This window comes from Mytilus californianus, unplaced genomic scaffold (genome assembly GCF_021869535.1).
Source record: "Mytilus californianus isolate M0D057914Y unplaced genomic scaffold, xbMytCali1.0.p SCAF_12, whole genome shotgun sequence".
NCBI lineage: Eukaryota > Metazoa > Mollusca > Bivalvia > Mytilida > Mytilidae > Mytilus > Mytilus californianus.
Window position 1 is genome coordinate 20,127,257 of NW_026262604.1, and position 144,179 is coordinate 20,271,435.

The 144,179-nt window shown below is 32.1% G+C and overlaps 3 protein-coding genes and 1 long non-coding RNA gene across 4 annotated transcripts; all 4 read left to right on the forward strand.

Moving 5' to 3' along the window:
- Nucleotides 1-4,861: 4,861 nt before the first annotated feature.
- LOC127721493 (uncharacterized GMC-type oxidoreductase Mb1310-like) lies at nt 4,862-36,988 on the forward strand. The gene is made up of 12 exons (XM_052228253.1): nt 4,862-4,995; nt 11,332-11,510; nt 12,317-12,528; nt 20,610-20,799; nt 22,479-22,607; nt 24,160-24,281; nt 25,939-26,106; nt 27,099-27,249; nt 29,819-29,961; nt 31,508-31,682; nt 35,006-35,231; nt 36,725-36,988. Exons 2-12 carry the CDS (start codon nt 11,369-11,371, stop codon nt 36,876-36,878), a joined length of 1,812 nt encoding a protein of 603 aa, XP_052084213.1. The 5' UTR covers nt 4,862-4,995; nt 11,332-11,368; the 3' UTR covers nt 36,879-36,988.
- Nucleotides 36,989-49,977: 12,989 nt separating this feature from the next.
- LOC127721498 (collagen alpha-1(XX) chain-like) lies at nt 49,978-63,590 on the forward strand. The gene is made up of 6 exons (XM_052228260.1): nt 49,978-50,025; nt 50,816-50,849; nt 55,089-55,372; nt 57,687-57,975; nt 59,951-60,031; nt 63,381-63,590. The coding sequence occupies exons 1-6, from the start codon at nt 49,999-50,001 to the stop codon at nt 63,575-63,577; spliced, it is 912 nt and encodes a 303-aa protein (XP_052084220.1). The 5' UTR covers nt 49,978-49,998; the 3' UTR covers nt 63,578-63,590.
- Nucleotides 63,591-87,433: 23,843 nt separating this feature from the next.
- LOC127721522 (uncharacterized) lies at nt 87,434-100,039 on the forward strand. Its single transcript, XR_007991292.1, has 3 exons — nt 87,434-87,512; nt 88,415-88,560; nt 99,944-100,039. It is a non-coding gene; the product is annotated as an uncharacterized LOC127721522 (long non-coding RNA).
- A 6,069-nt stretch (nt 100,040-106,108) lies between these two features.
- On the forward strand, nt 106,109-112,533 carry LOC127721504 (uncharacterized). The gene is made up of 6 exons (XM_052228269.1): nt 106,109-106,308; nt 107,186-107,288; nt 107,880-108,025; nt 108,926-109,028; nt 109,983-110,131; nt 112,106-112,533. The coding sequence occupies exons 1-6, from the start codon at nt 106,251-106,253 to the stop codon at nt 112,183-112,185; spliced, it is 639 nt and encodes a 212-aa protein (XP_052084229.1). The 5' UTR covers nt 106,109-106,250; the 3' UTR covers nt 112,186-112,533.
- Nucleotides 112,534-144,179: the final 31,646 nt, after the last annotated feature.

The following is a 144,179-nucleotide window of genomic DNA, read 5'->3' on the forward strand; positions in this document are numbered from 1 at the left end:
GTAGGTATACTTCTAATTCTTATACACAGATACTAACATGTACTGAGGAACGAGACCCTGGTGAGAACTTTGTAACATTCAAAGAATGGAGTAATGAGGAGGAAATTGAGTTCACTTAACAACAACTGGTCTGTAACATTAAAAATTGAGCTGAACATTTTGATGTGAGATCATTAAGAGAATGTTCATTCTGGGTGTATATAGGTGTCATTATACTGCTTATTCAGTTGTTGTTTGCATTTTTCCATCCTATTTATGGCTCCTAGTACCCGTGTGCGATATTATGCGATTAAACTATACTTCAAGTGTTGCAAACTTAATTTGAAAATGGTAAATGTAGATCAAACCATGAGTAGAATTGCACACTTGTAAAAGGAAAAGGTTGACCAATCGGATTGACCGTTCATATGGCACAAATACAGCACATAAATATGGTGTCTTGTCCAGAAATGGCTGTAGTAATTAACAATTTCAACCTTATAAGCATATGAAAGCTTTAGGTTGGAAAATGTTTCGGCCTTCTATCCCGAGTGCTATTTCGAGTGAATGCGGATGGCATAAACCATACTGGACATTTATCACAAAGGTATCAGCATTTTGGAAAGAGCTAATAAAATATGGTTGAAAGATATTAAAATGGTAGATAAAAATGCGAGGACAATGATGCAATGTACAGTGCTGTTGAAAATGTGGTGAGGAGTTGTGCAACGACTACATGAGCTGTTCTTAATAAACCTTTTGAAAACTGCTGTGAAAATGTGTTGTTGTTTAGAAAAAAAGTTAAAGAAGACACTTAGGCACTCAAAAAACATTAGAAAAACAAAACCAGACAATAGCACGGATAAAAAAACGCAAAAGACTAGCACCAGTCAAGACATCTCATTACAAAAATCAAAAAATTAAGTAACACCGACCCCTCCTTAAACAGGGGAAGATCTCAGGTGCTCAAGAAGGGAAAGCTGCCTATGTGCTATTGTTAAAATAGCTTGATGACTCATATCCAATATCACCAAATTTAAAACATGTTGGTATATGTTAAGTATTTAAACATAACCAAATATGAAAGTTTGAAATAAAATAAGGTTTTCCATGCCTGTACGATGGATAAGCATGACTTTCATTGATTGACAACACAGACATTGAAAAACAAAGAACAAATAACACAAAATTGATAGTATAAACAACACGAGTCCTATCACATCAAAACAAGGAGTCAACGCAGGTGTTCCAGACGGGTGTGTAGTTTCTTGCCAACTGTAAGCAGGATTGGTGCTACTCATTGCAAGTAGAAAATCGGTGATGAGTCGTATTTATTGATCACCTTGATCTACAGTCGAGGAAATAGAAAGGATTGTGGCAAGGAGAAGTGGAACATATAAATCATTTGTGATTCAGATGGTACTCATTCAAACAAATCCTAAAGGCGTCCTAAAAACGTTCGAATGTTTCCACTTATGGGTACTTTGATTAAATTGTCTTGCAAGCAGCATCGATGTATCATGGAAACACAATCCCAAGAATATCGTATGAACTGCAAAGTACAATTTGATGAACGAAACGTTTAGTTCATTTTCACTTTTTGGCGGCCATTTTTAACTTTTTCGCCATTTAAAAAAAGTTTTAAAGTCTAATATACCGCCATAACTTACTAGAAATGTTAGTTTACATTTTATATGCTTTTAAAAGACTTGATTTGAATATAATTTGCTTTAATTTATTCATGATGGTAAAAATTTTGAAAATGGCCGCCATATTTGATTTTTCGGAGTGGGTCCATAGTTTATATTGACTTTCATATATAGATCTACAATTGTGCAAAGTTTCATGCTTTTATCATCAAATCATAAATTGAAAACTGTCTAGTTCTATATAGGAACATTAAAGCAGCGCCTACATATGAAGTATACATCTCCCAATTGCTTCAATGTTTCGGAGCTTGCATTTCCTATAAATATTTCCATAAAAGAAGGTTTCTGATTAAAAATTCTTTATTAAACTAAAGCTGATTGAATATCTGTTTCACATGAGCAACACGACAGAATCCACATGTTGAACATGATCTGCGTACCCTTCTGAAACACCCGAGATCAGCTCTGTATTTTTGTAAGGTTCATGTTTCTTATTCTTTGTGTTTCTATGTAGTGCTTTGTTTACAAATATTTGTTTTTAGATCGTTTTTAGTTTTTTTTGACTAGGCATAGTCAGTTTGTGTTCGACTAATGAGTTTGAATGTCCATATGATATATTTTGCCTATTTTGACAACGGATATGTTCCAATTGTCGTAATCCTAATCTCGTTCTCTTTATTCAGAAAGCAACATCTACAAATAAGATATATCGAATGTGTTCTTACATGATCAACATGATTGATGCCATATGTGGAGCAGGATATGCTTACCCTTCTGTTAATGTTTTTTACAAGGGTTCGTGTAGCACTTGCTCTTGTTTTAAATGTTTTTTTTTATGCTTATATAATTTTTCAGTATCTCTGTTGTTTATACCGGAATCTTCAGATGACTCCTTATTGAAGTAATGCCCTCTTATCATAATTTGTTATTTTATTTTTGATTTTTGCCTTATAATTAGAAAAGCATTATATATAGATACTATATTCAAATCACAAAAAAATGGTCAACAATACAATATTCAAAAATGAGCTTAATGGCTTAAATGACTCCTTATTGGAGTAATTGCCCTTTAATGAAAAATTTTACCAATTTGTAATAATTTAGTTTTGAATGTAACACGTCTTCTGATTGGCTGAAAGTTTTTTGTCTATCAGTTCATAGACATAATTTTGTGAGTTTGACTGTCCCTCTGGTATCTTTCGTCCCTCTTTGTCATGTGACCGTGACGTTATCAACGTTTTTTTATATTATTACTACTGAAAAAGGGAATTTAGAATTAAATTATACGAAATGACTGTAATATTTTTGTCTGTCTAATCGAAAGAACCTCAAAACTGCGGTGCACACTTTTAAATAACCAGCTACGCTGATGCTATTTCTTCGTAGACAGAAAAAATATTACTGTCATTCTTTAAGTATTTTTGTATTTTATCTTGAAAACTATAAAAGATAGATAGACGCTTTATATGATATTGACCATTAAAGAGCTCTGACTCTTTCTTAAGTATATATCTGACAGACTGACTTATTAAATAAGCTTCATGTTCATCATTTGTTTTGTTGTATGTTTTCTCTCGATAGTTACTTGCAGGTTAGGTTACGTAAACGGTTACGTTTTGAAATTTATGCTTTATAGTCTGCCATATTTGATTTGATTAATCAATTTCTAAATACTATACTTGTAAAGGGAGACTTAATTGATGAAATGAAATTTAACATGTATATACACACCTGTTCCATTATGCATCAGACCGAACGAAAGATATCCATGACTACATAAAATCAATATCAATATCTACATACAAATCAGATTGTTTACTAACAAAAATTGATTTGATATGCCATCCGATAAAAAGATAGAAGACCCTCTAGCATCTACCGGAATCACTTAATTATTCACATTGATTTCATGATTACTATTTTCCGAATACAGAAATGACATATCCTTGGCTGTTAGAGTTAGATTTTAGTTTCTCGGTGTTATAATTTATATATTCTAGTTTTTGTATAGAACGTACATCTGTTTTTTTTGTCACAAATTTAGTATGTGTTTATAACGCCCATCTACATTATTTTCAAGAGAGTCAATCAACTTTTTCCATATTACCGACTTTTGACTTCAAAGTATATTTTTTTTTGCAAGGTGACTTACTTTGTAGTAAGACATGTTGGTCCTCGGTCAAGTAAGAGCATTTTATAGCAAGTCGCAATAACGGTTCCGATCCGTTACATTAAGTGACAAATCCACAGTCTTCCGATGATGTGTTCGTGTATAGAAAATGTAATTCATTTCACTCCCCCTCCCTAAAAAAAAAAATTGTTTGAAAATTAAAAAAAAAGATACTGTGTTTATAGTACATTTGTTTTGTGACTGTCTCTTTTTCGTCTGATTATTTGTATGTTATTTTGGTTGATTGAATGACATGAATGATGGTTTTCTTCGGATTCTATGTCTTGCATTTCCGATAACACCACTGGCGATAAACATATTTCATGCTTGTGTAAGAAAAAATCTTTTGAATATGAAAAATAATATAAGAACACTTGCTCATAATTGAAATCAATGAAGTACAACAGTATCTTACTAGCGATGTGTGTGAGTGTTAAGAGGCTGGGTAATTATCATTGAGCTCTACACTAGAAAAATGGAAAATAGAAAAATAATAAAAGTTCTGTATATAGTTAGTTTTTATGCAAACATCTTATCTCATGCACCAAATCCACTTTTAGGTTGAACAATTATTTTACGTTGTGTAATAGGGTCCATTTACCCTGCACCCATGCAAGTAATGACATGTTTGTTCTTTTTACATATTCTACACATTTTCCGTTGTAATGATCCCTAAAATAAATTTTTAAAATGTGTTTGCCTAGGTCACAAGTTGCCCAAACAAGGACAAATTATAAAAATAATATAAATAATATTTTTTCAATGAATAGTTGAGTGGTTTAGGAATTTTAATGCCACTTTTAGGCCATAATGTTCAATATTTTTTTTTCTATAAAACGCAACACACATTTAATGAAATAATACTTTTAAGGTTGATGAAAATATGAAGTATTGAAAACACACAAAGAGCCGGCGACGAGGGACATACATAATGAGTCATGCACAGTCGAATGTTGTCATCTTCAAATTTTATAAATAATTGAAAAATTAATGTGGGCGATAATAATCAATGACATTATGCATGTTATGTCTGATAAATTATTTAAGTTATCAACGTTGCATATGCACATATGTTGCACAAGTGTAATATATAATCTGTTCACATGACAATACATCCTGGTTGCGTATTAATTTCCTCTATGAATTCCTATTAGTTTAAGAGTAGTTTTCATCAATTAAGGAACATTCGTATACTAGGTAAGTTGCAATTTTTTATTTCAAAATAATGAAAAGGATCAAAACACCAAAGGCAATTTTGTGGTATCAAAAGTGCAAAGGTGAAATTGAGAATGGAAATGGGGAATGTGTCAAAGAGACAACAACCCGACCTTAGAGCAGACAACAGCCGAAAGCCACCAATGGGTCTTCAATGCAGCGAGAAACTCCCGCATCCGGAGGCGTCCTTTAGCTGGCCCCTAAACAAATATGTATACTAGTTCATTGATAATGGACGTCATACTAAACTCCAAATTATACACTAGAAACTAAAATTAAAAATGATACAAGACTAACAAAGGCCAGAGGCTCCTGACTTGGGACAGGCGCAAAAATGCGGCGGGGTTAAACATGTTTTTTGAGATCTCAACCCTCCCCCTATACCTCTAGCCAATGTAGAAAAAACAAACGTACAACAGTACGCACAGTTAAGTGGTATAGATTAAAGTTTTATACAAGGTCCGCATTTGAGATGTATATCACAAGCCTATTTGATCTTTACATATTTGAATTTTGCTACTTTTAGCTTATACGATTGACAGACGTTTATACACATGCACATAATTTTTAGACATACAACATCATATTTCAAGTTCCTTAAAAGTTTACAATGCATCAACATACAAATGTAATTGTAAACTTAGGGTTATTTGAGCGTCTTTTGTTGAGTTTAATTGTACATATCACTTTAATTGCATAGGCTACAGTAACAAGGTCAAATACAAATGCATCTACATTCAGCGCGTTGTTTAATGCAACGTTGCTAATGATAAGAATACAACAGTCACAGATAAATCATTTACGTCATCAAATGGGTTTCATGAATTTGAAAGTATGTGCAATGGAAAACGTTAATGTAGTATACAGAATTAACTGACTGCGGGGCATAACATTTGAGGTGAAGGTAAATACTGTTTACTTTTCTATCATCATCCTTTTCGCATAGGACAGTAATAAGAGTTTATCTAAGTTTAAATTTGCTACTAAAAGGTAGTTCAAAACAAATTTAAACTAAAATACACTATGTTTTGCCCGACTAAAACATTAATCAGTACACATCCAATGGATTTAGTATATAGTACTTATATAAGGATATACTAAAACATGACCATGTGCAATGCCAAAGTATAAGTATGTGTTCATTACAATGTATATCAATACATGTAAAGTTATGTTTTATTTTATGAAAAAAAACAAAATCATGTGCATTATGAAGTAAGTTTTTTAATAATTTTGTCAATTTAGCGTTCTGAACTTAATTACTCTGAACACTCAACATTAAAATGTATAAGCCACATGTTTTGTCTTAATACTGTAACTTGTCTACAATAGTCATTACTTTCGATAACAGGTATACATAATTGAAGTTGAAGTTGATACATAATCCGTATCAACTTCACAAATTATACATAATGGTCTTAATGTATAGATTCTAGGTACGGACGTTGTTTATTGTCTTAATTCGGTTGTGAATTTTTATGTGCTAATTTGTGTTGTTTTATGTATCCGTTTTTATTCTGTAGTTAGTCACCACTTCGGTGTTATCATGTATATCTATTATATAGTCATTTTTATAAATTTACTGTTTGCAAAAGTATGAATTATTCTAAATACTAAGGATTTTCTTATCCCAGACATATAACCTAAGCTGTATTTGGCACAACTTTTTGGAAGTTTTGGTCCTCAATGCTCTTCAACTTTGTACTTGTTTTGGCTTTCGAACTTTTTTGATCTGAGCGTCACTGGTTAGTTTTGTGTGGACGAAACGCGCGTCTTGTTTATTAAATTTTAAACCTAGTATCTTTTGTTAGCTATTATTCGTATGTTTCTCTGTCCTATATGTTCTCCCGGGCCCATTTATTTGTATTGTAGTCCTGTCATGTAATGTTGTCATTTAAATGTTATATTTAACATTGCCATAAAAGCGGGAGGTTTGGCTACCCACAAAACCAGGTTCAACCCACCATTTTTTTCTTAAAATGTCCTGTACCAAGTCAGGAAAATGGCCATTGTTATATTATAGTTCGTTTATGTGTGTGTTACATTTTAATGTTTTGTTTCTGTTGTGTCGTAGTTCTCTTATATTTGATGTGTTTCCCTCAGTTTTAGTTTGTAACCCGGATTTGTTTTTTTTCTCAATCGATTTATGAATTTCGAACAGCGGTATACTACTGTTGCCTTTATTTAATTACTTGTTATAATGTTCTTTTTTCTGTCTTTGTAAATAATTAAACTTTACTGTTTGGTCCATTTTTTGGTAATATCTTTTGGTGTGACTCCGTACTTATACATCCCGCCATTGTGTTATTAGGCTGTGGTCATGTTTGTATTCTTGTCTTTGATGTTTGCGTAAGTGCTTTGTCTATATGCAATTTTGTTTTCCTTTGTTGGCATATTTGTCTGTTTTTATAGTGATTAAGATTATAACACAATGTTCACTGATGTACCCTATTTTTGACATTTCTACCTATTATGTCTGTTTGTTTTGCTCACACATTGTTGTAAATATAATGAAATTGTATGCCACTGTCATACAAGTGAGGGGTTTAGCTTTCTTTGAAACCATTTTCTACATAGGGAATTGCCTGTGCCAAGTCGGGAGTGTGACAGTTGTTTTCCACTCGTTTGGTGTTTTTGGGCTTTTTGTTTTTGCCAATTATTAAGGAACGTTCCATTTTGAATTTTTTTAAGTTCGATATTTTTTTTATTTTACTTTTTTAAGCTATGCTCGATATTTTATATAATGCATTGTTTTAATAAAAAGAAACACAAATTCCAAATGTCAAATTTGCCGTACCTAAAATTCAATGATATTACATAACCAATAACGTTGGTAAAAGTTGGGTTCTCTTTTTATATATTTCCTGCTTTTATTCTAGCTGTATAATTTACTATAGAAGGGTTAAATAAAATGTATTCATTAATTAACATGCATATTATTTTCGGTTTCTGATACAGTTGTGTTTTGTGTAGCGTATGATATATTTTTGTGTCTGGTATATGGTATTTTCTTTTTCATCAACTCCAGTGTAAGTAGGTTCTTAATAATCGATTTAAGATAAAACCAATAAAAAAGATATAAATTTACCATGTACACTAAATAAAAGGAATAAAATGAAATTACAAGCATGACAAAATAAATCGACTAATAATTACTGAATAATAGTATCTATTTGGTTGAAAAAGAAATGCATTTCAAATGTCGATACACGCAAATAAATTTACTTTTTATATATATATTTATTGCGTAATTCAAATTTATTAAATATTAATTAAGATCAACTATTTTAGAATGTATTCTAAATATCATATGATCAATACTATCAAAACCATATTCATAAAATGGCGAAAAGCACAAGAAAAATGATTACATTTATCGTATAGTAAACTTAATTTATATAATTTAATAAGCAAAGGTAAAAAAAAGTGGTTTTAGCCTTTGTTAAAATAAAACGTTTACATTAAATGATTTTCAAAGGATTTAGATATCAACACAATTATAATTTGGACTACATATTATAATGATACAAGACATTTTTTTAAAGATTATATATAAAAAATACGCTAAATAATACTCAGCAACTTATATGTTCTCAGACACCCTGTTGAATCTGTTCACAACATTTCTAGTACACGAACTGTTAACTAGTAGCAAAGCATAGATAATTTCGTGTAGTCTGCTCAAACAAAGATCCAGCTGAACATGAAATAGTACAACAGCATTGAACAAGTACACATCCAAGTTTGATGACAGTTATAATTGATGCATTATGAAAATAAGGAGCTGTGGTATGATTGCCAATGAAAAAACTATCCATTAAAATTCAAAGAAATTGATATGTACAATTATTCATGTAATAGGCAACCATACAGCCTTTAACAATGAGAAAACCCATTCCGTATAGTCGGCTGTAAAGGGCCTCGACATGAAAAATATAAAACAATTCATTTGAGAAAACTGACAGCTAATTCATAACAAAATAATTTACGAAAAACAAATTTGACAGACATGAACAAACAAACAATGAACTACAGGCTCCTAACTTGGGACAGGCACATATAGAATGATATGTTGTTTCAAGTAAAGGTATGCAAAGCATATATACATGTATAAAGCTTGAATATACAACAAAACATATTTTTGTATACAATAAGATGACAATTTATTAAGGACTATCCTTCAAAAACAACATCCATTATACTTCTACGTATTCAAATGAATCAAACCAGATGCTATATATATTAATTAAACAAAAGAAATATTTAAATACATTCCTATTAATAGTCATGCTTTGCTGAAAAATTTAATATGATTAATTAATTGATTGATAGTTGCTTAACATCCAATGGCAAATGTGTCATGCATTTTCAGGATGAGAACATTCAACAAATTAACAATAAACACAATGGGTAGATCCTGCAAGAGAGGCAGTCCTTCTGGCCCTTCAAAGAGTTGTTGCGGGGGTTTTCAATGAGCAAAGAGTGTGGCACTCTCCATTCAAGATGCATCAGATTTAACGTCCCAATTCCTACCGGACGTGGCTGTGCACCTATACACCGCGCACAACCATACGAATGTCCCACTCTAGAGAGGGTTTTACTTCCAGTCGTAGGAAGACCCATAATGACCATATTTCTTTTCACCATTCATCCTACAGAGTTTTATAGCAATTATATCTTTAAGTATATGGGTATATTTTTCGATTTTGAAGGCCATACTGTGAGCTTTACTGCCGGTTACAAACCTCAACAAGTTTGGTCATTGGTGGAAGTTTGTTTCATATTTTTAGAAGATTTTGTACATTTTTAAGTTGAATTGATGTGTTATATTCAATTACCATACACACGTTCTTGTTAAATTCCATGTTTTATAACATTGTAATGGTACTCAAATATAAATGAAAGTTGCAAGGGGAGAAACACTTTTATTCTAAAAGATAAAAAAAAGGTAAAAGTATAATAGTATCATCGCGGTGCTATTTCAATGCATGTTCCGCTATCTTCTGGATTCTCTTTTCATGCATGTTATATTTTCATCATTAAAATCTGCCAATTCGGAGGCATCAGTGCTTTGTGCCAAATTGTGATCTTGCATGGAGCTCTTCAAACATATCGGTTAAAGAATCGTTCAATCACATTCCAATGCTGTGTTTGGTAGTAAGACTGTTGTCTTCGTTACCACAGTAACTACACATATTCCACTCTTGTCTTGCGTGTAAAATATATATCCTATTATTTTTCCATAATACAAAAACGTTGTGTATAATAGATCTAGATAGTTTTTGATGTCAATTTTCGTGTCTGTATGGCGTGACTTTAAAACGCACAACTGATTGAAATTTTGGTAACATACATTTAGAGATAGACGCGCGTCGACCTTTCACAACATGCGGGGAATCCGACGAACGAGGTATTAATTTGGCGTGGCCTTCAGCGACTGTTTGCTGTTGAACGTTAAATATATATGTTATCAAAATGGAACTGGCGCCAACTGTTAAACTTCAGATACATAGAATTACGAAATCTCAGTAAGAAACTGTCCTGTTTTTCTGGAATATGACAACACAGAATGAAACATATCACCAATTTTTTTCTTGCATGAGCAACCCGACGGATATCACATGTGGAGAGGATTTGTTCTTATTTCGGAGAACGTGAAATTAGCCACGGTTATTTGTTTGTTTTCCTGGTGCTGAATCTTTAATTTTCTATGTTGTTTTGTTGACTGTTTTGTATTTTCGTCGTTTTCCTGTCATAAAAATGTTTCATTGACGAACGAGTTTGAATATTCCTATGGTATCTTCCGCCTCACTTTCGAATTTCCTAGGTTTTGTTAACCACGGTACGACCTTGTTGGTATCAATGAAACATAAACAAACAGAAATGGTTGGATCAAAATACATGTATCACATGAACCATGATGTAGCGCATAACGAAAATTCGAATAACAACATAATCATTATCTTTTTTTAAGTTACAAATAGTGTTGAAGATTTTTCTAAAGTATAAGGTAAACACAGCGGTCAAAATGCCTTTAGATAGACGAATTTCTCCTTCACTAATTGCTTTCCATAAAAGCGATTGGTGAAGGAGACAGAAATATTTCATTTAATTGTTATATGGATCGTAATGAGATACAACATAAACCTCCTTAATAGATGAGCAAATAATTAGTTGCAGGATCGATAAAATATACAATGTTTATACTTTAGATACTCCCAGTAAAGCTCAGTTCTGTAAAGTCAGTCTTTATTAAGTGAGTGCATGCTCTACTACTTATGGCTGTCATAACGTCGTTTTATACTTTGCTTTTTGTAGTTTTTCCTGTACGTAGCAAATACTGAATCTGTATAAAATGATTTTTGGAGAAATGATATTGCGTAATTCGGCGATTGCATCGCTACTTTACATACTATCAATGATTCTTCCGCAACGAAAAGTAGACCCACCTGGAGTGTTCGACAAGCCTATAATGAAGGTTTACGACTACATAGTTGGTAAGGTTTTAGGATTGCACTTTTTTTTAATAAAAACTCGGACCAGAAATTAGTCTTGCGTCAAACATGATAATGTAGGTCTGCGATCATCAAGTATTAGCAAGAGTTACGTTCATGATTGATGGCACAATGACGTGTGTCATTTATGCATAAAATGACTACTAATCATCATGCTCGAAACATGAAATATTGATTTTTTTTTTAAATGCAATATGCATATTAAATTAGATATATTCAATGTTCATTTTCGACGTCAGTATATTGTTCTCACTTAACATTATTATTATTATTATTATTATTTGTATTATAAGAATCAACTATTTATCGAATACACTTAAATCTTAATAAATACTTCTACGTCATTAGGTCTATGGTAGAGCATTTTCTCATTGACTACTTCCCCTTATTTTTATATAACGATTCAAAGAAAAATGTTATTTTAAGGGATCTAATTTGCGCATTTCGTGTTCTGAATCCTTTACACAATACCACGATACTACGAGAGCTCTCATTTAAGTTTGGAAATATTTACCCTAATACTATTAACCGACAATAGATTTTAGTTTATAACATAAAAATGAAATTCATAAAAAAAATCCTTTACCAAGTCCGGGATATGACACTTGTTTTTTTTTTTTTTTTTTGTCCTTCGTTTCATTGGTTCAATGTGTAAAACTTTGGTTTTGTCAGTTTTTACAGACTTTTGCTTTTTTAATCTACCTCGGAGTTCGGTATTTTTGTCAATATTTTTTTAAATCTGAAAAAATTAATAGCTATAATGAATCATTTTTAAAATGTAATATCAGTTGGAAGTGGATCGGCTGGAGGTATTGTGGCGACACGGTTGTCTGAAGATTCCAAAGCGTCAGTCCTTTTACTAGAAGCCGGAAAATCTGATTTAGAACCTGATGACTCAACACAAATACCGTTCGTATGGACTTCTAATTTCGGCTCGGAAAAAGATTGGAGATACAGCACAATACCACAAAAGTTTTCACTTTTTGCTTATAAAAATCCGGTAAGTATGCTTTTTTACAGACTACAAATGTATCATGCTGTCCCTCTATTTTAATGTGCAAAAATAAGTAGAAATTAGATTCTATGTTTAAACTGATCTTAACACCATGGAAAAACGAAAATAGGTCGAGGCACTAAATGCATGTGAATTCATTTAAATTTCACAGGATAAAGGCGCCGTAAATCGTATGGTCTAAATACTCATAGTGTCCAGAACATATTTATATTCCAACTCGTTCGCTATGCCCATGTCTGTAGTGACGTTTTGTATTACAATGAGCGTAATATATGTATTTCTGGTATATTATTATGTCAGGGATTTCGTTACCCACAAATTACTTAAAACCAGTACTACTAGTAAATTCTTCCATGGATACAAATATTTGGTTTGCAAATTTAACTGTTAATGACGTTTTCACACTAAATCCATTAGATGTTGGATGTGTACTTATTGATATTTTAGTCTCAGATGCATGATTTTTTGTTATTGACTTTGAAATAGCTGTCAGTAACTGCGATTATTTTCAGATCTGTTTTTGTGTCTTTTTTATCTTTAAGGATGTATAAGTACTCTGCCACGTCTGGTCTGTGTTTTTGTTAGCTGTTTTTCTGCTTTGTATTCATCTAATTAGGCCCTTTTCAACTAATGGTTGTGGTTTGTTCTAATGGTGAATTGATACACCACTGTCCTAGGTGAGGTTGATGGTTGGCGTCTTCAAACATGTTTAGTCCTGCCACATTCTATATGTGCAAGCTTCAAGTCAGGACTTGAGTATTTGAGTGGTTGTCGTTTATTGCTATATCTCATATTTGTTTCTTCATTTTTGTTTTTTATCGTTTGTTGTTGTATTATGCCGTTACATCACTGTCCCAGGCTAGGGACGGGTTGGCGCAGTCAATCATGTTTAACCCCTCCTCATTCTATATGTGCAAGCTTCAAGTCAGGACTTGAGTAATTGAGTGGTTGTCGTTTATTGCTGTATCTCATATTTGTTTCTTCATTTTTGTTTTGTATCGTTTGTTGTATTATGCCGTTACATCACTGACCCAGGTTAGAGACGGGTTGGCGCAGTCAATCATGTTTAACAACGCCATATTCTTTATGTGTTTGTCCCTTTTCAGGAGCCAGTATTTCAGTGGTTGTCGTTGGTTCATATCTGTCATATATTTTTTTGTGACGGACCAACAACAGACAGAGAATAGGAAGGTTTCTCTTTATTTATTTGTTATTTTTATAATATCGAACAATTAAATACATATATAACTATTTTCGATTGTGAGACGTAATATTTTCTACAACCGTTCCAAATTAACGGAGAAATAATTTGAAATACATGTCAAAATGACGAATTCAGTGAACTTTGCCTCGAATTTGTTTAATTTATCGTTAGATAGTGCATATTGTACGGTAAGAAACCATTTTCTACATAAGAAAATGCCTGTTCCAAGTCAGGACTATGACAGTTGTTGTCCATTCGTTCGATGTGTTTGAGCTTTTGATTTTGCCATTTGAATACGGACTTTCCGTTTTGAATTTTCCTCGGAGTTCAGTATATTTGTGATTTCTATTTTTTTGTACGGCAAGAAAGGTACGGGAAAAAAGATATTGACATGGGTACCTCAATACTTGTATTTCTGTGAATAGAACCAAAGAAATGGGTCATGTCAAAATGGAAGGACCCGGTTTTGTCAATTTTGTTTACTACACAATGACCATGTTTTGTCTTTGTATAGGTCCCGGTTTTGATTCGTTTTACAAACGCAAATGTATGATAAGCGAGGTTAACAGGGATTTGTACATTGTCCGTCGACTTATTCAATATATATGTTATTGTAAAATTAAGCTGTCGTGTTAAAATTCATTTTAAAAGGGCAATTTTCGAAATAAGTAAAGCACACATTTGTCGGATGCTATACGTATATACCTTATTGCATTTATCTTCGACCTGAATTTTAATGGAATATAAATACTTAATAGCATGTACATACATTAAAGAATGAAAACAACACGTTATAAGTTTTATGGGTCCTTAGCGCTTTTCTGGCTTTTTACCTTCATCAGGAACGCTAACAGTCGAATAAATAATTCTTTTATAACATTATGATGTTTGTTTGTTTACTATACTAGTATTGAATGATGTAAAAATAAGATGTGGTATGCGGGTGTCACCATATTTATTTATTTAAAGAGTAGAGCTAGAATTCTTTACTATATTTTACGCTTTGTTTACAATATTTACTATAATTTATTCCTTCATTTATTCATCCCTTGGTCTCGTATTCCGACAATTCCAAAATATCTATGTGAATTTTTAGAATAAACACCATAATCCCACGCATTGCACACATCCAATTTCATGGATGTCCCTGTTTTCTTATTTCTTATATACTTTTTTTTATTGTATACGATTTAGTTATATAACATCAGTGTTTCAGGCGGCGTATATGTTAAACGCCACCCCTCCCCACCTCTAATGGCCTAACAAATATTATATAATGTTTTTCATTATTTTCTAAAGCAAAAATCGTCCAAAAAAAAGGGTTCGACTCGCTACACTTGGCTGTATATGATCTGTTGGAATTACGCCGACATTGAAAAATCCTGAATCCTATATATTGTCAATAACAAATTGACCAACGTCAATATACGATAATCATAACACAATGGAGAGATGAACGATTTTTTAATTTATAAAACTTTAAATAAAAAAATCATTATTGCATTTTCTGGATGACCTGAGACTTTTATACTTATTAATAATCATTATAATGGTCACAAGCAGGAATAAAAAAAATATTTAACGTATGCCTCTTGTCATCCTTTGCTCGGCATGAAAATTCATTTCTATGGCGGTTCTGCATGCATATACATTTGTCTTTTTGTCATGCCTTAAAATGAACATTAAGTCGTAAGAAGATGTATTTTAACGACCAAAGGAAAGATGTCACCACCTAGGTAGAGTGGAGTACTTCATTAGATAACCATCCTGCTGTGCAAATAAAACATAGATATATGAAGATGTGGTATGAGTGCCAATGAGACAACTCTCCATCCAAGTCACAATTTGTAAAAGTAAACCATTATAGGTCAAAATACGGTCTTCAACACGGAACCTTGGCTCACACCGAACAGCAAGCTATAAAGGGCCACAATATGACTAGTGTAAAACCATTCAAACGGGAAAATCAACGGTCTAATCTATATAACAAAAACGAGGCAAACAAATGCAGAGGGTTTAAACGTTTTAATATGTACCAACATTCACCCTTACCTGAAAAAATAGTAGTGTGCAACGACATAGATAGACTCACTATAAAATATCAATTAAAATGGCTTAACTCAATCAAAAGACATATTAACACAAACAAGTGAATATACACTGAATGGATAAATTTGATCTATGACACAATGTTAATATAAAATCAATAAAATAAGGGGTTGATATTTAACAATTTCAGAAAGACAACCATAACCTTGAACAAAATGACGCCAAATAGAAAAAGTGAAAATAATTTTGTTGTAAGGTATACAGTAATAGAGAACGGAAATATTTTGTACAAAATAAATAATGTTGTTGTTTATATTTAGAACAGAAGTGAACATTTATAAGCATACCAAACACAAAGCTGGTATATATTAAAAATAGGGAGACGAGATATAACAATTAATACGTAAACATTAAACAAAAAAATAAGCATTACAAATTGTATCAACAGGTCAAATTAACACGAAAGTACGTCAAATTAACACGAGAGTACTCGCAGTTACCGAAAGCAAGTTCAAACCAAAAACAATAAATAAAAATAATATCATGCATCAGAGACTGAAATCATCTAAATCACATCCTAGGGTTTAGTATTTGAACGTCATGGACAGTCAAAGAAGACACGAAATGCCAAAAATAAAAGTATCGACAGGCAGTAGGATAGTTCGGATTTAACCTCTATATAGAAAATGAACGTGGATGTGTATTTATACATCCCGTTTGTGAAAAGAATACAAATTAAGTTATGTTTTAATTTGCTGATGACAAAATCGATATATTTGCCAAGGTAAACTATATTCAAAAATCTAATTACAAGATTGGTAAGGTAACCCTAACTAATAAGTTTGTTTAAAGGTTCGATGAGTTTAAAAGGATCACATAGTGATTTCCGCGCTTTTAGTACAATATTACCGTAAAATTTAGGATGTGAAATACCGTTTTTAATAAGTTTTCTACAGGTACAGCCAAATTTACTAATCAAATCTTTGTATCTATGTAAAAGTTTTAAGGTAACGTAATCCCTGACTTAATAATCGACCAGTGATGCATTAACTACGTTCGTTAAAATCTATGAAATCACTACACACTCGGGCATAACGAACGAGTTAGGATATATAAACACCGTATAATGGAGCTAAAAGAGAAAAATTAACAATAGGGAATGGAAAATCTTCTCTTTTGTTATAAATTTTAGTATGGAGTTTCCCTTTAGAAATTGAAATGTCTAAATCTAGAAAAGGACAACTACTGCTGTTTATGTTAGATTTAGAAAGAATGAGTTCCTTTGGGTAAATTTCGGTAGTATATTTAGAGAACTCTGGATTATTCAACGAAAACATATCATCAAGATAACGGTAGGTATCAACCAAATGTAAACTTGACGTGTCTTTACTGAGTTTGGTCATAAACTAAGATGCATAGCAATACAGGTATACATCTGCTATTAAAGGGGCGCTGTTAGTGCCCATAGGAATACTACTACTTGTCGATACATTGTATAGCTGAAACGTACATATATGTTGTCCAGATGAAAATTTAAAGCTTCAATCATATCTTCACATTTCCAATAAATGTGTCTAGCATACTTTCCTTTTTCGTTACAGAAAAAGGCTTTAAACGAGTTACAGCAAATACATTTGCAATGAGATTTTTCCAAAATACCATTTAATTAGATATGAACCCTTTCTTGATAAGATTGTCTGAAAGTGTAGTGTAGAGAGTAGAACAATCATAACTATCAATTGAATTAAAAGGACCATCAAAAGCATGTATTTTATCTAAATTTTCTAAAGAAATTTTAACACTCCAAAAATTATTAATACCATTATTTTCATAAGCTTTATTACAAGCGTTAATAACAAGTTCTTTGAAAGTAGTAAGGGCGGTAGTTAGAAGCACTGATAGATTAGTAGTAGAACACTTACTAGATGCGGATTTGGAACGGAATTTAAATGATTGTTTGTGCAATAATTCATATAATAAACGTATGGAGAGTTTAAACCTCAATTTGCGTTATAAGCTTCATTTCTTTCTATTTCGCAGTTAAAATAATTTTGTTTAATACAAAGCAAAATTAAAAAAATTTGTTGTTCCAACAAAGTGAGAATTTAAGATTTTACAGATTCAAATAAATAATAAGTTGTTCTCTGAAAGAAATCGTTTTCCAATGAGCTATCACACTCCTTTTAAACGCTTAGGTTTAATAATGTTATGCGATAATGCATTTTTTTTTTCTATGACAAAACCGGGTTCTGCTTTGTGAAATCTAGGACCAAACTTGGACGTACCCGGTCCTTTCATTTTAACATGATGTATTTTTTTCGTTCTATACACAGAGATACAAGTATTGAGTTGCTCAAAGTGAATAGTCTTGCAATCTCTATGTTAATACCTTTCTTACCGAACCTTTCTTTCCGTACAATGTGCACAAGTTAACGAGAAATTAAGCAAATTCGCGGTATGGTTCACTAAATTCGTCATTTTTCGTCCTTCGGGAGCACCTGAGATCACCCCCAGTTTTGGTGGGGTTCGTGTTGCTTAGTCGTTAGTTTACTGTGTTTTGTCGAGTGTACTATTATTTGTTTGTTTGTCTTTTTCTTTTTTATCCATGGCGTTGTCAGTTTATTTTCGATCTATGAGTTTGAATGTCCCTCTGGTATCTTTCACCCCTCTTTGACATGAATTTTAACTTATTTCTCCATTAATCTAGAACGGTTGTAGAAAATATAATATTGCATCTCACTATCAAAAATAGTTATTTATGTATTTATGTTATTCGATATCATTAAAATAACAAATAAACAAACAGAAACCTACATTTTCTCTGTCTGTTGATGGTCCGTCACTGTACCGGACATTATATACCATTTTTTTTTTGTCGTGGGTAGTTTAGACACAGTGAAGATATCAAAGGCAAATTTAAACTCAAAAGTCGAAAATACATGTAAACTGACAACGTCATGGTTAAAAAAGAAAATGGACTAATAGACAAACAACAGTACACAAAACTCAACATAGAAAACAAAAGACTGAGAAACATGAATCCAACTAAAAACTGAGGTTTATCTCAGGTACTCCAGAAGGGTAAGCAGATCCTGCTCCACATGTGGCACCCGTTAAAGTTGTGATTGCTATCGACAATATAGATACTTTTGTAGTTGTCAAGAAACATAGAATGCTTGCAACAAACGATATCGACGGTCTTTAGATATGAAATAAAGCAATATAGACAAGTCTTTCAAAGTACGATTGGGTAATTGCTGTGTTCTTCTTCCAAATCCCGATGTCTGTAATCCAGTTTAAAAATGAGCTCTATGACAAAAACCGACAACTCGATAATCACAAATCGTTAATTTTGAGTTACATGATCAGTGTCGCATGTAGAGAACAGAGACGAGAAGACTCCCTCCGTTTTCAGTTGGGTTTGATTTGTTCAGTCTTTGGTATTCTATGTTGTGTTTTGTATAATGTTGTTTGTCATTTGGTAATTTTTTTTTTCTTTTTTCCCATGGCATTGTCAGTTTGTTTTCAATATATGAGTCAGATTAACCCTTTGGTATATTTTGCCTCTCTTTTACGACAATGAGGGGGCCTAGGTGGCCGAGTGGTTTAAGTAGTTACTACTGTAATCACTAGCCAGTCAACACTGAGGTTGTGAGTTCGAACCCCGCTCGTGCGGGTGCACTCGACTCCAATCTTAATTGACTAGGATTGTCAGTTTTCCTATCGAAGGTCGGTGGTTTTCTCCGGGAACTCCGGCTTCCTCCACCAATAAAAACTGGCCGCCACGAAAAAGTCCAAACGCGGTGCTTAAAAGTGGCGTTAAAACTAAAAAAATCACAAATCAAATCCACCACAATGAAATGTGAACTATCGTGTTTGTTTTACAGTTTACGTTAAATGGTCTTTAAATAGCAGGTAAAATTGGAGTCAAAAGGAATTTGCGTCACCGTGTAAGCGTGGTTAATATCTGTCAGTGAAACAGATAAGGAGCAGGATATTTATAAATAGTTTAATACAATGTATTTTTAAGCGAAAACCAGACTGGAAATTTGTTACGCAATATGGCGTTATGTTTTCTTGATAAGATTAACTAGAGGCGCCGGAAGAAAAAAAAGTTTAAATGCCAAATATAGATAACAAAGAGCATTACAAACAACACGTTCCTATATTGTCATCTAAGCTTGGGGGTAGTAGAACGTTTGTGTTTAGTATAATTTGAAATTTAACAAACAAGAAAATGACTTTATCAATGAAGTTCCATATCAACAGAAAGAACTTACCACTGGGCTGGTTATATCTTCGACAACGAAACGTCCTTCGGGCCTTCTTTGGTGCTGAAAATTGTGTGTATGTAGTAGCTTTGTATATTACCGGACAATGACTTTATTAATGACATTTCTTGTCAACACAAAGTGCTGACCACTGGTTATACTTTTGAGGACGAAACAATCACCAGACTTCTTTCAATGCTGTAATACTCATCAGAACATATTTATGATTTGAATGATATTATTTCTTCTCATAATTGAATTTGAGTTTATTTTTGTCATAAAAGCAGTATCATATCGTTCAAAGAAAGCTAAACAACAAAGAATCATAATAATGATGCATTTATTGTTCTGCACTAAAGCTTTGTATCTGATTAATGTCATGTTAAACGTGAAATCAATTGAAATGACCTAGTCAACACTCTCAATATCTCAAAGGTTAATTTTGACGTCATGTTTAATAAGAGAACAGGCGCACCAAACAAAGTAACAATGTTAGTATAGAACAAGACAACACTATTAGTGCAGTTCACTGTATGTTGAAGGTGGCCGTCCTTAGTGGAGGAAAGGTTTTAGGAGGGTCTTCGTCAACAAATGCTTTAACTTTTACAAGAGGAAGTCCTGAAATATTTGAAAATTGGGAAAGCGAAGGCGCAACTGGTTGGGGTTATGATGGTGTTTTACCATACTTCAAGAAGCTAGAAGATGCGACAAGAACAACGTTTGGAGAATCAAGTATGTGCGATCTCTATTTATTAATTTATTTATTCATTTACACACGCTATTAATTCCAGGCTTAATCAATTACGCTCGAATCAAAAAGTTAAAAGGCCAGATCTATTGATTTTTCGTTACAAAAAGAGGACATGTTGGCACTCTAAAAAAATTGTTTGAAAATGCTTTTATCGAGGTAGTCACAAGTTAATTTTGTGTTAAGCAGACCAGCCAAAGGTTAACTTTAGATCAGGTCTGGTTCAATCGGAGTTGTCAAAATCGAAGTTAACTTATTGCAGGATTGGTTAGGAAGTTAACTTGGGTAGCTTATCTGTCTTAAGTTAACTTATTCGGCAGTCATACAAACAGTCCTAGGACTAATTCTGTGTTTTAAGTTATCTTGATTGTGGTCCTAGAACCGGTCAGTGCAGTCCTCAATCCTGTCAAAATTTAACTTTGAACAGTCACAATGACTGCTTAGCAAGTTTACTTGCTGTACAGGTCAGGACTGCAACAATCTGTACTTTCCTTGTATACTATTTCACTCAATATGAATTTATCTTGATATAAAAAAGCATCACAAGAAATCTGAACTCCAAGATAAATTAAAGAAGGGGAGGTTCTTAATTTTTTGTGAGATTTGTGTTGCTCGTTTTTTTTTTCTTTATAATTGGTTTTGAACAAAGTATTTTTCCGTGTTCTTACGTTTAGATACAAGTTGATTGTCTTTCGCTGAGTACGATTTCACTCAACACTGCTACATGTGCTATATTAGGTAATTAATGAAATTTAGTTCTATGGATTCATTTATTTTCGTGGATTCCAATTTTCGTGGAATTAGGAAAAAAAATGATCTTTTTGGGATATTTGAATTCATGGGAACTTTAAAAAATGTTGATTACTCAATGCTCTGCAACCTTGTACTTTATTGGCCTTTTTAATTTTATTGATTTGAGCTTCACTGATGTGTCTTTTACATAGAAAACGTGAGTCTGGCATACACAATTGTAATTCTGTTTTAATGATTTTTTTTATCTGCATGCAAGCCTATAAAATATTTATAAGCCTTTTTTTTTAAATTTGTTTTTTAACTGTATCCACGTATTCAACGAAAATTGATTTCCCATGAATACTCATTTATCTTCAGTATTGGGGTTTCCATAGATACAAACAAACACAAGCCACATTTTGAAAAACACAACATAGAAAACTGTAGATAGAAAAACATGAACCATATTATGATATGAGCTGCGTCGGATAGAAATCGACCTTACGTAAATGAATATCAATACATCTGTTAACCTTTTTCGGGTTTAAAAAATCGCTATGGAAAGACTGTAACTGTTTAAAAATTCAGCTGTTATAAGAAAATCTTCAAAACAGACAAAAATTCATCTTTTATTTTTTTTTTATTTTATATTTGAATGTTCAAAATTAAACCAAAGTCTAATACATGTATATGCATACACGCACTTGCATAAGGTCGACTTCTATCCGACGCAGCTCATATATTGAAATTGTTCAAATTGAAGTGAGCTAGGGAGATACGGAGGTCGTCGGTAACAGGTTCTAACCGACAATAAAAAAAAAACCCAATCATTGTGAACAAACACTTTAAAAGCCGATACAAAATCTTAAGTCGAAAAAATACATATAGGGACATTAATTTTAATCTTAAAAAAGAAATATTTATTTTTTAGTTCTTAGAGGACAAAATGGGCCTATAGTATTAAACGACGACAAACATTCAGAGCTAGGCTTCTTTCATCGAGTAGCAGCCGAAGAACTTGGACTTCCATTTTTAGATTGTAACGGGTATAATCAAATAGGTGGGTGAATATATGTTCCCCTAACCAATCATATGAACGAGGGGATAATATGTATACATTCAGCGAAATTCATTTGACTGAATTCCAGAAATGTCTCTTAAGCATTAGTCTATATGTCAAAATATTCATGAGTAAGGCATTGAGATCTTTATAAACAAAACAAATATATAAGTTGGAATGATTATTGTTGGGGAATACAATGTATTAACATGAGGGTCTGAATTGTGTGTACTTAAAAGAGAGTAATGGGCCAAATCTACAGAAAAATGGACTAACAAAAGATTAGAACGAATAGAGAAAAATAAAACAAATAAATAAACAAAAGAAGACATTGGACAAAGACAAATAGAAAAATTATCCCACAAAATTCGATAAAGAAAGGAAAGACCCCCATCTAGAGCATCTTACAGATTAACTTATATTCGGAATTGGTTCATATTCCAGATGGTATATCAAATTCCGTTAAATCGCATGAAAACTGGTTTATTTTGGGTCTGTACTTGTCACATTTCTTAATGGTTTGGAGTTCAATACATTGTAGGTAGACACGTTTTAAAAGAGAGACGAAAGATATCAAATTGACATCCAAACTCATAATTCGAAATAAACTGAAAATGAAATATAAAAAACACGAAAAAGAGCAAAAGATATAAAACATCATACAAAACACAGCATAGAAAACCAACAAATGAGTAATACATACCCCACCAAAAACCTAAGCAGCACGGAGATCCTGCTCCAATGAGGCACCCTGAGTTATTTCATGTAAGTACAAACCTGTTGATAAGTCGAATTTGGTAGTTCACATTCGGGGAAAAGGGGACGGTATTGTTTAACGACAATTGGAACATATGCGTCGGAATTTGGGACACAGCTATTTCATAACGATCAACCGACTCGTGATGGCGTCAGAAAGTTGTCGAATGAAGGATTTAAACTTCACCACATGGAAATCTTGTTTGAATAGCTTCCTTTTGAGCAGAAATCATCTATCAACGAAATCATGATAGTAAATGCAAATAAAACAATATAAAAAAAGATACATATGGCCCTTTTTATTAAAGTAAAAAAACAAACACTGTAGCGCCACGAGCGAACAAACACTTTTCTTTCAAATCTCACCACTTCTCCCTCTCAGTTTAAAAAAGAGAAGTCACTTCTCCCTCTCCGTTTCAAAAAGAGAAGTCACTTCTCCTTTATGATTCTGAAGTAATGTGAGCCCTGACCATGTGCCGAAAAAAAGTAAAATACCAAAAATACAGAACGCCAAGGAAATCAAAAACGGAAAGTCCATTAACAAATGGCAAAATCAAAAGCTCAAACACATCAAACGATTGGAAAATAACTGTCTTGGTACAGACATTTCCTAATGTAAAAAATGGTGGATTCATAGCAAAACGCGTTCTACATTAATACAAATGTGTATTAAATTCTTAACTACGACCTCCCTACACCAATAAAAATTGTATCATATAACATGTATAATCTAAGTTTTTTTAAAATTCGCGTTTGAATAAAGACTTTTCTAATGTTTAAGTGTCACACTTTTCAGGCTACTGTCTAACTCAAATCAATACACATTGCGGAAAAAGATCCAGTATATCAAACATGTATCTACGAAAAGCCTTGTCGAGAAACAACTTACAAGTTAATTTACGGTCACATGTAACAAAGGTAATATAAACATGGTGCCTACAATAGTGATTCAGTAATTTGCATTTCCCATCCACACTTGAACTGTGTTTCAAGTCTACTGAGACCTTTTTAGAAACACGTTATGTCTTAAAACGCAACTAATTTGATGAAATGGAAACGCAAAATACTATTGTTATTAAGGTATTATTCATAGTTATAGCGTTTCGACGTATTTTGATGTGGTATATTCAACCAGCGGTTTCAATCATATGTTGATCATAAAAAGATATTCTCCAAAATCTTCAATCACATTTTTTGTTTCCAATTTTGCAGTAATATTAACATTTTTGAATTAACTATGCTTTACCATGTTTACATAACCATTCTATATGCTTAATTGACAGTTTGACTACATCTTCACGGATATATTTAATGAAAATTGTAGCAACTTACGCTTTCACCTATTGTTTTAAATTTCCTGTTTGTGTTTGTCTCTCGTTGTTATTTCTCAGAAGTGCATTCACAAAATGTTATCCAAAACTATGCATTTTTTATTCAACCAAAATCGAAAATGTTTCTGACAGAATATTTTGGGAAGTCAGCATATATCTTAAATCAAATGTTGTTTTGATCGATATGCAATAATAACAGGATCAGCAATGGTGCAAACCGTAAAAACCACAAAAAAACAAAAATAAAAGAATCGGCAAATTGTAAAACAATATATATTTATAACTGTACCGTAGTATTTCTAGATTGGTCTATTGTTACAGGCAGTGATACTCGATCTGATAACACTACAAGTATATCCCATATCTTGAAAAAAAAGTAAAATCACAAAAATACTGAACTCCGAGGAAAATTCAAAAAGGAACGTCCCTAATGAAATGGCAAAATCAAAAGCTCAAACACATCAAACGAATGGATAACAACTGTCAAATCCCTGACTTGGCACAGGTATTTTCTTATATAACCTGGTTTTATAGCTAGAATTAATCATCCCATATATCCTCTTATTCATACGTTAAAGGAAGATATTGTTTAGGTAAAGAAAACATGTAAGAATGCTAACTGCATTACATCTTTTCGTAAGCAGTTCTTTATTTCTCACAAAAACATACATACAATTGGTACACGGTGCCAGTTTATAGATTTTGAATTATAAATAAACTAAGGTTTTAACTATCTCAGGTAAAGTTGACCATAGATAAATTTTGCAATTAAATGTTTGTTTTTTTTTTGAGATTGTGACACCGTGATGACTGCTGTAGCCATATTTTGACAATGTTACCTATTATGTATGTTTTATTCACGCATCGTTGTAAATATAATAGAATTTGATGCGACTGTCATACAAGTGAGAGGTTTAGCGCTATAAAACCAGTTTCAATCCACCATTTTCTACATTTGAAAATGCCTGTACCAAGTCAAGAATATGACAGTTGTTGTCCATTCGTTTGATGTGTTTTATCATTTGATTTTGCCATTTGATTAGGGACTTTCCGTTTTGAATTTTCCTCGGAGTATTTTTGTGATTTTACTTTTCATGTCTTTGTGTCCTTTTTTGTCATATAGCTTTTCAACTGTTCCGGTACATTAACATCCATGGCTTTAAAATATTCGGCTTTGAGAGTTCCAAAAACAAACGCTTTGAATGCATTCAATATATAACATGTTGTTTTCATTTCGTTGCTAGATATTAATACGCAACAAGAAAGCTATTGGAGTACAGTTTGTTCGGGACGGACAGAAACAAGAGGTGCATGCAAGGCGTGAAATAATACTGTCAGCAGGGACTATTGGGTCGGCACACATTCTAATGCTTTCTGGAATTGGGCCTCGTGAACATCTACAAAACATGGAGGTAATTTTGTTATTTTTTATTAGTTTTGTAACACACCTTTCTAACTCAAATGAAAAACAGTTAGTTGTCACTGTACACAGGACTCCCTGAACGACTCATTTTGTTAAAAATTTGCAGTGATTTTACATATTTTGTAATAACAATGTTATAAATGTCCTATGCATCTGAGGACACATTAAATGCGCAAAAGACAAAGCATCATTAAACTTTACTCGAACTAAACTTTTGATTCAAGATATGCATTACAAACAATTACATTTATCGAGATTAGCGAAATGTTAAAGAAAATAAAAATTGGTTATCTATTATGTGATAGAAAGAAGAAAATCCGTTAGTCCGATAGCCAGTGCATTTGTTCTGTCGTTGATACTCTGCAAACAAAGATAGAAAATACATTAAATGCAATGGTAATTCTTCCGTTGCACTGTGTACCTTTTAAAAATTAGTAGATTTCGTATGATTACCAATGAGACAACTCTCCAGTTGAAATCAAATAGAAGGTAAGCAGCTATACCGTGTCTTCGTCACCGTACAAGCTTCAACAAGAACAAAATCCATACCGCATAACATGATATAAAATGTCTCAAAATCACAAATTGATAACAATTCAAACTAGAAAACAAACGGTCTGAATAGTGAACAAAGTAATAAACAAAAAAAAAAACAAATATGATATAAAGCAGCAAGCCACAAAGTCTGAACTGCTGACTTTGAACAGGCATATTCAGAATATGCCGGTGTTAAACATGGCTGCTGGTGCGACAGCTTATTTCAGGACATTTGGTTGCAAGTAGTAAAAGCAAGGAACATGGTACATCGACAAAAATTCGGACTTTTATAATGTGTGTGTTTGTTGATATGTTTTGTTTCCTCTTCTGTTCTTTTTTTAATTAATTTCCCCCGATGTTATGCTTTTGATGGTTTGTGTATAACTAATTTATAATTTCTGTTGAAATAATACTATAACAATTTGCTTAAATGTGCGTCTACAGGTACCAGTAATAGCTGATCTTCCAGTTGGACAGAATTTAAAAGACCATATGTTTGCGACCTTTCAATATAACATAAAAATACCTATCAATATTAACAGAATGAAAGTGACTGACCCGCAACAAATCCTTAAATACATTTTAAATAGGCAAGGTGAGTAGTGTAAAACATATCTATACTACAGATAAAATGTCCATATAAGTACATGTGCGTTTAGAAAAAAGAGCAACATTGTAGCAGTTGAAATGCACAGAAGTGAAATCAAGCATGTGAATAAAATCAAGGTGCCACTGACAAATAGGCAGCATTACTCAAAAACATTACCATAGGATAATAGCACAATGCTGGGATGCACAAGTACCGAGCCACGCCAAAAGGATATTACCAAAAATGAACTTAACAGTAAATGTTAATAATTTACAAAGAAGAAAAAATGAACGCTATAACATGTGATTAAGGTGGCTCGGGTGTCTTCCTTCATCTTGGATTTTGAAGTAGCAGATAACAATTGGTCTAGATCTATAATGAAATGTGCAAATTCTGAGAGTAGTATGTAATTCATGTGTAAGACTTTTATTGTAAATTTAGAAACTATATGTTTTATCATTTTACGGCTGTAATTTCTAAAAAAATACCATACATGTATTTATATAAATAAATTTATGATAGACAGTGTTGTGAATATACCTATTTTAATATGTAGCAAGAAATCAAGTTCGGTGACCCCAGTTTGTCTTTCTCTTATCTGAAAGCATGTTATAAGAGCTATCGTCTCACATTTCACCTTAAAAATCTATGGAATAGTTTTCTTTTTATCACACAAAATTGGATTTTCCATGCATTTTCTTATATGTAACATGTTTACCTTTTTCGTTCACTATTAACAAAGTATGCCGAATGGTATCCCAAAGTAATAAATTTATAGCGTATTCTTCCATTTTTTATATTGATAGTATTGTGAATTATTTCTTTAAGAACATATCTTGATTAAAATTGAGAATGGAAATGGGGAATGTGTCAAAGAGACAACAACTCGATGAAAGAGCAGAAAACAGCAGATGGTCACTAACGGGTCTTTAACACAGCGAGAAAATCCCACACCCGGAGGCGGGCTTCAGCTGGCCCCTTAACAAAAACGTGTACTAGTTCAGTGAAAATTGTTGCCAAACTAAACCTCAAAACATGTACATGAACTAAAATTAAAAATCATACAAGGCTAACAGAGGCTCCTGACTTAGCACAGGTGCAAAAAAGCGGCGGGGTGAAACATGTTTAGTGAGATCTCAACACTTCCCTATACATCTAGCCAATGTAGAAAAATGATAATTGACTGCAAATGAACATAAGATAACAGTTCGTTGAAGAAAATGCAGTTTTTTCATAAGTTTACACAACACATTAACGCAAAATTAAACACGCGTTTCTTTTCAGGCTCAATCAATAACTCGCCAAATGACTTATGTTTTAAAAAACATACCGAGTAAACAAACACAAGATACAAATTGATTAGAGTAGTCAGTTGACATTTTCATTTTGATCATGTAAACGCCGAAATATGGCGTAAACAAACGATAATGTGAACGAGGGCGTTAACTTGGGCTTTAAGACTTTGCTGAGGGTCAGGATGGCTTTTACACAAAAGAAACTAAAACAAGTGCAGAATAAGGGACACAAAAAAAAGTGTAAAATAAGCAACATAAGTCAAAAATAGAGAATAAGGGGAAAAAAAGAATAGAGTAAAATATTCTACAAAATTAAAGAATAAAGAAATTAAGGACCTTCATCCAGACCCTCATGATTGATGCGCAAACAAATATGGTATGTACGTTCTGAATGGTTAAACAAGTAAAAAATACTTTTAACTCGTTGTCCGTTCATTTAATAATCAGGACATTTTAACATGTGTAAGTACTTAAAAACCGTACGGTCTTTTTATCTGACCATCTACTCTTGTTATAGGCTCAAAATGATATACGTGTGTTCAAGCATTATTTGATGAGCCGTGGATGTGTATTTATGTTTATTATTAAACTTATATGTCGTATTTGATATATAAGATATAGTTTTAAAGGTTGTAACTAGTGTCATACCTTCTTGGATCTTGTCGGTTTTTTTTCTCGATCGAATGTAGTGAGAAATAGTACACAAATGTGTTATTCAGACTACACTAAAGCTTATTGTCCTTTACTTTCGACAGAACTAAATCCTGATGTCTATGATGAGGTCATTTCCCTTAAGAATGTTTGCTTGTCATGTTTTTGGGATTTTTGTCAGATTTTCGGAATCCTCTGGTTTTATCCATTTGAATGCCTTCAAAAAAGTTTGGCCAATGACCCCCATTTTTCTTTTTATAAATCTTTTACATGTATAATTATAAGCCATCTGTAAAAGTCTTATAAAATCTTTGTTATTTTTAATAGCTTTTGAGAACTTAAACTTGTCAATGATAAATCTATAAAAAATCAAGAGAGAACATTTTCCCGCAAAAATTTCAATGACTTATATCTCGAAAACAGTCACATTGACCTATATATTTTTTTTTGATTTTTTGGTTCCTTTTTTTATCCCCTATCAATATATACTAGTGTTATGAAAAGCTTGTTATTGTGAAGCTGAGTAGCAAACTTCCTTAAAGTCACACGATAGCCACTCTAGTTGTACGTTGCAGCCTCGGATGTATGTGATTGTGTATGCATTTATAATATTTTGTTATTCTTTTCAGGAATATATTCAACAACAGGGACTGCTGGTCAGATATTTGAAAGTTTAAGTCGTCCAAAAAGGAAAATTCCTGATGTAGAGCTTGCATTTCTCGAGAGTGCATTTGAAAGTGGGTCTGCGAGCAACCCAGCGATTAAAGATGTGGTAGGAAAATTACATGCTTTTACTCAGTTTTGTCTATATACTGGGATTCTATGCGACTTCATACAATTGAGAGGTTTACCTAGCCAAGAAACAAGGTTTAATCCACCATTTCGTACATAAGGAAATGCCTGTACCAAGTCTGGAATATGAAAGTGTTTTTCATTCGTTTCATGTGTTTGAGCTTTTGATTGTGCCATTTTATAAAGGACTTTCCGTTTTGAATTACCTTTGGAGTTCGGTCTTTTTGTTTTTTTACTTTTAAATGGTTATTTCTTACACAAATCTAAATTCTACATCATAAAGAAAATTAAACGGTCATTCTGTTCTTTTTTTGTTTTTTTTTTAAATAGAACTATTCATTAGGTCTCGGTCAGAAAGACCATTTTATTAAAAGTATTTCATATTCTTAAAAAAAAAGGTCCTACGTATAGCTGTTATATTGTCAAGTATTTAGGAAACGTTGGTATCAAATAAAATCTTACGGCCTTGGGATCACTAACGAAGCCTTGTTGAAAGTCCTTTTAGATTATTACAAAAACAAAGGAAATTAAAAAAAGGTGTATCAGAAGTATCTATGTGTGTATAACCAACATTCCAGGAACCATTGCACTCTTACATGTAATTAAAGGTAAGTTAAATTTTTTTCAACACAAACCATGATAAGGTCTAGTTTTAAAATGAAATGACTGTCACTATACAGAAAAAGTGGCGTTATAGTTAACAAATTATTTTTATGTTCAGACTACTATATTTTTTAAAGTAACCAATATTTGATACAGATAAGACATATAGGTTATGATATCGATAGTTAAAATGTTAACAGATAAGAACTGGTAGTAATGGAAAAGAGTTTTATTTTGGTCACTTATATCCTCCATTTTGATGTTTCTTTGTATAACGCATAGCATGCCACTAGTGTAGCTTCATTTCAATGAAATAAAAACATTTAAATAAAAACAATTGACTAACAACAATAATAGATTATGACATAGAAAACTAAAGACTGATGAATACGAACTCACTAAACACCGAAGGATAATTGAACCAGTTGTGTGCCAGGTGAATCCGATGAACACTAATTATTTGTCTGAATCATCGTCATTTTTTTCATTCATAAAAAAATAATTTGCTTGGAATAGGAATTTATATATAAGAGGTATAGCCATTACTTTTTCTTTGTAATGCAATGTTAAATAAGCTAGACATTATTTTAAATGCAAAATTCAAAATGCTTTAGGACTAAAATTGATCTTCGAGTTATATAAATTCATACACCTACAGTTTGTAAAACTTAAGACTGTACACTTATAGATAGCTGCTTACATCCACTTAATTTGGTCTCTGTTGCGTTCTTGTTTCATTGGCAATTATACCACATCTCTTTTGTATTCATACTCTTAAGTCTTATCTCCCATTTTCAACTATTATTGTTTGTAATTAAAAATACACTTTCTTTGAGATCGTTTACATACATGAAAGTTTAAACTTGCTTAAGTATTAGACGTAGTCATTTAAATAATGTTCTTTGAGTAGAACTATTTTTCAGATTCGCGCAGAACTTATTAGACGCGCCAACTCAACTAGCTTCCAAGTTTTATTGTTTCCGCACTCACCGAAAAGTACTGGAGAAATTAGACTGTCAAGTAAAGACCCATTTGAATATCCAGTAATAGATCCTAGATACCTGTCCCATGCAGACGACATAAAAATGTTTGTAAAAGGTAATCCTTCCTGAACTTGATATATGAATTATTATTAATTTAATTTCTAGATGACAAAATTGCTTACCTAGCAATTTTATATATGATTGGTACCATAACGGAGGTGTCCTTGGGTATCTGACAAAAAAGCTGAAAATTTTCTTTTGTCTTACTAATTTATTAGCCATCAACATTAAACATTTTACATTTTCTGCCAAACCGCAGACATAGGGAAAATATACTCGTTGAAAGACAATACTACTTATGAGGAGTCGAGTGGACGACTTTATCTATGTTAACTTATTAACGATCAGTTCTGGACATTTATTTTTGCATGTAAAGTCTTTCCGTTGCAGTTTAAAAAGATGTATCAACATAAATATGAATACTGTTTATTTCGGCCATACTGTCTTATTTGTTGATCATGTCGTGCTGATCTTCTTTCCTGCTTATATTTTCGTTCTATTTTATAGCGTAACATAAATTATGCCGGGTTTTTTTCTTTTGTATTATAAAATTGTATCTTATTTTTCATGTCGGAGCCTTTTATAACTTACTATATGGTATGGGGTTTTCTCATTGTTGAATGCCGTACGGTTGCCTATAATTGCTTACATCCACTTCATTTGAACTTTGGTGAATAGTTGTCTCATTGGCAATTGTACAACATCTCCTTAAATGCGGATAAAAATCATCCTTCAACTTTTGCAAGGTCATTAAATTGTATAAGAAGTTGACTGAGGATTTTGGTCATGATAACTCATTAGTAGATCCGGTTTCTTCTTTTTCCAGAGTTATAAGGGCGATTAATTGTATTAGTAAGTCGACTGTCTTTTTAAGTCATGTTGAATTATTAGTTGGTTTTGATTTACGTGCCCTTTTTGGATCAAATTGCCCAAAGATTTCAACACTGTGATAATTCAAAAAAAAAACTAAAGTTTTCGCAGCATTGTTACAAATAGGCGTCCTCAAATCAAAACATCAGTTTTCATTTAAGTAAACGACTTTGACGAAGTACCTACTTCATTTTAATACAATAATATTGATGATACGTGTTATGGTACAAATAAACGTCAAATAGTTAAAAAAAAATGTTTCACCATTTAGTTACTGTGTGACTAAGAACTTTTGTCACAATAGAAATGCAATTCAACCAAAAACAGAGTAAACATTTATGCTAATTCAGTAAGAAGTACCTGATGAAAAACAAGGTGTTTGTTTGAGGAGTTTGACATCTGACCTAATATGATATCTAAAGCTATGTTCACACCTTATCGGATAGCTCGAACAGCCGCCAAACAGATGCAAAAAACGTATTCAGTTGACAAATATTTATCCTTCCATTGGTGTACTGACCAAATAATAAAACGGACGCGTAACGAATGCCCAAACGGACACACACAGGATATGCACGTACGAGAAACGGAAACGTACCGGACAGAACGGATGTCGAACATACATTCAAAGGACGAGTACCGCATAAAACGGACACCTAACGGAAGTGTAACAGATCAAACAGATGAACAAGATAAGCGTAGAATTAAAGGAGGCAATAATTATACATGTAAACCACATGTGACATTAAAATAATTTGAAAGTTTCCGTGTAAGAAAGGACTTCCGATCCTCCCGCCTGAGTTTGGTCATGAGCTTGTCATGTAGACCAAAACTGTGTCCTCTTTCAGGAGTAAGCCATGATATTGTCCACCATCTCCTTTGTCTCCTCCTTCGTCTCCTTTCGACGGATAGAAGGTTTATATTTGCAACTTTTAAATTCAGTCTGGCCTGCATAAGAGCTGCTTGATAGTGAAGACGTGCACTTTCTCCAAGATCCAACATACATAATACACTTTCATGACACTCCAGAAATCTGACATACCAATATATGGCATTTCTGAAGTCATCCTTCCGTTAATGTCCATTTCACATCCGTTTTATCCGTTAACCGTCCGGTAGAAGTCCGTTTATGAATTGGTCTACCGGACCTCCAACATATGTATAACGGACAAGTAACGGATACAAAACAGAAACGGAACGGACGAGTACAGTAAAAAACGGACGCCTACCGGGACGTTCAACGGACACTTCATCCGTTGGACGTCTGTTCAATGTTTTGATAAGAACGGACGTCTAGAGGACATGAACGGATTGAAAAAAAAGTTATCCATTCGGCGTCCGTTCGCGCTATTCGGTAAGGTGTGACCAGGGCTTAACTCAATTGTTATAATCCGCTCCATTCTAACTTCAATCCAACAGGAGAGTTGAATTTAAATTTCACTTTTCAAGTTGACTTTTACTACATTCATTTTCAAATAGATGTAAGGTTTATTTTAGAATTAAGGATTTGCTGTCTTATGATTATTCATGTCGTAGTGATGCTGTTTTATTGGAATAAACCTTGCATCTCTAATATTTATAGTCTAGATCAATACAAAAGCCTAAATTATTTTACATAAACTCTCACTAGTAAATGTATATTAGTCTGAAATTAAACGGTCATTTCGATCTTAACATAATCTGAAAAATCTCAACAATAAATTGTTCGATTTCGCAGTCAATTTCCAGTGACCTATTAGCTGTGATACATACGGAACTGTTCAGACGATTCGCTTGCAGTCATTTAAGTAGTTTTCTAGACAACGTAGAATGAGGTTTGTTTGAACAGTAAAATAACAACAATTGATTACTAGTCTGAACAGATCTTGATTAACTGCAAGCAAATTGTCTAGACAGCACAGTATTACGGCAATGGATAAGTCTAACAAATTGACTAAAAGCCTGGCAATTACTTAATAATTTATTGTTCAGTCAATAAATATGTTATTAGATTTAAATGACAGTTTTAGATCAAAATTACACAATGTCTGTAGTCACTCTTAAAAATACTCCTAAAAAATTAAAATAAGCTCATAATCCTGAATCATTTAATGTTTTTACACCAAACGCGCGTTTCGTCGTAAAAAGCCTCATCAATAAAGCTCGAATCAAAAATGTTTGTTTTTAAATTATTAGTTTGGATATCAATTTTGTATCTCTTGCTTCTGTTTTACATTAATTAAAGGTAATAGCATACATTCTTTCTATTTAACTGTATCCAATAATTCCAATACGGATCAAGGAATCTTATGCGATTTTTATACAAGTGAAAGGCGTAGCTAGCTATAAAACCAGGTTTAATCTACCATTTTCTACATAAGGAAATGCCTATGTCAAGTCAGAAATATGACAGTTGTTTTCTATTCTTTTGATGTGTTTAAGTGTTTGATTTTGCCTTTTGTTAAAGGATTTTTTGTTTTGAATTTTTCCTTGGAGTTCGGTATTTTTGTTATTATACTTTTGTTTTAGGTGTAAGATTTTTGCGTTCGTTAGAACAAACTAAAGCCTGGCAATCTATCGGTGCTAGTTTGGTAAGACACGATGCACCTGGACATTGCGATGACAGTATATTTGATTCTGATAACTACTGGAAGTGTATTGGTAGACATTTCTTAGGATCAGCAGCTCATATTGTTGGAACATGTAGAATAGGATCAGCACTTGACCGCTCTGCTGTTGTGGATCCACGTTTGAGGTATCACTTATTAATATATATATATATATATATATATATATATAAGTAAAACACGGTCATTTTCATTGCAACATCATCTTAAAAGTTTAAACAATAAGCATCAGTCTTTAGGTCAATTAATAGCCTAATCCACTGTCACATTTTTAAATTCAGGAACGTTCGGACTTTTCAATTCAGACTTTTCCGACAATTCGGTATGATTTCTTAGGTGTTAAGGTATTTGTTATCTTATCTCTTTCTTTCGCTTTGGAAACAAAGCCATTTTGTAGTAACAATAACACAATAAAAGCTAAATACTTTTGATAACAGGAATTTATTTTTCACTAAAAATTTGTAAAAACGACGATATATCAACTTATCATGCTTTGCCTGAGCAAAAGCCAATTTGGTCGGTAGAAAACCAGTCTGTGATTAAGAAAGGGAAGTTATTAGTTTCAAACGTGTGTGATAACAGAATAAATCGGTTAATGGCAAATGAACTTTTCGAAAACAATATGTACAAAACTTCATTGCGAAAAAAACTTATTCGGTAAGCTTATAGGTTAGACAACTAGTCTGGTATCTAAAGATCTAAAACGCGAAAACACGTCGTTAGGGGATTGATACACAGACATACAGTATCGGTCAACTCATTCGTGACGGTAACCGTGAACTGTATGTAGTTGTGATTTATGTTTGTTCTTCCGTATGATGATGTTGGAGCAGCTTTTGCTTTAATAATACACTCATGTTAATGAAGTCCGCATTGACAGCATGAACGAGCGTAACATATCGACAGAGGGTAAGTTATTGCTGAGCAATATGGCGTTAATAATTGGAAAGTTAAAATCGTCATTTGTGTCGAAGATTCTAGATGAACCTTTTCAATATCGATAAAATAAAAATCAAAATATGAAGCAAGCGTTCTGTTATCATCGTTATCAGTTGAATTTATTGTTTGGAGTTCGCTGGGATATATGAAATGTGGTGACCTATAGATTTGAAAATTAAAGCTCTTTGTAATGAGACGATGTTTTCGATTTTCAATTAACTCATACAAAATGAATTAATTAGTGAAATAAGCACCATTCCATTAAAAAAAATATGTAATGAGGTTTAACGCACGATTTATGAAATGAAAATAATTGAGAACAATGTTATGTCCGAAGCGTTTTTCTGGATTTAACAGACTCAGAAACGTTCATACCAAATCAATTAGACGCCAGGGACGTATAACACCCACCCATACCTAAAGAGCAATATGATCAAAATTGTGCTTAAAGAATAACTAAACAAAAGTTAGGTAAACTTTGCCTGAAATGAGTAACCTATTACATGTATAAACATGCGTAAAATCGTAGATTATAAATCAGGATCATTTGTGCCAATTTGGAATTCCAGTGAAATATACTTAAATACTTCTTGTGGCTTTCCAGATCCGCTAAATTAAATCTACATTTGGCATCGACATTTTAACAAATACAATATAGTTATTTCATAATTTAATTATCCAGGGTGATTGGAATAGAGAATTTACGAGTAGCTGATGCATCTGTCATGAGAAACATACCATCTGGTCAAACAAATGCTCCAACCATGATGATCGGAGAGAAAGCAGCAGATATAATCAAACAAGATAATGGGGGTCACTGCAGTCATGATTGTTAGAGTGAAATTGCCATTATCAACGAAGATATGTTGAATATGCAAAACAACGTATTAGGATATCACTGATATATTTTCAAGCAATCAGAATCCTAATCTTTAGAATTAAAAAAAAAAAAAAAAAGATGTGTCCTTTTTTCTAGTCTACTATTTTCAAGATATAATGCAAATGTTTATACGAGACAGGTTTCCAAAAAAAACAAAATGACAACTATATATACATATAATAAAATTGGGAATATGTCAAAGAGACAACAACCCGACCAAAGAGCAGACAACAGCCGAAGCCCACCAATGGGTCTTCAACGCAGCGAGAAAATCTCGCACCCGCAGGTGGTCCTCAGCTGGCCCCTAAATAAAATTGTGGACTAGTTCAGTGAAAATGGACGTCACACTAAACTCCAAAACATATAAATAAAATAAAATTGAAAAACATACAAGACTAACAAAGGGCAGAGGCTCTTGACTTGGGACAAGCGCAAAAATGCAGCGGGGTTAAACATGTTTTGTGAGATCTAAACCTTCCTCCTATACCTCTAGCCAATGTAGAATAAAGAAACACATAGCAATCCCGCACAGTAAAACTCAGTTTAAAAGAAGTCCGAGTCCGATGTCAGAATAGGTAACAAAAGAAACTAAACAAAATGACAATGATACATAAATGAACAAAGGAATACTAGCAGTTACTGACATGCCAGCTCCAGACCTCAATTAAACTGACAGAAAGATTATGTCTTCATCATATGAAAATCAAGTACAATCCCTCCAAGTAGGGGTTAAGTGACTGTGAGCATGCACCAAACAGAAATGACAGGTTAAACGAGTCCTCCCAAAAAAATGGGATAATTAGTGTAATATCATTGATGGGTGGTGTAATATTATATTACTAAGATAAGTGCTGATATAAAGCGAATATTAGCGTGAAGTTAGATTTCAAGTGACTTTTCCTTACACATTTAAAACATTCGGACACTACTCACAATGGATGTAAACAAAATGGATACCGCCATGAGTAAAAACAATGACACTGAGCAAGAAGTTTTATTTACATGTTCACAACCAAACCCAGATACAACTCCTCCAATATATAACCCTGGTAAACGTGGTAAACGAGGTAACCCTGAAAGTCCTCAAAACCTAGCAGGTACTCAAAAACAACAAACTAGACAAATCCGTAGACGCAACTCTATCGGCGATAATAGCGAGACATTGAAAAAAACCAAACAAGTCTGAATAAAAGTGTTGCTAACAAAGTTCTCGAAGCTCTGTCCAGTCCCGAGGTTCTAGACACCATAATACCAGTTCTGAAGGAAAAGTTAAGCGAAGCTCTGAGTTTAATTATTGAAGCAGAAGTCAAAACCTGTGTCGAGGAACAAATAAAACCCTTGTCTGAAAAAATAATCAGTCAAGAAAAACAAATTGCAAATAACAATCAGAATATTTGTAAACTGTTTATTCAAGTACACTGCATGGAACAATGTTGTAAAGACCGTATAGAACAAATTAAGGAGCAGGACAAGGAACTCGATTCACAATATAATAAAATAAAAGATCTCGAGACTCGACTTGAAAATCCGGAGCAATATTCTAGACGAACCAGTGTCAGATTTCATAATGTTCCAGTCCCTGTCGATGGTCAAGGTCAAATCCAGCACCCAGTTAACACTGATCGTTTGATACTTGAAATCTGTCAAAATAAAATGAATCTAGACATCAACATTGATGACATTGACAGGACCCATGTAATAGAGAAGCCACAAAAAATGGTAAATCCCAAGTTATCGCAAGATTTGTTTCGTACAGGAAGAAACATCTGGTTTATTCCAATAAAAAAATACTAAAAAATGATGAAAATGGTACATTTATCACGAACAATCTGACCAAATTTAGAACCACGCTTGTACAAACATTAGCCCAAATGAAATATAATGGTAACATAACTGCCTACTGCACTGCTGATGGAAGAATATTTGCCAAAAGAACCGAAAATAGCAGGAAAAAAATAATAAATGAGTGGGAGGACATGAATGCTCTCCAGCGTCCAATGAGAGACCAAGATGATCTACATGTACCTGTGACACAAGCTAGTGAACAGACCCCTGATGAAAGACCATAATAAGTTCATGTTTTCTCTCTGACAATGACGAATTCATGTGTTTACTGCTACAATTTCTGTTCATAATTGTTTGTGAATCTGTTGTTTCATTCTTGATGAAAGTCAACATATCATTAAGTCAATAGTTGTGTTAAATTTTAACAAAACCAACCTATAGTACATCCTGTTCGTTGTATAACCATCCGGCCTAATACCAGGGTATGCGACAGAAACTTAAAACGTTCAAAAATATTTTAAACAGTATCTCTCCTCGAAAGTAGTTTTCTTTATATTTATACATTTATAACCAATTAACCCGTATGAAAATATTTTCTTTTTGCTAATTCACAACCTTTAGAAAGCATAAAGTTTATAAGTGCCGACGAAAAAAAAAATCATACACTTAAAAGCGAATCGCCTATTTTAAACAAACGTGTATATATGCATACTCATGCATGAAAATCTAACAACAAAATGTATTTTATAAGTTATTGACAACACTTATTTAAAGTCCAAATTTGTTTTCTATTGTAGTTTGTTTTGGTTGATAGATTACTGTCTCAATAAAATGTACCCAAACGTGTTCCTTTGAATGCGAATATGCACTAAAAGTCATTCTTTTAAACAGGTGACATCGTATGTCATATAATTTTGTACTAGTGAAAAAAGTAATTTCAGACCAGTTAATAGTATGCTTGGTATTTATTGTTAATTTGTTCTCGTCCTGAACATGCATGAAAATATTTGTCACAGGACGTTAAGCAACCACCAATCAATCATGGAAAACTTCAGAGGAGAACAAACACATAATCTCCAATTTATCTAATCGATCGATTCTGGGAGGTCGTTGATTGATAATGTTTTAAATTTACCTTGGAGTTCGGTATTTTTGTTCCAATTATTGCTGTACGATGAGGGAGCTTGGCATCGTAATTAACATCCCTTCCGACCAAATATTGTTGTGTATTTATAAATCGTGAACATGTAAACGAACGATATCGTTAGCATGGACTTAATACCAAAGGAAAAGATCAAAGGAATAGTTCCCAAACTTTTACTCCTGAGAGATAATCGACATTATCTTACTTCCTATACTTTTCTAGGAATATGATTGGTTAAAAGCAACTGCGTGGAGACCGTGTATATTTCATATTAGGTTACTAGGCCGGTCTTATTTCAATACACGGTTAGTAGTGGTGTTACGTCCCTTTTTTTGAGAAAAAATCTGAAAGGTTTCAACAGACGAAAAAATGATGTTGAGCGATTGAAATAATTGAAAGTTCAAAAAACACATTTAATGTTAACAAGTTGTTATTGTTGGCATTTATTTTTGTATAGACAGATGGAAGTAGATTCTTAATACTAAGTATTGAAGACTTAATCACTTTGATAGGCCACTCTTCTAAATACCACACTCGAAGATAGTCGGTAAGATAAATTCGTTACATAATGTGCTAGTGACCTACTGCGATATATATATGGGGTCAGTGAATTCCATATAGGGTTAGAGCTATATGGGGTCTGTAAATTCCATATGGGGATTCGAGGAGCTTCGCATCTCATGCAGACTGTACAATCTATATTTAATATTACCGCTCTGTATTGTACCAGTTACTAGCTTTCATTTCAATTCAGCCTTTTTATGTCATATCGGTTATTTCGAACACATTTTCAAATGTTATTTGGATTATTGAGGATGTTCGCTACTCTGTTTCATAATAACAAGCTTTTTAAAAGACTGTTATAAATTGATAGTATATGAATAAAGAAACTAAAAAAGCAGAAAAAATGAAGGGTCCGTGTGCTTGTTTTCGAGATATAATCCATTGAAAATTTGGCGGGAAAAAAATCTCTCTAGATTTTTCATACATTTAACATTGGCACCATTTTCTTTCAAAAACGATGAAAAAATAACAAGGATTTTATAAGATTTTCAAAGATGACATTTTAAACATATGTAATAAAATTATGGAAAGAAAAGTAGGAGTTAGTGGGCAAAATGTTTAATGGCTTTACATGGATAGATAAAAGTAGAGGATTCCGAATATCTGGCAAAATTTCAAAAACAAGAGGAGCAAACATCCTTAACCTAGATAATAACTTCAATATGTAGCAATAATTTTTATCGGGTCTCGAATACCCATTCTATAACCGAATTCTACATCTTCATTATCTATATCTTTTGCTGTATAGCCAATGGAATCTTAGCCACATCGCAAGTACACCAATCAGAACCAGTATTTGCTAAGAAATATTTTCAAGATGGAGTATATATCGAATAAAATTAATAGTTTTGCACCGTATCAATTAAAGAGGAGAATTTATATTGTACTGTACCCAGAAGGACACTAAAACCAGACAACTTTAAAGGCAAAACAAAAACAAAAACACACAAATTCAACAATAAAAACGAGGATTGAATCATGATCCTCTGAAAGTGTCATTAGTTCTAATACCAGCCAGTTTAAAACCAGACAGACAATGCACGGACGCGATTAATTAAAAAAAAACGTGACAAATTCAGTAAATTCAATATAGGGTTAGAGCTATAGCTTCGCTCTAAATAAATATAAGATGTGGCATGAGTGCCAATGAGACAACTCTCCATCCAAGTCACAATTTGTAAAAGTAAACCATTATAGGTCAAAGTACGGTCTTAAACACGGAGCCTTGGCTCACCCCATATGGAATTTACTGACCCCATATATATCGTATTAGGTCACTGGCACACTATGCAACTAATAATACCTACTGGAACCTATGACTATATATAGTAAAATATTATTTTTCTGTGTATTGGCGATGTTTGTGCAAATTGTTTGTCTAGTCTAAATTCGCCAGACAATAATAGTCTAAGTTACCCATATCTGATTTGATTCTTCAATGACACGCCCCCTTTTAACACTAGTTGTGTCCCTTTGACAACTGTAGACTGAACTCATACTCGCCATGGACAAAATGGACTGCTTTACAAAAGATAAAATGTTATTAAAAGATTTGCACATGTAAAACTGAAAAGATAACCCACATTATCATGATAACAAACAAATACATGTAACACATATTATCATTTTTACAAACAGATAACACATTATCATGATTACAAACAGATAGCACACATTATTATGATTACAAACAGATAACATTAGTAAATGATAATGGCAAATAGGTGACAAATATGAATAAGAAGAGATGTTGGGTATACACAATGAGACAATAACACATAACACACAAAAAAGTAAAATAATCTTCAGAAACCCGAAATGTCAACCCTTCCCCGTAATTGATCTATAGTTTAATGTAGGATCATGTAGTAATCGTCGATGAGCGGAATATAACGACTGAATTATTCGGGTTAAATCTTCAGATGATGATTGGAGTTTTATTTTCTAGCATTTACATTTTTACACCGTTTTCAAGAGTACATGATTATCAAATATATGTATTATCAATGTATAATTGAGTGTAAACGACGGGTGTATTTTCGAAGCACACATCAAGTAAGTTTGTGATGTTATAGGGCCAAAAAGTTTTAGTGCATTTAGGCAAAAAGTACATAAAACGAGAGATTCTTTTATCAATTGTGAATTACTTGAAGTATTGAAATTCAAGGGTACGAAATTATTGATTAGAATGGTCATTGAAAGTGGTGTAAAGGTAATTTGCAGTCTTATTAGTTTGTCATTTTCATACGCCCACTTGTTCAAAATAATATATTATGAGTGCAAGCAGTATAAACAAAGCCCTTTGAAGATCATCGATTACTGCTATAACTATAATATAATATCTTTGTTCCATAAAACTTAATTCAATCAAATTATTTTTTTATAATAAAGCTACTTTGTACTTCAGCATATAAAGAAAATATGGAACGATATCTCAAAAAAGTTTTTCAATTTAAAAGAAAATTTTGATGTGTTGTTATTTTCTGAAGTATGATGCTTCCTCCGTATTTACTTTTAATTTTTCCAGTCAGATTAGAGCATTACGAAGACATTGCTTTCATTATTGAAAAGTATCATTATAAACATATAGTTTTATTGAGCCGGTTTACTCCTGCTATTCCATATTTTTGAAATAAGTAGTACGTTACAGGTAACAAGTATAATTCTGAAATGTAGTCTGAAAAGTTTTTAAAGACACCAAACTAGTTAACAGCAGAACAATATCCATACAATTTATTTAATGTCCATTCCAGTTGCAATTCAACATACTTTTAGTACAAAACGCAACAAAATACAAAATATTATTTTATCGTTATGGTTTAATGCACCCTTTATTCTATCGATTCCATTACCTGTTGAATTTTGCATTAATCATGTTGAAATGTTGGTGTTGTTTTGGTGACCCAGGGCTGCATCTTCAAACGAATATAGTAAATTCGTGAAATCGGTAAAAATACTAAATTGTTAAAGATTGTTTTCCCTTATAAAATAACATTTTAGAACGCATTGATATAAAATAAATATGGCGATTTGATATAAAGTCATTCAGCTTTATTTACTCCTAATTACTAGCTGCGTTCATGACGTTTGTGAAATACGAGGGAGGAAACGATGTCTTAATCAATTGAAAGTTATTGCACAGCAATGACAAATATTAGCTTCAAAATGCATGAATTCAATATAAAGCAAAAGAAGTCTGATACAGCATCTACGTACTGTTTTGTTGCAATTTCATTATTCTGGAGTAAAATTTTCAGAGGTATATGTCTACCAATACTTTTTTTTTATCATATTTGTCTTTCTCGGTACACTACCATTTTCAACTGCTGTATTTTCAAGTAGTATACATGCCTGTTTTGCTTAGACTGAAGGTTTTTTTTTTATTTCAGTGCCTTAATCAATCAAATCCTGATTTATAATGTGTATGTCGGTTTGAAAATGGTTATAAGATCGTTAAACAAAACATCTTAGTGTTAGTAAATAAACTCATTATTGAAACCAGTATTACAATTTTGTACACTAGAAGGGCGTTTCGTCTACAAAAGACTCTCATTGGTGAAACTCGATTAAAAAAAAAGTTAAAAAGGCTGTAAAAAGAACGAATTTGAAGAGCACTGAGGACCTTAAATTCCGAAAGGTTTTGCTAAATAATGCTAACGTAAAGGTAATCTATTCTTGGGGTAGACAATCATTAGTATTTCGAAAAATTTAAAGTTAGTCGGCAATAATGGCAGCACAGCTGCTCTACGGACAGTTTGATTCATACTATCATTTTCATTTTTATTATCGTTTCAAGAATATTAAACTGCATATCTTGTATTTACCTGTATATTTACTAAGTTGAACGTATGGGGCAGGATATGCTTACCCTTCCACCTGAGATGACCTCCACTAGTCTTTTTGTAGGGATTTGTGTTGCTCAGTCTTCATTTTCATCGTTATTTTCATGTTCTATTGTTTGTCTGGTGTTTGTTTGGTATCAATTTATTTTCGACTAATGAGTTTGAATGTCTCTTTGGTATCTTTCGCCAAATTGTTTACAACAACAGTTATTATTCTCCATTGTCAAATTGACAAGTATTGTCAGTGTCTTTTATATTGACTGTTGGTGGTTCTACTGGATAAGCTGGCTTACTCAACAGTAAGAATGACCCCATGATAGAGTCAAGGTTGCTTAATGTGGCATTCAACAACAACAAACAAACAGACATTGTATTATTCAAATGTTTGAATGGTACGAGAAAACCAATATGCCTACACAAAGTCCTAGAACTGTATCGTAATTTTGTTCTTCCAGTTAATTTTGTGTGATGCTATCTATTAGTGTCTTTTTTTCTTTATATTTCCTCCTGTTCATTTAAAATGTGTTAAATTGGTAATAAACTACTTGACTAAAATTAATTTGGCTCGTTTGATTTTAATAAAATAGCAAATTTCAAAAAACTTGAACAACACACTTTATCGGAAAAATTTCATTCGACATATAGCAGTTTAACAAACACTAATTTTGATCATTGAGAAGCTTAATGTTTCAGTAACAGTAGAACGTGATTAAAACGTTTATCTGATTTTTACAGAGTTGTTTCCCCTGTAGTGTTATGTGCCACCTTAAGGGATCTATATTTTATTTATTCATAGCTTGTCTGAACCTACTCGGGACGTTTAATGGTTTTCACGTATGGTCTAGACACTTGTTTGTATGATTGAACACCCTCTTTAAGCAACTGCCAAATTACTTATATCTTGTTTTTTTTTTATTTGTTCACATTAGCAAGACATACTGATTTTTGCAATTTATATAAAGACATAAAATATTTATGAATTAGCAAATTACTACCTTGTTATCAAGAGCTTACTTGAGTGTCATAGCTTACTACACCAGGTCATTTTAAAGCAAACTAAACAGTTTTAAACATTATTAAGATCGCAGGTTCTTTCAAATGAGACGTCATGTCGTTATCACTCTGCTACTCCCCCCCCCCTTTGTATAAAGAAACAGTTCAGTGGTAATTTCTTTAGAACCCAAACACCATTTACACATATTTTCCTGTATATATATTTTTCTAAGACGGGTTTTTTTCATGGAATATCTTTCAGGGTTTGTAGCATTTGTTTGTTTTTATAGTGATTAAGGTTATAACATAATTTTGACTGCTGTACAATGTACCCCTATTTTTGATATTTTTACCCATTGTGTCTGGGTTTTTTTTCACACATTGATGTCAATATAATGGAATTTTATGCAACTGTTAAAAAGTGAGAGGTTTAGCTAGCTATAAAACCAGGTTTAATCCACCATTTTCAACATAAGGAAATGCCTGTATCAAGTCAGGAATATGACAGTTGTTTTCAATTCGTTTGATGTGTTGAGCTTTTGATTTTGCCATGTGATAAGGGACTTTTCGTTTGAATTTTCCTTGGAGTTCGGTATTTTTGTTATTTTAATATTCAGATATTCAGAAACCAGGATTGTTGGCTGATCTGTGAACTATTGTGTTCTAATCCCGACCATGACATTTTGACTTATTGTGAATTTGCATGGTGGGTGAGGCAAGATGGGCAGGAGAAGCCTATCATATCGACACGACGGTCTTTCTTCTTTTAGAGTTTTCATGATTCCCTCAGGTTTTACCAGGATTCGTATCTTCTAAATAGATTAATGAGATTTGAAGATCTACTCTGACCTCTAATTTATAGAGGAGAAATATAGATTCCACCACTGCAACAATTGCGTTACGATATTTGTCCCCTCGAGACAGTTAAATTTTTAATATTTAAAACGCGAGGCTTGCCAGAGCTTTTTAAACAATTAAAGTTTAACTGTTGAGAGTGGAAAAACATCGTAATACACGAGTTATAGTTGTGGAATCTGTTTCTCTAATGATTTCTATCCTTCCTTTTCAAAGATTTGCAGAAAGGTGTGTTCTTTATATGTTACGTCATCATGATTGATCGCCTGTTTAATGACGTCACAACAGGAAATTACGAAGAAACCAAGAAAATTTGACGTCATAATTAAAATTAGTTTGTTCACTAACTCATAGTTTTGGCCCTCAAAAATCTGATTTTTTTCACTACGAAAATGGGTTGAAAATTCGATTAAAACATATGCTAAAATCTCCAATAGTTTTGCAGCTAAAAAAAGATGTTTACAAATTATGTCATTAGTGACGTATTTGTGACGTCATAATGTAGGTGAATTTCGTAAAATTTTGATTTTTTTGCAGAATTCTACAAAATATATGGCAATTTTCTTCAAAATTGACAGTGTCGCCACCCTTCGCCCACAAATAGTTTTGCTGAAATCTTCTTTATATATCATACTCTTTACTTTTCAACAAAAATGTCAATGGGCGAGGGGTGGCGCCACATATAAAATCATGAATTAAGGTGAAAAGGTTTAAATTTCGAAGAAAATGGATGAAAATGAAATCTTTCCCTATTCTAGGCTAACATCTTTAAAAATATGAAGCAGATATATAACTTTTTCTTATTATTCTTTCCAAAATCATACATTTAGCAATACATACACATTAGATTTACATTGATAATTAAAGTTTAAAAACACACCTCTACAGGGCCGTTTATTGGGGTTCCTGGCTCTACTCATTTGCCGAGAACATTTATTTCACTAATGAGGAGAACATTATTTTTTTTTTCACAATCGGTTGGAAAATGTGAGAAATTGGAGAATAAACAATTCAGATACCTTTCTACGGTATGTAAATGTTTTCAATTTGTTAAAAAAAGAGAACGTACAGTATCCGATTTCTTTCTTTCCATTTCTGTGATTTTTGAGGTAACAGTTTGCAATAATGATTCTTTTAGAACTTTTATTATTAAAAGAATTACAATTTCTAACATTTCTACCTGAAGGGAGAGAAATTGATTTCTTTATTTTATTGCTGTGAATTTTGCAGTTTGCAGTTATGATTCTCTTAGATCTTTTATTATTAAAAAAAAGTATATCAACCATCAATTTTATGGGTATAAAACCGACCCATTAGCTCAGGTTGCTCCAGAACTTACATGCTGTCTTCATCTACCTGAAAGTGAACAAAGGTAAGTCGGCAATATTGCAATGTATATACAGTTTGCTTAGTTTCTTTTGTTACCTATTCTGACATCGGACTCTGACTTCTTCTAAACTGAATTTTACTGTGAGTATTGCCGTGTGTTTGTTTTTTCTACATTGACTAGAGGTATAGGGAGAGGGTTGAGATCTCACAAAACATGTTTAAACTCGCCGCATTTTTGCGCCTGTCCCAAGTCAGGAGCCTCTGGCCTTTGTTAGTCTTCTATTTTTTTTTTAAATTTTAGTTCATTTATATGTTTGGGAGTTTAGTGTGACGTCCATTTGCATTGAACTAGTACATAGTATTGTTTAGGGGCCAGCTGAAGCCCGCCTCCGAGTGTAGGATTTTCTCGCTGTGTTGAAGACCCATTGGTGGCCTTGTGCTGTTTTCTGCACTTTGGTCCCGTTGTTGTTTTTTTACACATTCCCCATTTTCATTCTCTATTTTACAGTAAATCTGTTTTTTCGAGTCTACTTAATTATCTATAGCTATTTTGGTATGAAGAGATTGTGAAAAAGGGAGAGAAAGAGATAATAAGAAAGAAATGAAGAGATTTTAAAAGGAGTTTATGTGTTTATTCCTATCTTGTAAAACAATTATCTTTTGTTGATATATTTTTTTAAAGCCGGTGACACCTTGGTCGGGAGCTGCTGAAAGGGTGATACAAAACCCTAACTATTGAAAAAATAAATAGCAAGTTTTAAAAAGCTCCGGTTTACTTCAGACCTTTTAAAATCATTGAATATTCATCGATGTGATAATTAAACTTTAATGTTTTCATCACTTCAAACTTAATTGTTATTTACTTTATATTTGTATATCAATAAAAATGTACCGCCTGTATACGTAATCGTATAACAATTATCATTTATAATATATGATATATTTGTTTTTTTTCTAATTCACTGTTGATAAATGAAAAAAAAAACTTTTTTTTTCGGGTAAGCTGACCATAGATGAATTTAGAATTCTTTCTATGGTCCATTTTATCATCCTAATAACAGCTATATATTTCTTCCTAAAATTTACCAGTTTTTGTCAGAAAGCTATCAAAAATCCATTCAGACAATGTATAAATTATTACTTAAGGAATGACTGTAATATTTTTTCTGTCTATGAAGAAATAACATAAAAAATGTGGTGCACACTGAATAACCCGGGAGTAATTTCCTTATAATCCAATTCCTTTCATTCCTTCTAATTTAATCATAAATTCTATTTTAAGGAGTAAATCACAAAAAAATCATTGATGACGTCACGGTCACATTAAAAAATTATGTCTATGAGCTGATAAACAAAAAACTTTCCGCCAACTAGAAGACGTGTTACATCTTAAATAAAATTATAATGAAATAAACAGATTTATTAATGGTATCAAAATAGATAGCGTATTTTAATCTTATCGTTGATGACGCCGCTCGTATAAAAGAAGCCTTTAGCCTTTGTTACCTATTCTGACATCGGACTCGGACTTCTTTTAAACTGAGTTTTACTGTGCATATTGATGTGTGTTTGTTTATTTTACATTGGCTAGATGTATAGGGGAGGTTTGAAATCTCATAAAACATGTTCAATCCGCGCCGCATTTTTGCGCCTGTCCCATGTCAGGAGCCTCTGGCCTTTGTTAATCTTGTATGTTTTTTAATTTTAGTTTATTTATATGTTTTGGGGTTTAGTGTGGCGTCAATTTTCAGTGAACTAGTACACATTTTTGTTAAGGGGCCAGCTGAAGCCCGTCTCCGGTGCGGGATTTTCTCGCTGTGTTGAAGACCCATTGATGACCTTCGGCTGTTTTCTGCTTTGGTCGGGTTGTTGTTTCTTTGACACATTCCCCATTTCCATTCTCAATGTTATTTACAAAAAGGTATCTACTACATACATGGACCTCCTCACGTCTTCCGCGTATTTATACATATTTGGCTTCGGAATTGTTTTGTTAGAGCATTTTTGGTTGAATGTGAAAACAAAAATAGCGCTCATGGTTCACCAAATTTTTACTTTTAGTGTTATTTTCTCATAGAGGGAATCAAAATACAATCTACAATTATTTTATGAGCTCTTTTGTTATTGGCTTTTTTAAGGGTATACCTTGACAGCTCACTTTATCCACAGGCCAAACATGCAAATGTCCCATCTCAAACAATGTGGGAATTCGGAAAGTATTACAAATGTAAAAATTAGGAGGTGTGTAGCATTTTAAAGAAAGTACTTCTATTTGAAAGAGAGGCGAAAGATACTAGAGGGACATTCAAACTCATAAGTCGAGAAAAACTGGCAAAACCAAGAAAAAGACCAACATACAAACAATTGTACACAAAACACAACATAGACATATAAAGACTGAGCAACACGAACCCCATCAACAACTGGGGGTGATCTCAGGTGCTCAGGTTAGCAGATTCTACTCCACTTGTGGCACCCGCCGTGTTGCTCATGTTAGTGAAAAAGAGAACTACAGTATCCATTTTTATATTTTTTGTAGAATATTTGTGAGTTTTTGTGTGAGGATGACACGTTTCTCTCTAGCATCGATTGTAAGTACATTAAAAAAATAATAAAAAAGTATTGTTATTATTATTATCATTTATTATTAATTGATTTATTGATGATATTTGTCATTGATTGTTGGTGTCAATCGCCTGTTTCAGCACGATAGGATATATAGTTTCGGTCAGTTTTTACCGGTCAAGGAAGCCGAAGTGCCCACAGAAAACCACCAACCTTCGACAGAAACAACTGACAATCCTTGTCAATCTAGATTGGAACGCACCTGCCACTTCTGATATTCGAACTCACAACCTCATTGTTGACAGATTAGTGTCTGTGATACAGTAGATAACCTACTTAATCAGCTCAGCCACCATATAGGACAACTTTTATCCAAAACTGCAGAAAAAGACTTAAATTTATGTCGACCAAAATTTCTTGACCCCCAGTTCTGTCTTTTAGTTTATTTTTTTCATTTTATGACATGAAAATCAGATTAGTAAGACATTTATTTTATTCATTTCATAATTTGAAAGGGGGTGTATGCAGAAAATTAGTCCGATTCATTGAGGATTATACGTCAGACAATTACATGAAAATTCCTTTCTCTAAACCCATTAGTAGTTTTATAAGCATCGCTAAGAAAAATATATTTCATTTTTTAAATTTCAAATTATTTTTTTTTATGTTGTCATCAATGATAAATCTTGAATTACTTCAACGAGACATTACTATAACATTTTGATCACAGAGTGAGCAGAGACGTTACTATGTTTACCATAATTTTAACGGGATTTACTTATGTCATTCAAAGCAACATTTTATTTTTAATTTAAGGTGTGTTGTATTTTGCTCTCCTCATCGTCATCGGGTACGTATGTTTGTTTTCTATTTTAGCAACGTATTTAAGTTGTTTAGAACACATAAGGGAGTTAACTCTTTAAGAATCAGCCGGACGTTTCAATCACGAAATATAAGTGAAGAGAAATCAAGCTTCTCAGTGATAGAATTAATGTTTGTCAAACGGCTATGTACCCAATGAAATTATTCATGTATATTGTGTGGCTCAAATTTCCTGAAATATTTTATATTTAGGTCAACGGGTCAAAGTAAAGATTTTGTCAAAATTTTATGAAAATTAAACTAGCCAAATCTATTTTAGTCAAAGTGTTGTGTATCCTCCTGATACAAAAAAGGTCCGTCTTCAAATCGCCGTTGCATAAATTAGCTTAGATACTAAGAAGGATATGTTTTAAAAATGTGGTGGATAAAAATAACAAAGGTGTCTTTTCTTATTTTATTGATTGATTTTGGCTGGAAGGGATAAACAACTCAAGGGTACCGATGTTCAAATTTTATCAATCGATCAAGAAAAAACAAATCAAAGAAACAAACAAAACCTGAAGGAATGCTATGAGCGCAAACAGGACAGAAACATTCGACATTCTAAGTGTCTCTCCCTATGCATGAACACTCAGTCGAAATATCACAATCGGAAAAAGAACAAAATCGGTAAAATTAAATATCCGACGACTACTCTGGTATTTTGAGATCTAAGACATAGAACACATTTCGCCAGTGATCTAGGAGATAAAATAGATGATTTTTCATTTCCTATTGTTAACTATCCATTTTTAGATAGTGAAGTTCCCTTGTAATCATCTTATGGTGTTTATATATCTTAACTTGTTCGATTCGCTCGTGTATGTAACAATGTATTTGATTTGAACGAAAGAAATCGTCGTATTACAGAAAAATTGTTGCACCAGGGTTTTCGATATCACAAACTTGTCACAAACATTTACTAAATTTTATAATCGGTACATGGACATCATTCGTAAATTTAAATCAACGTGCAGACATCTTGTACGTTCAGGTATTTCACATCCAATCTTTTGTGGAAGTATTCTATACAATGCACCAAAATGTCGCCATTCATATCAAAAGCTAACAAAACCTCTAAAAAGACTTATTCTGAAGGAATATAGTTACAACACTGTTGTCAGTTCATTAAAGATGGCATTCTTTTTGAATTCATATTGATTCACTCATAGGGTCTTTGCATTGGAAATAAACACATTTATTCTTAAACGAGTTGTTAGCATGATACGGGTCATGTTCTTCTCGTATATTTCATGATGGTATGATACTAAACCCCTAACGGAGGGATTGTGCATGATTTTCTTATCATGGAGACAAAATGTTTGAATCAGTTTAATTGAGGTCTAGAGCTGGCATGTCAGTAACTGCTAGTTGTCCTTTGTTAATTTATGTTGATCATTGTCATTTTGCTTAGTTTCTTCTGTTACCTATTCTAACATCGGACTCGGACTTCTTTTTTACTATGGGTATTGCTGTTTGTTTGTTTATTCTTCATTGACTAGAAGTATTCGGGGTGCGATATCACAAAACATGTTAAACCCCACTGTTTTTTTTTACGCCTGTCCCAATTCAGGAATCTCTTGTATGTTTTTTTTATATTTGGTTGATTTATATGTATTGGAGTTTAGTGTGACGTCCATTTTCGCTGAACTAGTACGTATTTTTGTTAAGGGACCAGCTTAAGCCCACCTCCAGGTGCGGGATTTTCTCGTTGTGTTGAGGACCCATGAGTGGCCTCGGGCTGTTTTCTGCCTTTTGGTCGGGTTGTCTCTTTGGCACATTCCCCGTTTCCATTTTTAATTTTCTTAAACACTTCGTATCGGTTTGAAAATTTGTGATGATGACCATAAGTCTTATGAAGTGTCAATTTCAGACGATCTTCCTCATACCTCTGTTGTGTAAGAATAAGTCCTTCTCACCTAAAACAAAATAAAGTCCAAACATGCACGATAGAAAATAGTTGTTCAGAGGCTGTTGTTTTGAATATAAATGAGGTATAAAGAATAAATAAAAAGGTCTGTTTAATTTACGTTCGTTTAATTTTTTCGTATCCTTGGAATTGGTCATTGTTTGACTTCAAAATCAGAAAGTAACGTAACTTTTTTACAATTTACGCTAATGTGCCACTAACTGGAGGATGAAAAACACTTCCTCCCTGAATGTAAAATTAACAAAAAACTAAGGGATAATCTATTTAAAAATTGTTTACTTTCTAATAATTTTATATCTCTAACCCGAGAACAAATAGTAAAACATATGCTAAACCCCTGTGTCATAAAACATGTTAAGAATAATAGCTCCATTATAAAACAGTCAATAGAACTGACGGCAAAAGCCTTATATTTTTTCATGTATTTATTTCTTATATAATGTATATGTCTTTGCTATATAATGATTGTTTTTTTTTATCATAAACTAATATGTTTATATGACAGTAAAGATATTATGATATTTATGAACTCCAGGGGGTAAAATTTTCAATCTTTAAAAATATTATTTTGTCTGAAACTTTCCTTCACGTGGAGCACAAAAACAAATGTTTAAAAGGCAAGGATGTACAAAACCGAAACACGTGAAGAGCTATATGAACAAAAGGTATATAAGAATAATAGCCAAATTCATGCAAGGTCAACTTTGCCGGACGAAGTTAAATTCTTATTTTTTTTTTAAATTTATAAACGGTATTCCAGAAAGGTATGTTTATGCTTTTTAAGGTGGAACATACATGTAGCACTGCAAAAAAAAGGAGAAAATAGGTTAAAAAAAGAGAGAAAATGGGTTAAAAAAAAGAGAAAATAGGTAAAATAAAAAAAGAAAAGAAAAATGGGAAAAAAATTTAAAAAGGAAGAAATTGTAATATAAATATAAAGAATAAAGATAAATTACCTTTAAGTGAAGGTGGTACATAAAATACAGGGAGATAACTCCGTAAAAATCAGCTAAACGTTTTAATAACGTTCTATTTTTAAGGAAATATGAAGCTTCACATTGGTCAAAATCAGTGTTTTTCAAACTGCTATACATCCAATGAAATTTTTCCGACAAAGCATATGCATGTGGTTCAAGTTTTTTGAAATTCTTATATTTTTGTCAAAGATTAAAATTTAATATTTTGTCAAAATTTTATGAAAATTAAACAAGTCAAATTAATTTTAGTTAAAGTATTTGGTACCACCTTAACATGCTAGGTTTTCCGCACATTTTAAGATCTGCAATGTGCACTATCGAAATTGATAAACATTGTAGCTAACGGAATATAGTGTTAAAATCTATTTCTTTATGATTGACGGAAAATATTGATTGCAATGTTCTGTATTGATACGGTGGAAGGTAACACGTGACAAACAAATCAACGTGTTAATAAAAAAATTTCTCTAATTCTTTGCTGATTTATCTGTTTCCCGACTTGTTGATTATTTTTATTTTATAAACGTGTGGTTCGTTTGATTTCAGTTGTCAATAGTCAAAATTCGATTCCGACGTCAAATTTCCTTACTTTTGTGTTTTGAATTTCTTATTGTGACGCAATGGGAAAAAGCATTGTCTGTATATCGTCTATAGATCATTAGAGAAACAGATTCCACAACAAAATCTCATGCAATACGATGTTTATTCACTCTTAAGTTTTAATATTTAAAATGCTCGGCGAGCCTCACTTTTAAAATTTGAAAATTTTACTGTCTCGAGTGGATAAATATCGTATCACACTTGATGCAGCAGTGGAATCTTTATGTATCATTCGAACTTGTCTTAGCCAGTTAAAATTCATTCAGATATTCTTTCATTCAAGAAATTCATAGTAATCAATCTATGGTCAATATATATAATTATGATCTGTTCTGTCATATAAACATAATTAGTTTTTGACATAAACATGATAAACAAAAACAAAAAACAAACATAATATTGCAAGAAAATATCAATTCTAAAAGAAATGAACACATTAGAAAAAATATAAGACTTCTGCTCTCAGTTCTAATGACTGAATAATAAAGGAGCCAATACTTTTAACATGTTCCATTATAGTGGTCTTTAGCATTACTTTTACTTTTTGTTCTGGGGTAAAAGACATAAAATTATGAGAAGATAAGTAATTTTTAAATAAATTATTCCTTAGTTTTTTGTTAATTTTACATTCAAGGAAGTTCAAAGAAGTGTTTTTCATCCTCCAGCAAGCATCACAATATATCTATATATATTTATATACATACATAATCGCTTGTTTTAGGAGTAGAAACTTGTGATCCACTTATCGACATAGTGTTCCTGTATGACGAGAGCTTTAGTATTCCGGACAACGCCTTTCCGCAAATGAAAGAGTTCTTAGTCAACATTGTGAAACAATTTGATGTTGGTCAAAATGCTGCACAGTTTGCGGCAATATGTTTTGGCTCAGACACTAAAGATCATTTCTTTTTGAAAAATCATCCAACTAAACAGACTGTCATTGACGCCATACATGCTTTCAAACCTGGAGCACGTGGATTAACATATACTGGTAAAGGATTAGAGGTACTTTAATTAATTCAAGGATAAAATACACGATAGTATGGGTTTATTATCATTCGTTGGATACCAATTTTCGAGAATTTCTTGGGTACAGGTGAACGACGAATTTAAATGTTCAATGAATTGCAAATGTTCTATATGGTTGTATTCAGACTTTTGCAAAAACCTGAAATAAAAAAACCGCGAAAATGCAGATTTTACTCAATCCACGAAAATTGGCATCACGAAAAGAAATGAATCCTCGCATTAGGTAATATGAATGGTTATAATATTCAAGCGTCACAGATGAGTCTTATAGAGACGAAACAAGCGTTTGGCTCACCAAATTATACGCCTGGTATCTTTTATGAGTTTATTCGTAATGGGTAAGATCAAGTCTCTAACATTGAACTCTCAGGATCCAAAACTATGATTCTGAATTATCATCGAGAGCGGTATTACAGGATAAATTCAAAAGATTTATAAAATAGAACGGTTGGTAAAAAATGTGATTTTATTTTCTGTTTTTTTTTTATATGTCATGTAGGAGAGTCTAGATGGTGTTTATAGAATAGTGAATAAGGTATCCCCATTGCTATCTATGTTAAATTCTGCAATTTCGAGCAATAATGGCTACTTTGTCTTAATTAGATATAAGAAGATGTGGTATGAGTGCCAATGAGACAACTCTCCATCCAAGTCACAATTTGTAAAAGTAAATCTTTGTAGGTCAAAGTACGGCCTCACCCCGAACAGCAAGCTATAAAGGGCCCCAAAAAGTGAATAGTGTAAAATCATTCAAACAGGAAAACCACAGGTCTAATCTATATAAAAAATGAGAAACGAGAAACACTTATAAACCACATCAACAAACGACATCCACTGAACATCAGGTTCTTAAGTTCAAATAAAGTGCTAGTCATTTCATGTCAAAACTATACCTCATTTGTTTGCACCTGTCCTAAGTCAGGAACCTAATGTTCAGTGGTTGTCGTTTGTGGTTCATAAGTGTTCTCGTTTCTCGTTTTTTATATGGGTTAGACCGTAGGTGTTCCTGTTTGAATGGTTTAACACCTGTTATTTTTGGAGCACTTTATAGCTTGCTGTTCCTTGTGAGCCAAGGCTCGGTATTGAAGGCCGTACTTTGACCTATAATTGTCAACTTTTACAAATTGTGTCTTGGATGGAGAGTTGTCTCATTGGCACTCATACCACACATTCTTATGTCTACTTATCCTAACTTGTGACAAATTCAACATACCTTTAATTGCATATTAGAGCCTACTGGTTCCTGGAAGTTTGATAGTACAAAAACCGGTACTTCTGATCTGAACAACAGGGCAAATATGCCCTCCTATTATAATTTTTTATATTTCTTTATTATTCAAAAGACACTTTCAATTAGGGTTCTACAGTGATTCAATGTCCCCAAGCTTTCATTTACCAACACTACCCAAATATTTCATCTTTTGTCAAAGATACAGCTACATGTATGCGTAGGAACTATTTTGTTTAGCATATGTACTACTTTCTTGTATGTTCTTTCCGACCGGGCCTGAATTTGTAGTTCTATACCTAATGGATCAATAATTCAGAAAAAAGAGAAAATAGGTAAAAACAAAATTAAAAAAATAGAAGAATGGTAAAAAATTGTAAAGAATAAAGAAAAATTAAAGTAAACTTAAGGATGTACTTAGGTCAGATTTAGGAATTTTTGTCAGATATTCGGAATCCTTGGTTTTTTCCTACGATACAGGGTAAAATATTTTGCACCATAACATTCATTTTTCTTTTCATATAAGACTTACAAAAGGTCATTTAACAAAATTTAAGCAGATTCTAGATTTAATTTCTTTTGATTGGAGACCCAATTAATATAAAGCAAACTTAAGGTAATAGTTCGAGTCAGCCTTTTCCTGCCATTTTTTTTAATTCAATATCTTGTAAAAGGAGCTCCATAACCTATCAATATTTTTAGCTTATTTTGTTCCTTAATTAATGCTCTTCTGACTAATGGTATCAATTTTAAATTCTAGATTTTCTTTAATTTTACCTTAGTACATCCTTAAAAATACAGAAAATATGACTGCTACCTTAAAAATACTGAATTTATTAGCGTGATTTGCACTATTGATCGAAATATGTGTTCAAATAAGCTGCATTGAAGACCCATTGGTGGCCTTCGGCTGTTGTCTGCTCTATGGTCGGGTTGTTGTCTCTTTGACACATTCCCCATTTCCATTCTCAATTTTATCCATTATAATGTTAAAATTAAAGATAATATAAGAGTTATGTTACCATATTTTTTCTCAATTTTTTTTAATTGTTTCTTCGAAAGAGAATCAAAAATGAATATTTGAAGGCAGCAAATGGGGGAGACCGTCCATCTGTAACCAAGGTGATTATTATTCTTACTGATGGTGCCAGTACTGACAACCCAATTCCTATTGCAAACCAGCTGAAAACCGATAAAGTTTACATATTTGGAGTTGCTGTTGGAAAATTTGATTTGAACGAAATTAATAAAATAGCGTCCGGTCCTGATTTCGTTTATCATGTGGACGACTTTTCGGATCTGAAAACTACTGTGGTGCAAAAGATTGCCGAGAACATCTGTACGAATATAGGTACGTATTCATTTTCTCGTTTGTGATAGTATTAGGTAGGATTACGTGTTCCGGTTTTCCGTCCCATATAAGGTTACGTCTTTAGTCTAAGTTAGGTTAATGTTTTGGTTTACGGTAGACTGTGGTTACGTTAACTTGATACTAAGTAAACTTATTATAAGTACACAATTTTATTTGGGGGCCACCTGAAGCCCGCCTTCTGGTGTGAGATTTTCTCGCTGTGTTGAAGACCCAATGCTGGCTGTTTTCTTTTTTCCGTTCTTTGATCGGGTTGTTGTCACTTTGACAAATTCCCCGTTTCCATTTTCAATTTTATATTGACTTTGAAGTGAACTATATAGTGTATATGCCAAATAAGGGTTTTATCCGGATTTCACGGTTCCCTGGTCGTAGAGATGTGATGGTGCGAGCGGGGCTGCCAAATTAAGGGTTTATCCGGATTCCACGGTCCACCAAACGTGGAAATGTGATGGTTCGAGCATTGCATGCTATGATTTATGAACGTTTTTTGTTTTATTTTACGTCACATTTCACATGTGAAAAAGGTTTACAAATGTGTACAAATGTGTACAAAATCTATTTCATATGGATAAGTAGGAAACACAAGACTATTGTTTATTCGTGTGCGACTCCTCAAAGTTTCATGAACATTTCAATACCACGTGTGTTTTCCTCTATTGAAAGGGGACCTCGGAAGCCGAGTTGGCTAAGTAGTCAAATGACTGTATCACTAGGCTGTCAACACGAAGGTTGTGAGTTCGAATCCCGCAGGTGGTAGGTGTGGTCGATCCAACCTTAAGGTGGACATAAAACTACAGGGAGATAACTCTGTAAAAATCAGCTGAAGGTTTTAATCACGTTCTATTGTTAAGGAAATATTAAGCTTTTCAATGATCAAAATAAGTGTTTGTCAAACTGCTAGATATCCAATGACTTGTGGTTCAAGTTTTTGTCAAAGGGTCAAAGTAAATATTTTGTCAAAATTTTATGAAAATTAAACGCGCCAAATTAATTTTAGTCATGGTGTTTGGTACCACCTTAATTGCCTAGAATTGTCATTTTTCCTACCGAAGGTCATTGATTCTCTCCGGGTACTGCGGCTTCCTCCACCGAAAAAAATGACCTCCACAAATTAGCCAATAGTGCAGAAAATGGCGTAAACACCAATCAATCAATTAATCTATTAAACAGCAATTGTAGAGAAAAGAAGACGACTTTAGATCAAAAATGTATTTTCATTTTTATAATTAAATAATACATTGCAACAATTAATAAATGTAGATAATTGAAATTGATCAAGTGACGAGTAAATTATCAAATTCATTAATTAAATCAATATTTAGTTTCAAACCTTGTAAAGGTGAAGCAGTCATATCAATATCGATATATATCAAAGCTGTAAAAAAGACATGTAAAGATATTTGGATTTCTTGAGAAATTGCTTATATTTTGGTCTCATCTTTTTATTTATATTTGAACATTTGTAATATTGTATTCTTTTATTATGACTAACTCTGCAATATCATGAATATTCTTAAGTGTCCAACACATTTTAAATTATCAAAATTGATCCTGCATTTTTTAAAGTTAAATATCAATTATAAATCATCATATTGCTTTCAAAACTTAGAAACAATATATGATTTAACTCTTTGGAATATATAAGAGTCAACAAAATGAATTTATGATGTTAACTTACAATCATAAGATGAGAATATCTATTAAAACTGGAAAGTTAAATGTTTATAAATTATGTTGATATTTTGCAATAGTGTATATTTGTTTTGCTATTAACTGGACTGAGACCACTGTGATCCGCTGGGTCAAATACATGCATCCTAGTCCGATTTCATACCTCGAAGAACAACTATTATGTACCTGTAGATAATATCTGACAATTCTTCAAAGTTGACAATCATTTGTATTCTGAATTGCATGTGGCCGTTTAATGTGTACACCCATTATTCTTTTTCAGTTCCTGCAGACGACAAAGATAGTGAAATTTGTGACAAAGACAGCGTTAGTAAAGACAGCAGTAACAAACAACATCGATATGGTTAGTACCAATCAAACGCCGAAACAATGGCGACGTCGATCCTAATATGTTATATGAAGTTGATTTGTAGATAAGTTTTGTATTGTATTGTAATGTTTGCAACTTGTTTCTTTACGAAAGAAGTTTTATCTGTTATCTGTAAAAGTCTATGAACCTTTTCCGTATTTTACCCAGTAATTAGATATTTATTTGTATGAGTTGTTTCCCTCAATTAATTAGGAGTGACTATAGGGAAAACGGTACTATTACATTTTCCCAGCATTAGGTTGGTCTTTTGTGTACCCAAGGCAGGTGAAGGAAGTCAACTTAGGAGCGCTGTGATTGGATGTTAGGGTACAATATATTTTTTTATTTATCTATGAATAACTGCAGTGTGTATATTTACAATATAAATTTTGAAACCTATTGAAATATTTTCTAGAGAATTATTCGAGAAGACTTCAAAATTTTCATAAATTTGGTGTAAAATGACGGTGGGCATGGATAACATTAACAAGCTCCATTGGAAGTTGGTCATGATACTATTTGGCTTCAATTTTCAAAACAGAATAATAAAGTACTAACACCACACATAACTGTTTTATCGGGGTTTTTATTATAAAAAGTGGTAAACTTAGAAAATGTTAGTATTGTCGCCTATGGCAGAATAAATAGTACCGTTTTCCCTATACTGAAGATAGCAAGGGAAATCAAAATCAATCCGACTTCAGTTAAAGTATACTATTTTGAAGCTTTTGGTTAGTACATTTGATTTTTATCACAATGAATAGAATTTTTTCACTGAGAACAATACTGTGTTGAGAAAAGTGCTGAGTCATCATAATAAGTCAAATTGATGGGTACTGATATAAAACTTTATTCCAGGATTTCAATATTAACTATATTGTATAAAATGCACCAAACTATAGTTCTTTTGTATTTGTTTTCATCTTTCGCAATGATTAATTCAATTGGAAACACCAGAATTCAAGTCGCGACAAATATTTTTAACTGAAATATTTGCCTTTTTTGCTGTGTAATTCCCTAAATGTATCACTTGGGTATTTCTGTAGACATAATCTATTCAAATGGGAAATTGTCTGGTTAAGTTTGTACTGTTTATGGAGTAAGGCAACATTTGGTCATACTAGAAGCATTTTCAGTGTTAAAATTGTCCATCTAAGAAAAAAAGAGGCCCACTTGAGGCTAAATTTAGATAGAATTAATACTCTCCTGTGTAAAGAATTGGTCATATTCTTGGCAATTCATGCAGCAAATATTTCAATAGTGCTTCATTTTGTAGTTTCTATCTTTTATTATATCAGGCATATATAATTTTTCATTTTCTACTGTTTGAAAGGACTTTTGTTGGAAATTAATACTCCCAAGGGACATAATTCAGCTTTTTCATAGATTAATACAGGCAACAAAGGCAACTTTACAGCTGAGTATTTTGCATATTTAATGTTGAAAGTGTCTAATATCTTTGTTCTCATCATCTCAAGAAAGAATAATGGATTTTATAACAAGCTCTGAAATTTTGAACCACAATATGGCATATACTAAAGCATGGAATGGAGATTAGTATGAAAAATCTTGAGTTTGTGCTTATGTTGTAAATTTTGGATGAAATGTATACAAATTGAATGGAACTGTTATTTTTATCTGTTTAAATGGAACTGTTTATTATTCTTTTTAAATAAGATAAGATATGATTGGATACAGGTTGTTTATTAAGCCTTATCTGAAAGAAGTAGAGAAAGAGGTAAACCAGCATGTAGGGGTGGGGACATTAAATGATCCATGTTTCTTTAAGTAATGGGAACATACAAGTATTTATTATAGCCAAGGATTTCACAATAACCCAGTATTGCATTAATGGTGTCAAAAGAATTCTTTATATCTTTATGTCACAGTATAGGGAAAACGGTACTATTACATTTTCCCAGCATTAGGTTGGTCTTTTGTGTACCCAAGGCAGGTGAAGGAAGTCAACTTAGGAGCGCTGTGATTGGATGTTAGGGTACAATATAATTTTTTATTTATCTATGAATAACTGCAGTGTGTATATTTACAATATAAATTTTCAAACCTGTTGAAATATTTTCTAGAGAATTATTCAAAAAGACTTCAAAATTTTCATAAATTTGGTGTAAATGACGGTGGGCATGGATAACATTAACAAGCTCCATTGGAAGTTGGTCATGATACTATTTGGCTTCAAGTTTCAAAACAGAATAATAAAGTACTAACACCACACATAACTGTTTTATCGGGGTTTTTATTATAAAAAGTGGTAAATTTAGAAAATGTTAGTATTGTCGCCTATGGCAGAATAAATAGTACCGTTTTCCCTCAAATTGATATTAACAACACGAATGGCTAACGGAAAGAGCAAAGTAATCTCGTAATTGTTTAAACTCTTTAAATAACATTTTATCATTAGTTTAGCTATCAACTGTTTATACTTTTTCAATAGGTTTTTTAAATATTGTTTTAAGCGCCGATAAATCACGTTCACCTATCGTGTTTTGCATTGTTAACAACAGAACAAGCGTCTTCAATTTGGAAACAACTTTTGTTAAAGGTGTGTAATAACAGAATAAAATAAGTAATTGGCAAATGTACTATTTGTTATGCCCCACCTAGGGGCATTATGTTTTTCGGTCTGTGTGTCCGTTCGTTCGTTAATCTTTCCTGCTTCAGGTTAAAATTTTGGGTCATGGTAGTTTTTGATGAAGTTGAAGTCCAATCAACTTGAAAATTAGTACACATGTTCCCTATGATATGAGCTTTCTAATTTCAATCCTATTTTAGAGTTTTGACCCCAATTTCACGTTCCGCTGAACATAGAAAATGAAAGTGCGATTGGCGGCATCAGTGTACTATGGACACATTCTTGTTGAAAGATGTTTATTTTTTTGTTCGCTGAAAAACAATAGCTCACATGATTCAAGAAAACCTTTATTACTGAATTAAAAAATCTTTGTAGAGAAATCAGATTGCAGAAGCGTCTCACATTAGATGAGAAAATCATATGATATAATATCAGTGGTATTTGTAAAGACAGTGTAAAAGTAGGAGAACTATTTAACCTGGAATTCATTTCATTTTGTGAAATTGTTACCCACAATTATCAAATTCTGTCTCCATACTCTCGAACTTTCAAATTCATAGTAACGTGTAAGTGTGATCATTACGTTAGTACAAAAAAGACACAATGGTCAGAAAATCTGCGGAATAATTGTGGCAATATCTTGTTAGGATTATTTACATTCCTAATATAGTAAAAATTTATTTAATAAAAGGCTTGCCAAATAGGTGTTTATGTAATATGTACCGTTGTAACATTTAATTTACCTAATTTTAGGACAAGTGCCAATAAAGATTGACCTGTCGATTCCAATATTGTTGTCACAGAACGTCGGTAAAGTACCGGAAGGTGCATACAAGGAGTCAAATAAAGGGCCTTATGTACATCTAGGGCATGTTCCTGCAGCTACTTATCCTTACAAAGCAGGCACTTACAACCACGTTCCAGTGGAAGATGAAACAACATCATATTAATCAACACAACCAAGAATGAAATTCAAGATGTAATAAAAGTTTAAATATTCACATGTTATATATTAGCTGCCGACATTAACTCAGACACTTTTGAAGTCACATTGGTCTTTAGACTTAACCATGCGGTTTTCTTTCATCTGAGATAATTTATTCTCAAACATCATCTATGAAAAGTAAACCAAACTCGATCGCTATCAATGAATAATGTGTTAATACCAAATCCCATTCAGAGTCAAAATCCTACTGCATAATGTTGAAATCTAATATGTTTCCTACCCTTGGTATCTTTCACCTCTCTTTTACATAACTGTACATGGATACTTGTTGTTCGAAAAGTAGTTCAACACCAATATATGCTCAACCAGGAACATTGTATATATAAATAAGAAGATGTGGTATGATTGTTAATGGGACAACTATCCATCCAAGTCACAATGTGTAAAAAGTAAACAATTATAGGTCTAAGTACGGCCTTCAACATGGAGCCTTGGCTCACAACGAACATTCTAATCTATATAAAAAACGAGAAACGAGAAACACTTATGGTTGTTTTTGTAATTTGGGAACATTTCATACACTATTTTTTCAAGACTTTTTGCGATGTCTTCACATATTGTAAAGACAGCTGTCCTTTGTTAAAAACAACCTTTAGATGTTTTTACTTTTTTTTGTTGATTTGATGCTTTTTCATTGCAATATAGCCAACATATTCTTTTTATTAGAAAATATTTTGCCATAAACAAAAGCATGACAAAATGTCCCCCAAAAAATTTCAAAATAACAGAAAAAAGTCTAATGGGTAAATAGTTTTATTAATTTGGATCTATGTTATACACATGTTATAATTATGACATCGGTTACCAGCTCACAGATAATTGTTCAGATCAAATGTCCGGAGAAAATTGTGTGTATGAGGTAGATAAGCGATGTCAGGCCCTTGGAGATTGTAGTTTTATACACATGATACATGAAAAAACTCCTCATAGACACCAGGATTAACATCGAGTACGCCAGAAGCGCATTTCGGCAACCATAGACTCATCAGTGACGCTCAGATTTCAAAAGTTGAAAAGGCCAAATAAAGATGAAGTTGAAGAACATTGATGACCCAAAATTCAGAAAGGTTTTGCAAAATACAGTTAAGGTATTGTACATGTTTTCCTGGTGTAGAAAATCCTTGGTAAATGAAATGCGGTTTTTGATATGCAGACGGTGGCATTTCATGAGTTACAACTTCTCACTCTTCGATAACAATGAAATTATTTCTAGTTTTATGTATCTTCGATGTTTTGAAAGGAGAGGGACGGAAGATACCAGAGGGACAGTCAAACTCATAGATCGAAAACAAACTGACAACGCTATGGCCAAAAATAAAAAGACAAACAGACAAATAATAGTATAGATGACACAACATAGAAAACTAAATACTAAGCAACACGAACCCCACCAAAAACTGGGGGTGATCTCAGGTGCTCCGGAAGGGTAAGCAGATCCTGCTCCACATGTGGCACCCGTTGTGTTGCTTATGTTATTACAAATCCGGTAAGTCACATTCGTGAAAAGGGAAGGGTATTATAGTTACGGCATAAGGAACATATCCGATATCATCTGTAAAACGGTTATTCCATAACGGTCAACCAACTCGTGATGGCGTCCGTAAAAATTACGAAGGGGTGATTTCAACTTCACCATTTGGAACTCTTGGCTTAATAGCTTCCATGTGAGCAGCAATCCTCTAGTTCTTGTCTTTTTGTAGTGTTCGTTTTTGCCATTCCATTGTCAGTTCGTTTTAGACTTATGTATGTGTTACCCTTTGGTATGGTCCGTTTCTATCTAGAAAGTAAAGAAATAATGGAAAATAGTTAAGTTTAATAATACAAGTAGGTGACATCTTGCAAATATAGCTATTTTTCAAAAAGATATTAACAAAATTATTCCAAGGTAAATTTAAAAATGGGGATTTACATAAAAACTGACAAAACCAAACGCTCAACTATATCAACCAATGGAATAAATGGAAAACAACTGTCATATTCCTGACTTGAAACAGGTACTCTCCGAGAAATTGGTGGGCACAACTACCCTATTTTGGCAGCATTGCTAACATATTCATAGATATTTTGATTTGTTAAACTACTGGTCTCCAGATATGACTTCCATGCTTCATTCCATAGAGACAAACATCGGAAATTGTACCAGTATAGATACAGTTGGAAAGAGGACAAATAGAATTTTATAGAAAACTGAAAGTCAAGGAAGGAGTAGTAAAATTTTAAGTAAATACTTCAACTCTAAAGATTCGGATCAATTAAAATGCCGCACAACCCTTTGTATGTCTTTGGAAAACAAATAGAACGTGTAAAATTTGTATATTCCAGTATATAACTTGTTTATGAAACTACGTAAATATAGTTCAAGTGGCACAGTTTAATTTGAAAAAAAAAGTTCATATGGAAAATTGCATGGCCTTTTTTACACGAGTGCGAACTATTTGGTGAAAAACAAAAACGATGAAGAATTGTAACAAACATTTTATTTTGTTGAAAGTTACATGTGTAATGAAATAATAAAAAAAAACATATAGTATTAGGGAACGACCATTTAGTTGGGTAAAATATTCATTTCTATCATCCTGTGTTTTTGCAAGGTTATTTATTGCCAAGTCAACACAACACTCCCTCCCATTCCCGGAATATCCAATGGCCGTCCCCGTACAACAATTTTATTACTATTAAGAAAATCATGGGACTTAGATATCATAATACAGCATAAATTCGGTTAACATTATGAATAATTTCGCTAAACTCCTGTTTGCATAGTCATTTTATTTAATATGCACATATATACTTAAAATTGTTAAGAAGTGCTTATATTCACTTTTCGCAATCAATGCATTGGAGACGGTGGCTGGTTTTGATGTCTTTAAGATTAAACTAATTTTTTATTAAACTTAACATTTTCAGTATCTTGAAATGCTTTCAATTTGTTGTTAAAGTTTTCAGGTTCATAGACATAGTATTTTTTTTGTTAAAAAGCATAAATGAGGTAGACTTACACCGGCTGAATATCCTGTCTCTGAATTATCTAAGAATTGTCACAAAGGTAGGGGTGTTAAGCTAGCTGTTAAAGAAAAAGAAAAAGTGTATGCAGTAGTTTCTCTTATGCTACGATTTATTTTTAAATACGAACTTTTGTGATGACAGGTGTTTTATTAGTTTTTGCCACATAAATTAAAATGTAAGTATACAACCCATTAAATTATTCTCATATCTGAATTACGTTATTTCCCTTAAACCATCTTTTTATAACATCGGCATACAAATTTGGAACGTTCAAAAATCAAACTATCTTGATGGACGATATAAGTGAAAATAAAATTATATTTAGGACATATGTTTTGTAGTAATTTCATTATTTAATTCTAATTTGGTAATAGTAAATACAAAAAATATATAAATATTAAGCTGTCTTGGCCAATTAGTTGTGTGTCTTATTGCAAAGTTTTAAATTCAATAAATAAAATCAATTAACGGTACGATATCTTCATCGCTTACAACCGACATGATTTTGCAATAAGGGGTTTGTTTTTATTACTAGTCGAAGCTTAAGGTATCACTGTGACCATGAGTAGAGAGCAGCAAAAGTAACTTCGTTCCTTTCCAGTTGATCCTGTTGAATGCGTGTATGGACTATGTGTAATGAATAAATACATTCTATCCTTTTTTTTTATTTACATAATTTTTATGTCGCTTGTAATGTGTATATTAACAACCATTTCCGTTTACATTTGGCGATTCATTATTTATATCAAACAAATAAAAGAAAAAAATACCATGCTTTAGTATATGCGTCAAGACGTCAATTAAAAAGCATCTCAAAAACAAAAATAACAGAAAGTTTTTGGATTGAAATTTACATTTTCATATACAGTTTTCAAAAAAAAGACAGATGTATATAGAATATCAAACTCTAAATCGCCCGAGTCTGTAAATGTAATGCATGAATTTAACGAAAACCTTTAGAGATCTGTCCGTAACACTCAATTATCCAAACCTACAAAAAAAGATAAAGATACGATATAGGTCAGTACATATACATGTGGTGGGTTGAACTAGTGTGTTGATATTTAGAACCTCCTCATTTAAAGATATATGGATCATTCGATTAACAAAACGTACATAACAAGGCGTAAACTAAAAACCAATAAAGAAAAAAAAACTAAATCTAAGATAACGGTATGAAATATATAACATTACCACAACATAGATAACAAATAATTATACCATATTAAAAAAAAATCCGCAGAACAGGAAGAAATGATCTTGTGCAAAGCCAAAATCATACTATACAGCCAAAACAAAGGAAAATTTTTGGATTCGCTTCAAACGTTAACTTAGCAATTTGATATTATATTTAAAAAAAATCAAGACAGAGTGATTAAATAACAACGAATTAATTATAACCTCTATCATTAAATATATTAAGCCAAGGAGACAGATTTTAAGGGCAACTCCTACATTTGTCAGCTTTAAAAACTATTCTGCGAAGACAAACGTTTTTCAAAATGGCAAAAAATAGACAAGTTGGTTTAGATTTACAGACACAATTTATTAGAACCAGAGAAAACTGTCAAATCAAATTTAACAATTTTGCGAACAGTGGACGAGGAGGCAGATAATGTTTTTCACAAAAAAATACTATCGTTCTAAAATATTAGCACGAGAGAATAAAAAAAATAGAGAATGATTTGCTGTGGTTTCAGAACAAAATTGATCAGACATAAGAGCTATGCTAAAAATTTAGAAATTCTGTATTCGAGCTATGACGATATTGATCTACATATATATAACATGACGCTTTTAAACTCTCTTTAATTTAAGGGGGTTTATAACACCCAAGGGAGTTAACTCTTTAAGAATCAGCACACACTATAGTAAAGAGAAATCAAGTTTCTCAATGATCAAAATTAGTGTTTGTCAAACTGCTATATATCCAATGAAATTATTCTTGTAAATTGAGTGGTTCGAATTTCTTGAATTTTTTGTATTTTTGGTAACAGGTCGAAGTTAATATTTTGTCCAAATTTTATAAAAATTGAACGAGCCAAATCTTTTTTAGTCATAGTGTTTTAAAAAGTAGCACGTTTAGCTTTCAATGTATAAATCATCAAGCAGATTACATGTATGTGTAAAATATGTTCAACTCCCCATTATCATGAATTGTAATAAGATTGTTTAATCAATATGTAGTACGCTTGTCCTTTATATTCAAGCTTTTCGTTTGGTTTTCTATGCAATGTTTTAGCATTGTCACGAACAGCACGTGCAATTGTAGTCGTTGTATTTAAAACGGAAATGAAATTTGATATTGGAGTGCCCCACTATTGTTGTCAGCCAATCAAATTACGGATTCTAATGAAACATCCATGCAATGTAATTATGATACCATATATTTATCAAATTGTCAATTGCATTTTTTATATAATTCCACATTCGTTGTACATGTTGTAAACTTCTCTCAATGACAATAGTTTGAATTGACAATGGACAAAAACCAAACTGTTACACTCAGTGACATAAAACTAAAGTTCAATTCACTGTTTGTTCAATCCAAAGGCTTGGGCATTGATATTTGCTGCTTCTCTGCAAAGCACGAAGCATTTAGAACTTAGAATTATTGTCCGGATAGGTTGTAATGACTTGTACTTGCAAATTAGTGCTTTAAAAGTCAGTCTCAACATGTCAGCATAATTTATAACAGGATTCATGTTCACATAACATTTACGTGTTTGCTGACTGATATGCCCGTCATCTTCATTTTTATCACCTATGTTTTTTTAGCATCATAATTATCAAATATGTCTTTTTCAATAATGAATTTGTCTTTTTTTGTTAATGTTGAATAGAAAAGCCGAACCCGGACAGGAAATTAGACTAAGCATGAGTGCGATGCATTCCTTAATTTTAAATTATTTACAAAATTGTATAGCAGCAAATTTTAATAAAACAATATCCGTATGTTAATGCTAGTACCGCATTCAACCAGCAGAGGTATCGTCCCACTGGTAGTTATAACAATTTATCTGACATAGATAAAATGATATATATCCTCAACTATAGATCATATATTTGGCTATCTAAGATTGATTCCTTTTAAAAAGTCAATATAACTGAGGACAGGAGTTTTTTGAAACATTTACATATTGTATATTTATGTTGTTTGTCTATATCATATATATCAAGTTTCGTGTGAACGACAGGTAAATGCCTTCATCGCCACATTCTTCTAAGGTCCAAATAAAACAGTAATTAAGTTAATTACATTCAAACTTTAATAATAATTTGATATGAGGCTTAACCTTAAGGCCTATAATATTGCTATCCTATTTAATTTCAGTGACTAAAAAAAATGGGATAAATGTGCTTTAAATATTCAAAATTAATTGATGGTCAAGCTAAATTTGATTTTAAACTCCAAGGAAAATTCAATACGGAAAGTCTCCTATCAAATAGCAAAATCAATTGCTAAAAACATTAAACGAAAGGAAAACAACATTTAATATTAAAAGCTGTAACATTATTATTCATTCCATATCTCCATGGTTTCAAGTTGATGTTTGATATGATTTTTTTATATAGATATATAAAGATATATTATTGCATAATTTAAGCATAATACAACAATGCGTTAAAGTAGATGTGGTTACAAAATGTTTAATTATTCAACAGGCTACAGTTTGTCTAACCAAAGTCCTAAACAACATTAGCCGTATTAAGTACAAATTTTCAGAATGTTTTGATTTTCAATGCTAAACATCGTATTTGATTTGACCTTCAAACTGCTTTGAATCCAGCGCCACTAAAGAGTCTAAATATAGACGAAACGCGCGTCTTACGTACGAAATCATAACCTTGTATCTTTTAAAATTTGTTATCACATCTTTAATTAACTAATAGATTATCAACGAATTGATATAAAACGGAATGAATAAAGAAAGAAACGGATAAAAAATGCATGTATGTTTCCCAATTTATCTAAATATCTGTAAATTTAACACAAATTTCTAACTATTCAACTAAATATTGTTCAAACCATTAGCATACTTATTTATATGTCATAACATTCTCAGTAAAAATATAATTTGATCCAGATACGTAAGAACCCCTCTTCTGTTCTGGCACTGGCAGTAAAAAGAACATTAGAGGTAATTGGAAAAATTCCCAGTGTAGTAATTTCCTGGGGTATACATGTATGCAATTTCTGCAAAGATGATATACTGTTGTCCATTTACAAATACTCCACATCATCTTATATGAATATATATGAATATATAAAAAGGATACATGTTTCAGAAATCACCAAATATACCGTCCAGGACAACAGGCCACATTCATCATGTTTGTGTTACTTGTTTAGCACAATGTAGCATTGCTCTGAAGCACTTACTTGGCATGCTTTGAAATTCGTGATTTAAATGTGTATAATTATAAAAGAATATATTTTTTCATACGTATGACTTTTGAAGAAAGAATTATCATGAAACTGAATAACTAATAATTGTAATTCACTGATTTTTTGATAATTTGTAGCGGGAGAAATTAGTCTTGAGGTAGACGATACTTTTGTACCTAAAGTTAAGCGGAGTATGCCACCGCCATTTATGTACATTTCGTCAACACAAAAGGTTGAAATGAAATAGTTGATAAGGCTTCATATACACTGCGATCCATCAATGAAGATTCATTTGTTCAATCAAGCGTCGCCAATGACTTGTAAATAACGATTTGAAACAATCACGCATGATATCTGGATAAATATGGACTCTGATTACTGTATTCCGTGAATGTACTGTTATTTATCGTAAAAACATATGCTAAATGTTCTGTTTATTTATTGTAAAAAAAATATGCTAAATGTTCTGTTTATTTATTGTAAAAAAAATATGCTAAATGTTCTATTTATTTATTATAAAAAATTTTTGTTAAAGTTCTGTTTAATTATTGTAAACAATTATGCTGATAACATTTGTAATGCACCAGATGCGCGTTTCGACAAGAAATGTCTGTTCAGTGATGATCGAGGCCAAAGTATTCAAATTTCCAAAATCTAATATAAACGATGAAGAGCGGATCAAATCAAAAATGACCTAAAGTATAGCCAAATCCGGACAAGCAATCAGAGCTTAAGATGATAGAGATATATTCCTTAATTTAAAATATCGATTTGAAACAATCACGCATGATATCTGGATAAATATAGACTCTGATTACTGTATTCCGTGAATCTACTGTTGTTTATCGTAAAACATATGCTAAATGCTATGTTAATTTACTGTTAAAAACTATGCTAAATGTTCTGTTTATTTACTGTTAAAAACTATGCTAAATGCTCTGTTAATTTACTGTTAAAAACTATGCTAAACGTTCTGTTTATTTATTGTTAAAAAAAACTATGCTAAATGTTCTGTTAATTTACTGTTAAAAACTATGCTAAATGTTCTGTTTATTTACTGTTAAAAACTATGCTTAATGTTCTGTTTATTTATTGTTAAAAACTATGCTAAATGTTCTGTTAATTTACTGTTAAAACTATGCTAAATGATATGTTTATTTATTGTTAAAACTCTGCTAAATGTTCTGTTTTTTATTGTTAAAAACTATGCTAAATGTTCTGTTTATTTATTGTTAAAACTCTGCTAAATGTTCTGTTTTTATTGTTAAAAACTATGCTAAATGTTCTGTTAATTTACTGTTAAAAACTATGCTAAATGTTCTGTTTATATACTGTTAAAAACTATGCTAAATGTTCTCTTTTTTTATTGTTAAAAACTCTGCTAAATGTTCTGTTAATTTACTGTTAAAACTATGCTAAATGTTCTGTTTATTTATTGTTAAAACTCTGCTAAATGTTCTGTTTTTTTATTGTAAAAAACTATGCTAAATGTTCTGTTTATTTATTGTTAAAACTATGCTAAATGTTCTGTTTATTTACTGTTAAAAACTATGCTTAATGTTCTGTTTATTTATTGTTAAAAACTCTGCTAAATGTTCTGTTAATTTACTGTTAAAACTATGCTAAATGTTCTGTTTATTTATTGTTAAAACTCTGCTAAATGTTCTGTTTTTTTACTGTTAAAAACTATGCTAAATGTTCTGTTTATTTACTGTTAAAAACTATGCTTAATGTTCTGTTAATTTACTGTTAAAAATTTCGATAATTTTACCTCAAAATAAATTTCGCCTCGCTCCGCGCTGCGAAAATTTTATTTAGCGCCCCCCTAACCTAAAATCCTGGATCCATCCCTGATCAGATGAATCTTTTGTACGTGATTGTTACGCTCGTCTGGTGTATCAAATTATTAGACTAGCATCTATGATAAGTGTGTTCAGTACAGTGGTGGGTGAAGGTATGAATATGACCGAATCCTCTATATTAACCGCACAATAAGTTCAAAACACGTCCTCAGAAGTATATATCTTTTCAAATATAAAAATAAGAAGATGTGGTATAATTGCTAACGCGACAACTCTCCACAAGAGACCAAATGACACAGAAATTAACAACTATAGGTCACCGTAAAGCCTTCAACAATGTGCAAAACCCATACCGCAAAGTCAGCTTTAAAAGCATGGCACATTAAGGAGTCATAAGGTGAACTCTTTTCGTGTTTATTTTTATTTTTATTTTTTTTTTTATTTAGGACAATTAGTTCTATTGCTATAGGAAATTACAGTGTGTCACAACAGTGCGGATTGTACACAGTATCTTTTTTTTCGAATTTCCGGTTTCCAAAGCTCTTCATCATCGTTAATGAATTGACCTTCCAACTAATTTGATTCGAGCGTAACTGATGGGTCTTGCGTAGACGAAACGCCCTTCTGGTGAACAAACATTATTATCAGATACCTTTGTTTACTGGAAGTTTTTTTCGACCTATGTGACCTATGTGGTGACACAAAAGCTTACATTATAGGTAAGTTAATCTAAATAAAGATTTGAATCACATAAAATTAAATGGAAATCATCCGCAGATAAAAAAAAATCACTAATTCATACGACCTTAAATGTGTCACATCAGTTAACTAGTCTATATATGAAGATCTGGCTGGTGGGGCCTTGATTTTTTTATTCTTTATTTTTTTAGACCATTTTTCATTATTGTCAATATTTTTTGTCAATTATTATCTAATCTTTATATTTAAGCACCCCATTATTCTCTATTCTTTATTATTTAACCTTATTTTTCTCTATTCTTTCTTTTTGGGTTGATTTTACTGCACATTTGACCAATTATTCTCTTGTTCTGTAAACCCAATTTAGACCCTCATATCTTCATCGTACGCCAGTGACACAGAACCTTACATTTTGTAACCTTTTCTAAATATAGATTTGATCGATTCACATTAAATTTAATCAACAGATAATAAAATCGCTAATGTATATCACCTTAAATGTGTGTCACATCAGTTGATTATATATATTTGGATGTAAAGCTATACTATGGTCCTTCTAAAGTAAAAACAATCTTTAAGCTATTTTGTTTATAAAAATATTCTAAATTTAATTATATATGAGGGTCTGGATGGAGGTCCTTCATTTCTTTACTCTTTAATTTTTTAGGCCATTTTTCTCTATTCTTTATACTTTTTGTCCATAATGCTCTAATCTTTATATTTCAGCACCTCATTATTCTCTATTCTTTATATTTTAACATCTCATTATTCTCTATTCTTTATATTTTGGTCCATTATTCTCTATTCTTTAAATTGTGTGTCCATTTTTCTCTACTCTTTATATTTTTGTCCATTTTTCTCTATTCTTTATGTTTTGGTCCATTTTTCTCTATTCTTTATGTTTTGGTCCATTTTTCTCTATTCTTTATATTTTGGTCCATTTTTCTCTATTATTTATATTGTTTTGCAAATTATTCTGTATTCTGTAATCCCTATTCCCACCCTCATATATTGCTTGGTTATCTAAGCCTAACAATTTTAATTTAAGTTTCCGTCGTTCTATTTTCTTTTCTTTATCTTACCCTTTAGATTTATAAAAGTTTTTCATCCGTAAACACATAAAACTGTAACTCAAGACTAATAATTGAATCTTGTTACATGTACTATATGTTCATTCATAATGAATGCAAAGGTTAGGAAACCACGTTCGTAAGTTACTTAAACAATTTATGTCATGATATTGACTAATCATAAGTAGTTCTATTAAATGTACCATTATAATTTGAGCTGCGTCGGAAAGAAATCGACCTTATGCAAATAAATATTAATACATCTGTTAACATCGTTAACCTGTTTCGGGTTGAAAAAAATCTCTATGCAAAGTCTGTAACTGTTTCAAAATTGAGTTGAAATTAGAACCCTACAGAATAGACCTAGGTTCGTCTTTATTTCTTATTTGAATGTTCAAAAATCAATCAAAGTCTTATACATGTACATGTATGCGTAAAATTGCATAATGTGGTTATCTGTCAGACGCAGCTCATTATAAATTATATTTTCGGTATCTTAGGGAACTACCATTTGATTTTTTTTTTGGGGGGGGGGGGGGGGGGGGCTAGGATGAAATTTGAAAAAAGGCAGGACACGGAGTTTTGACTGCTGCAGATACAATAGGGTTTGTGTTAGCGTATGGTATCGTGTAAAACTGATCTGGTTTTTTTTTCCCGATTGGTTATAGATTTGTAGGACTCGGAGGTGCGATGGGGACGATGAGGTGCGATGGTCACGCTGGAGTGCGATGATTTTCGTATGAGAAGTAGATTTTTTATTACTTAATATGATTCATTATTGTTTACTGAAATGTCACAAATACAAATGAGCTGAAAGCAATCGCTAACACAAACCCTATTGTATCTGCAGCAGTAATAGCTGGTAATAAGGTTTTAAAATGGTAACGTCTTTTTTATAGTTTTGATTCCTATAAACATTTAATTATCTACTGTGTAAAAAAAAATCAATGTAAAATATAGCGGCAATTTACCGATTGCTTAGTTAAAATTCAATATGTCCAGTTTTTAAAAGATTGAATTGGCGTAAAAAAAACTGTCAATTCAACGACAATAAATTAAGTAAGGTAATTTGAATATTGTTTAAAATATTTGCATATCATGTTCAAGTTATCGTGTTAAAAGCATACCCATAACATATTGAATGGCTGAATTGCTCTTGTATGAAATAAATTGAATTATGAAACCCTTTAAATCAAAAAAAAAAGATTTGTTGCATCAGTCCTTATATAATCAAAACAGACGATTGAATTGCGTAAGACATTTTTAATCAAACAGTTATGCGTTGCTCTGTAAAGAATTAGCAAATACATTATCTCTGGAGAAAGAGGTATGTTTAAGTCCCGGCGTAACCATGAATAAAATGAGATGTGATGTATACGTAAATGAGACAGCAACCCAAGTTGTTTTACTGATATGATCAAAATGGCAATGCGATGAAACTAAGTTAAGGTGGAACCTAACACTACAGGGAGATAACTCTGTAAAAATCAGCTAAACGTTTTAATTACGTTGTATTGTTAAGAAAATATTAAGCTTCTCAATGATCAAAATTAGTGTTTGTCAAACTGCTATATAACCAATGAAATTTTTCTGATAAAGTGGTTGGTTCAAATTTTTTGAAATTTTTATATTTTTTTCAAAGGGTCAAAGTAAACATTTTGTCAAAATTATATGAAAATTAAACGAGCCAAATTAGTATTAGTCAAGGTGTTGGGTACCACCTTAAACAGAATATGAATGTTCAAGAGTGTTAATGATATCCATTACCAAATTTCATTATTTATTCACAACTACATTCGTAAGCCTTGTATAATGCTATTGAAGACTTTTCAGATATAACATTGTGAACTTTATCACTGATTGTAGACTGTTAGTCCCCGATGGTATAATCAAAACTCAGTAGTCAGTGCTTCGGTACTGACCGTACTGACATGATTTTTATCAAACTTTTCTTAAATTTTCCCTTGATAAAAATCAGAAATTATTAAAAAATAAATAGAAAATGTGTCCATGGGACCCAGATGGTACTCCCGCTTGTATATAACGTTATAAAGGAACATAACTCAAGAACGGTAAAAGTGACACCATCCAAATTAGAACTTGATCTGTGTTTTGTGGTGATGAGCATTGTATATAAGTTTAATAACATTTGGTTGAGGCAAACTTAAGTTAGAGAACGGAATAAAAAAAATCAACATTTTTTCCATTTGTAGAGGGGCTTTTCTCTTGTACGGTAAAAATGACGCCACCCAAATTCAATCTTAATCTGTGTTTTGTGGTAATAAACATTGTGTATAAGTTTAATAACATTTGGTTGAGGCAAACTAAAGTTAGAGAACGAAAAGTAATTTTGGAACGTTCATACGGACGTACAGACGGACAAGGGAAACACTTAATTCCCCCTCCGCTGCGGCGGGTGCATAAAAATAGGGTTACAATTTATGCATAAAAGTCAAAATAGGTCAAATGTCAATTTAATTCGCAGTTTTGAACCATACTTTATTATTAAGAATTTCACTGTTGAAAAATACTACGTGAACTAAAGGCTTTAAAAAGTCCGTGTCGCTCACCTGGATCTATGTGCATCTTCACACAATGGCTACTCTCCAACATTATAGGCTTTAATGTTTGCCCAAAACACATAAAGGATGAAAATCATCATTTGAGGGCAATAACTCATATATAAGGAGTAGGCTGATGATTTTGGCCATAAGACATATTTTGTAAATCTTGTCCTACGGATTATATTTACTATTTCAAATTACTATCTACGTGTATCTATTATAGTTTTCAAGAAGGCAAAATTAAAAAGTAAAATCATCAATTCAGGGCTATAAATAGAATAAAGAGTCGAATTTCAATTGGATAAAATTCTTTCACGATGCCTTACAGGCGTTATTGCGGTTAAAATTGGTACAAATCGTCAGTTTAGCCACAACAACTCCTACAAGGATTCGTCAGAAAAATCTGCCTAAATGAACAGTATGTAGATATTTACATTCTGAACAGTTTCGCAACTGTCAAATTTCTTTTTCTATAAATGTTTTCAAGATACAATTTAATTGACAATACTTGCATTTTACCCGTACGTTCTATTTCTAACCATGTCGGTTGGCGGTTGGGATCCTCGGGTAATTTTTTAAGCTAAAATACCAATGATTAATGTGGCCAAGTTTGGTTCTGATTGACCCATCAGTTTAGAGAAGAAGATTTTGGTAAAAGTTAACAGACGACGGACGAAGATGACGTACGACCGACGACGGACGCCAAATGATGGCAATATAGCTAACACTAGCTCTTTGTTCTTATTGATCTATTTATAAAGTTTGTTTCCCCTATGCAAAATGTTTAAAGTAAATTCAAAAGATTAATTATAGCTAATTGTTTTTGAACGAGTGCAAAGAAGCCGATAAATCTGTTCTATTATGTTGAATAATTTTAGTATACCTGGGACATTTACTAGTAGACATTTGCGGAAACTGTTATACACCTACGATTAGGATTACAATTACACTTACAGGTAGCATTTAAATTTTGGGTCGTTTCAAAATGTAAATATAAACCGTCGGTTCAAAACAAACATTAACTCCTATGATGTTTTTCTATAGTTGAACAACGGGATTTCAACGAAATATCGATAAAAAATGGCTTCTTAGCAGCCTGAGGTGAAATCTCGGGCCAATTTAAAGATAACCCGGACCACTTTTAAAGACAGCTCGGACCAGTTTGAAATACAACTCAGACCAGTTTAAAACACTTGTCAGACCAGTGGCTCTTCGTGGTTTTTACGTTTAATATGATTTTTGTTTGTTTTTGTCTAGATTTTTTTCTTCTCAGTTTCCCCTATCTGACCATCTTAGCTTGCTGTGACAACTTGTCAGTTTGATGCATTCCAATAAGTTCTGTTACTATAAATTGTTTTATGACGGTCTCACGAGATCAATTAGAAATGTAAAACAACAAATATCTTACAATGCAATGAAAATATAAAGCAGATATATATTCGTCTTTACATATACGGGCCCGTGTTGTAATATGTGATCCTAGAAATCTTTCAAGATGGTTGAAATGCCATTTACAGTCAGTCGCCAAATGGTAATTTTCGATTATCGTTAGCGTCAACTTGATTCAGTTTATATTGTGGTTTGTCACATTATCCTCATTTGTCAGAGTTCACAAGAATTTCGTTTAAATATTCTTAAAGCATTCGGGTTGTCTTTTAAAGTACACGGATGTCTATGAACCCAATTTTAGATTTTTGCAAGTCAAACAATTTTTTTAAACGATGATTTTTTTTTTATATTTCTTTAGAAATAAAGTAGTTATATGTTATAAAATAAAATTGTATTACATAATTCTTAACTTACATGCTCTTTGCTTGTATAGATATTTGAATGCACACGAATATCAATTGGATCCGAATCTTAATCAAACACATGACACATCATTTATAACGAGATATTTTCATATTTCATTAGGAATAAATTATAAGCTGATATTAAAAAAAATCGCCAACGTGATATTTACTACATGTATCGTTAACGTTAAAAACAGTAGAAAAAATACCGTTTATATTATTTGGCGAGATTTAAACGTTATTTAAAAAAAATCACACACTATTTAAGTTGTTTAGGGAGCAGTGGCGGATACAAAAGTGTAATCGTATAAAAGACGAACGACTCCCAATTACAATATACCACCCACTTTTGTAAATCGAGTGGAACTATTAATATAGGGAAAATGAATAAATCAAAAGTGTATTTCGTGCATTTATTTTATTTCCCCCGTTATGAAGAACCCAGATTAACCATCATGGTAGCTTTACCTGCCCTGATGCAGACTCCACCAGATGTTATGGTTCCGTGACATTTCATTCGTCGTCTGATTCTAACCCTGGAAGTCCTATTTGACCACCGACGGCCAATCTGTTACAATCAGGGAAATATTATAGGTAATGATGTACACTTTTGGAATGGGAGAGATGTGTTCACTTGTTTTGCAAGCAAATGATATTCCTTTTACAGGTGAATCTCCTGAAACGTTACTTCAAATTGTAGCCGATGTTAATGATCTCTTCAGACAGAGAACCGGTCGGGATCATAAGCTTTGCCCGGGCAAAAGAATTCTTCTTTTATGTTATGTTTACAATCGAACCCGTATTCTGAAATAGTTGACGTTAGTGTTTCGACTACCAAAGAAGAAACAAACACATGTTTACCTTTTTCAAGAAACATATAACCGTCTTATTTATTGGCTTTCTTTGGATGATTGGCAGAACTTGTAAGGTTAGTGGCTAAAACTTCAGTTTGCAGTAGGGCTATCGACTGCAAGTTTGTGGCCGATAACGGAACCACAGGAATAGTATTTCTCAGGACACAGACATTGTCACTGCATTCACACTCAAGTTGTAATATTGAACGAAGATAGGATATGGTATATAAAGTGCGGATTCCTTTGGCATCAGCAATATATGTTGATGAGAAATATAGGACAAGAATTACCTTTCCTGACTGAGCTGTTTTTCTAGGCGACAAAATATATCCAACAGATATCCAGTATTGACACCTTACATAAGACAAACCTAGAATATGCAGAAGAAGTGTAGAAAATTAAATAGACATATTACACACTATAGAGTAGAGGTTGACCACGCCATCGGAGAATTAAAAAAAAAACACAAAGTTATGGAGACTTTGTGCCGATTCACATCTGTTGTGACCATAAGTTTCTGCATTTGTGTGTCGTCGAAAAGACTTATTTACATGATAAAACAAAATGTCATTTCATTTTACTATGTATCTCAATTGGGTTTATTTTTTATTATTTTGAGAGGACCCCTTGTTTTTCGTCAACCGTAATCGTAAGTCTAAATGTAATCCTAGGTATAGACCTAGTTTCCGCAAATGTCTAATAATAGTATTAATATGTTAATCCTATAGTATTTTATCTATTTTTAGATGCTCCTACTTTATCTTAACCTTGCATGCAATTAAAAATTTTAGTCAATCAGATATATATATATATTGGGATGCAAATATACACAGTCACGTATATTTGAGTATTGATTGAGTTTTTTTTTTATATTATGATGTTCAGGATTTTGGATTAAATCAATAGACCAAAACTTACCTGTATTACTGAGCTATTTTATACATATAATCAGTATTGTTAAAATTATTGACACGGAAGAAGGCTATTTGTTAAGCCGAAATATTTGTCAACACGATTTAATAACAACATCTTCGTATAATACCATCTTATATTAGTATCGTTGTGCAAATCTCTTGATTTAAAAGAATGATAGCTATTTTTTTTTATATACAAGAACCTCTGAGTGGTTACTTGTTTTTTGAACGAGTGCACTGAAGCCAATAAATCGGTTCGATAATATTGAATAATTTGAGTATACCTGGGACTTTTACACTAATGATTGTATTAATTTGTTAGTCTTAGAGTATACAAATACTTCAATAATCATAATTATGTAATCAAACTTTACCTATTTTTAGATGTTCCTATTTAATCCTAAGGGAGCTACCATTTGATTTTTTTATGGGGGGCTAGGATGAAAAATTTTGTCCTGCCTTTTTTTTAGTTGTAATCCCTGTCCTGCCTTTTTATTTATCACTCTATTCGGTCCTTTTTTAATATTAGTGTCTCCTGACTTTTTTTTACATAAATTGTCATCCTGCATTTTGGTTTTTTTGCCAATTTGCTCATCCTGCACTTCTTTTACTCAAAAATCCTGTCCTGTCTTTTTTTTCAAATTTCATTCTAGCCCCCCCCCCCCCCCCCCCCCCCATAAAAATCAAATGGTAGCTCCCTAACCTTGCATACAATTTAGAAGTTTTGTCAATCAGATATATATATATATATGTAATTAGTGTGATTTATTGCCCTTGAATATTGCTATCAAGAACTTGAAATGCCTGTACCAAGTCAGGACTATGACAGTTTTTTATCCATTCGTTTGGTGTTTTTTATCTTTGATTATGCCATTTGATAAAGGACTTTCCGTTTTAACTTTTCCTTGGAGTTCTGTAATTTTTTATTTTACTTTTTGCATGTCATTAAGATAATCTAATACGAGGGTTCATACAGTGGACAGGCAAATGAAAATAATTATGACAGACGGGTTAAATTGTCCAGTTTATTATAGATACCCTCCGCATTTACCTCGGTCACAAGACTTTCAAAAACATTCAATACAAATTCGTACAAGAAAAGGCATTTACTCCGTAATTCTGAAATAAAAGATAACACAATTACAAAAAAATAATTAATTTAAAAATAAACAATAAACAGTAGATAAAAGAAATCAAAGACGGCACATAAATTGACACGCTAGCCCACTTTTTTTATATTTGTCACCCTCTCGTGCAGACCAATCAAAATTGCTAATTTAAAATACAAAATAAACTGAATTTACATCAGTACTTTTGAAGACAATGCTCGAGTTCTACGTTTCGACATCAGGCCTTTTCCATAGACTGTCGACATCTTTCACTTTTGTTAATTTGCTTATGATTGTGTATGAAGTCATAGATTACTACCTTTAATAAAACATTTTAAAGAAAAAAAATGACAAAGATATTTAAATTCAGATATTATTGATTAAAACACACATTGCCGAAAAGGTGATATGGAAATGTGTTACCCCTCGAAAAACATTATCAACCTTGGCTTCGCCCTATTTGTTCTACCGCCCTCTCAGCTATGTCTTTATCAAAATATATCGTTGTCTTTTTGTTTATACTTAATGTATCTTAAAGCTATTGTTATAAATAAAGAACGAGATTTTGTCTGTGCAGTGTGCCTGTCCGTTATATTTAGCTAGGTCATGAGAACTAGTACTATGCTTATAATTATTCTCTCTCTCTCTCGAATCCTTCTGACATTTTAAAGAAAATTGTGTTTGCTTGTGTTTTAGGACTATGGATAGGAAACGTGGAATGAACCTATATTTTCTAATCTGTGTTTTTATCCTGCTCATCACAGTTACGAGTGCGTTAGACCGTAAGTAATCCAGATTCGTTTTGTTGTGTCAATTTTGTAATATTAGATATCAGATTGTTGGTAAATAATGTAAAATTAGTATTTTAATGCTGATGAACAAATTAAGTTTGAAAAATAAGAAATACTCCCTGTCTAAATAGTGATTAATTTATTTAGAAAATTGGAATATATATTTCAAAATATGAATTAGGGGGGAAACGATTTCGGATGTTGGATATAGGAGGTAAAAAAATAGGGATATGGGATTATTGGGTAAATAATTGAGGATGTGGATATAGGGGGTAAACAAGAGGGATCTGTAAAAAAGACGGAAAAAAGTAGTGAGTAGGAAAAATTACAAAGAGGGGGATCTGGGAAAGGAACAGCTCCGTGTCACCACCCCTCCCCCCTCATAAATAAGTGAGTATCACGCTGTTTTAGTATTTAATTTATTTGATTATAAGTACTTTCAATTTAAATGATAGTTTAATTGAAATAAAGGTCCGTTCGTCTGATTTTTTAAACATATTATCAAGATCTATCTATATAATGTCAAATTAAATGCGGAGAACTATGTTTGTGTTCCGCTTCTCCAACTACAAGATTAAATTGACCAGACATTAATATGATTCTGTGACTTGCATACGCAGCTGGCTCTAACATGGTAAAATCCTACATGCGACCTTACGGGAGGATGGGGGTGGTTGAAGGGCGACCTTGCGACCTGACGTCTCTTTTAAAAGTACCTGTGACCTTTGAAAATGTTCAAACCGAGATGACTGAATAATTTGAGAAAACAACAAAAAAAGGCAACATTCCATAAAAGAAACAACAACGATCATAAATTTTCTGAAATGAAAAAAAAACATATGGTCTTAGACTAGCAAAATTGCGTTCATGAAGAGCGGAATAAATTACAAATATTTCACTTACTTCTTATTTCTTTACCGCCTCGGGGGTCTCGTGGTAGCATGTTCGCCTTGAGTGCAGGAAGTCGTGGGTTCGAACACCGGCCGATTCAAACCAAAGACGTTAAAATTGTTATTTGCTGCTTCTCCGCTAAACACACGGCATTAAGGAGTAAGAGCAAAGAATGGTCGGCTCGGAGTCAGAATAATGTGTCCGGGTAAGGAGAAATGTCTTCCTGCGGACTGTTACTTTGTGAACTAGCACGTAGCACAATCCGGCTCAGCGTGTCGGCTTAGTACAAAGCAGGTTAATATTCATATTACATTAACATGTTCTCGTCCTGAATATGAATGTTTGCCGCTGGACGTTAAGCACCCATCATCATCATCATCATCATCATCATCATCATCATCATCATCATCATCATCATCATCATCATCATCATCATCATCATCATCATCATCATCATCATCATCATATCTCTTATTTCAACATTAGGAATTATTATTACATGTTATTTTTCAATAGGCAATGCGAATTTTGAAAACAAAAATGATAATCTAGTAATTCATCTATGCGCGATTTCACATGAGTCCCGGCCCTACATGTAGAAGATATATTTAGTCGCCGTTATTTCGCCGTTTTCGCTGAGGTGGTTTAAAGCAAATAACAGCCTTTTGTCTTAACAATCTGTTGAATAATATAAGATAAGGAGATATGATAAGATTAACATTCAGGCAACTATTCATCAGAGACCAAATGACCATATATGTTAGAAACTAAAGGTTATGGATGATACAAGATGATCCGGAAGGGTAAGCAGATTCTGCTCCAAATGAGACAGTTGAATGACATGTTTAAATAAGAACATTTATTTATTATAAATTATCTTTCAGAGGAATGTACGAATTCAACACTGATTGAACCACTTGCTACCACCTGTGTCACAACAAATTTTGTAGCTTTTTCTGCGGCTGCTGATGATGCAGCAAAATGCATGTAAGATTACTTATTGTGAGGACCAAGTCCTCAATAACAGTAAGAAAAAACAATGAAAAGAAATATCAATATACAAGTGAATCCTGAATCTTTTACTTTAAAAAAAAAGTGTTCTTGTTGGTTGCCATGTTGTAAAGCATACGATTGCTTCGCAAAATTTGTATATCTGGTTACCAAAAAAACTTCGTCCTCTTTCACATGTAACACATGTCTCATATTGAAGTTGCTATTCTACTTTCAGCTTTTTATAGTTTATGTCTACAATTGAATGACGACATTCTTCTCTTGGTAGTAGACATATAGAATGATAAGGATTATGATATTAATATTTAAGATATTAAAAAGAAGCACAATATAAAAATAAGAACATGTGGTATGAGTGCCAGTGAGACAACTGTCCACTAGAGACCAACAGAGGTAGATGTAAGCAATTTTGGGTCACTATACGGCCTTCAACAATGAGCAAACCCCATACCAAAAAGCAAGCTGTAAATGACACCGAAATGACAAAATGAAAAACAATTCAAATTAAAAAAAATATACAACGGCCTACTGTATGAACCAAACAATTAAGGAAAAATAAATATGATACACAGCGACCAACAGAGGTAGATGTAAGCAATTTTGGGTCACTATACGGCTTTCAACAATGAGCAAACCCCATACCATAAAGCAAGCTGTAAATGGCACCGAAATGACAAAATGAAAAACAAATTCAAATAAAAAAAAATATACAACGGCCTGTTGTATGAACCAAACAATTAAGGAAAAATAAATATGATACACAGCGACCAACAGAGATAAATGTAAGCAATTTTGGGTCACTATACGGCCTTCAACAATGAGCAAACCCCATACCATAAACAAGCTGTAAATGGCACAGAAATGACAAAATGAAAAAAAAATCAAATAAAAAAAATATACAACGGCCTGCTGTATGAACCAAACAATTGCCGAAAAAAAAATATGATACACAGCGACCAACGACAACAACTGAATTGCAGTAGCCCTTTTCACAAAAAAATCTTAAGTGTAAAATTTATCGTAAGTCTAAAATATTCCTTAACAACTCAACTAAATATTTTTTATCGTAAGATTAATTTTACACTTAAGATTTTTTGTGAAAAGGGCTTCAGGCTCCTATCTTTGGAAAGGCTAGTACAGAACGTGACGGATTTAACATTTCTGCGATCGCACAACCCTCCCTCTAATCTGGAACAGCGGTGAAGGGCTAGAATTTGAAACTGTCGTCAAAATATGACAACACATTGGACAAGGGCTTATGGTAGAGATGCTAGTGTCCAAAACATGACTACTGTGAAAACAATTTATACTCCCTTTAAAAATGAACAAAAATAGAATTAAGAACTGACTGTTTTAACCTAATTGCATGAATGAGTGTCTGGGTAGGGTTTACAAAATAAAGAATAATGGACCAAGACCACAGAAACAAATGGACCAAGAATTGAGAAAAAATGGTCAAACCTTAAAGAATCGAGAATAATGGGATACTAAGATATGAACAAAACAGAGAATAATAAGCAAAATGAATAAAAAGTAAAAAAAAAAAGGTTTAAATATAAAGAATATAGAAATGAAGAACCCAATATCCAGACCCTCATTTAGTTGTATATTTTATTTAGAATCGCTACGGGTACTATCTTACCGTGTATAACGACTGCAGTACAGGACACTTATACTGTCACATGTACCGACGCACAACAATACATTGTTATAATAGCATTTAGGTCAACAATCACAACAGCTCTACAAGGATTCGATGTTGTTGAAAAATGTAAGTATAATTCTCAATTTCATATGACCGCCTCGGTGGTCTTGTGGTAGCGTGTTCGCCTCGAGTGCGGGAGGTTGTGGGTTCGAACCCGGGTCGGTTCATATCAAAGACTTTAAAATTGGTATTTGCTGCTTCTCCGCAAAGCACGCGGCATTAAGGAGTAAGAGCAAAGACTAGTCGGCTCGGATTCAGAATAATGTGTGGGTAAGGTGACATGTCTTCCTGTGGACTGCTTCCCTGTGAACTAGCACGTTAAAAATCCGGCACAGCGTGTCGGTCTACTACAAAACAGGGTTAATATTCATATTACATTTACATGTTCTCGTCCTGAATATGCATATTAATTTGCCGCTGGACGTTAAGCAGCCATCTATCCATCTATCAATTTCATATGTTATATCTGTGTGTTATTATCTAGAAGTCAGATAGTCTACGTGCAACGAAACTTCAACCTAGATCTTACATTTATTTTGTCTGTTCTTCGTGTCCATTAACTATTAGGACACCAGGCGATCTCAGTTGTCAAAAATCCTCCTGCAATATACATATAAAAATTAGATGCCAATGAGACAACTTTTTACCAGAGACCAAATTACATAGACGTTAATAACTATAGGTCATTGTACGGCCTTCAACAATGAGCAAAACCCATACCGCATAGTCAGCTGTAGATGTCCCGGACATGATAAATGTAAAACAATTCAAACGAGAAAAATAACAGCCAGATTTATATACAAAACAATGAACGAGAAACAAATATGTTACACAGCAACAAACGACAACCGCTGAATTACAGGCTCCAGATTTGGGACAGGCAAATACAGAATGTGGCGGTGTTACATGTATGTCTACAAATGTATATGTTCTATTCTTTCATCGTCATCAGAGGAATTGCGAGTATAGAATTTTTTTTAAACGTACGGTATCAAATTATTTTTTTAACAAGGATACTGATTCTGCAACATTGTTCTTGAAATTTTGAAGAAAGAAGAATAGTGTCGTGTTGCCTATTCATTAATCTAATAAGATGCAGTATTTTTTTTTTTTTTTTAATCACTTACACTCAATTATTCAAGACCGTTGTGGTTGTTGTTTTTTTTGTTTTTAACAGGTCTACCTACTTTAACTTGTGGAGATATAACATCAATTGCGTACTATGCAGCAAGAGTTTGTTCTGAGCAACTCCTTGAATTTCAGGCACACACTAATTGCAGGTAAATAAACTACTAGTATATATTTCGAGTAGTTTAACTCCTATACCTTGCAATTAAGGTGGTACATAACACTACAGGGAGATAATTCTTTAAAAATCAGCTGAACGTTTTGATCACGTTCTATTGTTAAGGAAATATTAAGCTTCTCAATGATCAAAATTAGTGTTTGTCAAACTGCGATATATCCAATGAATATATTTTTTTCCGATAAAGTGTGTGGTTCAAGTTTTTTAAAATTTTTATATTTTGTCAAAGGGCCAAAGTAAATATTTTGTCAAAATTTTATGAAAATTAAACCCGCCAAATTAATTGTAGTCAAGGTGTTTGGTACCACTTTAAATAAGTTCAGTTGTATTTTATTAAACAATTTCATTATGTTTGCTTATTGGTATCAATAAGCAGAATAAATATAATTTTAAATGCTCAACTCTTGTGACAGTGTTTTTTATATGTTATTATTTCTTCCGTGCAAACGGCTTTCATGTAAAACCATAATTACGGGTGCCACATGTGGAGCAGGATCTGCTTACCCTTCCGGAACACCTGAGATTACCCTAGGTTTTAGGTGGGATTCGTGTTGCTCAGTCTTTAGATTTCTATGTTGTGTTTTGTGTTCTGTTTGTATTTTCGTCGTTTTTTGTTTTTTGCCATGGCGATGTCAGTTTGTTTTCTACTTATGAGTTTGAATGTCCCTTTGGTAACTTTTGCCTCTCTTTTATTGAAGTCATGAAAATTATGACAGTTAGGAATTTTATCTTTCATGTTTCTCGATCAAAGGTGTCCACTTTATATGATATTTTAATTTAGAAATAAAATTTAAAAGAAGTTTTGTAAGTAAAAAAAACATGACACACAAAATAGGATTTGAAGACAGTAGTTTTTTCTTCTTCTGTAAATTACAGTACATTGTGTGGCGTGGCTACCTGTTATGCCACTGCAGCTTCGGAGGTGTCATCTTGTTCAGTAGATGATTTCGAACAGACTATCACAGACAATGCAGTGGCTTGGCAATCTGCAACCTCAGAAACACAGACGGAAATGTGTTGTCGTGAGTATTAATAGAATCTAGTGCATTCTGTGTAATATTATTCACCAATGCAAAACCTTGTGATTGGTTATCTGACGTACACGTGACCCTACATATAATCGTTTAGATCCTGAAAGGGCGAATTTCAGGACAGTTTTGTTTTAAAAAACGTTATAATAAATTGTCTAGAACTAATTAACAAGATGCCATTTAAATCCTGGTTCGATCCGAGTTAGTTTATCGGGTTACGGTGGTATGGGAGTATAAATTAAAAATGATCGAATTTGTTCTTACTTTGCCAAAACGTAAAATATATTGTCATATGTTCAAAAATATAATAAAAATTATAGGTCACCGAGCTTTTTCTCAAGCTATAGGTTGTGAAAAAATGACACATTTTGTATGGATTATTCAGGAAAATCTTCGTTATATAAATAGAAGCTAAACTAAATGATAGAATCGTAAATTAAAATACGAGCAGATAGCTTTTAGAAAATGCTTTCAGAATATCAAAAGAGAAGATAGGGGTTACCGTACGTTTTTCCTGCTAAAACATAAAGTAGCAAAATTTCATGTAGATTCCTTTGGAAAATGTACTATTTCAGAGTTACCTTCCAATACGCCAATTTAAAAACATTGAAAATCAAGCAAAAATAATCTACTTTTAAAAAAATAGTATTTGAAATAACCTAAAAAATGTGGTGCACACTTTTAAATTACACGCTACGCGGGTAATTTAGTGTGCACCACATTTTTTATGTTATTTCTTCATAGACAGAAAAAATATACAGTAATTCCTTAAGAAACGTAAAGGAGATTTAATTTGAGGTTGTTGCTTTAATGACTATTGATATTACTTCCGACAAGCCAGATCATGGACGAAGCATCACAATCTGTTTCAAGCAAAGAAATGTCCGATCTCGAATTGATCGAGGAGGAGTCAAGAAATTGGTTATTTACAAAGAGAAAACAAATAAGACACAGGGGTGGAGAACCTTGCCCCTCCACACAGACATATATTTGCAAAAAAGGAAAGAGTGGTGTGCAATTTCTTCACGGTACCACCGAGAAATGAAGATAAAGAATTAACACCTTTAGAAAAGTCAACTGTGAATCATAGAATTTAAACAAATTCAAACTGAGTGAAAAGATGCGAGTGACAATTTTGGCGCTGAAGTGTTTATTTTTGTTTATTAGAAAATCCTTAAGGTTGATTTTTAACAATTTTTAACCGAAGTAATACACTATCCCCAGTTAGAACCCTGTGTAAATTTCATAGTGTGAACGTGGTACTTCGGCTTGCTGTTTCCGACTTCGGTTTCAACAGCTTCGGTGGCATCAACAGCTGTTAAAGTTTGTGATTATGTCAGTTAAGAAACAAAAACAACATATATGGTAGATAAATGCTATATGGCTGGCAGTTGCAAAAGTATAGATTCATCCGCCACATTCTTAATGTGCCTGTCCAAAGTCAGAATCCTGTAATTCGGTGGTTGTCGTTGGTTGTCTTTGGTTGCTGTCTATCATATATTTTTGTACATAAATCTGACAGTCCGTTTGTTTTCTCTTTTGAACTGTTTTAAATTTTGTTATGTCTAGAACGTATAAAGCTTAGGGAGCTACCATTTGATTTTTATGGGGGGCTAGGATGAAAAATTGTGTCTTGCATCTTTTTTAGTTGTAATCTCGGTCCTGCCTTTTTATTTTTCACTTTATTCGGTCCTGCCTTTTTTTTATAAGTTTATCCTGACTTTTTATACATAATTTGTCATCCTGCCTTTTTTTTTTGCCAAGTTGCTCATCCTGCCTTTTTTTACTCAAAACTTCTTTCCTGCCTTTTTTTCAAATTTCGTCCTAGCCCCCCCCCCCCCCCCCCCCCCCCATAAAAATCAAATGGTAGCTCCCTTACTATATGGTATGGGTTTTTCTTAACGGTACCCTGTACATGCTAACATCTACGTCATTTGGTCTCCGGTGATTAATTGTCTCATTGGCAATCATACATTTGTACATGTACAACAGCGCAGTATTTTTATATGTTTAAAGAAATTCTATCACAGTATCCGGTTCAATATATTTCTCACCTTTCGACATTTAATAGTAGCAAACTATCTTCAACGCCGAACAATTCTTTTGTTTTAGAATTGGAAATATTAACTGACATATCTGAGACTCGCTCGGTGCAGTGCTACATTGTATCATCTTATCTTAAGTTCCTTATATAAGATAAACCAGATCAAATAATCTCTTAAAATTATATAAATAATTTATATTGATAGTCTATATATATACAATATGTATATATCTACTTTTATGAGTGTCTGGATGGGTTTAACAGAAAAGAGAATGATTCGCCAAAAATATTAAAAATATAGAAAAATGGACTCAGGGGTTAAAAAAAATTGTTACAGCTCACTAGCCAAGAACTTATTGGTAGCAGGATTTTACTAGCCCTGTTGAAAGAGCTGCTAGCCCATCAAAACTGACCTGCTAGCCCGAGTATACCTTTCAAATTTAGAGTGGGTGTCCCTTGTTTTGAATGCGGCATTATACATGGTATTTGATAAAATAAATCAAATAAATTTTTGTTTTATTAATTATAACAAGGATCTCTAGACATCTTTTTGGATATCCCTTGTACTATGGGTTAAATATTTTCGGGCACAGAAAACATGTTCATTGATATTGTCATGTTAAACCAGTGGTTCAATTCGTATATTTGTTGTTCCCACATACAAAGCAGACTTTTTATCAGCGAGATCGGGAAAATAACGGCAATATTCACAAAACATCATCTCTTGTTTATCATCAGTAACAGTCGACCTTGCCCATGGGGAATCTTTCTGTCCATGACACTATAAATGTTTTTTTCCGCTTTTCCTGGTCGTATTTGGCATTTTTTGGGATAAATTTTCAGCCTCATTACCCCCTGCATCTACCGTTTTTCGTTTTAAAACTGACAAAGTTCCTGTGGTGGCCGTACTAAAATGTTTAGAAATAGTTTGTGCATGGTTTCAAGCTCAAATTAACAGCTGTCCGACAAGACAGGTCAATATCGATCATTTCATCATACACCCAAGTACCATTAATTGAATATCTCGGCATAAGCAATGTACAATACCCCCTGTACTGAGAAATTGATATTGAAAGTACGTGAATTGCGATCAATACATGATACCGGTCCACCCAGAGTTAGTTGTTCTATTTTTAAAACATGTACAAAATCGGTTCAAATTCTTAGAATCCCGGATGACGTACGTAATTGAATCTGATTGGCTAATATAGAATAGTGATGAGGGGATTTTCCACTTACTATTTGGAAATGCCAAGAATTGTTTGTTACTAGTCCGTCGGGCATATTCGGTTACAAGTTTCAAATGCCCGAAGTGTAAAAGTCTAGTCCCGGGCGTCGGGCTAGTGAATTTTTTAACCCCTGGCCGACTAAAACAACTAGAGAATAATTATATTAGAGTGCTGACATATAATGAATAGAGACTTGTGGGTAAATAATAAAGAGTATAGAAAAATTACATTAAAAGTTGTTGAATACAGAAACGATGACTATACCATTCAGACCCTCGTTGTGGTACTAAATGTTATACTGAACGATATATATGATCATTAAATAACACTGTGTCTAAACTACCCCGGCAAAAAATGTTTGGACTCGATAGTATCTAATATCCTGTACGGTGACGGACAATCAACAGACAGAGAAAAGGTAGAATTTCTGTTTATTTATTTGTTATTTAATGACATTGAAGAATAAACATACACATATAACTACTTTCGATTGTGTGATGTAATATTTTCTACAACCGTTCTAGATTAATGGAGAAATAAGTAAAAAGGCACACGAAAATGGTGAATTGAGTGACCATTGCTACGAATTTGTTTAATTTCTCTTTAAATTGTGCACATTGTACGGAAAGAAAAGTACGGAAAGAAAGATGTTAACACAGAGATTGCATGGCTAGTCACTATGAGCACCTCAATATTTGCATTTCTGTGCATGGAACGAAATAAATGGATCATGTCAAAATGGAAGGACCCTGTTTCGTCAATGTTGTTTATTACACAAGGACCCTGTTTTGTCTCAGTATAGGACCCGGTTTTGTTTTGTTTTGAAACCACAAATTTATGAAAAGCTACGTTATCACGGATCTGGACATTGCCCATCGGAAGAAATTAAATATTTGAGTCAAAAAGATGTTATAAAGATGTTATTGCAATACAAACATGTGTTTAAATTTATTTCAAACGGGAACTTTTCGAAATAGGGAGTAGACATTTTTGAATGCTATACGTATACCTTATTGATCTTATCTTCGAACTAAGTTTAAATGGACATAAATACTTTATATCATGTACTTACATTAATTCCTTATGATAGAAAAAAGAAGATGTGGTGTGATTGCCAACGAGACAGCTCGTCACAAGAGATCAAATGACACAGAAATTAACAACTATAGGTCGCCGTACGGCCTTCAACAATGAACAAAGCTCATACAACATAGTCAGCAATAAAGGCCCCCAAATGACAAGTGTAAAACAATTCAAACGAGGAAACTAACGGCCTAATTTATGTACAAAAAAATGAACGAAAAACAAATATGTAACACAGCAACAAACGACAACCACTGAAATACAGGCTCCTGGCTTGGGACAGGTAAATATATACAGAATGGGGCGGGGTTAAACATCTTAGCGGGATCCCAACCCTCCCCTAACCTAGGAAATTGGTGTAACAGTACAACATAAGAACGAACTAATAAAATCAGTTGAAAAAGGCTTAAGTCATCAGATGGATACAAATAGAAATACATCTCAAAAATGTTTGTTTGTTTTCTATACTACTGTAATGATGTAAAAATAAGAAGATGTGGAATGATTGTGTTACCATATCAATTTATCAAAAGAGTAAGGATAGTATGCTTTACTACACTATACGCTATGTTTACAAAATATTTACTCATTCGTTCATCCATTGACGGACAGTGAGAGAAAAAGCTCCGTTTTGAAGGCCGTACTTTGACCTATAATGGTTTACTTTTACAAATTGTGACTTGGATGGAGAGTTGTCTCATTGGCACTCATACCACATCTTCTTATATCTATTAGAACGTTTTGGATATTTCAATCAAAATGGTTGCCTTTCGAACGTGTATTTTATGTCCGCTTCGAAATACACAAGTTCTAAACTTCCCCATTAGAAACAAAATAATTCTATCATGCCATGCTCTACGCTCATTTTAACATAGGTAGACATTTTATTTGTCAATATTTTATAACTGCATGGCTAACGCTTGGTTTAAAAATTTTAACAAATATAATGCCTTCCTATGTTAAAATGAGCATTGAGCATGGCACGAAAGAATTATTTCTTTTTATAAATAAAAGTTGGTTTGCAACATTATAACGTCCAATATCTTCGTCTTCGTCTTCGTAGAACAACCTATAATAGGCAATTTAGCCCGTGAAAAATGACAATGAGACAACTTTCCATCAGAGACCAAATGACGTATAAGTTAACAAATATAGAACACCGTATGGCATCCAACAATGAGAAACGTCCATACGGCATAGCAAGCTAAAAAAGGCCCCGAAATGAAAACTGTAAAAAAAAACTCATGTGGAAACTAACGACCTATGTACACAATAAAAAACGAAAAACAAATACATGTATGATATATAGCAACAAAAGACAACAACCGATTTACAGGCTCCTTCGGTACTGGTACATACAGAATGGCGAGGTTGAACGTGTAAGCCCCCCCCCACGCTCCCCCTCCAAAAAAAAAGGAAAAGTGGTATAACAGCACAACATATGAACAAACTATAAAATTCAGTGAGTTGAAAAAGGCTTAACTCATTTGATTACAGAGCCCCTCTAGTAAATATGGGATTGGCGGCTGTCTCTGTTTTTTCGTCTTTTTTTAAATTTTATGATGGTATACGATATAGTTACATTATATCAGTGGCGGATCCAGGGGAGTACGCCGACCCCCCCCCCCCCCCCCCTTTTTTTGGTGGCTAGAAATAATTATTTTATCATGTTTTTTACGATTTATATATGATTTTTTATTTAGCATAAAATCGTTAAAAAAAGTTCCCTTTGCTACGCTCGGCGGTATAAAATCCGTTTATGAATACGTCCCTTTCAAAAATCATGGCCTCGGTCCGCCCTTGCATATTGACAATTTTAAACTTGACCAAATTGCTTAAATTGTAGAACATTTGTCAATGTACGATCATCATTATACAATGAAGAGATAAACCTATATATAATAGTTGTACTATATAGGGCAGTTGTTAACAACTTGATACTAGTGCATTAAAGAATTTGTTAATGTTAAATAAAAAAAAAAAAGAAAAAAAAAGAGAGATGAAACATCGTTTATTTATATAAATTACTAATCAAATAATCATTATTGCAATTTCCGGATGGCCTAAGACTTTTATACTAATTTATACTTAGTATTATTATAACAAGGAGGAGTAAACAGATTTTTAACGCACTATTATTGTGATCCTTTGCGCCGCATGGAAATTCCTTTTCTTGGGCGATTCTGCATGCACAAACGTTTGTCTTATTCTCTTGCATTATAATGAACGTTTAGTTTCAGAATATTTATTTTCAAACGATTATACTGTCTTCCCTTTAAGTAGAGCGGAACACTAAGATAACCATCTTGTTGTCCCAAAAAATCACATATCAAATGTGCGTCCTTAAATTTTCAAGGCCGTACACTATAATTAAGTTTGAACACTTAAATTTACATAGATGATAAAAAAATCTAATTCCGTTTCAAAACCTTTATTTCTTTTTAATTTTTCCTTTTTTTTTTTATACAAAACAAAATTGAAATTTGCTTTGTTCTAATATAGGAGGAGTTCAAGTGTTTACGGATTCAAAAAGGTTATAAGTTATCCTCTGAAAGAAAATGTTTTTCAACGATCCCTCAAACTGCTGTTGAACGCCATGTTTTAATTTTCGTCATGCGATTATGCATTATTTTCTATGACAAAACCGGGTCTGCTTTGTGAAATATAAGGACAAAACTGGGTCGTACACATTGACAAAACCGGGTGCTTCAATTTTGACATGACCCACTTCTTTCATTCCATGCACAGACATGCAAATATTGAGGCGATCATAGTGAAAAGTCTTGAAATCTCCGTGTTAATATCTTTCTTTCCGTACCTTTCTTTCCGTACAATGTGCTCAATTTAAAGAGAAATTGAACAAATTCGAGGCAGGGTTCACTCAATTCACCATTTTGATGTGCATTTATACTTATTTCTCCATAAATCTAGAACGGTGGTAGAAAATATTACATCACACTATCGAAAATAGTTATATGTGTATGTATATTCTTCAATATCATTAAAACAACAAATAAATAAACAGAATTTCTACATTTCTCTGTCTGTTTATTGTCCGTCACCGTACCGGACATTAGATACTATTGAGTCCAAACATTTTTCGCCGGGGTAGTTTAGGGAAAACGGTACTATTATATTTTCCCAGCATTAGGTTGGTCTTTTGTGTACCCAAGGCAGGTGAAGGAAGTCAACTTAGGAGCGCTGTGATTGGATGTTAGGGTACAATATATTTTTTTATTTATCTATGAATAACTGCAGTGTGTATATTTACAATATAAATTTTGAAACCTATTGAAATATTTTCTAGAGAATTATTCGAAAAGACTTCAAAAATTTCATAAATTTGGTGTAAAATGACGGTGGGCATGGATAACATTAACAAGCTCCATTGGAAGTTGGTCATGATACTATTTGGCTTCAATTTTCAAAACAGAATAATAAAGTACTAACACCACACATAACTGTTTTATCGGGGTTTTTATTATAAAAAGTGGTAAATTTAGAAAATGTTAGTATTGTCGCCTATGGCAGAATAAATAGTACCGTTTTCCCTATACTGAAGATAGCAAGGGAAATCAAAATCAATCCGACTTCAGTTAAAGTATACTATTTTGAAGCTTTTGGTTAGTACATTTGATTTTTATCACAAAGAATATAATTTTTTCACTGAGAACAATACTGTGTTGAGAAAAGTGCTGAGTCATCATAATAAGTCAAATTGATGGGTACTGATATAAAACTTTATTCTAGGATTTCAATATTAACTATATTGTATAAAATGCACCAAACTATAGTTCTTTTGTATTTGTTTTCACCTTTCGCAATGATTAATTCAATTGGAAACACCAGAATTCAAGTCACGACAAATATTTTTAACTGAAATATTTGCCTTTTTTGCTGTGTAATTCCCTAAATGTATCACTTGGGTATTTCTGTAGACATAATCTATTCAATTGGGAAATTGTCTGGTTAAGTTTGTACTGTTTATGGAGTAAGGCAACATTTGGTCATACTAGAAGCATTTTCAGTGTTAAAATTGTCCATCTAAGAAAAAAAGAGGCCCACTTGAGGCTAAATTTAGATAGAATTTATACTCTCCTGTGTAAAGAATTGGTCATATTCTTGGCAATTCATGCAGCAAATATTTCAATAGTGCTTCATTTTGTAGTTTCTATCTTTCATTATATCAGGCATATATAATATTTCATTTTCTACTGTTTGAAAGGACTTTTGTTGGAAATTAATACTCCCAAGGGACATAATTCAGCTTTTTCATAGATTAATACAGGCAACAAAGGCAACTTTACAGCTGAGTATTTTGCATATTTAATGTTGAAAGTGTCTAATATCTTTGTTCTCATCATCTCAAGACAGAATAATGGATTTTATAACAAGCTCTGAAATTTTGAACCACAATATGGCATATACTAAAGCATGGAATGGAGATTAGTATGAAAAATCTTGAGTTTGTGCTTATGTTGTAAATTTTGGATGAAATGAATACAAATTGAATGGAACTGTTATTTTTATCTGTTTAAATGGAACTGTTTATTATTCTTTTTAAATAAGATAAGATATGATTGGATACAGGTTGTTTATTAAGCCTTATCTGAAAGAAGTAGAGAAAGAGGTAAACCAGCATGTAGGGGTGGGGACATTAAATGATCCATGTTTCTTTAAGTAATGGGAACATACAAGTATTTATTATAGCCAAGGTTTTCACAATAACCCAGTATTGCATTAATGGTGTCAAAAGAATTCTTTATATCTTTATGTCACAGTATAGGGAAAACGGTACTATTATATTTTCCCAGCATTAGGTTGGTCTTTTGTGTACCCAAGGCAGGTGAAGGAAGTCAACTTAGGAGCGCTGTGATTGGATGTTAGGGTACAATATATTTTTTTATTTATCTATGAATAACTGCAGTGTGTATATTTACAATATAAATTTTGAAACCTATTGAAATATTTTCTAGAGAATTATTCGAAAAGACTTCAAAAATTTCATAAATTTGGTGTAAAATGACGGTGGGCATGGATAACATTAACAAGCTCCATTGGAAGTTGGTCATGATACTATTTGGCTTCAATTTTCAAAACAGAATAATAAAGTACTAACACCACACATAACTGTTTTATCGGGGTTTTTATTATAAAAAGTGGTAAATTTAGAAAATGTTAGTATTGTCGCCTATGGCAGAATAAATAGTACCGTTTTCCCTATACTGAAGATAGCAAGGGAAATCAAAATCAATCCGACTTCAGTTAAAGTATACTATTTTGAAGCTTTTGGTTAGTACATTTGATTTTTATCACAAAGAATATAATTTTTTCACTGAGAACAATACTGTGTTGAGAAAAGTGCTGAGTCATCATAATAAGTCAAATTGATGGGTACTGATATAAAACTTTATTCTAGGATTTCAATATTAACTATATTGTATAAAATGCACCAAACTATAGTTCTTTTGTATTTGTTTTCACCTTTCGCAATGATTAATTCAATTGGAAACACCAGAATTCAAGTCACGACAAATATTTTTAACTGAAATATTTGCCTTTTTTGCTGTGTAATTCCCTAAATGTATCACTTGGGTATTTCTGTAGACATAATCTATTCAATTGGGAAATTGTCTGGTTAAGTTTGTACTGTTTATGGAGTAAGGCAACATTTGGTCATACTAGAAGCATTTTCAGTGTTAAAATTGTCCATCTAAGAAAAAAAGAGGCCCACTTGAGGCTAAATTTAGATAGAATTTATACTCTCCTGTGTAAAGAATTGGTCATATTCTTGGCAATTCATGCAGCAAATATTTCAATAGTGCTTCATTTTGTAGTTTCTATCTTTCATTATATCAGGCATATATAATATTTCATTTTCTACTGTTTGAAAGGACTTTTGTTGGAAATTAATACTCCCAAGGGACATAATTCAGCTTTTTCATAGATTAATACAGGCAACAAAGGCAACTTTACAGCTGAGTATTTTGCATATTTAATGTTGAAAGTGTCTAATATCTTTGTTCTCATCATCTCAAGACAGAATAATGGATTTTATAACAAGCTCTGAAATTTTGAACCACAATATGGCATATACTAAAGCATGGAATGGAGATTAGTATGAAAAATCTTGAGTTTGTGCTTATGTTGTAAATTTTGGATGAAATGAATACAAATTGAATGGAACTGTTATTTTTATCTGTTTAAATGGAACTGTTTATTATTCTTTTTAAATAAGATAAGATATGATTGGATACAGGTTGTTTATTAAGCCTTATCTGAAAGAAGTAGAGAAAGAGGTAAACCAGCATGTAGGGGTGGGGACATTAAATGATCCATGTTTCTTTAAGTAATGGGAACATACAAGTATTTATTATAGCCAAGGTTTTCACAATAACCCAGTATTGCATTAATGGTGTCAAAAGAATTCTTTATATCTTTATGTCACAGTATAGGGAAAACGGTACTATTATATTTTCCCAGCATTAGGTTGGTCTTTTGTGTACCCAAGGCAGGTGAAGGAAGTCAACTTAGGAGCGCTGTGATTGGATGTTAGGGTACAATATATTTTTTTATTTATCTATGAATAACTGCAGTGTGTATATTTACAATATAAATTTTGAAACCTATTGAAATATTTTCTAGAGAATTATTCGAAAAGACTTCAAAAATTTCATAAATTTGGTGTAAAATGACGGTGGGCATGGATAACATTAACAAGCTCCATTGGAAGTTGGTCATGATACTATTTGGCTTCAATTTTCAAAACAGAATAATAAAGTACTAACACCACACATAACTGTTTTATCGGGGTTTTTATTATAAAAAGTGGTAAATTTAGAAAATGTTAGTATTGTCGCCTATGGCAGAATAAATAGTACCGTTTTCCCTTTAGATACAGTGAATAAGATACTGATAAGAATAATCTATACGGAACCGAAAACATAAACCTATTTATAGAACAGATTTCGACGTCATTTTGAACTCTTTTTCATATTTATGTTATCGTCTTTTTCAGCATCAGTTGGTGTGGTTTTCAATATGGAGATGACAGTTTACGCAATGGCTCTTGTAACTGGTGTCTTCTTGAAACTATTTTCTATGACGTGAAATACAGATGACTTTAAATTATTTAGACTACAATGATAAACATATATATATATATATATAATTGTGTGTCATATACTGATGTTTGAATCATTTTTAGACGCTATTTGTCTTAAACATTAAACCGTGATGCATGTACTGTAGTGAGAATATAACAAATATAGTGCCTGTGATTGATTTTTGAAAAGTTCAGAAATTGATGAAAATTTATGAGAAAACAAAACCAGAAACATTTATCGTTTCTAATTCGGAAGTCGTAAGTAAATTTAATAAAAGGTATATTTAACATAAATGTTCACGGTTGTACATGTGTAACATGCTTCTAGGCACTAACCGTTCATCTTTGTTTGTCAAGTTTTCTATTTTAATAAATGAATTGGTAAAGTCAAAATCGCTTAAAACAATTTGTTAAAAAGGGAAATGAAAAACTAGTATGTTTCTATCAACATTTGGTATTAAAAAAAATAGTATTCAACTCTTGTTCCTATTATATATGTCATTGAAAAAAAAGATACATGGCCACTTCCTTCCTGTTGTGAAAAATTCTGTAAATTAAAATTTTGAATTTTCCTATTTGCGTGCTTGTTGAAGTGTTTTCTTTGTTAGGTTTTTGCAAGGCTAAATTGTTTTACGTATTTAATCAAATTCAATTTCTAACAGGAATAAAGAACTTAGATAAATTGTTCCTTCATATCATATGTATTACTAGGGGTCTGAATGGGGGATCTTAATTTCTGTATTCTTTTATTTTTTAGGTAATTGTCCTCTATTCTTTATATTTTTTGGTAGATTGTTCTGTATATTTGGCCCATTATTCTCTATTCTGTTAACCCCATCTAGACCCTCATTACTGATTCTTTGTATACTTATTTATATTTTTTCATTCCTGCTATCGCTTCGGTGTTTTTAACATGCTCGCCTATCGCGAAGGAAGCCGCTGGCGCATCACCTCAGGGACTGTTGTTTAGCTGTTGCTTTGGCGCCTCAATGTGGTACTACTTTTGTGTTTACATGAATTATCATTGATATCATCAGAATTATTAATTAACTGTTTAAAAAACTTTGAATTTTTCGAAATACTTAGGATTTTTTACCCCATGAAAAGATTATCTTAGTTGCATTTGGCAAAACCTTTCGGAATTCGGAATTTCCTAATCCTGGTTTCTATGATGAGTTTGTTTAGGAGTAAGCATTATAGTATCAACCAGAAACCAAAGGATGTTCTATAAAACAATGCTTTTTTTTATCCTAAATACGAAAATTACCTTTGTGCATTAAAACAAATACTAAGAAATATATAAAAATCTAGAATGTCTTGGGATAATCTTGCGAAAACTTTTACCAATAATATTTATTGACAAATTTAACATACCTAGGATAGAGAATGGAAACGGGGAATGTGTCAAAGAGACAACAACCCGACCAAAGAGCAGAAAACAGCACAATACTACCAATGGGTCTTCAACGCATAATTACAAGGACGATCGAGTTCTTTTTTATGAAAGATTGGTGTTTAATATCCAGTGGCAGATATTTCATATATATCAGTACGAGAACATGTAAATGTGATATGAAAATGAACCCTACTTTGTACTAGTACGACATGCTAAGTCGGAAGTTTTAAGAGCTATTTCATAAGGTAACATAATCATTACAGAAGGAGACATTTCATCCTTCCCGCCGGAAATATCATTTTGACCCTACCAAATTTTGCACTTAATACTAAATGTAACCTGCTTAGCCGAGTAGCAGTCAGTGAATACTAATTTTTAAGTTTGTAGTGAAACCCGGGCGGAATTTAAACCCACGACCTCCTTCACCCGAGGCAAGAACGCCTAAGAGATATAGTTACTGATGTTTGCCTGTTTTACGTCAAGTGGACAAATATTTCATGCATTTTCAGGACTTGAATGAATTAAAAATTAGTATAACATGTGGTTACGGCTAGGTATATCGAACGGGATAAGGGACAGGAAATTGAATTGCCCCTGGATAAAGTGGGTATGTTGGAGAATGGCATCATTATATGAAATGCACCCCTCAGAGAGTTGTTGTAAGGATTCTGTAATGTGCAGTGAGCTTAGCACTCGCCCTACACTAAATATTAAGCACTCGCCCTACACTAAGTATTAGATTTAGCGTCCCAATTTCGACTGGACGTAGCTGCGTATTTATACAATCCAGCACATCCAAACGGATGTAAAGTTTTTACTTTCGAACGTGTCACTGAAAAGTCCAAGGATACATGTAACAATATATTGAATACCCAGTTGACCCTTTAAGTTTCCTAATAAAAATTAACAACAAAAAAAATTTAAATAAAGTTGTTATTATACAATTATTGACATTTGATGAGGTTGATACTATTAGATTATTACATGGCATTTTTCATAGCAGATATATTATCAGCCACAGGATCAATATCAGCCCAAGAGCCGATGGACTAAAGGAAAATAGTTCCGGAACGGAAACGATCACTGCGAAATGCCATGCGATAACGTTACGGAAAGGTATACGATAATAACCGGAAGCAGTTGATATTTTTTTCATATCAGCCCGCTGAGCACGATTTCGGAAAATATGGAATCCACGTCTATCATACTGTAAAAATTATAAGTTATTTACTCTAAGTATATGATAAAATAATTTATCAACCCCAGAGATATGATATTCATCAAGGCTAACTGACATCAGAAGTCAACAATTGTTTTATTATAATATTACTTTTTTACTCATCTCCACATTTCTAGTACAATGTATATGTATAACTCCGGAGTTCTGTCTGCCCAAATAGGAGTTAGATGATAGAGAGATTTGCGTCCGTAGGAGAAAACTCCGAATTTAAACAGTGGGTCGTCTCTGCTACGCAATGCTAACGTATTTGTGAAAATTTAGCGTAGTTGCGTTGCCTCTGTTTCGGAATTTGTCCGAGAAGGATGAACTTGTGTAAATCTTCTATCTATCCAGGAAGGAGATAGAAAAAGAAAATTGTGCTATATAAATTGAAATAAGTGAACCAATATTACCAACTTTCTTCAAAGGCGGATTAAGGCCTATATGGAGCTACACATACATGGTTTATGCATATATTTTTTACAAGTCCAATACCTAACTTTTTTCTATCCTCCCCTGGTGGACAGTTGTCTCATTAGCAATCATACCGCTCTCCTTTTTTATCTTGACACTCTGTAAGTTCATAATCATGACAGATATGCATACAATAACTGTTTGGATGTCTCATATAATTATCCTATAAAGTGAACGCCTTTGTTCCGTTGCTGGTTGTCTATTTGTCTGTTTTTTAACGTCATAAAAAATGAAATCATGTATAAGAAGTGTGGGTGGGGGTTTACAAAATAGAGAAAAATGGAACAACAGAATAAAGAATAGATAATAATAAGGTGCTAATATATAAAGAATAGAGAATAATGAGCAAAAATTATAAAGAAGTGAAAAATGGCCTAAAAGATTAAAGAATACAGAAATGAAAGACCACCCATCCAGACCCTCAGATGTGTAAGAGAACTCCGGAACAGTGGTTTGCTACCATAACGTTGTCTCTTCTATGCGACACAGACTTATCCGTGAAAGTTACGCGTAGGCACGTTGCCACTGTTTCGGAGTATGGTTTACCGATCTATTGAATGTTTCGTGTACATGTATAATTGAACGTTTTTGTCAACGTCTTTACCCATTCATTGACCGATAACTACCGGAACATTGAAAAAAAAATATATGCAGATGCGCACGTCAGCACTTGAGCATGATGAAAAAAACCTTGTTCAGCATTTGATAGAATGAGTCGGGGTTTGATTGCCGCTTCGGATTTTAATAAAGAAAACATCGGATTTGGCTTTACTTTTCGGTTCAATTTAAATATATAAGCTTCTTGATGTTCGTATTAGGTGTTGGATATTCAAATATGATAACCTTGGGCTTCACTGGAAAGACATTAATTGTCGAAATGCGCATCTGGTGCAATAAACACTGTATTTAATGTTGTTACTACATTGTTTTTGAAACAGAAGCTATTTGACAATGAACAATTTGAATTACAGTTCCGAATGACGTTTGAGTTGAGTTTTCCGAGTATTATGTTCACATTATACACACATTTATTTTCGTGTATGTATTGATAACAAATTGTCTTAAAACTCATAATAATATAACAAACGTATTTTCTTTTTATATATTTTATTGCTAATTATAATACTCCTCGCAATCTGTACCGACCAATCATGTTGACAAAAATATGGGTGGTTATGTCAATATCAATATTAACTGTACCCATTTGGCAAACATCGGCTTCCGCCATCCTTCATCTAACGTTTAAGCTGATTGTAACTATACCGATCATTGTAGAACCTAGTTAAAATGTTGTCATCATTTTAATTTACAACTAATAATGATAAAAACAAAATTTAATGATAAAACAATGGGCATTTATACAAAGAACATTTAACAACCTTTTCTGCAATTTTAATATGCTGTGCATCTTTTTCCCTTAGTTTTTATAAAACCTTTCATGTCAACTGGAATCCACCGGAAGTGACGCAATATGCAAGAAACGTTATTTTTAAATATGCACAAATAAAAACTATTAGACCATAATAACAAGAACACAAATAATGATAAAGTTATAGAAAAAATATATAAATTATGATAAAAATTATGGAAAAAATACAAATAATGATAAGAATTATAGAAAAATACATAAATTGTTATAAAAAATTATGGAAAAAATACAAATAATGATAAGAATTATAGAAAAAACACAAATACAAAAAAGATAAGAATCTATAAAATCAAAATTCGATATACACCGCCAAATATCAATAAAGCGTGTGAAACAAGACTAGATAATTTGAGTAACATTTCCTTGTATAATACTCTATGCAATTCGTTTATGGCCAACATACAAGCTATAATTACATTTTCCCTTCGACAATGTTTTTTCGTCACATTTATAATTCCAAGTCGGCGCGTTACGTTTGCGCGAATTCGTGCAACATTTGCGCGAAAAAATCTACGTTTGCGCGAAATTTACCTGTTGAAAAGTTACTACATTTGAGCGGATTTATACAAAAACATATGAAAATAAATCCATAACTTTTTATAAAAAAAAAGATAAATTTACCTAATATATTTAAAATAAACTGAAATCATTTTGAACAAAGGAGTAGGGCCACGAAGGGTTAAAAACGGCCCTGTCTCAGAAATTGACGTAATTACTGCAGAAGGATCACTAACTAGTGTAGTTCATAAAACGATAACCATTAGACTTGTAACTGTGTTTGTATAATTTTCCAGGGCGTCAGAAAAGACCAATGTACAATGGTATTTTAGCCATTTGCGCGTAACGTTAAAATTGTTTTCATTAACGTTCTAGTAACTTCCTAATCATTTTACCACAAGAATTGTTTTCCAAAATATTTGTTGAATCTCGTCCAAATATCTTGTTTTTTTTTTAACTCTATTAACAGAACCTTACTAATATTAAGGTTTAAGCTGCACATAAGCGCTTCAATAAATTTTGTATAAGTGGCCCGAATACTCGTTTACTGTATTGATATTCTCGAAATAGAAATTGCAGAGACTATATGTAAACAAACATAATTCTATAGCATAGATTTTTAATTTTAATTCACAACTAATAATGGTAAAAACAAAATTTAATGATAAAACAGTGGGCATTTGTACAAAGAATATTTAACAACTTTTTCTGCAATTTTTATATGTTGTGCATCTTTTTCCCTTATCAATTATGATAAAAATTATGGAAAAAATACAAATAATGATAAGAAATATAGAAAAAAAAACACAAATAATAAAATGATAAAAATATATAAAATAAACAAAATTCGATATACGCCGACATATGAATAAAACGTGTGAATCAAGACTACATAATTTGAGTAACATACATGTACAGATGTATCTCTGTATAATACTCTATGTAATTCGTGTACAGCTTACAAACAAGCTATAATTACATGTTCCCTTCGGCAATGTTTTTTCGTCACATTTATACTTACAAGTTGTACCGGAAGTAAATATTTTACGACAACAACCGATTTCGATTCTTTACACCTGAAGGTTATTCGCGAAATGAAAATTGGATTCTTTAATGGACTTTATACTAAATATTACAATATTTGACGATTTCAATATGTTTTGCAGGATAATTATGTGAACAACAATTACTGTTGCAAACGATTATGAAGATATTACTTTTAATATTGGTTGTAAACTTACAAATTCTATTTGTCACGGCAAGTGAGTATAATACATTACACTTACATTTTACAAAAACATAAACAATAACAGGAATATAACTTAAGCCTTTGTATCAACAATAAGTTTTAAAAAGACTTTTAAAATTTCATTATCGATTGTTTACAAATTTATTTGACATTGATATCTGTATTGTATAGTTTTGATTTATTTTGGAATTGATTTATTTTGGAATAGTGAAATACTAGTACTAAGTATACAGGAGACAGGAGACATCCATCGCATAAACAATAAAACTATTTTGATTTTAGTTGCATTCAGATTCGAATAAGGGCAAACATTACAAAATATTTATTGCAAAAATGAAAACCACACTTTATAAATTGTCTGCATCCAGAGCGCTTATTTAAATTTACCTTCATCAGGAATGCTCAAAGCCTAATATTTGAAAGCCAAGGATGCATAAGAACCTTAAGTTAACAGTTGAAGAGCTATATGACCTAATTTTAAGTATCTAAAACAATTATAGCCAAATCCATCTAATTAAACTTGCCATAGATATACCAGACTTAAAATTGTGTACGCCAGACGCGCGTTTCGTCTACAAAAGATTTATCGGTGACGCAGCAATCACAAAAGTTTAAAAGGCCAAATACAGTATGAAGTTAAAGAGCATTGGTAACCTTAAATTCTGAAAGGTTTTGCCAAATACAGCTACGGTAATCTATTCCTGGGGTAGACAATCCTTAGTATTTTAAAAATTCAAAGTTTTGTAAACTGTTAATTTATAGTTATGGTCATATCAATGATAATTCATGTCAACACAGAAGTGCTGACTACTAAACTATGGTCAACTCTGCCTGAATAAGTTGAAACGAAATAATAATAATTGACTAAATAATTGATTTACTGTTTCCAGACCCATGTACAAACGGTGAACTGATTGAAGGAGCTGCCTTAAAATGTACAGCCCAACAGTTGATTGGTCTACTACAAGCAAAATCTCTCGAAGAAAAGTGTGGGTAAGATATTTGTCATAATGCCATATCATGATGCGGCTGGTTACTGTAAAACATCTATATAATTCCTGCAACCATTCAGCCAGTCAGGAACGAGTTGGTATTGATGCATGTGGATTGTTGCGTGCGTATAAAGATTCTATTGTAGAAATAAAAGTTTGAACAATGTATGTGAAAGCATCAAAATTTTAAATTGAACTTTTAGTTTCCTGTATGTATTCTATTTATTCTACCAGTAGGGTTATTCACGAGAACTGTTTTACTTTTACTATAATTTTCGTATAAATGTTAATAAAAAAAAAATTGTCAATTTTGAGTTTTTATCTGAAGGACAAATAGAATGGAAATTCCATGCCAGCAGCAAAATTCTATTAAAAGTGAAAAAAAACAATGTTATTTGTAGTGTCAATTAATTTTGGTATCCAATTTTCTCCGAAACCAGTTCATCAAGAAACGTTTCAACATGCTTTGTCGAACGAACACATGTGTAGGCTGAATAAAATGCGGATTTTAAAGGTAGTTCGTAGCCATTTTTTGTAAATAAGAATTTTGCTAAATGTTCACACAAGCTGTATTTGAATGTTTTTTTTTCAGAATTGTTTTAGACAAAGTAAGACCCTGTATTGTAGAAGCCATCAGTACCGACCACAACAGAACGTGCACCGCACGAGAGAAGCACGAGCTCATTATCAATTTTCGTGACGTCATTGTCGAGCATTTAAAATTCGATGTTTTAAAATGTAAGTTGAAATGTTCAAGTTAAAATCAAGTACGAGAAGTATTTACAAATTTATTTATTTACAAAAATGGGGACCATACAACTACTTATATCCAATCATTGAACTCTGGTGGAAAGTTGTCTCATTGCCAATCATACCACATTTCCTTATTTTCATATACAATAATAACCTATAAAAAATGGCGGAAGAAACCAAGGGGGTTTCAAAAACCATAAGTCGAAGAGAAACTGAAAACGCCATGACAAAAAAAAAACAAAAACCAGTCTACAAATCACAAAATAGAAAGACTGAGCAACACGAACCTTAAAGATGTACTTAGGTGAGGTTTAGGAATTTTTGTCAGATGTTCGGACTCCTTGGTTTTTTTCCTACGATACAGGGTAAAACATTTGCCCCATAACACCCATTTTTCTTTTCATATATGACTTCAATAGCTCATAAAAGGTCATTTACCAAAATTTAAGTAGATTCTAGATTTCTTTTCTTTCGATTTGAGACCCAAATAATACCAAGGCAATTATAAGGTAAAAGTCCGAGTCAGCCCTTTCCTGCCATTTTTTAAAAATTAAATATCTCGAAAAGGAGCTCCATAACCTATCAATATTTTTAGTTTATTTTGTTCCTTGACTAAGGCTCTTCTGAATTATAGTATCAATTTTAAATTCTAGATTTTCTGAATTTCACCTAAGTACATCCTTAAACTGACATTTTTTTTTACAAAGTTTTACAAGTACATGTACTATCACAATACTGTTTGTTTCTGCATATTTTCATTACATGTTGCATCAAAAAGAAGAAGGAGTCTTCGAACTCTTGGAATATTTAGAATAAGGAACAACCATAAATAAAAAATACAAGACACTTTGTATACAACAAATGTAACATATGTTGTTTTTTCAGGTTTACCAGTAATGAATTGTTCAGATTTCGAGTCTGTGATGTACTACCTCGAGGTATCGTGTGAATCTCAATTTGAAAGTTTTATTGAATACTCAAACTGTGGGTAAGTAATAGCTAAACTATATACAAATACAAATTTGGCGTCTCTCAAATAACAATTCGTAAACTACAAAACTGAATAAATATACTGAGTATGTATTGTAAAAAAAAAATCTGTATTGTCGTAAAATTTTTACTGGACTACTACCAATAGGCATCCTCGGGTGAATCCGCTACTCTCATCAGAGGAACAGAATCGGTTGAGTTTGAACGATTTAGACTACTACCAGTGATATACACAAATCAAAACATGCTTATATACTAAATAAACTGATGTTGGAGATCATTTGTTTTTGCGACTCATACGAGAATAAAAATAACACGAATATAAGTCGTCGCTCGGGCCCCCTTTTGTGGGAATAAATTTTGTTGATTATATAGGGAATCACTTAGGCATGACTGGAGCGGGACCATATTAGGCAGTCAATGGGCCCCATTATGAAAATGTCTGGATCCGCCAATGAAAACGGACCAGAATTCATCGTTTATTTCGTATTTGAATGTTCAAAAATCAATCAAAGTCTAATTCATGTACATGTACACGTGCACTTGCATAAGGTCGATTTCTATCCGGCGCAGCTCATTTGTTGCGAGTCCAAATGTACCTCAATTGTAAAAGAGAGGCGGAAGATACAAAAGGGATACTTAAATTCATTATTCGGTAACAAACTGACAACACCGTTGTTAAAAAAAAACAACCAAAAGACAAACAATAGTATACAAAACACAATATAGAAAACTAAAGGCTGATCAATTAACATGAACCGTAACCAAAAACCGTGGCACCCATTGTGTTGATCATGTAAGAAATCCTTATAGCTTTAAGTTTTAATTTATTTATATATTGACACATTTAAAAATAGACCAAAGTGCAATTATATATGTCTTTTTAATGGTTGTGAATACATGTTGTATACGTTATTGATATTAATCATTTCGTGTTTATATTTTTGTTTAGTAATCTGTGTAGATTAGGATCTTGCATGTCAGATGCAGTGACAGCACAAAATAAAACGTGTTCACTGCTAGAGTTTCAGAATACAATAATGTCCAACAGGAACACATGGACGGCGGAGATGGGAACATCAGAGGTCGATATATGTTGTAGTGAGTATACACTTTGTAAACCACAATATTTCATATATAGAAAAAAACCGATTAAGTTTGAGTTATTGGAGTGATAAAAAAATAGCTGATTTTCTTATTTAACTAACTAAATCGAAAATTGAGGTAAAAACAAGTCTGAAAAAAGATCCTTACTAGATCGTAGTGATGAATAAAGCAAGGCAAATAAAATTAAAATTTTGCTACAAAACAACTTTTTTTAAGTCTAGCGGTGATCAGTATAAGAAGTTGAATTTGGCTTATTTCTTAAGGAATTTGTGCACTTAGACCTACAACATGGCGACAAAAAGGGAAGTACATTTTGTAACTCTTGCTCAAATTATGTCATATGAAACCTATCTCCAGGTAACAATACATGTACATGTACAATTACTTCGAGTTGGTGGCATTTTTTTTTTTTGAATGTCTGTTTGAGAGTTTCCATCAACTTTTTTCACTAATAAGGTCAAAATCCAAAGGTTTTTAAAACCTACCGGAAATTAAACACTTAATAATAAATATCAAGTATTCTATAAGAATTATACGCATATTTATGATATCAAATTCTTATTCTGCGTAAGTTGTTGTTGTTTAAGACGGTTTTGACACAATAAAGTATATTTTTCATTAAATTTTGTAAAATTTTGCATTAAACGATATTTAGACATGGTAATGCTGTTTTTGGAACCTGAAGCTGTCATGCTGTTGATTTCAAGTTTAGAAGACTTTTTTTCAAAATGCCCCCCTTTTTTCTCTTTATATAAAATAAATTCAAGGTAAACTGCCCTATACATGCACATGTTCCTATAGAGAATATCATATGGCTTTTTCAATATCACACCTGTATCAACCCGAGACACCAATATAATACCAAGAGCTCTCTGCTCGAGGGATTATACTGGTTGAGGGTTGATACAGAGTGTGATATTGAAAAAGCCATATCATAATTATACACTTGATTATATACATGTACCTCAAGTACAACTAATTTAGATGGTGTTTTTTTTCACGTGGCATGATGTAATGGTTTGATAAAGGCCTTGTAACCGTGACTGATATCGATTACGTGACGTCATACAGATTAGGGGTTTGATAAAGCCTTTTAAACCATGACTGATATCGATATTATCACGGTTGGCTGATACAGCATGATTGCCATCGATTGTATTAGACATACAATTTACTTGTATTACTACTAAGTATATAATAAATTTGTTTATAAACCTATACGACAAGAAATATCGTCAAAACCATCCATCAACAATAGCGCAAATAAAATGCATAAAAAATGATAAATAAAAGACAGAAAATACACACGAAAAACAAAAACTAGAATTTTCCTCACAATTGGTAAAAGCAAGCTCAAAGTAGAGGTCTTATAGGTTTTTGTACACTTTATTTTGTGTTAATTTTTTCGCTGTCTAGAATAGAATATCCTGAATCTTCCTTTTTATATATATATTTATAAGATATAACTATTTAACGCAACACATATTGTATAAAATATTAAGTAAAATCAAAGTTATGAATGTGAATTCAATCCTTCAGCTTAATGAAGGGTCCGTGCGCTTGTTTTCGAGATATAAGCCATTGAAAATTTGGTGGGAAATGATTCTCTCTAGATTTTTCATACATTTAACATTGGCACCTTTTTTCTTTCAAAAACTTTGAAAAAATAACAAGGATTTTATAAGATTTTCAAATATGGCTTTTACAACTATATGTAATAATATTATGAACAGAAAAGTAGGGGTTAGCGGGTAAAATTTGTTATTGGCAATAGATGGATAAAACCAGAGGATTCCGAATATCGGGCAAAATTTCAAAAACAAGAGTAGCAAACATCCTAAAGTAACGTTATTGTACACATGCATGTACTAACTTTACCTTATATGAATGTTTAGATACATGTATGTTCATTAAAACATTAGTTTCGTGAGTAATAAAGGCAATCAGATTTATTTTCTTTATTTTCAGATGTTAATTCAGCCAGTTTGCTATTCATATCAGTATCTCTGAACTTAGTGTCTTTATTCATCATGTTTGTATTGTTTTAAATAAATCAATAAAATCATTTAAACATATGCAGTCCCGATACCACAATTCATTTTGTAGTGAATTCCAAAATATGGACAGTTTTGTTTTAAGGGGATCTTACATTCAGTTGCTGTTTCAGATGTACTCGATTATAACCTTTTACGATTGGACCAAATCATTACTTAACATCAAAGCTCGTGAACCAATATATTTTGCAGTTAAACCTCATCTCCTTATGTGATGATTCAATGATTCAAGCTGTTTGTAATTGTAAAACACATATGTGATTAATCACTGATGCTATTACATTTGTATACGTAAATGCTATAAGCTGTATTGTTTTTGAATAAAAGACTATTATATACTTATGCATGAAAAATGAAGAAATAAATTGGGTTCCCGGAATGCGTATGAAAAAAATGTAAGTTATGCACCGTCTACTACATAGGTGGCTATATTTCAAAAGGCGAAAACTGTGGTCTCGGATCTGTATTACTACATAACAACAATAATAGGTGTTGTTGTGATAAGATATTTTAACCTTATAATGCTGAAAAGTATTGGTACCTATACAGTCGATAAAAACTTTGGTGTAGCCTGTACATTTCAATACATCAACATTTTATGGGGGAGGGGGGGGGATAGGATGAAATTTGAAAAAAAGGCAGGACAGAAGTTTTAAGGACCGAGATTACAACTAAAAAAAAATGCAGGACACAATTTTTCATCCTAGCCCCCCCCCCCCCCCTAAAAATCAAATGGTAGCTCCCTTATATAAAATGAATATTGATCAGTTTTCTCCTTGTGAGGAGTATAATAATTGGCAATAAAATATATAAAAAAAAATACGTTTGTTATATTATTATGAGTTTTATAATGGGGTAATACTGCAGAAAAATGGGGCAATAAAAAATAAACAATAGAGAAAAATAGGCAAAATTGAAGAATAGAGAATAAGTGGGTGCTAAAATATAAAGAATAGAAAATTATGGGGACAATTTATAAAGAATAGAGAAAATGGCATAAAAATTAGATACAGAAATGAGGGACCCCATCCGCAACCCTTTGACATGGCGTTCAAATTACACGTGTGTCAAAAATTTATTGATTTAAAAAGCGTTCATGTATATATAATATAACGCCTTTAAGGATCAAGGGACAGTAAATGGGCTATGTCATTATTTTTCTAAATCATTAAAACAAAATTCATGTACCAACGACAAAAATTTTTTTCAGATAAATCTATGGAAAATAAAGAACGTTTTTCGTTTAATCTTAGTGTGCTTTCTATGCAAATGTTCACCTTTTTGAAAGAATTTCAGAAAAGTAAAAGATATAGATGCATTTTCTTTTTTCGATTTTCGTTTATATTTCCGTGCGCCGAAGTTGTATGCAAAATTTTACTAAAATCTCTGGCATAGCCCATTTAATGTAGCTTAACCTTAAGCTACAGACTCGTATCAACAAGCAAAAGAAGCGACCATCACATTTCATTTAAGCAGTAGTACTGTACATTGCAGTAGTTTTACAATTGCGGACAGTAACGCCCCCCTCGGACCCTAGATCTACCATGAATTCTGTAGTTATAAATCACCTCAAAGAAATTTCCTGTTCTGTCTAGACTTGATCATCATATCATGTACATGTGTATACATGTCGTCGTGTGAGTCTTATAGTGTTATATGTCCACTATAATTGCCAAAAATGGAGATAGTTATATATTTGATATCCAGGTGCAATGGTCGATCTCCCTATATATGTATAATACGAGATTTCTACGCTCTACCAGTTTTTGTCAGAACTATATACAGTTATATCTCCACAGTCCAATTGAATTATAATATCTTATTCATCTAGTTGTACACCGGAACCGGAAGTTCAGAGAAAATAGTTTTATAGTGTTGCATCTGAACTTTTTTTCAAGTATTTTTGCTGTAAAATATTTGTTATTAAAGTTATCTTAGTAGTACTATGCCTAAATTGTTTGCATAGTCTGAGCTCAATATATGAGTGATTCCTAGCAAAATAGGCATTCCCTAATTGGGGATATTGCACAATTGAAAAATTCATGATGATGATCTATCGTCAATAGGGATTAATTTCTAAACAACATTGTTTGTAATAAAGTGTTTTATCTCCAGAAAAGGAGGTGCTTTATTTTTTATGGTGCGTGTCCTTTCAAAAGACAATTGAACAAATATAGTTACTCTTCATGTCTGTAAATTCAATTCCTACATAACTTTCTATATATCTGTCAAATATCTAAGATATCGCTTTTTTAAACTTCATGTTCGATTTCCCAACATGAGACATACAACAGTATAACACTCACACGATGATGTGTATTCTTCAGAAATTTCTATGTTTATCTTCCATTCAGACAATCAATGATATGAAGCGTGTCCTTGATTTATATCAAGGAATTGTATATTTAAAAGGAAAGGAAACACGGTTCGAGATCAATCGGGATTCCACCGGAGCGATAATCCATGTCGGAAGTATGATAAATAATATAAAGAATCATGACGGAGGTCCATTTCCTGTTATAAATATCGGTCATCTAAATACACCACTTTCGAGTTCGTTGCAGTTCCGTCAAAAACTTTGGTTTTAGTGAACATCATTCGTGCGTTTTGTGGCATCGTCACTACCTTTCCCATGTTGAGCGATCGGTTGCAAAATATGATGCTATATTGCACGAATTATTCGTCAAATTAAATTCTTACAATTTATAATCAGCACCGCTGTCATTAGGGAATTGTGATTAAGTACCTACGGAACAAACATTATTTCTAGATTAGCCTGCATAATGACGACCACGAAGACGCTTGATGAACTTTAATAGTGCATGGATACAAGCGGTCCTCCTCCAGGACATAACTCGAAAGTGGTGTATTCCTTGGGTCATATTGCCGTTGAGCAGATATAAAGGAGAATAAACACCAAGACAAGTATAATTTTCTCTTTCATGTAAAAGGTAAGGCTTAGGTATCATTTTAATGACTTTTCGATCTATGTTTACAGTCAAGTTTTAATAAAGTCTTATTCAAAAAGACCTCGGTCGTCAAATTTGCGCGAGTTTCATCCCGATTACAGACCAAAAAATAGTTATTTGAATTTTCGTCTAAATAGTCGATAACCATGACAGACAAAAATAATTGTTTTATATCATCATGAAGGTTAAACATTATTCCAGAACTTTGACGCTCTTTTATTTTTCTGGTAAAATTTCTAATTTTTCTACGATTTTCCAAAATTTCAGTTTGGAATTTCTTTATTCTTTCAAAACATTTCTTTTAATCTGACAGTGTAATACGAATTTTCAAAATGTTGAAAAGGAGAAATGAACAAAGTGTCAAAATGAAACGTCATTTTAAAGAAGGAATATTTTCCTACAGTTTCGTCTAAATTACGAATATTAAATGTCATTGGCATATTGTTAATGATTTTATTTCGAACCATGCTGAAAATTTTAAGTAGTTCGTAAAAACATACATCCACACATACGTACACTCATTCTGATAAAGGTAAAATAACTACATTTGTGTACTTGAACTAGGCATGTCAATGAAATACAATTCTAAAGCTTAACCATAATTTTTCTATAACATGATGTTGTTTTTATGAAAATGGTGGTACAAACGAATTTTCTACGATTTTTCAAAATGCCAAAGCAGCCATGTTTATAGTGTGCATTGACGCCATTTCGTTCCGTCAAGTTCCATACCGACGAAGACTGAAAATACAGACAAAAACATATATTATAGACTTCTGAAATTGATGTTGCCATTTTTTACACGATTTAATTTATTTAATATTTTCTAATTCGATTTTTATAACATAATCTATGTCATATAATTAAGCGTTGCCGCAAATTACCATAAGACAGAAAAACAGATCCTTTCTTTTTTCTCGCATTCTGATACCAGAATAGTCTAGAGGTTCGTCCGCAAATTAATCCTTAGTGTTAATAAAACATCAAATATGTGATATTTGAAACTATTTCTGGTGAAAACATTTATTGCACCAAGGCATTAATTAACAGGTGTACATTCGGCGTGATTTGTTTTTCAAATCTTATATATACGACACAAATTAGCAGTATCAATGATACATGTGTCCTGTTTTTCGTATAAAATGTTATATTATATCTGTACATTGGATTTGTCCATACCGAAATTTTTTATTATAGCATCTATAATGATCATAGTTCTCTTATCTCGAATACTATACCCGTTCATGATCAACTTCCTTATAACGGATTGACAACTTTTCTACACCACTGAAATAGCAAAAATAAGGCAAATTTTGAAAGAGTGGATTTTTTCACTCTTTGTAGTAACGATACTTTTGAGTTGAATACCTTCATACGATACCAGGCTAAAGCTAGTGAACAACAAGCCAGCGAACAATAAGGCGATATATCTAAAAACCGAAAAAATAAAACAGACAGCAACGGCCGATCGAAAAGAAGCTAGTGAACAATAAGCCAGCGAACAATAAGGCGATATATCTACAAACAGAAAAAATAAAACAGACAGCAACGGCCGATCGAAAAGAAGCTAGCGAACAATTATTAGCGAACAATAAGCAAGCGACCAATAAGGCGATATATCTAAAAACGAAAAATTGCAACAGACAGGAAAGGCAGTTCGAAAAACCTATTCAAAAAAGCAGAAAATTCCATCAAGAATCAAACAATAGCAAGATGAAGAACAAAGCCGGATAACTTTTTCATAAGCGAATTTGAATCTTGTTGTATTGTCTTTGATGATGGATGGCTGTTTACTTTTTCTTTGTAAAGGTGCTTATTCAGTTCTTGCAATTTAAATGTTATATACATAAATATTGGTTGCTGCATGTACATGGGAGAAAATATCACTTATATTTAAGCAGTTGGGGCTTCTTATGTTTTTTCAAACTCTGAACAACATATCTTCAAAGTTTATAAGATATTGTTCAAAGGGAAATAATCCTTACATTTTAATTGATTGTCTCTCCTATTAAATTTTCTCTTTCATGTGCATGCACTAACTATTCATTGTTCTATTGTGTTGTATCTTATTATTTCATTGTCATAAAAAATCATTGTAATCATTGTATGAAATTTAAAACCCGCAAGGGTTCATAATTGGTCAAATAAAGACTTTCTTTTACTATTTCTATACAAATCCTTGACATCATATATAAAAATAAGATGTGGTATGATTGCAAATGAAACAATTCTCCACAAGAGACTAAATGACACAGACATTAACAACTATAGGTCTACGTATGGCCTTCAACAATGAGTAAAACTCATACCGCATAGTCGGTTATTAAAGACACAGAAATGACAAATGTAAAACAATTCAAACGAGAAAACTAACGGCCTGACTTATGTACAAAATAATGAACGAAAAACAAATATGATATACAGCAAAAAACGACAACCACTGAATTACAGTCTCCTGGCTTGGGACAGGCACATATAGAATGTTAACTTTTGAGTGATGAAAACTACTATCTCATAAGCTCATATAATGTCTTATTTCATTATTTCATTCCACCGTTGAATACCTTAATTCATACGATATACCAGGCTGAAGCTAGTGAACAATAAGCCAGCGAACAATAAGGCGATATATCTAAAAACCGAAAAAATAAAACATACTTTTTGACGATTTTATGCAAAAAAATGATTTCCTATCAAAGGAGGTGGGCGAACTCACTCTTTGCCCCCCCCCCCCCCCACACACACACACACCTCCCCCAAATTGAATCTGCCACTGGCGATGATTGGCTTTTACCAATGCATATGCTAAGTTCGATTTTTCCGTTACATGTTCATGTTCATGTATTTATAACTCATAAAAGGCTAAAAGTTACAAATGTTTGGTTCTCTATCAATTTCCAATCTGTACCTATCAATCACTTTGACAAAAATATGGGTGTTATGTCAATATCAATATTAAAAAAGAGGGACGAAAGATATAAGAGGGACAGTCAAACTCATAGATCGAAAACGAACTGACAACGCCATGGCCAAAAATAAAAAGACAAACAGACAAATAATAGTACAGATGACACAACATAGAAAACTAAAGGTGTACCCATTTGGCAAACCTCGGCAGCTTCCGCTATCCTTCCTCGAACGTTAAGCTGATTGTAACTATACCGATTGTAGAACCTAGTTAAAATGTTGTCATCATTTTAATTTACAACTAATAATGATAAAAACAAAAATTCAATGATAAAACAATGGGCATTTATACAAAGAACATTTAACAACCTTTTCAGCAATTTTAATATGTTGTGCATCTTTTTCCCTTAGCTTTTATAAAATCTTTCATGTCAACTGGTATCCACCGGAAGTGATGCAATATGCAAGAAACGTCATTTCTAAATATGCACAAATAAAAACTATTAGACCATAATAACAAGAACACAAATAATGATAAAATTATAGAAAAATACATAAATTATGATAAAAATTATGGAAAAAATACAAAAAATGATAAGAATTATAGAAAAACACATAAATTATGATAAAAAATTATGGAAAAAATACAAATAATGATAAGAATTATAGAAAAAACACAAACACAAAAATGATAAGAATATATAAAATCAAAATTCGATATACACCGCCAAATATCAATATAGCGTGTGAGACAAGACTAGATAATTTGAGTAACATTTCCTTGTATAATACTCTATGTAATTCGTTTATAGCCGACATACAAGCTATAATTACATCTTCCCTTCGACAATGTTTTTTCGTCACATTTATAATTCCAAGTCGGCGCGTTACGTTTGCGCGAATTCGTCCTCCATTTGCGCGAAAAAATCTTCGTTTGCGCGAAATTTACCTGTTGAAAAGTTACTACATTTGAGCGGATTTATACAAAAACATATGAAAATAAATCCATAACTTTTTATAAAAAAAGACAAAATTTACTTAATATATTTAAAATGAATTGAAATTATTTTGAACAAATTTACTTAATAAAATAAAAAAATAAATAAATTAAATTAATTTGAACTGTTTTATCGGTCACCATTCTTACACACACATGTTAATGATTGAGCTGTACTCCCCGATTGTCCACCCATATACAAGTTTGAAAGTCCACTAACAAGAAGGACTTTATTTTTTCTGAGTCAAATAAAGGGAAAAAATCCTTGGTTTTTGATGGATTTACTTTCTGTATAGATTCTAAGTTGAAAAATGGAGACATTTCCTGTAGATGCACAAAAATATTTGCAAATGTAGAATAAGGACTGACTGCTTTTTAATGTTTATATAAACAAATAAAGACTTGTCTAATATATGTTTATCAATATATGAAGTAAAAAGATGTGGTATGATCGCCAATTTATGTTCAAAACAATAATCGAAAAACAAATTACAGGTAAAAAAACTCAGGTAAATTTGCCCAAACGTAATGCCATTTCTCCGCGCAAATGTAATGCTTGTCATTTTCAAATCCTCGCAAATGTAGGTTGCCCTTACAAGTTGTACCGGAAGTAAATATTTTACCACGCAACCAAAGTTTTCTTACTTTATACTTGAAGGTTATTCGCGAAATGGAAATTGAAATCTTTAATGGACTTTATACTAAATACTACAATGTTTGAAGATTTTCATATTTTTTGCAGGATGATCATTTGATCGGTCAATACTATAGCAAACGATTATGAAGATATTACTTTTAATATTGGTTGTAAATTTACAAATTCTATACGTCACGGCAAGTAAGTATTATAATATATACTACATACTACTAGTAATATTTTACGAAAACAATAACAGTAATATATAGACAATAACATTGGCACTCATACCACATCTTCTTATATCTAATAACTGTTTTGTGTCTTTAAATAACAGTTGTAATGCGAGCTTCAGCGAGCTATTACTCCTGTTTCGAGCCGAGTACAAATACAGCTGATATTTAAAGACACTAAACAGTTATTGCCTTTATCCTGCAATTAAATTTGTACATTTTTCCCCATCCCAATCGTTGAATTTGCTTTGGAAAGAAATCGACATGACTTAAACGCGGACTGCCGGACTGCAATGAGGACCCCAAATTGAACTGTGACGTAAACAGTAATTTGACATAACCGTTCGCTCGCAACAGAAGCAGGATACCAGGAGACTATGTACGTCCAGTATACGTATATCGCTTCGTGTTATCTGTACACCTGTATTAGTATAGTAGAAAGGTCGATTGCAGGATAAAAGCCTTTGTTTTGACAATAAGTTTTTAAAAAGACCTTTTCGTTATCGATTGTTTAAATTCATTTGACATTAATATCTTAATTGTATAGTGTGATTCATTTTGTAATAGTAACCAGTGGCGTAGTACCAGTGTAGCATTGTAAAAAGTAAAATAACAAAAATACCGAATCCAAGGAAAATTCAAATCGGAAAGTCTCTTATTATATGGAAAAATCAAAAGCTCAAACCCATCAAACGAATGGAAAACAACTGTCATATTCCTGACTTGGTACAGGCATTTCCTTATGTAGAAAATAGTGGATTAAACCTTGTTTTAAAGCTAGCTAAACCTCTCACTTGTATGACAGTCGCATAAAATTTCATCATATTGACAACAATGCGTGAACAAAACAAACAGATATAATAGGTAAAAATGTCAAAAATAGTTGTACAGTAGTCAACATTGTGTTATAATCTTAATCACTATAAAACCAACAAAGCATGTGCTTACAAATAATTTTATAAACATTGTTTTTTCAATAAGAATTTTACTATAATCGTTTAGCTTCTGTGGGCCCCAAGACCAAATGTTTACAAGTTATTTTCCAGTGGCCACTGGTAACATTATAAATAAGAGCAGTATACCGGAGACAACAATTCCACAAAAAATTAAATTATTTTGCATTTAGTAGCATTAAGATTCGAATTAGAGCAAACATTACAAAATATCTATTGCAAAAATGAAAACAGCACTTTATAGATTTCCAGCGTTCTAAGCTCTAATCTGAATTTACCTTCATCATGTTCATGAGGACCGCTCAAAGTCTAATATTTGAAAGCCAAATGATGTATAAGAACAGATGGTTATTAGGTCCGAGTACACAGTTATCGTCCTTTGATTTTCGTTGTCCAAATATAGTCCCTAGTGTGGACAGTGTGTTACTTGCCAATTTTTTTTTATACCCCTTCCAAATTTATTTCTCCGTGTTTTATGCCTCAAATAGCAAGTAGGGGGAAGAAATTACACTGTTAAAAAATGTTGGTCATGAATTTTAAAGTAAAGTGAGTAGGTCCAGCTGAAAAAGGTTAAAAATAAGCACTTCGGAAGCTGTCAAAAGATTTCAAGACCCCCTTAACATAAAATTGTCCATATTTTGAGTTAGAGCCGTTGAAGTTTTCTATAATTTTGATATAATTTGTCCCAAAAGTAGGAAAACACACTGTAAAAATATTATTGAGAAAGCGCAGGTGGGATTTTTTTAATTTTCATTTATTGTCTAAAAGAAATGCACTACGAAATAACTGAGTACTCGGACCTAACAGTTGATCAGCTATGTCTGTATCTGTTTATATTCTTCACCTCCTATACAGGAGATCGAGGATATCCCCATAAACCTATAATCCACATAAAATCACACAACACTGTACACGTAATTTAAAAATATTTACAGTTAAAGATAGATGTCGATTTCTTTCAGTCTTGTCAGTCCTCGAAAATTTTTAAGAAAGTACAGTAAAAAAATAAATAATATGACCTAAATTTGAGTACCAACAACAATAAACAAATCCATCTGAAGTTAACTTTGCCTGAAGGAGTTGAAGCGAAACAATAATTATTGACTCAATAACTGACTTACTGTTTCCAGACCCATGTACAAACAGTGAAATGATTGAAAGAGCTGCCTCAAAATGTACGGGGACTCTATTGATTGATCTTCTACAGGCACCATCTCTTAAAGAAAAATGTGGGTAAGATATTTTTATGATACCATATCATAATGCGTCGAGGGGCTATTGTGGTCGAGTGGTCTAAGTAGTTCATTTACTCTATCACTAGCCGGTCAACAGTGATGTTGCTAGTTCGAACCCTGTATGTGGCAGGTGCATTGGGTTCCAATCTTGATTGACTCCGATTGTCAGTTGTCCTACCGAAGGTCAGTGATTCTCCCCGACTACTCCAACTTCCTCCGCCAATAAAAACTGACCGCAACGAAATAGCCAATAGCGCTGAAAGTGGCGTTAAACAAAATTCAATCAATCATAATAAGTTGGGATACAATATAACATCTTTATTCTTTCATCCATTCAGCAAGTCAGAATCCGGTTGTTATTGATGCAACTGGACTGTTACATGTGTATAAAGATCGTATTATCTAAAATTAAACTATCAATTTCCTGTATATATTCTATTTTATTTTAAGTCCTGCAAAACATATTTTTTGTTTGTATGTTATAAACGAATTACATAGAGTATTCCCCGTTTCCTTTTTCAATTTCATTTGTTCTACCAGCAGGATTATTCACAAGAACTGTTTTAATTTTACTAGAATTTACTTATAGATGATTGTGTAAGAAAAAAATTGGCAAATTTTTGGTTATTATTTAAAAGGACAAATAAATGGAAATTCCGTGCCGACAGCAAAATTCTATCAAAAGTAATAAAGCTGTATCATTTGTTGTGTCAATTAATTTTGGTAACAGATGTTTACCAGTATGAAATAATAAAACAAGAAACGTTTCAGCTTGAGGGTCTGGATGAGGTTTTCAGAATAGAGATTAAAAGGGTAAAACATGTGCAGAATAAAGGGCAAAAAATTAAAGAATATAGAATAAGGGGTGCTTAAATATAAAGAACAGAGAATAATGGGCAAAAAGTATAAAGAATACAGAAATGAAGGACCTCCCCTACCCGAAAGAACACATATGTTGGCTTAATAACATGCTGAGTTTGCAGGAAATTCGTAGCCAATGATTCTTTGTTTATAAGAATTTGCCATATTTTCACTCAAGCGGTATTTATATATTTTTTTAGAATTGTTGTAGACAAAGTAAGACCCTGCATTGTAGAAGCCATTAGTACCGACCATAACAGAACGTGCAACGCACGAGAGAAGCACGAGCTTATTAACAACCTTAAATTTCGTGACACCATTGTCGAGTTCTTACAATTCGATATTTTAAAATGTAAGTAGATATGATAGACTGCAACATAGTAAATAATTACGAAAAGGACCATACAGTCAGTTGCTAACATCAACGTTATTGAAACCCTGGTGTAAAGTTGTTAGTATTTTTCTGTCTATGAAGAAATAACATAAAAAATGTGGTGCACTACATTTTTGAGGTTATTTCGAAAAGACAGAAAAAATATTACTGGCATTCCTAATCATTTAATTCGAAATTCCATTTTAAGGGGTAAATCATGAAAAAACGTTGATGACGTGACGGCTACATGACAAAATTATGTCTATGAGCTGATAGACAAAAAACTTTTAGCCAATCAGAAGACGTGTTACATCCAAAATTAATTTATGCAATTATAACCTTAACAAAAGAGAGGCGGGAGATAGCAATGCAAGGGACATTCAAAAACCATAAGTCGAAGAGAAACTGAAAACGCAATGCAAAAAAAAAAACCTGAAAGATGACGAACAGATAAACCAGCCCACAAACCACCATATAAAAAAACTAAAGATTGAGCAAGACGAACCTTAAACTGACATTACAAGTACATGTACTATTACAAATATTGTATGTTTCTACAAATTTTTATTAGATGTTGCATGCATTTTCTTAATATATTATTTTTACACTAACATATAATTGCGATCATTCATAAGCAATGGCAAATATCCGGTAAGGCTTAAATGAATTAACTAAAACATCCCTTGAATCATCAAAAAGAAGTAGGATTCTTCTAACTCTTGGAACATTTAAAATACACACGTTATGCCTGTTTCCATGGCAACGGTAGCCATTTTGAAAGTTCCAACGATGGATGACACCCCTTCGAATGATAAGTTATATTTCCTGAAAATTTCAGTAAACTTGGAAAACTTTTTCGATTTTTCACGTTTTTGCCGTTTCCATGGTAACGGTGGCCATCTTGAAAATTTCAAACCCTAAATGCACATCTGCACATCGGGATGCACATTATGGTGCAGTTTTAACAAAGTTTGTCAAGTCATCTCCGAAAACTAAGCTTGACAAAAAAATGTGGAATGTAAAATCGTAGAATAACAATATGTCCCCCCTTTTACCAAAGGGGTGGCTAAAGGGGTGACCAAAGGGGTGACCAAAGGGGTGACATAATTAAGGAATGAGGAATACACAACACTGTATATAACACATGTTGTTCTTTCAGGTTTACCAGAAATGAATTGTTCAGATTTTGAGTCTGTGATGTACTACCTCGAGGTATCGTGTGAATCTCAATTTCAAAGTTTTATTGAATATTCAAACTGTGGGTATGTACTAGCAAAATTATAAAAAATTTATAATGTGGCGTCTATCAAATACCAAATCCTAAACTACACAATTGAACAAGAAAAATCTGTATTGAAAAAACAAAACAAAAAATCGGTATTGTAAAACTATACTATTACCTGTCGGCAATCCTCGGATGAAACCGCTTCTGTCATTGGAGTGACGGAATCTGTCGAGTTGAAACGATTGAAACTGGTACTAGAATTGAACACAGCTGTGTAACAAAACATAATACTAACTAATCTTTGTGAATATCTAATTTCGCCATTTTCGCAAGTAGGAAATGCAAGTAATCGCGAATATTTGGGTCTTCCGTTATAGCAATATATCCAGAAAGTTACAAAATCGCGAAAATAAATCGCCGCATAGACTAAATAAGATGATTCTCCGTAGGCACATCTATTCGTCTTATATATATAACTACCTATAGGTATACATGAAAGTCTCTATTCGTCAGCAGCTGTTACAAGATTTATTAGACAAGAAACACAATTCATGTACTTGATATTACAGCACTGAATACCTACGAAAACAGAATTTTTCTTTTTACTGACATACTTTTATATAACCTTTAAGTATTATCACTTTTGTTCTCAATTTAAATGGAAAATGTGTGTCTTTTAACAATTTTTGGTGTCAAAACGTTCCTCAATAGTAAGAAATTATTTTAGCTTATTAATCAATTATATGTTGAAATATTTAAATACAGAAAAAAGTACAAAATTTTTTTAAAAAACACTAAAGACATTTTGTGTGTCTGAAACGCTTCATTTGGGATTACCTTCAACAGGAGTGCTTAAACCCGAACAACCGAAAGCCAGGAATGTATAAACACGTAGAAACGTTGGGGGCTATACTACAAAAAGGAACATACACAAAAAAAGTCAAATTCATCTTACCCTGGGGATTCGGTACCTTGGTTTCTAAGTGATTCCTTAATTTATCAACAGGGAATTTTAGAAAAAAAAATATGTTATTAAAATCATTTGAGTACAAGGGCACTGACTGCCGAGCTGATGATACCATCGGGCACACACAAACCACCAGCAATGATATCGATCTAGTGCTACTAAGGGAGCTACCATTTGATTGTATGGGGGGGGGGGGGGGGGCTAGGATGAAATTTGAAAAAAAAATAGGCAGGACAGGAGTTTTGAGTAAAAAAAAAGGCAGGATGAGACACTTTGCAAGGATGACAATTTATGTAAAAAAAAGTCAGGATAAACTAAAAAAAAAATGGCAGGACCAAATAGAGTGAAAAATAAAAAGGCAGGACAGAGATTACAACTAAAAAATAATGCAGGACAAAATTTTTCATCCTAGCCCCCCCCCCCCATAAAAATCAAATGGCAGCTCCCTAAATTAAAAATAACACTTTACAAAATTAGTGTGTCCGGCGTGCATACAATAAATGCCTTTTGATGTTATTGCATACATGTACAAGTGGAATATGTTTTAATCGTATCGTGATCATATTTTTTGTTAGAAATCTGTGTAGAGTAGGATCTTGCATGTCTTATGCAGCGACAGCACACAATAAAACGTGTTCACTGATAGAGTTTCAGAATACAATAATGTCCAACAGAAACGCCTGGACGGCAGAGACTGGAACTTCAGAGGTCGATATATGTTGTAGTGAGTACAAACCTTGTAAACCATAATACTTCAGGAATAGATAACCTTAGATATGACATAGTCTAAGTTTGAGTCATTTCCCTTGGTCGCCATTTAAGAGTGATAAAAAGCTGATTTTTATACGACAGCAAAAAAAATGCGTTCGTATGCTATCATGTCGTCGTCGTCGTCGTCGTCGTCATCGGCGGCGTCGTCGGCGTCGTCGTCGTCCGAAGACACATTTGGTTTCCGGACAATAACTTTAGTTAAAGTGAGTGGATTCTATGAGGTTCAATACCGCAAAAGGAAGGTTGAGATTGATTTTGGTGGTTATGGTACCAACAGTTTAGGAATTAGGGGCCAAAAGGGGGTCAAAAACAAGCATTTTTGTAGTTTCCGGACAATAACTTGTGTGTAAGTGTATGGACCTCTCTTAATTGTACGACATGGTTCCATATCACAAAAGGAAGTCTTGGATTGAGTTTTGGGCTAATTCCCCCAAACGTTCAGGAATTAGTGGCCACAAACGGGCCAAAAACAAGCATTTTTCTAGTTTCCAGACAATAACTTAATTGTGTTTAAGTGTATGGATCTCTCTGAAATTGTACTACAAGGTTCCATATCACAAAGGGAAGGCTGGGATTGAGTTTGGGGGAAATAAATTGCCCCAAACATTAAGAAATTAGGGGCAAAGTAGGGACCAAAACAAGCGTTTTTCTAGTTTCCAGACAATAACTTGTGTAAATGTTTATGGAACTATCTGAAATTGTACATTTTTTCCTGAAAAGAAAATAATCTTCAAAATTTCAAAATAAATTGGGGGGGGGGGGGGGATTTTTTTCAAATTATTTAAATTTTTTCAAAAGAATTTTTTTTTGAGGGGGGGGGGGACAAATTTTTTGAGGGGATTTTTAAAAAAAAATTTCATAATTTTTTAGGTTTTTTATCCAAAAAACTTTCCATTTTTACATTGATAATTTCTGATCTATATATAAAAGCAACAAATACTGATATGGCAGGAGATACACACCAAACAGGGTGTGTAAATTATTAAATATTATAGATTAACTAAGCGTTGTGCAACAGCACAGTATTGCGCAATAGCAAGACATCTTCAATTGAAAATAAATACAAATCTTTTAACCAATTTCAATGGGATTAATTTCAAGTCTTTAACTTTCGGGAGTTCTAACCTTGTATTACTATTTTGGATATTGGGCCCCATTTTTAAATTGGTTTACATTGAGGTCCAAAGAGTTCAAAATTAAACTTTGTTCGATTTCATCAAAAACTGAATTATTGCCGGTCTATGTTATGCTGAATCTTATTGTGCATTTAGATTTTTTATGTTGGGCCCTGTTTTCAAATTAGCCCATATTAAGGTTTGAAGGGTCAAAAATTAAAATTTGTTTGATTTCAATTAAAATTAAATTGTTGGTGTTTTTTTTATATACTGAATGTAACCATGTTGTTATATTTTGGATATCAGACCAAACTAGGTAAATTAAATGTCCCATTTCAAATTTTTAAGATCTATGACCACATTTATTTTGTGTCAGAAACCTATACTATGTCAAAAATTTGATTACAATCTAAATTCAAGCTTGAATATTCTGTCCAAACTTGCCCAAACTGTTCAGGGTTCGACCTCTGCGGTCGTATCAGGCTGCGCGATCCGCGAAGCATTTTATTTTTTATTTGACTAACTAAATTGAAAAATATTAAGGACGTTCGCTACTCTGTTTCAAAATAACAAGCTTTTAAGAAAAACTGTTATAAATTGATAGTATATAAATAAAGAAACTAAAAAAGCAGAAAAAAATGAAGAGTCTGTGTGCTTGTTTTCGAGATATTAGCCATTGAAAATTTGGCGGAAAATAATTCTCTCTAGATTTTTCATACTTTTAACATTGTCCGCTTTTCTCTTTTGAAAACTATGAAAAAATAACAAGGATTATATAATATTTTCAAATATTGCTTTTAAAACTATATGTTATAAAATAATGAAAAGAAAAGTAGGGGTTACATGTAGTGGACAAAATTTTGTAATGGAAAAACATGGATAAAACGAGAGGATTCCGAAAATCTGGCAAAAATTCAAACACAAGAGCAGCGAACATCCTTAAGGTAAGTCTGATATACGATCCTCCATAGATCATAGTGATGAATAAAGCAATGCTAAAATAAATTAAAATTGTTCAGAAAACAATATTTTTCTAAAGTCTAGTGGTTAGTATAACAACTAGAATTTAACTGATTTATTTTAAGGCATTTGTGCATCTAGACCAACAACATGGCGACAAAAGGGAGGTAACTCTTGCTCAAATCATGTCAATCAAAACCTATCTATAGGTAATAATACATGTTCTCGTGTGATAGCAGATCTTTTTTAATGTCTGTTTAAGAGTTTCCATCAACGTCTTTCACTACTTAGGTAAAAATCCAAAAGTTTTTAAAACGTATACAAGAAATTGAACATTAAATAGTATATACCAAGGAATTTTTAATAATTATACTCATAATTATTGAATCAAATTCTTATTTTGCGAAAGTTATTGTTCTTTAAGACAGTTTTGACACAATATCGCATATTTTACATATTTTTGTAAAACTTTATTTGAAATTGGATGTCTTTTACTCACAACTAACATACTTTTATAAATTTTGACTTGTCTCATTGGCACTCATACCACATCTTCTTACATCTATCCACCAAAGTTCAAATAAAGTGGATGTAAGCAATTATAGGCAACCGTACAGCCTTCAACAATGAGGAAAAAAAACCTATACCGTATAGTCGGCTATAAAAGGCCCGACATGAAAAATATGAAACAATTCAATTGAGAAAAAACTAACGGCCTTATGTTTTTCGAAGCGGAGAGAGCAGACATGAAGTTGTTATACTGTGAATATCAAGATTATAAAACTTTTTCTCTTCGTATAAATAAATTCAGGGTAAAATGCCCTACATATATATAATGTACCTACTTGTACATAATTACGACAAAAAATGTTGCCAAAACCAACCATCAACTAGCGAAAATATAATGTATAAAAAAATGAATAAAAGACAGAAAATTAGGCTTCCTCCACCAATAAAAACTGGCCGCCACAATAAAGCTACTAGAGCTAAAAGTGGCGTTAAACACCAACAATCCATCTTATCTACATGTAATTTTATGGTATTCTGCACACATGCATACACTAATTTTACCTTATTGGAATGTTCAGATACATGTATGTATTTTATAACTGTAGTTTTTATAAATGCGGAAATGCCTGTACCAAGTTAGGAATATGACAGTTGTTTTCCATTCGTTTGATGTGTTTGAGGTTTTGATTTTGCCATTTGATAAATGACTTTCCGTTTTGAATTTTCCTTGGAGTTCGGTCTTTTTGTTATTTAACTTTTTATGAGCTAGAAAGGCATTCATATTTGTTTTCTTTTTTTTCAGATGTAAATTCAGCCAGTTTGCCATTCATATCAGTATCTCTGAACTTAGTGTCTTTAGTCATCATGTTTGTATTGTTTTAAATAAATCAATAGAATCATTTAAACATATGCAGGCCTGTTACCACAATTCATTTTGTGATAATTACATTAGATGTAACTATGTTTCATTATTATACGTTATTTTGACTGGCTAACAAAAATCAAAATGAAATGCATGAATTGAAACATACAATGTGACACACGTTTCCACAATAAAATGCACATGTAAATAAAAGAACAAGTTGCTTTTTAAAAAAGTCAATACGTGAACCTTAGAACTTTTTTATGCTAATTATTAATTCAACTGAATTAAAAATTATATCTCAGTGTTTTTCATGGGCATGTGTGTTGAGGATGACAAATCATGTAAATCATGACAATTTGGGAATGTTGAGAGTGGTGTTGAATATAAAGTGAGGAGAAAAAAAAAGATTCCCAGTATAATTTCTTAAAGAATAACAAGTTGCTTTCTTTAAAAAAAAGAAATGCAATCGTAAACCCAAATGCTTGTTTGGCATTAAATATTAGTTAATTGTTTTTCTTAGATAAGAGTTAGTTTCTAGGCGTATGTTCAAATACAAATGTGAAGAAATTTAATCAATTAATGATTATTTGTGCTTAAAAAAAGAAATGCAATACGTTAAACTTAATAGCTGTTTTTATTGGAATTTGAGATATGTTCATGGTTATTTGAACAATGGCTTGATATTGTTCATTATTAAGATCCTTACACCTGCTCTGCAAGGTTTTTGTGATGCTTAGGGGAGAAGGCATTAGCAATGTTAAGTTGTGTGCTTTGTGCTCTTAAAAGTTTTAGATGACAAACCTCTTTTGTTAAAAACAAAAACTTTTTAAAACCTTTAACTCGATTTGAAGATATTTTTTGAATGTTCCTTTTTATTTTGATGTTTTCTTAGATTTTAAATTGTGGGTCATGAAAAAAGGCCTGCAAGTTTTATTGTAAATATATAATTTGAATTGCACTGTACTCTCTTCACCTTGATGACCAAAACCAATTCATAAGAAAGCTATTTACAGTCTAGACAAAACAGCTTACACCTTGTACTTATAAATAAACAAACTACATTGAAAACAACAAAACAACTAACATAATCAAACCTGAAATTATCACTGAATACCCATTTCTAAACATTAGTTTGTTTAAAGGCCACATTTATGAACTGTTGTAAGGTGTTCCTTTTTTTATTTGAACACGTTTTTTTTCATTAACTTTTAAAGGGTGTCTTTTACATGGTAAAGTTACACTACTGTCTTATGGTATGTATGTAAATTCTTTTAAAACAGGTGTATTCATAAGCACATGTCCCAAGTCAGAAACATGTTGTTTAATGGTTTTTTTTTGTGTAGTTCATATTTGCTTTTTGTTTCTGGTTTGAAGTTGTGTAGTTCATATTTGCTTTTTGTTTCTGGTTTGAAGTTAAATTAGATTTGATTTTTCCTGTTTGAATTGTTTTACAACAGTGTCTTGTGGCCCCTAGTAGGATGCAGTTCAATGTGAGTCAAGCCTTTGTGTTGAAGGCTGTATTATAACCTATAATTGCTTACTTTGACTACACTGTGTCTTGATGGAGAGTTGTCTCATTGGTATTCCTACCACATTTAAAACAGATATTCCCTCTGACATTTGACAAATCCATTAGAATAATCTAAATATTGAAATAATATAAAAATCTTTGTCACTGCTATAAGCGACTATTTGATAGATTAAAAGGTTTAAGAATTTTTTTTAAGGAAAACAAAAGGAAGAATTTTTTTTGGCGAGCTACCTTTTGATAAGTTATTTATGGATTTAAAAATACAGTAAGTGGGAGACACCTTCAATGTCGTCCCTCCTCTGAGTAAAAGATTTTTATTGTTGCGAGCAACCATTTGATGAAATATAACTGGGTATAAGAAATTTTTTAAGTAAGACAGGAGAAAGATTTTTACTGCGCGACTATTTGATGAATTAAAAATGGATTTCAGATTATTGTATTAAGAAAGGCAGGACAAATGTTTTAAGATAGGCAGGACAAATGTATTAAGAAAGGCAGAACAAATAGCAGATTTTATTTATTTAGTAAGGGGTAAATCTCTTAGTTAATTTATCTTAAACCGGCGTTTTGCATTTGCGCCGATCTGCATTTCACTTGTGGCGATTTTTTCTTTCAATTGCACCAGTTTTATACGAGAGCATGAGATATGTGAGGTATCCTAAAGTATTTAACGACTAAAAAAACCCATTTAAAAACGTAATTATAATAAGAAAAAAAATCATTAACCTCGCAAGATCTTTCTATGATTTTTTTTAGTATTTATATTGTCTTTCTATTTTTTCCAAATTAGATTACTAAAAAGGCTCTTGTCTCATTCGTAAAGTCTCCATCTCACTCCACCTGCATGGTCTTTCAATGTAGGCTAGCCATTATGTCAACATATGGTAACAACAGGCGTCGCTCTATATAATTAAGATTCTCTCAGTATCAATTATAAATAATTTTATACTCACTTACTGTCTTGTAATCTAATTAACTAGTACAACAACCGATTTGTTTTTGCAACGCAACTTTAACATCACAAAGAAACACTTACAACCCATACATCGTAGCTGTCATATACGACATCAGAGAAAGTTTAGTTTACACAATTATGAGAACAGTTGACCCGGAGCTTTTAATTAGTTACTTAGATAACGCGTTTATATCGGTACATTATCACAATGGTCACACAAAGCTCTGCTACTTGTGGTCAAAATTATAAAAATATAACATAAATAAAACAAACTTCAAAATTTCCTAAAAACTATTTTACATGCATAAAACCTAAGTATCAATTATCCTGTCGTCTTTCAAAATCTCCTTGCACTATTTTACATTTTCGTATTTAATATATTAAAACCGAAAATTCATCATCTGATCGTTTTCAAGAAATAATAATTATTTTTTTTTATTTTGACGAACATTATGAAGAGCCTTAATTACTACAGGTTAGATAATCTGTTCCCTGGCCCAGATAACTATGAATAGAAATTATTTTTTCTTATCTCTGCCTGCATCTGTCATCACTCGGTGTCTATAAATAGACATTTGATATCTTATCGCTGACCCTGTTAAGTCTGCTGAAATTGCATGCATGATTAATTTTAAGGTTATCGATCGTAATTAAAGCGGCACATTTAATTCGTTATTTCATTGCTTGAAGTATTATTTCTTTCATCTGCATGGTCAATTTTTTTTTTTAAATATATTTTAGATTTAGATTTCAGGTTTAGCTTTTTTTCATATTCTATATCTATTTATTCACATTCTAATAACGAAAAAGGATCCAGATATACCTATAACAATCTGATTTGTTATTTTAATCAAGGAGGTTATATGACCTCCTTGTTTTTTAAAAAGGAAATAATGTTGCAATATTTAAACAAAGAAAATAACTGTATTTGAATTTGCAATGTACTTTCATAATTAATTTAAACGTTATTCTTAATAAACGATATTTTTTTTCGAAAAATCATCGTTTTTTTACATCCATTCAAGGACGTATAATAGATTATATACGTCCTTGGTCTATTCTAGACGTAAAATTTTACTAAAGTGCAAGAAGATTTCTTTTTAATTTCAGTATAAAAAAAATGAATTAGACTGCTTTGTACATCAAGTACATCTTCCCTAGACTCAAAATCTTAAATGAAATGCTAGTAATACTTCTTTTATAGATTTTAGTTTTAACGATTCTCGTTCCGAATATAAATCGCATTGTTTACATGAAATCTTATCTCATATCTAAACACAGCTGGTTTCAACGTTCGACTCTAATTAAAATAAGTACGCATATATTTAGGTAAATATTAGCAGCTTATAATTGCGTGCAAGGAAGTATTCAAATGCTTATTAAAGTAGCTTGCATCATAATAAATTTCGCATCATATGTAACATATCTCTATAGCAACTTTAAGATGCTAATGCTTATTCAACAGGTCAATTAATAAGCTATTGCGCGTGTATATGAAAGGTGGTCATAGAAAGAACAGATGTATTCCGAATAACATCCGGTGTTCCGAAAGACTACGGACATCGTCCAATATATACTGCGTAAACCCTCAGGGGTTTACGAATTAATGATTCAAAACATGCACACATGTACCTTCTTTCAAAAATTAATAAAATTAATCTAGAAATAATTAATGAGGCATTGCGAACTGGTCAGCTAGTAGGAGACATTAATGTTCCTAACCGACCATTTATCAATAAGTATAGCTTTCCCATGAGAGACGCATTGAGAGGTTTCTTGATCTAATTATAAAATCATTATTGAAGAGGCGGAACTTTTACATATACAAAATATTTCATTAATAAAATTGAGTCACACGAGGTCAAAAAAGCATATAAACGCAACAAAAATATTTAAGAATACCTTGCAAAGTAGTAGTTGGGAGACTTTTGAAAGGTAACACATGCTTAAAAAATCCCGAACACTGTTAAAATTCTGAAATTATAGGCAACAAACATTAGTTAGCAAAAAACGGTTTAACGCATTGCGATTTATTACGTATGTTGGTTGAAAGAACCGCGTTTCATAATTTTTAATCTTAAAACACTTAAATTATTTAAATCATAATTTCATAAATTCAAGTATATCAATTAAAAGAACTTTGGTCTTAGTATATATGTATTTTCAATGTAAATTCTTATATTGATATATTGCTTAAACAAATACCCGAACATAAGATCAAATACGCTCTTTTTCTGACTTTACCATGTTTACATCTAATCAATTGAGTACGTACGCTTATTCAGTGTAAAAATCTAGAGTTAATTGTTTTTGGGTATTTGTTTTTTTTGTTTCTTTGCATAAAATAATTTTGAAGACCTTATGGAGGATTAACATGCAATTGTAAAATGTATTTCCTTGATTAAAAAAATATATAATATATTTTTATCATTAAAAGTATGAGTATTTCCTTGAAATATCAACGAACAGTCTTTATTTTATATGTTTATTTTCAGTTTTTGAAACGAACATTTTTGTTTAAATGACAAGTGTGCTTACAATTGTTGTAACAAATCAACAAATCTAAAAGCCCATTATAACTCATTATGAATAAACCACAACACCATTTATATCTCTCTGTGAATATCTAGACACGATGTTCGATACCGTAGGTCGTTAAATCTTTACCATTTAACTTTCATTTGTTTTATATCAAACAGTGCAACTGTCAACTTAGCTCAAGTAAACACTTGCAATGCATAAATGTAGCTTTAAAATAAAAACATGCATGTTTGAAATTGATCTGTTATAGATACATTTAGTTTATTATCATATATCAGATAAGTGAATAAGCGATTTGTTAAAAATTCTTTTAATGTAACGTTTTAAACATCTTTAGAGATACCCCATATGGGGGTGCTCTTAATTGCAGGAGGCTAATACAGATAAGATGAATAAGTGTTCCGAATGAAGAATAATTTAGCTTCCGAATATTCCTCCATAGACTATATTTCTAACTAATTTATATGCGAGAACCCTCAGGGGTTCACGCAAAAACTTGATAGTAATCATGTTAATTCATGATCATAGCGAAAAAATGTAATTATAAGTATTGAATGCTTCTTTTGGTAATTTCATAGGGTTGTAAAAGCGATGGCCGTGCGTACATTTTTAGAATGAAGCGCTTTCGCGCTTCATACAAAATGTACTTCGGTCAACGCTTTTACACCCCAATGAATTTACAAAAAGAAGCATTCAATTCTCAAGTACATTCCAAAATATTGATATTTTTATGTTAAGGGGATCTTACATTCAGTTTGTCGTTTTCAAATTCTTTTTGCAGTTAAACCTCATCTCTTTATGTGATGATTCAATGATTCAAACTGTTTGTAATTTTAAAACAATTATGTGATTAATTACTGATGCTATTATATTTGTAGATGTAAATTCCATAACTTGTATTGCTTTTGAGTAAAAGCTATTATATACGTATGATAAGATAAGATAAAGACGTTTATTGCAATAAGCAAAATTATGCTATAGCACATTTAAATTACAACATTGTCATGTGTAAGCAACATGAAATCTATAATAATATAATATTATATAGTCATATAAAACAGCGGAGAACATAATAAACATTATGAACACTTTAATAATGAATAAAGACAATATCGTCGCTGGAGTTCCAAAATGTCGTATATGACATTTTTTTGCTAAAACTACTTTTCCACACAAGCCGGCTTGGCGGGAGGAAATGTCTGATATTCCAAAGTATCACACATTTAGACCAATCAAAACATTTGAAATAAGACATGTCACAAAATTGCCAATCTCAAGTGTTTGTAAAGTTGGCTTCCAAAATGTTGTATGTAAACTTGAAAATTGTTGTATAATGGCTTTGGAAATCAAAACCGTTTACATTTCTTTATTTCTGTGATAATAAGGTTATTTTTGTGTTATCCAGAAAAGTCCAAGTTTTTATTTTTTAAGCCATCTACAAAAATATTCAAGTTCAAATACGACATTTTGGAAGCACAGATTTCAACCAAATTTTCAAAGCCTGTGTGTGAAATTTTTTTGTTGTTGAAAAATTAGATATGTACTACATTTTGGAAGCCCAGCGACGATATATATATAACTACGTTAATATGAAAGTTCTCAGTTTCCAACTTTCACGCAAAAAACACATCAAATTGTAAATAACTGTTTTAGTTTGAACTTGTAGTAATAAATACAGTTTGTTAATATTTTGCCATGTATGGTAATATCTTGAGAAGTATTTAAGTCTATACTGTCTATATGCTGGACAAACCATAGTAAAATAATATTCATTTTCTATACATTGCATACATGTAGTACAACATTTACAAATTCTATCCCCCCTTCATTGGTTTATATATTATAACGACCAGTTTCCATTTTTAGTTTTAATACACCAAATCTTAATAAAGACAACATTTTAACATTGATATCTTTCAATATAGATTGTTCCATCTTAAAATCTGTTTTTATTATTTTGTACAATATTAGTTTTTCAAAGCTCTCTAAAGACGTACGCCAACTCTGATAAAATTGATCTAACAGACGTTCATTCAAAATATCAAAGTTTACATCAACAATCTCTTGTTCATGCCATAAATAATGAAATCCCAGTTGAAAAAGTAAATTACGAATATGTGTGGCCCAATTTTCTTTACCATTCAGCAACTAGAACTTGATATATTTCATATACAATATTTGGTTTCTTATTTATAATATTAACCCAGCATTTCAACAACTTTTGTTTCCTAGTAACATACATAGGTAAAAGACCAAGATCGCCAATAATACAACAGACAGGCGTATTTTTAAAGCAAATCTACAAAATTTATTATGTACAGATTCAATTTCTTTTGCATGATGAAAACCCCATACTTCAGAGGCGTAGTTTAAAATAGACATAACTAGACTGTCAAACATAGAACATTGTTGTTCTGGTGATATATAAGTAGATGTGTTTAACAGTGCTGCAAGCGCTCTACTACCCTATTCTGCTAGGCGTTTTTGAGTTTGTTGAAATTTACCGTTGTAATGTATATTCACTCCAAGGTATATATAATGATTGGCTTCTTTTTATTCCGTATTGTCATAATACCAAGAATAATTTACTCTTTGTCATCCTTTACGAAAAGCTTCAACTTCTGTTTTATTCTTATTAACTCCAATTTTCCATTTCGTACAGTAGACGAAAAATTTATCTAAAAGAAACTGAAGAGCTTCCGGCGTTTTTCCAAAGAGCACAGTATCATCTGCGAATAACAACAAATATATCAAATAACCATTTAAGTTTATGTAATCACTAGTTCTATAATATTGTCATTCATACGTAGATCATCAGCAATGTCATTTATAAAAAATATGAAAAGCAGAGGAGATAAGAGTTCGCCCTGTTTTACGACAGTATTATTTGAAAAAACTTCTAAAAGTAAATAAATCCCTCGCATTTAACACGAATATTAACAGTTGCATATAGTGATTGCACCATGGAAACAAACTTGCTACTAATTCCACTATTGAAAAGCTAATATCAAAGTATGCGTCGGTCGCTGGGTTGGCAAAGTATTACCCGGGCTGGGCAATACTTCCAAAAACGGGTAATACTTGGCAATACTGGGTTATATGATTTTTCAAGTTTATTTTTACACAAAATAGTAAAGACTTGTTGTAGTTTTATAGTATTTTAGCTAAATATATACATTTTATACAGATAAAAATTGAGAGTCATTCCTGAAGACTGAAAAATTCAATTTCTTCCTTTACTCCACTAATTCTATGTGTGCAGAATACAAGTTTTGCACACTTCAGGATACCTTGTTAATTTCCAAGCTTTGTTGAAACTTTTGAAAAATGCATCTTATTGCAGTGTTTAAGTGAATTGTAAATTACAATTGTTATACAATCATATTGCTAAATAAACACCCTAAGGGGACAGGCCATGAAAACCTATTGGGTGTCATCCTGGTTTGCCCACTTTTAATTACATGCATAAATAAACACATGGGGGATTGTTATTTTAACAATTAAAGTCTGTTTCTTAATTAAAGTATATTATTTACCTGAAATTAACCTGTAAAGTCTTATAATGAATACATATTTATTATTGAAAATTGATTCAATATTGACATCTAAAAAGGAAATATATTATAACAAAAAATTTAAATACACATTTTTGTAATTAAAAAAGAGATAAATGTTATAAGAATATTAATATTGAGATTTAAAAAGGACAAAAAATTATAATAAAAACTATAAATATAATTAAAAAAGAGATAAATGTCATAAGAATTTAAAATGAGATTATAAAAAAAATATATTTATAAACGAGCGGCTATAAACTAATAGAAAAAATAATTGTAATCAGATTTCTATCTTTTTAATATTAATCTTGAATTATCATAACAAATTTATTAGGATATAGTTCTGCACTTAAATTAAAGACATTCTTGTACATGAAATTTGGTTCCCACATTATGTTTTGCATATCATTTTGATGTTTTAAATGCATTATGAATGATAAATTTTAGTGCTAATGATATTTATGTAATATTGACAATGTTCATTGTTTTAGTGCTATTAAAAATATATATCAAAATCAATTTATTTTTTATTTTTATTTTTCTGCTTCAAAGAACCAAATCATTGTTGTCAATATAATGGAATTTTATGTGACTGTCATACAAGTGAGAGGTTTATCTAGCTATAAAACTAGGTTTAATCCACCTGGTTACCATAAGAAAATGCCTGTACCAAGTCAGGAATATGACACTTGTTTTCCATTCGTTTCGTGTGTTTGAGCTTTTGATTTTGCCATTTGGTAAGGGACTTTTCGATTTTAATTTTCCTTGGAGTTCGGTTTTTTTCCCCTGAAAATTTCACAACCAAATGTATGAAGAAATAAATACGTTTTAATATGCATCAATTGCATACAAACTTATCCTATAGAATTTTACAGAGATATATGTACATATAAAATAGCAACATAAGTTAACTGGAAAATACTATACCATTTTCCAATCAGTAAACCTTTTGTCTTTTTTGTTTATATAACTATTTGATAATTGCAGTAATTAAAGGTGGCAAACCAGGAAAAAATAAAATAACAATATACTGTTATATAAACAAATCTGTGTTATAATCTGAATAATTTCTTATTAATTAATGATGTACACAAACATATGCTAAAACTTAGCAAATATTTTTAGTAATGAACAAAAACAGTTTAAAAGTAATTTTCCTTACATATAATTGTTAATTCTTCATATTAGTTATATTTATAAAAAAAAAACAAATTGAATTCATTGACTTTAAGTCTACACTTTGACCAATCTAGACAGAACGGTGATTAGATAGATTTTTAGGAAGATTATCAAGAAAAGCTTTTCACATTTGTCTTATGTGCCCCCATGTACACTTGTCTTAGAGTTGCTGGACGATTAATATTTTCTTAAATTTATACATTTTATATTGAGAGTCTCAAACAAGTGAACTTATAAATCAAAATACTATATCTTTCTAAAAAAAAATCTTTAATGTATTGCATTTGTGATTAATCCTCTTTAAAAATCAGGCCAGTATTTCATATTACCCAGTCATATCCAGTATTACCCGGCAAAACCAATTAAAACCCGGCTTTTCTCAGTATTTCCCACTGGACTGGGCAATTCTCATAAAACCCGGGTTTTTGCCAACCCTGGTCGGTCGACATTGTCAAAAGCCTTACAAAAGTACACGAATACTGAATACAGTTTTTCCTTTTGTGACAGGGTTGTTGATATTATTCCAGCATCGGCGGTTGTTTTTGGCGGCGAAATCCAAACTGGTTTGCTAAAAGAATCTCGTTATCTTCGGCCTAACTTAGTAGACGGTTATTCAAAATTGAAGTAAAAATCTTTGAAAATACAATTATCAATATAAATGGCCTATAGTTATTAAGGTTTGAAAAATCCCCTTTCTTTGGTACAGGTATAGCAATTCCTTCTATCCAATTATCGGGGTATATACTAAATTCAAAAAGTTTATCAAACAAAACTGTTAAAAATGTTGGAATAGCTGTCAGAGAATCTGATAAAAACGTTTCTCCGCTGATTCCATCTGTTCCCGTACTTTTACCACGCTTTAGTTTTTTAATAGCAGATTCAATTTCCGATTCAGTAAATTCGTTATCTAATTCGTCTATGTGAAGATCTTCAGATCTAATTGGGTTCCCCGAATGCGTATGAAAAAAATGTAAGTTATGCACCGTCCACATAGGGGACTATATTTCAAAACGCGAAAACTGTGGTCTCGGATCTGTTTTACGACATAACAATAATAGGTGCTGTTGTGATAAAATATTTTAACTTGTAATGCTAACATTTGATATATTTGGTATGGTAGAAACATTTTAAAATGATGAAATTGGTACCGAAACATTACAAATTGAAGATTACAAAATAGAAAGAAAAGATAGAAACGCTATTAATGATAGCGGAGGTGTGATTGCGTACATATAAAATAGTGTATGTCACCAGAGAAGAATCGATTCAGAAATAGGAAGTATTGAATCTTTATGGATTGAAATTATTTTTCCAAACACAAACTCTATTTTAATAGGCATTTTTTATCGTCCACCAAGTTCATTGCAATCTTGGATTGATTCAGTTGAGAAAGAAATAGAAAAAGCGTCAGCAGAAAATAAAGAAATTATACTTTTAGGAGATTTCAATATAAACTATTCACATATAGATCATACAGTTGTCGGAAATCAAAAATGGAAGGACTGTATTAATTTGTATGGTTTACAACAAATTGTACATAAACCCACAGGAGTAACAGATAAATGTGTAACTACTATAGACCATATTTATACTACCGGTGTAGACCATATTACAGAAGTAAATGTGCCTAGTTATGCTGTCAGTGATCATTATCCTGTTTGCCTAACAAGAAAACTTAACCCAAAAATTTCAAAAATGGAGCATTTGTCCATAGAATATAGATCATTCAAACAATTTGATAAAAATAAACTTATTGAAAATTTAACAAATACTCCTTTTCATCTCATTGAATCGATTGGAGATGTTAATGAAGCAGCTAATTGTTGGTATAATCTATTTCTGAGCACCCTAGACAAGCATGCTCCTAAGAAAATTAAAAGGGTGAAAAATACTCAACAACCAGAGTGGTGGACTTCTGATATAAATAGCGCTAGACACCAAAGAGATTATTTTCATAGAATTGGGGATATATATAATTTTAAAATTTGGCGTAATAAGGTTACATTTTTAGTAGAACATGCAAAGAAAAATTATTTCCAAAATGCTATTTTAAATTGTAAAGATAGTAAAACTATTTGAAAGTATGTCAAAAGTCTAAATCCCAAAAAATTACATAATAATACCACACATTTGGAATATAAAAATAGTGTAATTCAAAATGATGTTGGTATAGCAAATACATTTAATGTGCATTTCACAAATATTGCTGAAGGTATAGTCGATAACAAATTATGTAATAATGATGAAGGTCCAAGTTTCGATGTACTCAACAAATTTGTGAAATCAAAGTTACAAAGGGGTATTGAAAAATAATTATACCAGAAATGAGTATTTTAGATGTAAAAATGTATTTAAAAAAACTTGACAAGTCTAAAGCAACTGGTTTAGATGATGTTGGGCCAAATATTTTGAGTATGTGCAGCGATGTCATTGCACCAGCTTTAACATATTTATTTAATCTAAGCATCAAATGTGGTAAATTTCCAAATATTTTTAAAACTGCAAGAGTTTGCCCAATTTTGAAAAGTGCCGATGCTTGTAATCCTGATAATTATAGACCAATAGCAGTTTTGCCTTGTCTCTCCAAAATCATAGAACGGCATATAGCTAATAGTTTGTATATATATTTAAATAGTAATGACCTTCTTAATACTACACAGTCAGGTTTCAGACCTAAACATTCGTGCACAACTGCACTTACTAAATTAGTAGATCAATGGTTAGCAAATATAGATAATGGAGAAATAAACGGAGTTATATTTTTAGATTTAAAGAAAGCTTTTGATCTGGTTAATCATATTATTTTATTAAAAAAGCTTGAATATTGTAATGTTTCAAACTGTACACTAGACTGGTTTAAGTCATACTTGTATGAACGAAGTGTCAACAAGTTAAGGTCAATAACGTCATGTCTAATACTAAATGCATAACAACTGGTGTACCACAAGGCTCTATCCTTGGCCCTCTGTTATTTATTTTATATATCAATGATTTACCACTGAACATAGAAATTTCATTAATAGGTTTATATGCAGATGATTCTACATTACATAGTAAAGGTAATGATGTACTTCAGTTAACTGCTAACCTTCAAAATGATATTCGTGTAATTGAAAACTGGTGTTCGCAAAATTGTATGAAACTAAATGCCAAAAAGTGTAAATCAATGATTATTGGTTCAAAACAGAGGCTTTATTCAACTGGGAACAGTTTTGATATCAAAATTTCAGATGAACAAATAGAGAATGTAGATTGTGAAAAACTTCTCGGTTTATATATCAACAAAAACCTGAGCAAATAGATAAAATGTAATGTACAATATCAAATAGAATCAATTATTACAAAAGATAAGAAAATATTTACTTATGCATATACGTATTATTTATTTTAATGCTTATATTCTGCCATTGTTTGATTATTGTTGCAATATATGGGGAAGTTGTTATGAAAGTGGAATAAATAAACTTAATAAGTTATTAAAGAAATCTGCTAGGGTTATAGTAGAAGCTGATATAATGACATCATCCAGTTTGTTGTTTGATAGTTAAAACTGGTTAAATGTGGAAAAACGCATTCAATACCAAAAAGCAATACTTGTATTTAAATCATTAAATGATATGGTTCCTAACTATTTACAAGAAAACTTTCATTTTATTGGTAATCAGAATTATAATTTATGTTCAGCTGATGAAAAAATATTAAATCTTCCGAAACCAAACACAAACTTTTTAAAGAAAACATTTACATATTCAGGTTCTCAAATATAGAACAGTTTACCAAATGAAATAAAAAATGAGTAATACACTTGTATCTTTTAAAACAAAATGTTACACATTTTTCATCAATTGTGCAAATTAATATGCTTTTTCATTATTATCTAGATCATTTGTATATTGTGTATAATATATCATTATAATACTGTATGTACTTATAAATATGTTATTATTATTTTGAGGACTCTCAGGAAGATTAGTTTTAACTAATGGGATTATCCTCTTGAAATAAAGATTATTTATTTATTTTATTTATTTTAAGTATTGGTTCATATACAGGCGATAAAACTCTCGTATAGTCTGTATATGTCAACTCTTAATACATCAACATTTTTGGGATACAATGTATGTAATAAAAATTTGTATTTTTCATCTGCATCATGTGACAGTCGTTGTTTCCATCTTTTACTCATATTGAATCATTTGTAAACACTTCTTTAATACATGAAATGAATGTTATCAGCTTGCTCCTTGCGAGGAGTATTATAATTAGCAATAAAATATATATAGCAAATTACGTTTGTTATATTATTATGAGATTTAAGACCATTTGTTATCAATACCTATACGAAAATAATTGTGTGCATAATGTGACCACATTACTCAGAAAACTCAACTCAAACGGCATTCGGAACTGTAATTCAAATTGTTCTTTGTCAAATAGCTACTGTTTCAAAAACAGTGTAGTAACAACATTAAGTACAGTTTTTATGGCGCCAGATGCGTATTTCGACAATTAATATCTCTCCAGTGAAGCCCGAGGCCAACATATTTGAATAGCCAACACCTAATATGAACATCGAGAAGCTTGTATATTCGAAATGGACCGTAAAGTAAAGCCAAATCCGAAGATTTCTTTATTAAAATCCGAAGC

Coding starts and splice junctions, on each gene's coding strand:
- LOC127721504 (XM_052228269.1), top strand. CDS start 106,251: ATGAAGATATTACTTTTAATATTGGTTGTAAACTTACAAATTCTATTT. Junction 106,309..107,185: donor AATTCTATTTGTCACGGCAA/GTGAGTATAATA, acceptor TACTGTTTCCAG/ACCCATGTACAAACGGTGAA. Junction 110,132..112,105: donor AGAGGTCGATATATGTTGTA/GTGAGTATACAC, acceptor CTTTATTTTCAG/ATGTTAATTCAGCCAGTTTG.
- LOC127721493 (XM_052228253.1), top strand. CDS start 11,369: ATGATTTTTGGAGAAATGATATTGCGTAATTCGGCGATTGCATCGCTA. Junction 20,800..22,478: donor AACAACGTTTGGAGAATCAA/GTATGTGCGATC, acceptor TTTATTTTTTAG/TTCTTAGAGGACAAAATGGG. Junction 24,282..25,938: donor TACGGTCACATGTAACAAAG/GTAATATAAACA, acceptor TTTCGTTGCTAG/ATATTAATACGCAACAAGAA.
- LOC127721498 (XM_052228260.1), top strand. CDS start 49,999: ATGACACGTTTCTCTCTAGCATCGATT. Junction 50,026..50,815: donor GTTTCTCTCTAGCATCGATT/GTAAGTACATTA, acceptor TTTTAATTTAAG/GTGTGTTGTATTTTGCTCTC. Junction 50,850..55,088: donor GCTCTCCTCATCGTCATCGG/GTACGTATGTTT, acceptor CGCTTGTTTTAG/GAGTAGAAACTTGTGATCCA.